This window comes from Mustela lutreola, chromosome 3, assembly GCF_030435805.1.
Source record: "Mustela lutreola isolate mMusLut2 chromosome 3, mMusLut2.pri, whole genome shotgun sequence".
NCBI lineage: Eukaryota > Metazoa > Chordata > Mammalia > Carnivora > Mustelidae > Mustela > Mustela lutreola.
The window spans coordinates 109,268,808-109,412,373 of record NC_081292.1 but is presented as its reverse complement, the minus strand read 5'-3'; the positions used below and the strand labels follow the sequence as shown (position 1 = coordinate 109,412,373).

At 46.2% G+C, this 143,566-nt stretch overlaps 2 protein-coding genes across 5 annotated transcripts; one reads left to right on the top strand and one right to left on the bottom strand.

The window, feature by feature from the left end:
• The first annotated feature begins 15,490 nt into the window (after nucleotides 1-15,490).
• LOC131826933 (5-hydroxytryptamine receptor 5B) lies at nucleotides 15,491-29,615 on the top strand. The gene is made up of 2 exons (XM_059166673.1): nucleotides 15,491-16,723; nucleotides 28,522-29,615. The coding sequence occupies exons 1-2, from the start codon at nucleotides 15,902-15,904 to the stop codon at nucleotides 28,852-28,854; spliced, it is 1,155 nt and encodes a 384-aa protein (XP_059022656.1). The 5' UTR covers nucleotides 15,491-15,901; the 3' UTR covers nucleotides 28,855-29,615.
• Nucleotides 29,616-34,476: 4,861 nt separating this feature from the next.
• CCDC93 (coiled-coil domain containing 93) lies at nucleotides 34,477-125,653 on the bottom strand. 4 transcript variants are annotated; one of them, XM_059166668.1, is made up of 24 exons: nucleotides 125,453-125,653; nucleotides 121,106-121,219; nucleotides 119,543-119,637; nucleotides 110,993-111,104; nucleotides 106,194-106,292; nucleotides 105,356-105,412; nucleotides 96,336-96,436; nucleotides 88,344-88,380; nucleotides 85,235-85,327; nucleotides 84,909-84,959; nucleotides 83,985-84,071; nucleotides 69,322-69,438; nucleotides 66,200-66,262; nucleotides 62,556-62,629; nucleotides 61,291-61,372; nucleotides 60,528-60,599; nucleotides 59,157-59,210; nucleotides 57,389-57,451; nucleotides 55,102-55,210; nucleotides 51,480-51,562; nucleotides 50,356-50,393; nucleotides 48,930-49,014; nucleotides 44,017-44,130; nucleotides 34,477-39,580 (listed from the first exon to the last, which is right to left on the bottom strand). In XM_059166668.1, the coding sequence occupies exons 1-24, from the start codon at nucleotides 125,492-125,494 to the stop codon at nucleotides 39,527-39,529; spliced, it is 1,896 nt and encodes a 631-aa protein (XP_059022651.1). In that variant the 5' UTR covers nucleotides 125,495-125,653; the 3' UTR covers nucleotides 34,477-39,526. The 4 variants fall into 4 exon arrangements, with proteins under 4 accessions (XP_059022651.1, XP_059022652.1, XP_059022653.1 ...); XM_059166669.1 differs by having other exon boundaries at nucleotides 84,909-84,956; XM_059166670.1 differs by lacking the exon at nucleotides 106,194-106,292.
• Nucleotides 125,654-143,566: the final 17,913 nt, after the last annotated feature.

Sequence of the window (143,566 nt, the reverse complement as noted above, 5' to 3'; positions counted from 1 at the left end):
TATTTGAGAAAGCAAAAGAGAGCACAAGCAGGGAGAGGGACAAAGAGGAAGAAGCAGACTCGAGGCTGAGTAGGGAACCCAACAAAGGACTTGATTCCAGAACCCTGTGATCATGACCTGAGCCGAAGGCTGATGCTTAACTGACTGAGCCACCAAGTGAAAAGCATTTTGGTGTTGTTTTTTTTTAATAGTATATTTATTTATTTGACAGAGATCACAAGTAGGCAGAGAGGCAGGTAGAGAGAGAGTGAGAAGCAGGCTCCCCACTGAGCAGAGAGCCTGATGCAAGGCTCGATCCCAGGACCCTGAGATCATGACCTGAGCTGAAGGCAGAGGCTTAACACTCTGAACCACCCAGGTGCCCCGTGAAAAGCATTTTGAATGGAGAATTTCAAAACCCAAAATGTGAGCTTCTTGAAAGCAGTTCAGGCTTGTTATAATTTTTTTACTTTGCTCCTTTGTGCATGATTTGAATCAAATCTATTTCCAAAAAAACCCCAACAAGACCATGAGTAAAGTAAAAAAATTTTAGTTTATTAAAATTATTGCAAAGAAAGAAAACAGAAATATGCAAAACAATTTTTCCGATGAAGAACTAAATATTAGCTACAATGAGATACCACTTCACATCTACTAGGATATCGATGGTTTGAAAAATGGAAAATATCAAGTGTGGGTGAAAATGTGGAGAAACGAACTCGTATACATTGTTGTCATAGAGCGAAAGAGAGCAGGTGGTGTAGGCCACAGGTTGGTGGCTTCTGGGTGGGTTACACACAGAATTACCACATGACCCAGCAGATGTATACTCTACCCCCAGGGGGACATCCAGAGGAACTGAAGATAAGGGCTCAAACACTCACTCACATGCCTAAGTTCATTGCAGCGTTATTCACAAGAGCCAGAGCCAGAAGGCAGAAATGACCCGGCATCTACCAACAGATGAATGGTTAAACAAAATGTGGTTTACACATTTCTACTGCTTATTATTCAGCCATAAGAAGAAATGAGATTTTGAACCATCACTGAAATTGTCACCCACCTGGCTTCCTTCCGCCAACCTTGTCCCAGCACTAACCCATCACAGGAACTGCTGCAAAATAATCTTAAACACACACAGCCAGGAAGGGTCAAGTGCGGTGGCTCATGCCCAGTGCCCTGTCTCGGACTCCCATCATAATGTGTCCACAGCCCAGGAGGGGGCAGTGTACCTGCAATGAAGCAGTCAGAAGTTCAAGACCAGCCACACACGTCATGAAATTTGGTTCATTGTCTTCCAATACAACTTAAAAATTAGGGAATTTTTGTTAAAATTAAGTCAAATTGGGAATGATTTTCAACTACTGGTATTAAGTATTATTATATCTCTGCCCACCTGGGACCAACAGTCAGAGTCACGTCTACCTAAGTCGCTTCGTGTGTGTTGCCGTCCTGCTCCAGCGTGCCCACTTCTTCCTCACCGCTTGTGTGAACTGGATGACTATCTGGAGGCCAGACTTCCTCCAAATCTGATGCCTAACTACAGTCGAGCTTATCCAAGCTCGTATACCTGCTCCCACCCACCCCACAACAAATGGGTCGCTTTGCTCAAGGACGACTCCTGTTGCACAAAAGAGGGATGTTCCTTCTCAAATCCTTTGGGGGTAGCAAGTCCCAGCCCTTACCACGCCTCCTCCAGAAAACCTCCAGGCATGCCTCACAGCCCATCAGTGCTTTCCTGTGAATGTGCTGTTTGAATGGTAGGTAGCTCATGAATCTTTATCAGTCATCAACTCGTATTGCTACCCATGTCTTCTTTGGGGATGAACGAAGGTTTGGGCTGAGGGAGCAGCCAAACCCTGATTTCCGCTAACTTCCTCGTCCATTAGCTAAGCCCATTGTGAGGTTCAGAAGCTGTGAAGACCCTCCTGAGTCTCAAGTTGGGCAGCAGGGGCCAGGACTCCAGAGACTGTGAGGACCGTGGTTGCATGCTGCTTCCAGAAGGGGTATGACTTTGGGCGAGGGACTCCTCAACGAAGGCAAATCCAGAAGGAGCTGGGTGTGGAGGAGCGTCTGTGGCAGCAGCCCCAGGGGAAGGAACAAGTCCTTCAGGCCGAGAAGGGGACCTGGTGTCAACTCTGATAGCTTGGAGAGGATGTAAGGGAAGAAAGGGGGAGAATGGAGGGAGAGAAGAAGGGGGAAGGAGGCCGCCATGCTCAGTTGCCCAGGGCAGTTTGGAATAGACAGTGAGGAGACGGTCACTCCCTTACTAGGGGTGCAGGAGGACTGCTGTGTAGGGCAGCGATGTGTCCTGACCTGACCAGAGGATGCTCTGCTGGCCACCGCTGAGCTGACACCGGCGCCCACAACTTCAGGCTCCAGAGATCCCAGTTGGTTCTTCACTCAGTCGGCCAGCCGAGCCTCAGGTCATGTCATCGTTCAGGAAGTGCGTGGACGGGCTGCGGGAAAAGTGGGCGCCAAACAAAGAAAGCAAACCTTGAAAGCCCTCTGCTTTCTCTGTGACCCGCAGAGATGGGGAGGAAAATTTTGTACAAGTAAAATGAACCATTGGGCAAACCATCTTTTTCAAGGTAAAAGTCAAGTTTGCCTAAAAAGTTTAAGAGTATCCAGACACCAGACTCTCTGAAAAGGCCAGACAAAAAGTTCAGACTTCACGAGATAGAAGCGTGCCTGAAATGTGTTGGAACCAGAAATTATAAATATCAAAGAAGGTCCACGGAGGAGGAGGAGGCGTGACAACGACGATCCTCCCACCCACAGGAAATCACATTCCAGTGAAGAGAAAGATCCAGATGAGAGCAAGGCAGGGGGAGAAAGCAAGGGGGCGGAGAGGAGCCCAGTCTGTGGGGTCTCAGTAACTTGAAAGCATTATTCCCTGCTTCCCAATCCTGAAGTTCCTTGAGGCAATTTCTCCCCCACCTGCCACACCCACCAGTTCCCCCCACCTTCCCCACCCCGCCTCCATCACACCAGGAGCATAGGAATGACAGGGGCCTCTCCTGCAGCAGGGATCTGAAGTCATCTCAGAACCAGCCACTGCACCCCCCACCCAAAGTCTAGGGCCTCCTTAAGTCATAATAACTCTGCCCTCAAGGATCATGGGCAGAATTGGGATCTTCATCCAGGAGTGTGAGGCAGAACAGGGAGTGAGGGATTTTTCTTAGAATCTGTACTTTTTCCAAATAATTCATGCTTTTCAAACTTCACAGCTTAAAGTCACCAACAAGGGGTGGGTGCCTGGGTGGCTCAGTGCGTTGAGCCTCTAACTGCTGGTTTCGGCTCAGGTCATGCTCTCAGGGTCATGGGATGGAGCCCCAAGTCTGGCTCTATGCTCAGTGTTATGCCCCAATAATGGGTCTGTGACTAAAGGAGCGAGACTGATATAAAGCGAAGGTCAAGCAAAGCTTTATTTCGCGCCAAGCATCAAGAATCTAACCGAACGTTCAGGGACGCACCTCTTACAAGAGAGGGCGACCCTTCTCGGTTTCACAGTCTAGCTTTTAAGGGCAAAGGCCTTGCGGTGGGGCCTGGCCACACACAGGTGACCAATGAGATTGTAACACACACAGGAAACTCCACAGTGATGCTAGGTGACCAGTTGAGTTACAATTTACCCTAGTGGACACTTGACCCAGCCTATCACCTTGGTTGGGATTGGCGCCCAAAAGGCTCCCAAAGGCCGGGGCCCATACTCCTTGGTAACCAGGGAGACAGTATGCAACCCCCCACTGACCGGATGCCTTCACCTGGCCAGACCTACCCTTGTATCTGGGCTTTGTTACCTGGAGCTGGTTTCCGGGACTTGTTTTTAAGTAAACTCCCTGGGGGAAGGGAAGCAGGGACAGTTTAAGGGTCAAACAACAAGGTTTTTGTTTAACCTCAATGAAAGCCTCTTGCTAAAATATAAAAATGTAAAATAGGTCCTTACACTCAGCATGGATTCTTCTGGACTCTCTCTCTCCCTCTGCTCTTCTCCTGCTGGGGCACACATACCCTCTCTCTCTCTCAAATAAATAAATGAGCAAAATCTTTTTAAAAAAAGATTTTGCTCATTTATTTATTTGACACAGAGAGATCACAAGTAGGTAGAGAGGCAGGCGGAGAGAGGGGGTAAGCACACTCCCTGCGGAGAAGAGAGCCCCATGCGGGGCTCGATCCCAGGACCCTGAGATCATGACCTAAGCAGAAGGCTGACTGAACCATCCAGGCACCCCTTTTAAAAAAATAAAAAATAAAATCCACCAACAAGCAACGAATTAAGGGTATTTCCTTATGGCTGTCTGTATTCATCCACATATTAAACTCACCAAGTGTCATCTTCTCTTGATCTATTTTTCTCCTGTATACTTCATGCAATTTTCTAATTCGTCTTTCCAAAATAAGAGCCTCAGAGTTCTTGAATTCATTTTGTGTTCTAAGTACCTTTCTCTTTTGCTCCTGGGGACTTCAATGTTGCAACTATTAGTCATTCTAGAACTGATGGTTCTGTTACAGGATCTGAAGCTAAATCACCTTGTCCTTACAATCAACCAGCCAACCAATCAATCAATCACCTTGTCCTTGGGATGGCACAGGGTTTGGTATGTAAATGAGCCTACAGGAGGAATGAAGGTGATTCTGTACCTCATTATAACCGTGCTTCTCAATTTTGCCTTCCTGTGAACTGCTCACTCCTCTGTCATGTGGGCCTCTGCTCCCTCGCCTTATTCTGCTTCTATCCCTTCTTCTGATGAAGGGCTCAACATGTGGCAAGATGAGCCAGAGGGCATAAGACTGGGGTGGGAACAGACCCAGGAGCCCCGAGACCGTTGAGCTGGGCAGAGTCTCCAGCTGCCTGCCTGCCGTAGAACCACGCTGAGGTGAGAGCTGAATGCGCAGGGTCCTGGGAGTTCTGGGTGGTCTTTATTCTCATCATTGACTCTGGAGAACTTACAGCTCTAGACCAAGGGTCTTTGCTTGAGGCCTTTGCTTTAGCAAGAGAGGTGGGATTTTTAAGGGTTGAGGTTTGAATGCATGGAACAAAAAACAGAAGACCCTACCTCTGGTCCTGAAAAAGAAAGCAGCTGGGGGGAAGAAAAGCAGCCCATCTGCTAATTAAGACTCCCAAAGAGTAGTGGGAGGAGCAATTACTCTAAGGCCCTGTCTCTCCCCACATTCTTGCAAACAAATTAGCAGACACCCACACCATGGAAAAACAAATGCCAATTATGCCTCAATGTTTCCTGGAACACGTTTTCTCTTCCCCATCACCAACTGATTGTTATTTTCTTTTTTAGCATTAAATGCTTTTTACTTTATTTTATTTATTTTTATTGTGTTATGTGAGTCACCATACAGTACATCGTTAGTTTCTGATGTAGCATCCCATGATTTATTGTTTGCGTACAACACCCAGTGCTCCGTGCAATTCGTGGCCTCCTCGCCATCTGATTATTGGCATTACTTTGATCGTGGGTTGGAGGTACGCCTGTTGCTTATCTGGAGAAATTATTTTCATCCATTTTCATTCAAAAGCAAAGCTGCGGCAGTGGGGAGGCTGAGGGCCCCACCCAGAAACCGGGCCAGTTTCTCCCTGGGTGGGAGTTGGGAAAGAACACCATCTCCAGGCGCCGCGGAGAGCACGAGGGGGAGGACTGAGGACCAAGGACAGGCGTTTACAGCAGAGAAGGGGAACGTGCATTTTACAAAGTATTACAGGGCTCCTGGGTGGCTCAGTGGGTTAAGCCTCTGCCTTCGGCTCAGGCCATGATCTCAGGGTCCTGGGATCAAGCCCCGCATCAGGCTCTCTGCTCAGCAGGCAGGGAGCCTGTTTCCCCCTCTCTGCCTACTTGTGATCTCTATCTGTCAAATAAATAAATAAATCTTAAAAAAAAAAAAACGGTATTACATGTTGACGTAAGACATAAATGAAAAGATGTGGTTAACAATTGTTTTCTAAAGGCAGAGGACACTGTGGCTGATGTTACTGTACAAAGGCTAAGTTCCTAGATCTATTTCCCACTCTGGATGGACCGGGCTTGACAAACCTCGATAAGACAAGCAGCGGGTGTGAGGGGGAGAGGCGGCTGTTGCAAAGTTTTGCAGGCACCTTTTTGGTGTTTCTGGGGGTGGAGGCCTGAATTTCCCCTTTGTTGGCAGGCAACTTTTTTGAGTATTTTGGTTATGTCAAGGCAAAGGGGCCATCCTTTCTGGAACAAGAGGTTCCGGAAGCACAAGGAGAGTGTTTTCCTTCTATGTGGAATTCTTCTCTGCTGATCATCTCCCCTTAGGGGAAAGAAATTCCTCCAGGTATGGACTGACACTGTAATGTCCTTAAAATATTTTCGTTTGTTCCTAAGGGTGTGTGTGTGTGTGTGTGTGTGTGTGTATGCAGGGGCATGCTTGTTCGAGAACTTAATCATCTGTGACAGGAGCAAAAATGGCACCCGGACTATAGCTGGGGGCATGCAGCACCTGTCTTCACTTCCTGCTTTCTTCTCAATGCTTCACATCAGGCATTGTTGCAGACTGAATCACTCTGAGTTCAGGGAACGTACCTCTTCCGGGGACTCTTCTGGGGTTTCAGCTGGTATTGCCTCGGCGAGAGAGGGACTCATGCCAAGCCTGGGGAGGAACATTTATTCTGGATAAGAGGAGCCATTCTGGGGGGCTGGAGACCCCAGAAATGGGCTATGGGGTATAAGACTGAGGGATTGAAGCCGGAGCTCCACAGGCGGGGAGAAATGCTCCAGGGCCCTCACATGGAGGGAGGTGGCTAACCCTTGCAAATGATGATTCCCAACAGCTAAACCCAGCACCCAGTGGTTTCCTTGGTGTGATTCCTGAATCTAGGTTATCACGTGGGAAACCATGCCCATGTTGAGGACCTTTCTCTGGGAAACCACAGGAAGGGTACCCAGATGGACTCAGAATACCTGTGGTCAAGCAGAACATTCTAGATGGGAGATGCCAGCTAGAGAGAGCCATCCCTTTGGCCTAAGTCAGTGGTTCTCAACTGTCTCAGGGGACATCAGGCAATGTCTGGAGATGTTTTTGATTGTCACAGTTGGGGAATTGCTACTGGCATCCAGTGGGTAGAGAACAATGATGCTGCTAAACATCCTGGAATAACAGCCACCCTCCTCCCCTGTCCCCTGCCCTCACCACCCGATATGCAGTAAAGAATTATCTAGCCCAAAATGTCAGTAGTGCTTAGGTTGGGCAACTCTGACTTAGACGCAGGTAGTAAATGCACTTAGATGTTGATATGCAAACATAACAAAAGCCGGATCTCCAAAAATGAATGATGTTGATTTTAAATGAAAAGGCTCTCTGGCAAAAGGCAACAAGACAAGATGTATTTGTTGTGGGTCAAGTTGTGTCAGGTTTTGTTCTGGGGTCCCAGCAGCCAACAGAACAAATTTCTTGTCCTCATGGAATTTGTGTTCTAGCTGGGAAAATAGATCCTTAAGAATCGTGTACATTTTGGATCATAATTATAATGATAATTCTTGTGAATTAACTCATTGAATCCAACAATCCTCTGGGATGTGCACTACTCTAATCCCCACTTATTAAGACACTGAGGCATAGAAGTAAGTAGCTTGTCCACGATCCCACAGTTGACAAACCCAGCCTGACTTCTTTTTTCTTTTTTTTTTTTAAGATTTTATTTATTTATTTGACAGAGAGAGAGATCACAAGCAGGCAGAGAGACAGATAGAAGGGGCGGGGAAACAGGCTCCTCGCTGAGCAGAGAGCCCGATGTGGGACTCCATCCCAGGACCTTGGGATCATGACCTGAGCTGAAGGCAGAGGCTTGACCCACTGAGCCACCCAGGTACCCCCAGCCTGACTTCTTGATAGCATTTAACATTGCTTATTGTCAGACAGACTTTAGAGCTTAACGAGTGACATGATTTTGGTCCGAAACTTACTTTGTCTTGCTGCTTCCTTTCATGTGTGAACTGGAGGTAATAAAAGTATCACCTAGGGGGGCACCTGGGTGGCTCAGTGGGTTAAGCCGCTGTCTTCGGCTCAGGTCATGATCTCGGGATCCTGGGATCGAGTCCCGTGTCGGGCTCTCTGCTCAGCAGGGAGCCTGCTTCCCTTCCTCTCTCTCTCTGCCTGCCTCTCTGTCTACTTGTGATTTCTCTCTGTCAAATAAATAAATAAAATCTTTAAAAAAAAAAAAAAAGTATCACCTAGGATTGTTGTTGGCATTGAATGTGTTAATGTATAGAAAGTGCTTGGTGTTCAGTGAGGGTTAATGAGTTATACAGAGCACATGGTAAGTGCATAGAGAACCTACTTTGGACCAGCAGTTCTCAAAAGTGTGGTCCTTCGGTCAGCAGCATCAATATCAGCTTCATCTGATTATAAATGCAAACTTGACCCCCAGCTCACACCTAACCCCGAGGTGAGGGGTTTGGTGTCCCAGCAATCCATGTTTCAAAAAGCTCTCCAGATGCACACTGAAGTTTGAGAACTAAAGAATCAGACCAAGTTTGAGCTGTGATGTGGGAATTTTTCTAGACCCTGCCCTGCCTTCTTCCCTGGCTACAAACTGGTTTGCTTTTCTTCTTTCAGTCATTTGGAAATTCTTTTACTTCTTTTTGTCCCCCCACTGTTTCTTCATTTCTACCTAGCTTTGTGCTTAGCAGATCTCTTCTCCTCACCTTTTTTTTTTTTTTTTTTTTTTTGATTAAGATTTTATTTATTTGTTAGAGACAGAGAAGAAAGAGAGAAGAAAGACACATGCATGCACAAGCAGGGGGAGCTGCAGGCAGAGGGAGAAGCAGACTCCCCGCTAAGCAGGGAGCCTGATATGGACTCGATTCCAGGACCCTGGGATCATGACCTAAGCCCAAGGCAGGTGCCTTTTTTTTTTTTTTTTAAAGATTTTATTTATTTATTTGACAGACAGAGATTACAGGCAGGCAGAGAGGCAGGCAGAGAGAGAGAGGAGGAAGCAGGCTCTCTGCAGGGAGCCTGATGTGGGGCTCGATCCCAGGACGCTGAGATCATGACCTGAGCCGAAGGCAGCGGCTTAACCCACTGAGCCACCCAGGCACCCCAAGGCAGGTGCTTTTTAACTGACTGAGCCACTCAGGCATCCCTTCTCTTCACCTTCTATGATAAGATATTTTCCCTGATATACTTAAATGCCCTCAACTGTTCTCCATCCCCAGTGAACTGGCCCCTCCTTCCATCCACCCTCCCTTCCCGCCTCTCTCTTTTCTTCCCTCCCTCCCTCCCTCTCTCCCTCCAGGCAGCTTTGGGAGCCACTCCAGGTCCTGAGTAACACCCAGAGGAAGAGCAGGGAAAAGCCCCACCATATCCTCAGGGACCCGGTCATCTGGTAGAGAGACAGAAACGTGTCTCTGTCCCTGGACTTGATGAAGTTCTTGAACCCAGGTGAGGTTCGGTGGGGTGAGGTTCGGAGCCGACGGCTAAAGAAAGAATTCTTAAGACGTCTCTGGTGCAAAAAGGTGGTTTATTAGAGCACGGGGACAGGACCCGTGGGCAGGCAGAGATGCGGCTGCCCAGGGCCTGTGAGGAGTGTCTGGTTGCTTCCGGGGCCAGCGGGAGCAAGGGCACTGGCGGAGGCGGGGGGTGCAGCAGATGTAAGGATCAGAACAGCTTCTCAAGGGACGGAATGCTTGTCTGAGACTTAATGAACAAATAGGAAAAAAAGCCTGATGCGATGATATTAAAAAATCATCTGGAAGAACACAAGGGCAATAATATCAAAGAATGAATGCTTTTTAATAACAGCACAACAATCCAGGAACAAAATCATGGGAGAGGCATGAAAGTAGTAAAGAGAGAGAGCAGCATCTGCTGACTAAAGAAGATAGAAATGTTCTCCCTGCGTTTTCATTAAAAACAAAAACGGACAAGCCCAAACTGAAAAAAACTCTCATTTAGTCCACGTGGGCACCTCCTGACCATTTCCTGCTGGTGTGTCTGGGATTCTTGTTGCTCTCCTTGTGCCTCTAAGCCTTGGCTCACCATTTCCTCCTGCCCAGCATTCCCTCCTCCTCTTCCCCCACCACTGTCGGTAAAAATCCTCCCGGCTCTTAATGTCCAGGTCAGATTCCGCCTCCTTCAAGAGACCGTCTCTGCCCTTCCTCTTCAGAGGTGATTTCTTTCCTCCAGCGAGACCAGAAACCTTTGCGTGTACTTCTAATTAGCTGTTGGCACATGTTTCTTGCATTCCAGTGACCAGATTCTCTTCTCTGGTGGCGGGAAGGAATCCAGGATAAGGACATCATCCTATCTGCCTCTGTACCAATGCCATGTCTTGCTCTCAAGAATCGGGGCTGGACTCCCTTGGACAGGATGACACACAGCATGGGCATGAGATGACCCAGAACCCGTCGCCTTCAGGGTCCCACGCGACTCCAGAGGAATCAGAGAGCAACATTTTTAAATCTGTTCATAAATTTTAATAGCAGAAGTAGAGGGCAGGAAAGCAACTTATGATTACAGAGTAAATTAAAGACACTGATGGAGAAAGGATCGATGTGTCTTACTATATAAAAGAAACCCTTATTCAACAAAATGTAATAGAATAAATGCAAAGAGAGGAATGACAGAGGAAACAGCATGTGACAGCAACACTGACGAAAATTCCTCCCTAATTCCATTGCAGTTGATCGATATCCGTAAGTTCAGTACCCAGATTCCCGTGTTAAGTAGTTAAAATGGGATGAACAGCTCTACATAGATAGATAATAAATCACCATGTGGAAAAATGCAGGATTTTCAGACATTGAAGAAATGTAAATTGAAACAAAACATATCATAATACACCAATTAAACATTTTTCTTCTAAGGATAAAAAATTGATTTGGACAGGGTTGTCAATCTCTTGTTTCTCCAAAGCCTGGGCCAAGAGAACAATAAATCCATTAAATCTCTCTAAGGCACAATTCGGAAATAAGTAAAAAGAACAATCATTCTGTTCTTTTGTTTCAGCTCAGTTATTAAATTTGGGAGAAAAATGCATCAAAGAGAAGTCCCAAAAGGGCAAAAGAATTTTTCTCATTGTAATTTAAAACTCAGCAAACAAAGGTACCGAGTGGGCAGGGCTCTGATGGTACTTGGTCCTTGCAAGCAACAAGTGACTTGCTAACTGTTTGCAGATGCTCTCAGAAGACATGAGACCACAGATCAGAGATGAAGGACGGTTATCGCTCTATGCAAGAGCTGTAGCCTGAGCTCCAGGGACATCTGTGCTGGGTCCCCAATATCCCAAGTCCCATGGAGGTTATGGGAGGTTATGACCGGGGTGGGGGATGGACTACTGTGTTACAGGAGCAGAGTGCTGTGCTTGGGGGCTCCTTTGCCTTCTATAGGGAGCAGAGGGAAACTTGCCCTGTGCCCTGGGGGAGAGGTCGCCTCATCCCTTAAGGCCACCTGCTGCAAACACAACTCTGCCAAGTGGCCTGTGTGTGACCAGTCAGGGCCGTGGATCCTTGGTGTGCCCTACAGGAACGTGCCTGGCTACTTGGGACATACAGACCACCTCTTCCAACAATTCTTCTTTCATTCCTTCAACACATTTGTTCAAATGTCTTCAATCCCCTTCTGTGTACACAGAATTAGATATAAGAAACAGCAGTGATGAGGTTCTCTCCTTAGGAGGAGCTTAGATGTTAGTGGGGAAGGTAGGTAACAAAGAGGAATGAAATTAAACAACATGATGTCACGTGGCAAAGTGTTGTGAAGACAAATGAGGCAGAACAGTGGGAGACAGAACAGCTTATAATTAATTCAGCTTTCTGATAAATTAGATTTGTTCATTATAAAAAAAACCTTTTGTTATTAATAATGCAAGATCTGAAGACATTTGGTTTATTTTGTACATCTTTATTCAAAAGGTAAAATTAGGATATTTAGAATCTTCTTTTTTAAATAATAAGCCTCTTTCCTGTTGGAACCAATATTTTGATTCATAGATGCTTTGTTGCTCATTTCTTTTTCCTTTTGCTTATTTCCTCCATCAGAAAGTATGTTCCTGAGCCCCTGGGTCACTCAGTTGGTTAAGTGACTGCCTTTGGCTCAGGTCATGATCCTGGGAATCCTGGGGTCGAGTCCCACATCAGGGTTCCCTGATCAGTAGGGGTGAGGTGTCTGGAGGTGGGAGATTCTGCTTCTCCTTCTGACCCTCCCCCTTCTCATGCTCTCTCTCCAAAAAAAACAAAAAACAAACAAATAAACAAAAACCAAAAACTAGAAAGTGTGCTCCTGTATATTGTTTAAGCCTTACGTTCCTCCAACATATTTCACAGTTACCTTGTCACTTTGGTTTTAAGCAGAGAGAATACCTATAGAGAGAGGAATAGATTGTCAACTGATGGTCGGGGCTGGAGATGGTGACACTGGAGCAAGAAAACCAGAATGGAGTCAGCCAATGAGCCTCTCCTGAGGGAAGAGCATCCCAGAGAGAAGGAACAACACACCCACCAAAGCCCAGAGAATGGAATGTGCTTGTCCCTTTCCAGAAATCTGAGGCTGGGGTGGCTGGAGAGCAGAGAGGGAAACTGAGACGCGGGTGGAGAACCCCAAGCCGACCTGTCATTGAGACAATAGAGTCCATCCTTCCTTCCTTCCTTTCTCTCTCTTTTTCTTTTCTTTTCTTTTCTGTTTCTTTCTTAGAGAGTGCTCATGAGAGTGCACTAGGGGGTGGGGTAGGGGGGTGGAGGGGAGGGAGAAAGAGACTCTTAAGCAGGCTCCATGCCCAGGATAGAATTCAAATGAGCTCAGTGAGCTTAACTGGAGCCTGAGGCTCAGTATCAGGACCCTGAGATCAGGACCTGAGCTGAAATCAAGAGTTGGACCCATAACTGACCGAGCCACCCAGGCGCCCCAGGGACAACATAATTTTCTAACATGACAAACAGACTTTTTATATAAAGTAATTTCTAGAAAACAGTTAAAGGAAAACAATCGGACTGGACCCCAGTCCAGTGCAGAGAGGGCAGCTTGGCTCCACAGACACATGGGCTGGGGGGTGGGGGAAGAGTCAGAAGGGCTGAGTCCCAGCTGTGAGGCACAAGGCAGGGCCACAGACCTCTCTGTTCTCCATCTGCGAATGGGAATGAGGCCTAAAAGGGTGTGGGTAAGATCAAGGGAAATAAAATATGTGCAAGAATTTTCTTGCTACCAATGTTGGAGTCCTTGCAATTGAACAAACATCAAAGATCGCAAGAGAACTAAATGGAAGGTTTAAACTCAAAGTTAAATAGTTGTAAGTGGTCACCCAGGTAAGGAACACTTCCTCAACCCTCTGCCACGGGCTTCTTCTAACTACACGGTTCTGTGATCATCTCTTGGCAGATGTAATTAGCCTCATCTCTGAAATGAGGAAACAGAGTCTAAGTTGGCCAAAGTCTCTCAAGTACTAAATGGCACATTATAAAATACGCAACTATGAAGAGACTATAGAGCAACACAGAACGTGTTAAGCGAAATCTACAAAAAGAAAAAAAGACTGATTTTAGGCTTAAAAAAAATGCATGTGGCTGGGAGCAAAGACACGAGAACAATAGCGAGCTAGGCACCTGACTGGGGCAACGGGAGTTCTGTCACATTTTTTATGTTCTTCGTTCTTGTTACAATGTTGCCCAATAAAATGGGGAGAACATTATTGTGAAACTATTTCAAAGGCTGGTCCCCATTTTCTGTTCAAGGACTGTTCTCATCATGTGAGTTTTCTTTTTTCTTTTCTTTTCTTTTTTTTTTTTTTTAAAGATTTTATTTATTTATTTGACAGAGAGAGATCACAAGTAGATGGAGAGGCAGGCAGAGAGAGAGAGAGAGGGAAGCAGGCTCTCTGCTGAGCAGAGAGCCCGATGCGGGACTCGATCCCAGGACCCCGAGATCATGACCTGAGCCGAAGGCAGCGGCTTAACCCACTGAGCCACCCAGGCGCCCCTCATCATGTGAGTTTTCTGAAAAACCATCCAACATCCCACTTTTTCCAAGACCAAATGCAAAACCCTGCTCCTTGGCCTTTACACCAGCACGTCTGTCTCCTTGACCCCAGCCTTTCATGCTCCTACCAAATGCAATCCTCCATCTGGCCCACTTCCTCCCTGCATTTCAGGAAACAGGAACCGTTCTTCGACCACAACATCCCCATCTTTGTGATCCCTGAACAGCCCATTTCTGGGGTGGACACTTAGGCCTGTTAAGTGTTTTTTACTTCCTTGCAGGTTGCTTCCTCTACCCCACGAGTCTGCTATCAAGTGTGCATGTGTACGCAAGGGCCCGCGCACAGAGTATGCAGAAAGCAGAAAGTGCCTATTTAGCAAGCGGATAAAGAAGGGAGAGCAAAGGAGAAGGACATTCGTGGGATCTGGACCCCCAAACACTGCCCCAGGGGCCAGGTATGGGACTGCTCCAGGGAAGAAAACCCTTCCATCTGCTACAGCCTCAGGGGCCTTTCTAGAATGCGTCTCTCTGGGAGCGGACTCTCAGGGTACAGTGCCCCCTCTCTGGCTGTTCCTGGGCTGTCGTAAGAAGCCAGTGGAGGACTTCTGGTCTGCTGCAGTGAAAATAAAAGGGACACTTTGGGCTCTGTGTTGGTGTTTCTAAACTATGCCCAGGAACAGAAGTAATGCAGCCTCGGGTTGAATTCATTTTGACTGAACTATTTTTTAAAAGTGTGAGACTGAGGAGTGCCTGGGTGGCTCAGTCATTAGGTGTCTGCCTTCCCCTTGGGTCCTGGGACTCTGGCCCTGCATTCGGCTACCTGCCCAGCAGGAAGCCTCCTTTTCCCTCTGGCACTCCCCCTGCTTGTGTTCTGTCTCCTTTCTCACTGTCTCTCTTCCCTTAATAAAATCTTTAAAATCTTAAATAAAATCTTAAAAAAAAAAAAAAAAAAAGTCTGAGGCTGAAAGTGGGGGAGAGCAGTAGAAGGTTAGGGGGATTTTGTCTCTTCCAATCTGTTTCTGCCTTTGCCTGAGGGTCAACAAAAAATAATTCCCAGCCTTAACCTTGATCTGAAGACCTGGACAATATGTAACGTAGTCAGAGACGTTAGCAAATACAAGGGGGCGGGGTGGGAAGGACAGATGGGGATGTGGTGGGGCAGGGTTAGGGATGGCGGGGATGGGTCCTAAAGGCTACGGCAGCGCTCTTCCTGCCCAGAGCCAGAGAGAACTTCTCAAGGCACCGTGAAGCCCTCGCCAGCTAGAAGTGCGCGGGTGAAGCGGCAGGATGGAGGCGGCCTTAAGGTCTCTCCCTTTGTGTACCTCACTACCCGAACCTCCTCTTCCAGGTATGCGTGGGATCTTGATGCCATGAGACCAGAACTCCTCCGTCTGGGAGAGGGGTTGGGGGGCCTCTGTTTCTCGATGTTCCACCGTGCCACCAGGCGGATCCCAAGGGTCCGCGAAGGTGGCGGCTACCAAAAGGCTGAGAGATCCTGAACCTTCTCCGGAGACAGCCACAGTTAGGGTTCTCTCCGCAGGGCGGAGGTGGGGAGCCCCGCGCGGCGGCGGCATGATGGCCTGCCTGGTGTTCAGCACCCGCCCTCCCGGGTGCAGCCCGGCCCCTGCGGCCGCCCGCTGTGGGTGGGAGCACCTCTCCAAGCCCGCCCCTGCGCGCGGACACTCGGCGGCGCTCCCAGATTCCCAGCCCTGTGACAGCCCGTTGCCCCGGGGACGGCGCGGAGAGGTGGGAGGGCCCGGCGCACCGAGCCCAGCTGGACTCCCGAGGGGGTCCCACTCTCTTTTTTCCCTCTACTGGAAAGGAAGTCCACTAGGGCTCCGAGCCAAAAGGGGGCTGTGAACCAAGGAGGGACAAGGTAGGGCGACTTGGACACCTGCCCCCCGTCCTTCCGGGGCACGTAGCGACCCCTTCCACGCCCGCACCTGCCGGGTCCACGCGAGCCCCGGGAGGAGCGCTTATGTCCCTGTCGGGAAGCCGGGATCCCCCGCCGCGCGCCATGGAAGCCGCTAACCTCTCGGTGGCCGCCACCAGCGTTGCCCTTCCCCAGGGCCCCGAAGCCTGCAGCATGGGCCCGAGCCCCAGCGGGGTCGTTGGGTCGACAACCGCGGGCGATTCCGCCCTGCCGGGGGGCCGCGAGCCGCCTTTCTCCGTCTTCACGGTGCTGGTGGTGACGCTGCTGGTGCTGCTGATCGCGGCCACTTTCCTGTGGAACCTGCTGGTTCTGGTCACCATTCTGCGTGTCCGCGCCTTCCATCGTGTGCCGCACAATTTGGTGGCCTCGACGGCCGTGTCAGACGTGCTCGTGGCGGCGCTGGTGATGCCCCTGAGCCTGGTGAGCGAGCTGTCGGCCGGGCGACGCTGGCGGTTGGGCCGGAGCCTGTGCCACGTGTGGATCTCCTTCGACGTGCTGTGTTGCACGGCCAGCATCTGGAACGTGGCGGCCATCGCCCTGGACCGCTACTGGACCATCACGCGCCACCTGCAGTACACGCTGCGCACCCGCCGCCGCGCCTCGGCGCTCATGATCGCGCTCACCTGGGCGCTCTCGGCGCTCATCGCCCTAGCGCCGCTGCTCTTCGGCTGGGGTGAGGCGTACGATGCGCGGCGCCAGCGCTGCCAGGTGAGCCAGGAGCCCTCCTACGCCGTCTTCTCCACCTGCGGCGCCTTCTACCTGCCGCTTGGCGTGGTGCTGTTCGTCTACTGGAAGATCTACAAGGCGGCCAAGTTTCGTTTCGGCCGCCGCCGCCGGGCAGTGCTGCCGCTGCCCGCCCCCGTGCAGGTGAGGAGCCGGCTGCCGAACAGGGGGTCGAGGGGGAGGTCAGGGCTTGGCCCCCGCGAGAACTGGCGGCGGAAGCTGGCACCCTCGGGGCGCGCACCGGGAGCGCACGGGGAGTTTGTCATTTGCTCTCCCGGAGAGCGCACTGAGGGGCGCCTCACCTGCGCACCGGCGCTCTCCCGGAGCGCTCACGGAGGGGCGCGCACGCGGCGGGGGGCGGGGGTTGCGGACCTGGCGCGCCGGGGAAGGGGTTTCACCAAGCGCGCACCGGGCCTGGTGGGGGCAGCGGGGGCCGCGGGTGCACGCGGCCCAAGGGGGCTTGCAGGGGCAGCGTTCCCAGTAGTGTTGAGGGCACGACCCATGAGCCGCGCCCTTGGTGCTTTCCCCAGGGGTGGCAGTGTCCCTATGACTCCTGCAGCCGGCCACTTCCTGGTCCCGAAGAGACAGAGCGGGACTGCGGCGCGCTGGGAGTGTGTCCTGCAGAGTTCCACATTTCTGGGGTTTCCTTCTCCTCTGTGCCCTGGTCCACCCTCTCTGCAAGCTAGAAACGGATCTCGAACTCTGTCGGCCAGCTCCCTGCCAGAGAGCAAGTGAGTGTAAAATCTAGCCCAAGTATCACTTTCCTCTTGCTACCCCAACCTCAGTGCTTTCCTCTAGCGACTTTGGAAGGAGAGAGAACCGTCGATTCAGATCCCAGCCTGGGACATGGGGTCTAGTTGCTTCATCTCTGAGGGCCTCTTCTCCACATCTTTAAACAAGTTCATTCCTGCTTCAGAGGGTTCTTCAGAGACGGAGTGTGGGAGGAATCAGCACACTGCCTGGCACCCCGGGGCTCGGGTGAAGGGGCAGAGCTGGCTGGAGTAGGCATCAGGTCTGCACTGGTCCAGATCATAATCTTGGAAATGAATGAGACAGAGGAACACGCATTTGGCAGAACCTTCTCTGATTGCCTTTAGAACTGGAACTTTCTGCCTTTTGGCCAGACCCTAATAAATACCAGCTCCCTCCTCACCCTAGAAGACCCAAACTTTCCCTTTTCGGCGGGGGTGGGGGGGGTGGGAGGGGTGGGGTGGTCAGGCTCTGAGTCCTGGAGAATAATAAGAGGATTTTTTTTTTGTCCCTTCCCAAATACAGTAGAGTAGTTGTCCTTTGTCCACAGGCATACCTTCCAAGACCCCCAGGAGATGCCTAAAACCGCAGAGCGCGCTGAATCATAGATACTGTTTTTTTTCCCCTATACATACTTACTTAAGAGTTTAATTTATAAATTAGACACAGAGGTTAACAACATTCCTAATGATAAAAATACAAGTATAATAATATACTATAATAAAAACTTTGTGAATGTGATCTCTCTCAAAATATTTTACTGTACACACCTTTCCTCTGGTGATGCTGTGAGATGATAAAATGCCCACGTGATGAGATGAAGCGGGGTGATGATGTAGACATTGTGATGTCATGTTAGGCTACCACTGACCTGGAGGAATCAGGAGAATCGTCTACTTCCGGACCTTGGTTGATGACAGAGAACTGAAACTTCGAGAAGGGAAGCGAAAGCATGAAAAAGAAGGAGGAGGGGGAGACCACTGTGCAAGGCTCAAGGAAGGACTGCTGGTGGGAGGGGCCCGGGGGTAAGGCACAGTAAGGTTTCTGTTGTTAGTTTTGTTTTAATTTTGGAAAGTTAACTCAGATACGTAGGCTATTCAAACATATGTGTTTTAAAAAGCAGGCTTTTTCCTCTTCATTAAATGGCAGAGGGATTTTGTAGCATAAAATAGGAATGTCAAGGCTATAATTGGAAAGTGTTGGTAGGGGAGAGCTTTATTCAGAATTAATGATGTTCTTTGAAAGGTCCCTTGGAAATGCCTGGGATGATTATAGCTTTTCTGTCTGATTGCAGAGGTAGGCTGACTTTGAATAGCTGCATCAATCCAATGTGCACCTAGAGAAATCATGGTGGAATGGTTGCCAGAAAGGCTTGCCAAGCCTGAGTTTGGCATTCATTTTTGAAAGCCCCCATTCAGGCAAGTGATAGATACCATGAAGAGAGTTAACAAGAACCTGGCCAGTCTGGGGTAGCCATGGGTGGAGAGAAAGAGCTCTGGGAGGCAGGGCCAGTGCTGTGATTTTCCATTTGCTGGCAGTGGGACCCAGGGCAAGCCCTCCCCCCTGCTTTAGACTGCAAGTTCTCCTCTCTAAAACACAGTATCCATCAAAGCTATGGCTGGGACTCTCGAGTCACGTGATGCTGAGATTGAAGATGGGATGATATCAGAGAGCATCCTGCTTCCTTAGGCTTTGGGCAGCCCTCACTCAGATGCCTGGGGATGCTGCTCAGTCGGCATCTACAGGCTTCTGGACACAAGACACCTGAATGGAAACTTACAATAATATACCTGTAATACTACCTCTCTACCTTCTCCTCTCCCCGCTGCCATTTCCTACACTCTAAGGAAAATGAGTTGAATTTAGGTACTGCAATGTGTCTGTACTGCTTTCTGTGGGGGGACAGAAGCACTTATGGAGTCTGAAGGCTCTGGTAATAGGGCTGTGTACGTCCTTCATTGTTTTTGCCATTCTGTGGCCAGGTCCCAATACTGAGATACGATCAGAAAGGGATGAGCCCCAGTTCCTGGGCAGTGATTTAATTCTCTGGGGGCAAAATGCAGTTTTGGAAAGTAGAACTTTCCAACGTTTACTAAGTGAGTCCTGTCATCCAGACCCTGTGTTGGATGCTCTGCCTCCAACCTCTCATCTCATCTCCAGGACCCAGCTGGGCTGGCCTTATCATCTCGATCAGTCCGGATAAGCTAAGACCTGTTCAGCTACACATAACCCCCAAATGGACAGCTTATCTCACTCTCAAGGGTTCAAGATGGGTCCCCTCCCACAGAGCTCTCCGCCTGGCAGCAACTCATAGATCAGGACCCCTTGCCATTATCTCGCTCTGTGGTCTGGAATGACTGGCTTCCAGGTTGCTGCATGAGGGGAAGGGATGGATGGAAATATAGCAGCTTCTAGCTGCCTTCCCCTAAAGTGGACACGTGTCAGTTCTGTCCTCAGCCTTGGCCAGGCCCAGACATCCAGGGAAGCGTGTGGATAATTTGGTGAATGCTGTCTTTACCACCAGCCCTCATCTTGTAGTTGATGAAACTAAGTCACTGCAAAGTCAGTTCAGCTATGACCACAGAGTTATTGAGTGGAGAAGCTGAGGTCACTGTTCTTAACTTTGTCAATCCTCCATGCTGTCTGCCTCCAGGGACTTAACTGCTGAGCACCGTTCCATCGCCCACAGGAAGGAGGCAGCCATATCCCAGTCAAGGTGAGGCATCATGGGAGCAGGGGCTCAAAACTATGCTCCCAGGAGAGCTGACCACAGCTGAGCACGGACGGAGGCACTCAGGAGGCGGGGTTCATACCCACCCTGCCCTCCTTTCCTTCAGCTTTCTAGAATGAGCACCACATATAAAGTGTGTTTGGGCTCCCCCCCAACCCCACCAAACGACCCCCACGGGTCATGATTATTTTCCAGTGGCCTGTGCCCTCTACTATTGAAAAGAAAAAAGCAAAATCAATGGAGATTATGTCTTTGGCTTTTATTTTATTTTTTTTTAACACTTTTATTTTTAAGATTTTATTTATTTTATTTGACAGAGATTACAAGTAGGCAGAGAGACAGGAAGGGAAGCAGGCTCCCTGCTGAGCAGAGAGCCCAATGCGGGGCTTGATCCCAGGACCCTGGGATCATGACCTGAGCTGAAGGCAGAGCTTTAACCCACTGAGCCACCCAGGTGCCCTTGTCTTTGGCTTTTAAAATGTGACCTCAAAACTTCTTTTTTTTTTTTTCCAATTGTTTGATTGCCGTGCCCGTGTTCATGAGCAGGGCCTAATTATTCATTAGGCACAGTAGCCACAGTACTTTTAGGGGCCCATGGAAATGGTTTGATTTTAATTTCTTTTAAAATTAGGGGAAGAGGGGCGCCTGGGTGGCTCAGTGGGTTAAGCCGCTGCCTTCAGCTCAGGTCATGATCTCAGCGTCCTGGGATCGAGCCCTGCATCGGGCTCTCTGCTCCACAGGGAGCCTGCTTCCCTTTCTCTCTCTCTCTGCCTGCCTCTCTGCCTACTTGTGATCTCTGTCTGTCAAATAAATAAATAAAATCTTTAAAAAAAAAAATTAGGGGAAGAATGAATGTAAGAGCAATGAATATATAATAATGTAGCCAGCCTCGGTTATAGTAGTCTTCATAATAATATGGACATAAAATATAATTTTTAATATTTTTTAATGGAGGCAGGGGCCCACAGAGGCAGAGACGCCTGGGGCTCATGAATGTGATAATGTCGACACCCTTCACTCACTCGCTCGCTCACTCAGTAAACATGTGGTGGGAGAAAGTGTGCCTAGTGGTTAGGAGCAGGGGATTTGGAAGCAAGGAGACCTGGATATCAATTCTTTTTGTGCCACTTATTAGCACTGTAGCCAAGAGACTTAATTTAAGCCTGCATTTCCTTGTAGGTAAAATGGAAGTATGGCCACCTGCTTAAAATATTCTTGTGATGAGTAAATGAGTTAATGGTGTATAGGGGGTGTCGAAAATAGCAAACCATGAATGCAAGCTGCTGCAGCATCTTCGTTATTATTCTTTACAATTCCTCTTGTAAGTTATAAATAATGAATTATGATTTTATTCTTATTACTACTATTATTCACCATCCTACATAGGGGAGTTACTTCTCGCATATGTAACAAACTAGCCCAAAGCTTAGTGGTGTAAAACAACAAACACGTATTAACCCACAGTTTCCGGTGTGTCAGACATGGGAATGGCTTTGCCCTTCTGGGCCCCAGGTCTCATGCAGTTGTAGCCAAAATGTCGGGTGGGGCGGCGGTCATTTGAAGGGTTCACTGGAGCTGGAGACTGCTTCCAAGATGGCTGACCCACATGGCTGTTAGCAGGAGGCCTCCCCAGGCTGCTTGGGTGTTGTCACAACATGGCGGCTGACTTCTCTTCTTCCTGGAGAGCACGGCAAGGAGGTAACTGCAAATGCCTTTTACAAACTGGTCTCAGAAGTTACATGAGATCTCTTTCCCTATAGTCTATTCACTAGAAGTGAGTCGCCAACTGCAGCCCACACCCAAGGGAAGGGGAATTAGGCTCCACCTTTGGAAAAGTATCAGTGAACTTGTGGACAGATTTTAAAGCCACTGCCATAAGACACACAAATGGTGCTCAGAATTACTTGATTGACTGTTACTGACCTGCAGATCAGGCAATGTAGCAGCCTCTGAAGTTTCAAAGAATGAGTGAGCAGGGTCTCTGTTCTCCAGGGATTAATTTTAGTAGACCACAACTATAGAATTAAAAATTTAATAAAGTCTTATAGTTGCTCTGCTAGAAGTTGGTCCAGAATACAACGAATGGTCCTGAGAGACTCAACAGTATAATGGGAAAGCACTTTGCACACAGTCAAGGACAAAATAGATGTGTAATACTGAACTGTAGGGTTTGTGACAACTTGGATCTGAGTGTTAGATAATGTTGCATTATAAATACTTGCCTAGCTAAGCTAACTCTGTGTATTAGCATAAATAACTTTTTGTGTTGTAAGCATATAGCACATAAGCCTTGAGTGACCTGAAATCTGTACAGAACCCATATGTTTTTGTCACTTGTCCAATGTTTAGTTGTCATTTGGACCACCCCGAAGACTAGGCTTGTCAGAGCTTGGGTACGGGAAGAGTGGTGGAAAATCACCACCCTCGTTCTGATTCCATCTATTAAAAGAACTGTGGGCTCAAACACTTTCTCATGCCAGACTGCAAGCTTATTTTAACTTTAGGAAAGTACATTTTATGAATCAAATTGTATCAGTGGTAATAAAAAAAATCTGGTTTATGGTTTGATTGTTTTAAGATTGGCCCCTAAGAGCCTGCAAGTTTCCAGAAGTACTTGGATGTGTCGAGGAGTGTTTCCTCTACACCTTCAGAAATGCTTCTGGCCTTCTAGTCTCTATAAACTTCTCTCTTGCTGTTCCCCTTACATCATTATATTCATTCTGTCTCTTTACTTCTACTTCCATTTCTCTTTTCTCTCCGATTGGATTGTTGGGGAAGAGTGGAGGGGGAGAGGAGACAGGTGGGGGGGGGTAGGCAAGTATGGCACGGGAACCGTGTGTCTTTACCAGTGACCTTGCAATGATCTACTTCACAAATCTGCGTAGTTCTTGGAGAAGGTTGAGCTTTTCAGTAGAACACTGAGGTCCAAAATCATGGCAGAGAAACTCCTAGAGGAGAGATCTCAAATCTATACTGCCCAGTGTCAGACCATAAGTAAACCTGACTTCTGTTCTCTGGAAACCTGAATCTTTTATACAGGGCCACAAGCCAAACTGTTTGCTTTTCCACGGGGAGACACCATCTCTGTCTTCCACAGTTGTTTGCTTTACAAACATCCTCAATAAGCCAGTCTAACCCTGGGTCTTTGCTAGCAAAATGTGCAGAAATGCAAGAGACCTGCAAAAGAATCATCTCTCCCAAATACCTCCTAATTCAATAGATTTTTACTGATTTTACTGTATACAATATGTGATAATAGGTGCTAGGGACTCTTCAGGGGACAGGACACTCATCGTCCCTGTCGTCCTGGCCTGTTGGTGGTGACACAGCATTCTGAACAATTTGGAATCTTTTCCCTGGCCTCAGAGTCCTGGTGGGAATAGTGGAACAGAATATTTCAAACTGGGACTTGATGGGAAATTCTACTACAGAGTCCCCATACACACAGTAGGTGGTTAATAAGTGTGTAAGCATATAGTGTCTGGCAGATTTGGTCCTTAATTAATTTCATATGAAAAAGCCTCAGATTCTATGAAATGTAAAGGTACACTCATTTTTGAGGTCCCCATCTCAGTATTGGCAGAGAGAGGCCATACAGCTCCAGAACCAGACAGAGCAGGCAGGCACCTTCATTCTGCTTTTTCCCTCTTGTGTGGCCTTGGCCATGGCATTTGGTGTCTCCAAACTTCTGTGTATTCAGAGCCCTTTTCCTTTTATAGCAGGACCCAAAAGGGCCAGGGTCCTCCTGGTTGTGTGCCTTCAATAGCCTGTACTCTTCCCTGCAGGTTAAGGGAGGTTTCTTTTCTTCTCTTTTTTTTTTTTTTTTTAAAGATTTTATTTATTTATTTGACAGATAGGGATCACAAGTAAGCAGAGAGGCAGGCAGAGAGAGAGGGAAGCAGGCTCCCTGCTGAGCAGAGAGCCCGATGCGGGGCTCGATCCCAGGACCCTGAGATCATGACCTGAGCCGAAGGCAGCGGCCCAACCCACTGAGCCACCCAGGCGCACCAAGGGAGGTTTCTAACTGGAGGTCAGAGGCCCTTTAAAGCCTGAATGGTCAGGCTTTATGCTTAGAAGGACGTGCAGAGGAAGGTCGGGGTGAAGAGGTGAGGGAAGAGAAGACCAACAAGGAGAGATGGAGAAGTTCAGGGATGGCCCCAGAGCTGGTGGCCAGAGACCCTAGAAATCACCAGGAAGCCATACATGGCCACACTGAAGAAATCTCAAGCATATATATTCTTTTTTAAAATTATTTTTATTGACATATAATGTACTATTTGCCCCAGAGATACAGGTGTGTGAATCATCAGGCATAACACACTTCACAGCACTCACCACAGCATATGCCCTCCCCAGTGTCCATAACACTGTCCCTCCCCCTCCACCCATCAGCAACCCTCAGCTTGTTTTGTGAGATTAAGAGTTTCTTATGGTTTGTCTCCCTCCCAATCTCATCTTGTTTCATTTTTCCCTTCCGTACCCCTCAGCGCCCCCATCCTGCCTCTCAAATTCCTCATATCAGAGAGATCATATGTTAATTGTCTTTCTCTGATTGACTTATTTCACTCAGCATAATACCCTCTATTTCCATCCATATCATTGCAAATGGCAAGATTTCATTTCTTTTGATGGCTGCATAGTGTTCCATTGTGTATATATACCACATCTTCTTGATCCATTCATCAGTTGATGGACATCTAGATTCTTTCCATAGTTTGGCTATTGTGGACATTGCTGCTATAAACATTGGGGTGCACTTGCCCCTTCGCATCCCTAAATTTGTACCCTTTAAGGTAAATACTCAGTAGTGTGATTGCTGGGTCGTAGGATAGCTCTATTTTCAGCTTTTTGAGGAACCTCCATGCTCTTTTTTTTTTTTTTTAAAGATTTTATTTATTTATTTGACAGAGAGAGATCACAAGTAGGCAGAGAGGCAGACAGAGAGAGAGGAGGAAGCAGGCTCCCTGTTGAGCAGAGAGCCCGATGCGGGACTCAATCCCAGGACCCTGAGATCATGACCTGAGCCGAAGGCAATGGCTTAACCCACTGTCCATGCTCTTTTTCAAAGTGGCTGCACCAGTTTGCATTCCCACCAACAGTGTAGGAGGATTCTCCTTTCTCCACATCCTTGCCAACATCTATCATGACTTGTTAATATTAGCTGTTCTGACTGGTGTGAGGTGGTATCTCACTGTGGTTTTGATTTGTATGTCCCTGATGTCGAGCGATGTTGAACACTTTTTCATGTGTCTGTTGGCCATCTGGATATCTTCTTTCAAGCATATATATTCTTTTTTTTTTTTTTTTTAAGATTTTATTTATTTATTTGACACAGAGAGAGAGAGATCACAAGTAGGTAGAGAGGCAGGCAGAGAGAGAGGGGGAAGCAGGCTCCCCACTGAGCAAAAAGCCCAATGCAGGGCTTGACCCCAGGACCCCGAGATCATGACCTGAGCTGAAGGCAGAGGCCCAACCCACAGAGCCACCCAGGCACCCCAAGCATATATATTCTTAAAGTAGATTCTATTGTGGCATCTGGGTGGCTCAGTGGGTTAAGCATCTGCCTTCAGCTCAGGTCATGATCTTGGGGTCTTGGGATTGAGCCCCACATTGGACTCCCTGCTCAGTGGGGAGTCTGCTTCTCCCTCAGCCCCTCATCCCACTCGTGCTGTCTCTCAATAAATAAATACAATCTTTAAAAAAAAAGAAAATAAAAAGATATATTCTTTTGGAACCCATCCAGATCAATCACCTTTACTAAAGGTGCAGAACAGGTAGGGTTTAAGAGTGTGGTCTCCAGTTCAAAATACTCCCATTTGACTTCCAGCTCTTACCATTGGCAACTGGGTGATCTTGGACGAGGTATTTAGCTACCCAGAGTGTTTTCTCAACTCTAAAATGGAGATAATAATACCTCAAATGTTGGATGCAAGAATGAATTCAAGTCATCCCTACCAAACCTTTAGCATAGTGTCTGTTTTATGATAACTTCTCTGGGCTGTTTTTAGCCTCTTTTGGCTTTCTATTGGATATCTCATGTCAGATGACAAAAGTCAAGCTAGTCAGTCTCCTTGCAAGCTGGAATCGTCATCCCAGGTTGACTCAGTCTCTTCAAAGCCGTTTCTAGAAAGATTGCACACTCTTCCAGCATCTCCCTCTGCATGGGGTGTAGCAGGCTCAGGGGGAGAGTTTAGGAAAATGGCTTCTAGCAAACAGATGCCGTGGAGGAGCAGAGCTGGGTTCTACTAACGTCGCAGTGCTGGAGGCCAGGTCCTTTAAACCGACTTATTCAGTGAACTTGCCTTTTCTGTTTCCTCTTCTCTCAGGAGCCCTTTGGAACTGAAGTCACTCCATTTCTTTGCCTCAATAGCATAATAAGGGTTTGGAATTTCCTTACCCTGGGAAGGGACTCAAGTGCCTGGGAAGCCAGGTTTGCTGGAAAAGTGCCCATTTCTGAGCCCTTAGGGAGGAAAACAAACTCGCCACCTTCCACTTCCGTTCCTGCGCTGATAACGTTGCTCCCTCCCCACGACATGGCTCAGTATTCATGAGCTGGTTTCAGGATGGCACCTTTTTGTGGCTGAGACTTGTTTGATGACTTGAGGATGGTCCACTATGAGGGACTAGGTCAGCACAGTCTCTTCATAAGGGGGATGAGGACGTGGGTCTCACACCTGCCCATGGGGATCCAGCAAACCTTGGAAGGGCCCATCAGAGGGGCTCTGGCTGGCCTCCTTGGGGGTGCAGCGTGGGGAGAGGTAAATGCTGTCTGTTCCCTTGCTGGCTTCCCTTGCCTTGTCATTGTTGACTTCCAAGGGGCAGGCGGGAGGAGACCAGGTGTTGTGCTGGAAAAGGAGAGAACTCTACTTTGTCCACATGACTGTGATCTGTTTTTAGGCTGATGTAGAGACTTTCCAGCTGGAGGAGCTGGGGGCTGTGGGGGGAGAAGCGGAAGACACTGAATTCGAAGGTGGTGCTGAGGTCAGGACACCTGGGGCCTCCTCCGCCTTTTGGTTTTGGCCGTCCTGACCCAGTGAGAGATGCAGGTGTGTGTGCTGCGGTCGCGTGTGGCTCTCCACGGTCGTGGGGCTGTCCTGCCAGCTGCTCCCAGTTGTGTGCATGCGAGTCTGGGAGCCTCTTGGCCCCTGCGCCACCAGCATCTGTGGCCACGGCTGGCAGCACTCGGGGAGGAGGGAAACGCAGGTGCGGACTGTTGTGTTGTCATGATCTCTGGCTCATTCAGCAACTGTTTCCTGAGTTCAGGCCAGGCACCAGATGCTGCTGCTGGGCAGGTGCATGTACAAGGAAGACACAGTCCCAGCCCTGTTTCAGCTTGGCCCAGGGTTGGGGAACAGGTGTAATAGCCAGAATTGCACAGATCTCTACAGAAGAGGAGAAAGGAGTACCAAACTGGGAGATGTGTTTGAGTTCATAGCATCAGAGAGGCCACTCTGAGAGGGCTGGTGGATCGGAGAGGTGAACAGGAGTGGACCAAAGGATGGGGGTGACAGGGTGGACCGTGTGCCGCAGGCTCCTTCAATGGGAGTTATTACCGCAAAGGCATTTCAGTTTTTGTTTTAAAGCTAGACAGTATGGACTGCAGAATCTAAACGGAATCCATTTACCACATCGTTGTATAATTTCTTGCAGTATTGGTGTTTATAGGCTGCCTCTCCAGCTTTGAAGTTCATGGCTGGGCTGGGATCTGTTCTCTTTGGGGTCCTAGTCCCAGCCCTCAGCCCACTCCATGAGTATCCAATGGGGGCATGTGCCAGGGGTTGCTCTGGGCATCCAGCACATTCCCAGTTCACCTCCATGGTGGCCTTACGATGGGGGGAGAGGACTTTGTCACCCAATTTCACAGATGGAGTAGCAGGTTTGGACACTGGGGCTGGAGCTCCAGCCAGAGTCTGACACTGAGGCTCCTGCTCTTACCTGCCTCTCTCCCTTTTTTTATCTTATTATCCAACAACGTGGGCACCACCACTCTCACTTCAGGAAGAACCTTCAGGGCTTTTTTTTTTTTTTTTAAAATTAAGATTTTATTTATTTATTTGACAGAGAGATAGAGAGCACAAGTAGGCAGAGTGGCAGGCAGAGGGAAAGGGAGAGGGAGAAGCAGGCTCTCCTTGGAGCAGGGAGCCCGATGTGGGACTCGATCCTAGGACATTGAGATCATGACCTGAGCTGAAGGCAGATGCTTAACTGACTGGGCCACCCAGGCCTTCCTCCCGGCCTACCCCTCCCCCCACCCCACCCTACCCCACCCGCCGCCGCCTTCGGGGCTTATTTTAACCTACAGTTTCAGGAATATTTTCACAAGATTTTGCTTGGATTACGGTGTAAGCCCATCTTGAACGAGGCTGCCGGAGAGGTGTTGGCCACGCGGGAGCAGGCCCGTGCCGCTTTAACATCCAGCGTCAGGTTTCGTGTGTTAACCGCACGTTTCCTTTGTTCCAAGGTGAAGGAGGCCCCTCACGAGGCGGAGATGGTGTTCACGGCGCGGCGCCCGGTGGTGGCCTTTCAGATGAGCGGGGACTCGTGGCGGGAGCAGAAGGAGAAGCGGGCCGCCGTGATGGTGGGCATTCTCATCGGCGTGTTTGTACTGTGCTGGATCCCCTTCTTCCTGGCGGAGCTCATCAGCCCCCTCTGTGCCTGCAGCCTGCCCCCCATCTGGAAAAGCATCTTCTTGTGGCTGGGCTACTCCAATTCTTTCTTTAACCCCCTGATTTACACAGCGTTTAACAAGAACTACAACAACGCCTTCAAGAGCCTCTTCAGCAAGCAGAGATAAATCCAGGGCTCGGGAAGACACGTAGGTAGGGCTGTGCGCAGGGAACTGGTATCTCTGCCCGCTCCAGGCATCTGGGAGCCTTGCCCCACAGCGGAGTAGTGAAGACGTCAGCCGTACCACGGCCCGGACCGTAGGAGAAGCGATGCCCACGGCTCTCTGGAAAGATTGCGCATGTGCGGCAAGCGTGCCTGTGGGTCCTCTTCCGGGGTGTGTGGCAGACATAGCTAATCGATCGTGGCACGTTTCTCCACGGAGCAGGACGTCTGCCTTGGGATCCTTTGCAGACAGCGCTCTAGTTACTGCTAACTGGTTGGAATGGACAAAAGAGTCGAAGCTGACTTGCCTTTCCTTTAATACCCTATTTCTCTGAGCGGATCCGTCTGCACCGAGCCCCAGTGGCCCACTTTAGGGCCCACTAAAAAGTGTCTAGTGCAACCCCTATCTACTGAATCAGGCTTTCAGAGAAGTCTGATCATTTATATCATTGAGCTCTTTTTTCATCAGTGAGAGACAGTGCTGGATGCTTAGACTGTCTTTAGACCAATTAAATTGGCCTTCCCGAAGGGGCAGGGGTGGTGAGACCCAGGCAGGAGTGTGTTTTAAAGCTCCCTAGGGGATTCTACTGTGCAGCCGGCCAGTGTTGAGGACCCCGGTGCTGTCCTTTCTCTGCTTCCCAACAAGGGAGAGCCCCTATGAGAAATGTTCCCAGCACTCCACCATATGGACTTGTATGTGTAATAAAAATACTTTTGAAGCATTGATTTCTAGGCTCAAAATCATTCATATGTATGATCGATCACACACACACACACACACACTCACGTATGCCATTGAAACAGGGATGACTGCTGTCTATGACAAAACCACCCCAAGCTGCCCTAGTGAATCTTGGCCTTCCCGAAAATACCAAATGTGGCCCAGGCATTTAGGGGTCCCAGGGCCTGGATGAGAGGGGATACCTGGACTGAGTCATGCTGGCCACAGTCCCTGTGATTTTGGAGAAGGGCTGATTGCTTACTGATTCGGTTTTTCAATGTACACAAATAGTTCACTCCCCCATCAGCTCACTGGATGTTTGAGGTACATAGACATTCTTTAAGCTTATACCATAGAGGATCTATAATTTGGGGTTTATCCACAGTGCCTTTCTCCAAAATCTTTGAGACCAGATGGGCTTTGGAACTTAGGAGTGTTTTTAAGTGTTAGAAAGGCAATCTGGTGTATATTGAATAAATTAGGCAACACCCCCATCTGGGTTGGGCCAGCAGTCTCTACTCAACAGGTGCAGTAAAATAAATGAATATTTACACTGTGAGAAAAGACTAAGAATAGCTAGCTAGCGTGGAGTCAGATCAGATTTTGTCACTGAACGAGTTAGAAACCACCTCTGTTTACCGAACTTTGTGTTTTTGCCATTGAGGACCCGTACAACCTCAAACCATCCACAGTCCTGACTTTGCTCCATGTCAGCCCTGTAGAGGTGAGGGAATTGAAGGCAGTCGGGGGAGAGCACCTGGTCTAACCATTCCTCTGTGGCTAGTAGTTGGGACACCACAATAGTGCTCTCTACGCCAGCCTTCTTGGAGTCATATTTTGGAATTTTATTCTTTCATTGGAAGATACTTCACGAAAAAGTAATATGAAACATGTCAATGCATTTCACATAAAAATGTAAAGTCATCTGTTCCACTCTTTGTGAAGCATGTTTTCATGTGATAATGAGGACTTTCAATTTATTATGTTTCCATTTTTCCCTTGATTAGGAAGAATAAACCATATTTCTAGCCTAACTTTGGAATCTGTGTAGGAACTGGCATCCTATTGATCTGTGTCTAAGGTTTCTAGCCAGTTTATAATTCCAATTCCTACTTATGTTTTCCTTATCCTAGTGTTTTCTGTTCTGTTTGTATTTTAACTATCATAGTCTGTCTATTTCCTACAAGCCACCTCAAATACTCTGTGAACTAAGACAGGGAAGAAAGGAATGGGCACACTGTTGTGTTTGAAGGACTAGAGCTCAAGCTTGGGGCTATCAGGGATTTTCCCCTACCGGCTGAAATACACGAGGTGGTGTTAGAGATCTTCTTCCCTGTCTCTTCATACTAATTATCAAGCACCCACCATGTGCTGCTGTTGTACTGGGTTTTATATACAAATGCTCATTTAATCCTACCTCTATCCTACAAGGTAGGTATTGTCCTCATTGAACCCTGTCCCAAGAGGGTAAGTAGCCTGTCTGTGGTCACACGAGTACATGGTAGCACTGGTATCTGGACTCAAGTCTGCCTGTCTCCAAGGCTGGGAAAGGATGGGAACTCAACGGTCGTCGGCCTGGACTCCATGTTTCAGTGTTTGCCTGCGTTTTGCAGCATGAGCCCTGCACCTGGTGTAGTGGGTCTGCTTGCATTGTTCTCATTGGATTCCAGGCAGGATCCTTAGAGGAAGAGTCTAAGTAGACTTGGTCGGGGGGCGTTTGTGGAATTTTTTGGTTTACTCATTCTCCTGAGTAGAATGCTTGATGATTGTGCTCATTTAGCCTGGGCTTTGACTTAATTGTGGATCATGATGGAAGCATCCCAGGCGGAAGGAATTATGTATGTGGAGCCCTTCTGAAAAGGAGGTTGCTGGCTTGCTGACTTGGTGACAATTTCTATTGGACCTTTCAGACTTGACCCTTTTCTTCAGTTAAGAAGACTTCCCTGGCTACCATTATAACTACAAAATGCTCAATTTCTTTTTTTTTTTAAAGATTTTATTTATTTACTTGATAGAGACACAGCAAACAGCAAGAGAGGGAACACAAGCAGGGGGAGCACGAGAGGGAGAAGCAGGCTCCCCACAGAGCAGGGAGCCTGATGCAGGGCTCGATCTCAGGACCCTGGGCTCATGACCTGAGCCGAAGGCAGCTGCTTAATGCTGAGCCACCCAGATGCCCCTACAAAATGCTTAATTTCTGAAACAGATCAGGTGATGACTATTTAAGGCTGCACTTGTAATTCTTTTTAATGAGAGCATCAGAGTAACAATCTATTGACAAAGTATCTGACTTATCATGAACATTGCAGGGACTTCTTTAATAAGCATGTCTCTCCTCTGCCTCAAATCTCTTTGCTTGCAGGACCTAAGATGGGGGCGGGAGGATGGAATTAGTCTCTTCCTTGTGGAGATTCATTTGCTAAAGTATGTTCAGGTCAGAATCCAATTTCACAAAGTTCCAGTCTGTAGGATGGATGGGGCTAACCTAATCATATTATTTTATAATGAGTCATGTACAATGCATAAAGCATGCTCCTTTTCTCCCCTTTAGCATGGCCTCCATGTTTCTTCCAGCATGTCGGACGGGAGTTTGGATTCGGACCACGATTGCTGTCTAGCAGTCCCCACGTGGGTACCATTCCTAGAAGCCTGCTCTTCTGGGCCCTGACCTGGTCTCTCTGCAGTGACACTGGGCCATACAGAAAAGTGTCTGAGTCTGGGAGGTGTCCAGGAGTTGGCTGGGATCTCACCGACCCAGGCTGGGCCCTCCCAGGTCCAGCTTCAAGCAGCGGTTTGCTTGGGTCTAGGTGTGCAAGCCTGACTACCCAAGCACACTTCCAAACCTTTACTCCTAGCAAGTCTGCTAACAACCCACAGACCAACCAAAGACTGAAGTCAAGGGATGGGGAAGAGCATTCCACCCACCAGGATGCCATGACAAAGGTGTCTGTTCCAGGGGAGTGGAGAGTGGCAACAAATAATTCAGTGCTCCATATGTGAAAAAAGCAGAACATGAAAATTCAGAGTGTGGTTTAAAAAGGGTAAGCACAGTCTCTAAGGCTTTTGTTTCTGGTACATGTTCACCTGGATTATCAGTCATCTCTTATTTGGGCTCCCTGCTGTTGCCCCTGCTTCCCTGGTTTGTGGTCAGTGCAGCTGCCAAGGCATCTGTCTTGAAATCCCCAAACCCTGCAATGATTTCCTGCACAGGTGCCATCCACATTCCTTAAAACTCACTTGCTGGGCCTGCTTCTATTTCAAGGACTTTACCCTCAGTAGCCCCTCCACCTGGCATCTCCCCCACATAGGTAACCCTCACCGATGGCTCATTCCCTCATTAATCACGTGTTTGTTTGTTTATATTTCCTTAATGCTAAGAACACAGATATCCTAAAGAGACAAACAATGGAGAAACTTTTTTCTAGGCTGGATTTGATCACAATTTTGTATTCAAACTTCTGAAACAAAACAGCACACAAGTCTAGAAAATGCACATTCTCTTACCTGAATTAATTTGAAAGCATGTAAACATTATCTTTAAAAATTACAAATATTAGGAGCGCCTGGGTGGTTTAGTTGGTTAGGCGTCTGCCTCTGGCCCAGGTCATGATCTCAGGGTCCTGGGATCGAGTACCTGCTCAATGGGGACTCTGTTTCTCCCTCTCCCTCTGCCCCTCTGTGCTCTCTCACACTCTCTCTCTCAAATAAATAAATAGAATCTTAAAAAAAATAAAAGGTATCAAAATTAAGTTCATGCATCTGGTTTTCTACATGACAAAAATAAAAGCATGTAAAATAATGTGCAGTTTATAGAATTCAAAGAAGATCAGGGTGGCTAAGAGTCAGGTCAAAGAGGCAATTAGGAACAGGAGACATTTTGAAGGCGGATGCACTGGTGACATCTATGGCAAGGCTGGGCAGAACCAGGAGGCTGACACCGAGCAGGCCCCTATAGGAGGCACACCACCGGGTACGTGTCTCCAGTAGCCAGCAAATTAACTGGCGCTCTGGTGTAGTTTCCAGAATGAAAACCAAGGTAGCTCTCAGTAAAGAATGCAAAGGCAGTCCCTAACTATTCAGTATAAAATTGCAAATCACCACCAACCCAGACACTCCCGATCCCTTAATCAGCACGCTGAAGCAACAAGCGCTGTAGCTTACATGGTCTCACCTTGCTTGTATGTCTTCCCCGCTAGAGTGTAGCGAAGGCAAGTTCTTCTGTCTGCTTTGCTCACAGCTGTACTCCCAGGGCCTGACCCACAACAGAAGCTCAAATATTTGTTGGTTGAATGAAGAATCTGTCAGGGATTTATTTTTCTCATGGAACAAGGAATATGGGGGTGCGGGGCCCCTGGGTTGGTTCAAGAGGCTCATCATACCTTCAGGGAACCAGGCTCTCCCTGTCTTTTCTCTCTGCCCAAAGCTCTGCATGTCGGGATGTGTCTTCTCCTGGTCTCAAAATGGTTACGGCTGCTCCAGACACCTCATCCTTCCCCAACAACGTGCAAGAAGAGAAGCTCTCCTAACGCATCTTGTGCGGACACCAGCAGCAATGTCTCTTTGGCTCAGGGGTACTGCCTCCATCTTTTGCACCCCCAAAACCAGAGGAACAGGGGTGGTGCTGTGACTGTGGTGAGAGAGGGGCAAACCAACAGAGGGGAAACTGCCTGACAGTCCACTGCCCCCTTCCCGTCACTGCTTCCTCTCCCTAGAGCTGCTCTGTCAGAAGAGGCAAGCCCCCTTTCCACTTCCCTATTTTTCCCAAAACCCAAGAAAGGGAGAGGTTAATTATTTTTCCTAAGGAAAGCAGATTTACGAAACATGAATCTTCTAGCATGTTTCTGATTGGTAGAAAATGAACTCAAGTTAAGATTTAAAAACTTTTATTTTTTGAATAGATAATATATGTACATGGTATAAAATTCAAAAGGTACAAAAGGTATACAGTGAAAAGCAATTCCCACCCCTCTTCCCAGAGGCAACTGAAGCCGTCAGGTTCCTGTGTGTCCTCCCAGAGATAGTCTAGGCATACGCCAGAAGATCTGTAGTCAGATGTGCATGTTTGCACCACACGTGTGTATGCCCATCGACACGCATTTTTCTCCACCCTTTCCCCCTTTTCAAAAACAAACACTAGCATACCAAGAGCCTCTTGTCCCCTACTTTACCATGTGCCTTAGGGATCATCCCACGGCAGTACATGCAGAGTGACTCCGTTCTTCTAAATTTAAGAGCCCGTTGCACGGATTCACCATGATTTTCTTATCCCTTGCCCTATGTTGGTGGTAGTTTCCGACTTTTTGCTATTACAAATAATGCTGCATGAAAATCCCTGTACGTGGGGAAGATTCCCAGAAGTAGCATTGCCGGCTCAAGAAGTCTGGGCACTGTTCAGAGATATTGTTCGACCACGGGTCTGCACAGTTCGTACTTCTACCAACACCGCATCCCAGTGCTGCTCCCCACTTCCTGGTTTCATGTGGCTGAGTCACGTCAACTAGTCAAGTGACCATTAGGTTCATGACATACTTTGAACCAAATAGACTCATGACCTCATAGTCCCTGACACCTGTGTGTTCCCTTTCTCCTTCCCCATCTGGGGAGAAAAAACCCACATGAAAGGTAATTGCTTTGAAAGGTCTTAGACCTCTGACACCTCTGTCGTTCCGACGAGGCTGGAGTCTGACAAAGACACTCTAGGAGATCCTCACAAGCTGCCGAGTGAAACTGCCCACCTGTATGCAAACGGAGCATCAGTTAGATGCCAAGTTTCATTCTAAACTCTGCTAATACAGGGATACAAAGTCACAATTTAGAGAAGCTATTTTTTTTCCGCCAGGATTTCCTGGCCATGAGCCTGAGCAAGACTCTGGGAGACTGCAAGGTTCCTGCTTTCTCCCACTCTGGCGGGTGGGCACGCAGCAGACTTCACAAAGGACTGAGATCAAACAGTAAGTAGCCTGTGCCACCAAGAGAGACAGCAGGGGAAAGTGCAGAAGGTGATTGGTGCTGCAGGCCACCACTGAATGGGTCTATAGCAGATTAGGAAAGCCACTGCCCGTGACCTTGGATGGATGGCGGTCCAGGCAGAGGCAGCAGCAAGGACAACAGCCACGGGCAGGTTATGAGCTTGGCGCGTCTGAGGAACGAGTATAAGGCTGATGCGGAAAACCCACAGTATTCCCCACAATGTCACATGAGTCATAGGCCAGCTACTAGATCCCCTCAAAGCCTCTACACGTTTATCGTGAGGAGAGTGGGCACCATGACAACAGGATTTTTTTACATAGTGTTTTTCAGCCTGTCGCCATGTGCTGTTGGAAGAAAGGCTCTGGACTTGGGGAAAAGCACTGAGAGAAGGCGTGGGGATTGTGGGGGCTCTGAGGATGCCTCATATAAGGTGCCCCACCTGACTATTGTGTGGCCACACAGATGGCCAGCAAGTAGCTCACCTTGCTGGGGCTCTTTGCCAGACTGCTGTGTGGTAAGGGCTTGTACCCTGAAGCCAACATCAAACCCAAGGAAAGCATAAAGCGCTTCTTCAACGTTCTTCCCTGAAGCAAGCTTCAAGCCAACTCCACCTCTCAGGCTCAGGCAAAGTACCTGTTACAGTTTATTGCTCGAATGGCTGCTTCCCTCTACACTGATCATCAGTCACATGCAGAGAGGGCATGACCAGGCCACGCCTGGGGCGCAGGAATCAAGGTGGCCTGCTTTACAGGCCACTGCTTGCAGTCCAAACCTCTGCTGGCAGGCCTGCTCTGGTCACTACAGACGTGATCAGGGCCAGCGACAGTCAGCCTGAGGTCATGGGGATGGCGCTTGGTGAGGTAGGAGAGGGCTGCCGGGGCCATCCCCGTCCTCTGCTCCTGGTTTCAGAGGGTCCCAAGAGCTACGCTGTTTGTCAAGGAGTGTTTCCCCAGCCCGAGAAAGGCCTGCTATCTGTCCCAGCCCCTCGGCCTTCTGGTCCTGCTTTAGCAGACACTGGCAGGCCCTGGCTACCCACAGAATATGGGCAACGGACCAGAACCCAGTGAGAACCATACACTTGAGACTCTAACAAGAACTTCGGCCTGACAAACCTGGAATTTGCTCTGTTCAAAAAGGAAACAGACCCCGACATGTCACCTTGGCAGCATTCTCAAACATTTGACACCTCCCTCATTTGAGCTGACCCCAGGGACCCAAGAGACCGAACCCAGGCAGAGGACAATAAGGAACATGTCTCAATGTCTCCGCATATACCTCGTGGCCCTCTGGTTTGTACTGCTCAGTAGCTCTGACTTCGGTTTATACCAAGGCAGCCATGTACTCCACGAGACGTCTGTGTGTCAGGGAGGACGGCGCTCCACCTGAGGCTGGCGAAGAATACCAGGGCACCCGGACAGCAAGCTTATGGCTCTGACTGAACAGGGGCAACAGAATGCTTCCTGGGGAAGCCTCATTCCTCCAGAAGCACACATTTCATATAAGTAACTTAAGCATGTTTCCTGCTGCCCCCCCCCCCCTTTTTTTAAACTCCAGAAAAGTCTGTGGGCTTAGCACAATACCCAGTCATACTCTGGGCCCACGAGATGTCCCGGAAGGAACTCTCCTGAGGGGCTTCTGAAATGAAGGGGCCTCAGGGCATCACACTGGCCTCTAAGGCCTGACTGTAAGGCATGCTTATGGTCCTAATTCCTCACAAAGACACCATCCACTCTGTGGGTCACCTGAAGCAAACACAGACTTTTCTAATCTGGCTCCTGCAGTCTAATCAAGATGTGTCCAAGGAATGGGAACGAACTTGTCTGTATTAGGCCTTGTGGGTTAAAAGGGGAAAGGAAATCTGATCCCTCCCTATAGCAAAACCAAATCAAAATGAAATTCTTTGGAAACACAGCGCAATAAATGTCCCTAAATGGTTATTAATTAGTAGCTTTGGATTCGTCATGCCGTATTTGCCCTGACAGCAGAGGTGGGCTACCGAACCCCAGAATATAACCTACTCTCCTCCCTACCACCTCTGGACAAATAGACAATTTCATAACGGCTCAAAACAAGGCTAGGGAGTGGGTCCATGAGCTTCTCAACACGAAAACACAGATGTTTCCCCAACCTGAAATAATTGGCAAACAGCTGCCCCCTCCCCAGCCCTCAGAGGGCCACCTGCTTTCTGGCTGTCACTGGCTTCAACTGCCTGGGGCCGTTTCAAAAATCAACCTGCAGCTGACAGCAGCCCCGTGGGAGCCACTGAGGGGAGACGTACAGGGCCCAGGAAGGGCACACTTGGCACAGGGGAGCATCACCTCGGGACCTGCTACTTCCACAGCTCTGGGAGCTAGACAGGCCTTGCTGCCTGACCACAGAAACCAGTGCCTGCTGCTAATCCAGCAAGGGATTTTTAAAGGTCTGTGCACATCAGATTTGCTTACTGCACATCTCAGAGAACTAAGAATGGATATGCTGTTCCTGTGACTGCACTGAACACCCCAGCTGCCTCCCTGTATAAGCTTCTATGTGTCACGTTCGAGCCCGCTGACAAGCACGTGTGCAAGCACGCAGAATGAAATGTCCACCTCGTGCCAGGGTTCACTGGACACAGCTGGGCTGCCGGATCCCTGACAGCCACGAAAGGAGGGGGTCCCCATCTGGTCCTGACTGCTCATTTCTGGAGGACAGAGTCTACTGCTCTGCCTGCCTTCAAGCCCCCACCTCCCGTGGTCCTGAAGGCTGGTCCCAGCCGGCCGTTCCTGCAGACAGGCCCCTCCACTCCTTGCCCAACAAGCACCTTGTACTCTCCCTGCACCCTTTCAAATTTCTAATTACAGTCATATTTATCCAAAGTGGCCTTCCCACCTATCTCCGCCTGTTAAAATGCAACTCCCCGTTCTGCTCTAGTCCCAGTACTGCCTCCCCCACGAAGTCTCCTGGATCTCTGTGTGCCTCACTGTTCTTCCTCCTCCAATGCCCTCTGCTTTCTGCTCACAGCATTTATCATGCAATCCCTGGAGCCCAGTGGATGGTGTGTGTCTCATCTCATTGCTTGGCCCAGGACCTGTCCATACATGGAGCTCCTGGCATGTGTGCCTAATGAAGAGGGGGGCACCACGTCTGGCTGGGACTCATGTGAGAAACAGGGCAGATTAAGGTATCCTTCTTGTTTACGAGGTCCTGAATATGAGGCCCCTGTTTTCAATTTTTGGTGAAATAAACTCGAGTCATGTGTAAGAATTCAGCCACTGAGCTTTCATTCTTGCGGCTACACCATTAAGACTGCTGGCTGGCACCTCGAGGAGCCAGGAACAAAAGGCACCAAGGGTAAGCAAAGGGCCCACGTGACCATATTCACGTGGGCTGGTCATTCAGCTAAAAGCCTTTGCTTACTTAAAAAAAAAAAAAAAAAAAAAAAAAGAAAAAAAGAAAAAAAGAAAAAAGAACCAAAAAACCTCAGGTGACTGAGCTGAGCTCTGGGTCAAATGGGCTGTTTCTGCTCCCTGGGCCACTGGCTGGCTGCCCGAGGCGCAGGGCCTGGATTTTATACTTCTGTCTCCCTCAGTGCCTACTTCTCAATGGTTGCTCAATTAACATCTGCTGAACAAGTGAATTCCTTTTTATTCAGAGTCCACACAGATACAGGTACCTTCATATGTGCAATGTTACTGGAGAAATTCAAGCTGACCCGACACAGAACAGATACTGCCTGCATTTCTTCATAGGATGACAGGTGTTCTCCAAGCTACCGTGTCTGCACCGTCTGGTTCCGTCAACAACAGAGAGATGAAATGGAAGCAAATGGGAGAAAGAAAATATCCTGGTGCTGCGATCACGGCCCCTGCATCTCTCTACTGTAGTGTTCAGAACTATCTTCACCATCTTGCAGTTGATAAATGGCGTTAAAAAAAAATCGATGACATATGGTGATGTCTGGGAATCTTCAAGAGGCCTTGGCTCTCATCTTGGACAGCAGCACCTCATTCTTGCGGCCCTCCTGGAGAGGAAACAAGAATGTGTCCATTAGCTTTCCCTAGTCCCCGGAGACACAGCGACGGGCCAACTAGACTGGGCCCTGTGCACGCTGCCACCAGCACTGTGGAGCGGCCGGGACGGGTTCACCTGGCCTCCGGTGCCAAAATTACTGTAACGACAACTGGCTTCTGGACTGTCAGACTGAGAGCGGGGTGAGGATTAGGCACTGTCCTTCCAAAAGACTTCATGGAACCCCTGTAGCTCTCAAGGGGCCAGAAGCAGCCAGCAGACACTTAAGCGCCAATCCTGGACCACTGTGGTAACGAAGGAAGGGGAAGGTACTGGGAGCCCGCAGCTGAAGGAGTGATGAAAGGCAAACCTAGTTCACACAGCAAGCAGAGCACATGGCCAAATTCTCACCCTGACAACAGACTGGGTACATCCTTAGCTTTAAGAAAACAAACTCACAGAAGACTGGGAGAGAGACATGCACTGAGGGACCCTCCTCTTTTACAAATAAGCTGTATGAGATCCATGACTGTGTGTACTGAGGGAGGTCACTGGTCACAGCCCTGAGTGTGGAACCTGATGTCACCTCTGCATCACTCTGCCTCTTCAAACATGACCCAGAGCTGCTCACTACGCATGCTCCTTCCCTCTTGTTCCCACTGGCCTTGACAACTCAGGATACCTGCATCTGCTGGCACTCACTGTCCCCTCCATCCTTGGGCCCCGTCACCAGGAGCTGGCTTTAAACTGAGAAGTGAACATGTTAGCAGGAAGGGCCTGGAGAGGCAAGCTGGAGGGGCCCAGCCTGAGAGTGAGGCCAGGTGTCCAGAAGCCATGCTCCCCTGGAGAGGCCCTTAGTGTGGAAGAAATTCTTCTACCCTTGAGCCCTCTGCAATCCAAGACCCCCAAAGTCAACATTTCCATCTCCCTGGTCCTAGCCAGGTGCTCCCAGATCTCTGCAGGCCCTTGGTTCTTTCTGGCAGTATCATAGCTCATGGCTGCGGGGACCCTGTTTTTACTAAGTGCCAGTTCATGTGCAGGTACTTAGCCTTCTCCTCAGGGCTGGGCTCTGGGCCGGGGGTAAGGCTGAATTACTGTCAGAAGCAAGGCACTCTGACACTTTCTGACTGCAGGTTCCTGGAGCGGGAGGCAGTTCACTGGTCCTGGGGCGCGGGAAGAGAAAGACCTTTAGTAACATTTGTTTTACTAGAGAAGAAAGTTTTCCTCTTTAAAAGGAGTTACTGAAAATAAAATACAATGAGTTACTGAGATTTGCTTGGGGAGAAAAGCTTTAGCCAAGAACAAAGTGCTGGTGTGGGGGTAAAGATGGAAGAACAGGCAGAGAGTCATACTATTATGAATCTCTCTACTTCTGTGTAATTTTTGAAAATTTCCGTAATAAAAAAGATAACAAAGCCATGAATAAATACATTCAGGTGTCACCCACTTTCACTTCTAAATGAGGCAAAACAACTCAGCAGTGTCTGCTGCACGTAGCGTCCTCAGCAGGGGCCAGGGTATGCACAAGACGCCGACATGATGCCGGAACATTCAGGACGGGTGTCCTCCCGTCACTTGCTATGTGTGAGCGCTGACGAAGTCTCATGCAATCTACTGGAGGCCTTTGGGGAAGCTACAGAATGATACTGTCCACCTGTTCAAAGCAAATGCAGAATGGGTCCTTTTGGCATTTCCTTCCAGAAGAGAAGGGATAAAACCTCCTTGCCTCTGTTTCTCTCCTACTGAAGATGGCATGCGGCCCACCACGTGCCAGACATGGAAGGTCAGCCCCCTCGAAACTGTACTCAAAGTCAGCTTCATGAAAATGCACGGCCTGCATTCGTCAGTGCGAGGCTAGAATTTAAAGCTTGTTTTCGTGACCTTAAGAGAGACTGTGGTTTAGAGGCATGGCTAATTAATGTGACACAGCAGCTGAAGAGATTTCAGAGTATGTGTTGTTCCCTGGCAGACTTGCTGTCAGCAAACCCGGCTGCGACAAGCAAGCCCACGGAGACTCAGACATCACCGGATGTCTGTAACCAGTGTTGTGACACCAGAGGAGGCTGGGGCTCAGGATGGGGGGGGGGGGGGCGCCATCGCGGCTCAGTGAGCATGCAGGACACAAACCCACTGAAGGGCACGATGGAGGTGGCCAGGGCCGGGCTCTGGATGCTGCGGTTGTGCTCTGCGTGCGGCTGCTGGCACGAGCACCAGAGACTGGGAAACGGTGGGCACGGGGAACCCAGCGGAGACCAGGCAGGCAGGGGAGAGGCAAGGACAGAGAGCAGAACAGAGAGGGTTCTGGAAGAAGAGCGTGGGACGAAGGTCTGCTCCTTCAGATGGATCTTCCACCACACAGGAGATCTTATCAGGTAACTGCCCTCTCTCTGGTGAAAGAGCAGCACCACTAGGGCTGAAGGAGCGGAAACCAGGGAGCTGCAAGCCTCTGCTGCCTCTTCTTCCTCAAGCTGCGGCGGCCCCAAGAGGGGCCACGTCACCTCAGACGAGCGGGTGGAAGAAGTTCAAGATTTCGGAACACTGACACGCAGTTGCTAATTTTAAATCTTTGCCAGGTAAAATGTTAAAAAAGAAAAAAGTAGTAAATATTATCACTTTCATGTCAAAAACCAAGAAAATAGGCTGGTTTTTTGTTTTATAAAGGTGAGTCCCTTAAATGAAATCTATTTAGTTGTCTGAAGAACACACACTCCCCTTTCTCTTTTTCCCCTGACTTGTTTTGGATGGAGGAAAATGGCACAGGCAGGCACACGGTCTCGGGGGTCTCAGCGGCTTGGAGGCACCCCCTCGTGCTCCCTGGTGCAAGAGGCTCTGCGCCCAGGGAGACAGGAACACAGAAGGTCCGATGCTTACCATCCCTGAAGGAACTGCTGCCTTAGGAGGTCATCTCAGTCCTGAGAGCACGGAGTACGAGAATGAGCTTGTCCATTTTGCTTTTATGTGCTTTGATTTGGACAGCTTATACTTATCCTCCTCAACTTATCTGTTTTCTGTTTCTGTTGTCAAAAGGGCAATGCTGGCTTGCCCAAGCAACATTTCATTCCTCCCTGCTGGGCCTTTTCTCTTTCTGAATTATTTGCATTAAAGGGGAAAAAAAAGTTCTGCTGGGGAGCAGTGAGTCCTGTTTGATCCCTCAGCTCACTCATTAGCCCTTCCAAAACTTCAGCTCCAGCCCCTGCTAACAACATAGGGCTCCTGACCCCAAGCACTTCACCCAGTCACTCTCCCAGCTGCCCAGGCTTACGTCTCCTGCTGCACCCATGGCCAAGTCCGCACCTGAGACAGACCTTCTCTGATCGCACCATCTCTGTTAGTGCCCCTCCCCCCAGCCAAAACTGAAGTTAGTTATTTCTTACTACTTGTTTACCAGGATTTGTGTTTTCTAGCTTGCTATCTGTCTCCCCAACCACAACATTAAGCTTCTTGACACAGGGGGTGGGTCTGTTTAACAACCTGATATATCCCCAGAGGCATGGAAGGAGCTGGAAGAACATTTATGGAAAGTGTGAAAGATTTTGAAATGTCTGTGGGTTGTGGCCCCCAAAAGTTAAATTTAAAAAAAAGGAAAGGAGAGGTAGAAAAGGAAAAATTGGGAAGGAGAAACAAATTTTTAAAAATGTACAGAAATAAAATTTTTGGTATGAAAAGATCATACTTTTCATTCTGCAGACCCAACACCAGGATACATACAAGCTACATCTCTAGCTGTCTATATTCAGCAATCTCTACACTCTCTGAAATCACAGGGATTTGAGTTAGAAAGGGGGAAGGAATTCCTAAAAATGAAGTTGCTGATACCCCAGTAAGTGACAAAATGAAGTCTCCTTTCTGGAAAATCTCATAAGAAAAGGGCAAACACTTTTCTTTCTGAGCCCATGGAGCATGGTCCATTCCCAAATGCAGGGAGAGAAGACGGAGACAAAATTCAGCTGAGTGTTGGACATCATAGGACGCAGACGCCTTTATCCCTCATGTGACCCAGCAGAATCCACCCTTGAGGAAACAGGTGTGAGGGGATTTAGCCACTGCCCAAGTGCACAGCTCAAAGTTCACTCTTCCCACAGGCTTCTCAAGGTCCCTTTCCCACCTCGGATGGGATGAAGGAAAATTCCAGATCTGAATGTGTAATGAATGCTGTTTCCAGGTGGCCTTTGATGCTACTTTCTTATGGGTTTAATATGCTTACTAAATGTTAGGGGAATGAAAATGAAGATGTGATGTCTCTCAGAACGTTCGAGACTTGAGAATGGGCCAGCGAACCACACAGTCCTGAACTAGGTAGATGCGGTACTTCACTGTGGGATCACACAGCTGTGGCCCATCCCCAGACCAGTGGGGAACCAGGCAACGGCTCTGGTTTTTCAAGGCTCGTCTTGAGACACACACACCGCCCCCCACAGCCTTCTGTGGCTGGCCCCATCTCCGCCTTACCTCCTTGAACTCCTTCACAGTCTTAAAGTACAGCCTCTGCTTTTCTAACAGTTCCAAGTACTGGTCGTTCAACTGGTCTCTTCGCATCTTGTTCTCTTGCTTCTTCTTCTCCATCTGCGGAAATAGTTTGGGAAATGGGGAGGAAGGGGCACACTGTGACCAAGGGCTGCTGGCAACACTCAGAAGGCGACTATTACCAATATTTTCATGGACTTCCTTCCAGTATTTCTCTTTCTGCACACCACTTCTGAGACTGACCTATTTATTTGGGTGAAATTACAAAGAGGCTTCTCTCATTTCTTCAGCAATTCTATTACTGGGCACTAACTGTCCCATTTGCATGTGTGTGTGTGTCTACAGTTTCACAATCAATGGCCTGGTGCTTCTCAACCAGGGGCTATTCTGGCCCCTGAAGAGCATGAGGTAGTGTCTGGGGATGGATTAGGTAGCCACAGCTGAGAGGAGAGGGTCCACTAGGAACCAGGGATACCGCTAAACCTTCTACAATGTGCAGCCCAGCCCTCACACGACAAGGTGTCATCTGGTCCAAAATGTTAACTGTGCTGAGGCTGAGGAATTCCTATGTAAATAACTGAGTCTGCTTTCATGCATTATTTCCATATATTTTCATAGTATTTCCATGCTATTATACACTTTCTACAATCAAAACCTAAAAAACTCAGGGCACCTGGGTGGCTCAGTGGGTTAAAGCATCTGCCTTCAGCTCAGGTCATGACCCCAGGGTCCTGGGATCTAGCCCCGCATCGGGCTCTCAGCTCAGCAGGAAGCCTGCTTCTCTTCCACTCTCTCTCTGCCTACTTGTGATCTCTGTCAAATAAATAAATAAAATCTTAAAAAAAAAACAAACCTAAAAAACTTTAAGAATATTCCCAATCATACAGCTATTTTACCCATTTTTCTATTGGTGGAAAATTTAGGGTGTTTCCAGGATAGTGACCTCATAAATACAGGATGCATTTGGGTTAAAGAGACTTTCCTAAGGTACTGAACAGCTTAATATTTGAACAAATATTGTGTGATCACCCTGAGGACTAAACGTGGTGGTGACGAGGTCATGTCACTGTTCCCGTGGAGGGTGCAAGCTAGAGGGGCTGATGCTAACCATGCATCTCACACAATGAGCTCCATGTGCAAAGTCCTATTCATGATCACCACTGTGAAGACAGTGACAGGGCTGGGGCACAGAGGTGGGTGGGTGCACGGCCTCTTCGGGCTGGAGGGCCAGGGAGGGCTCTCTGAGGAGACGACATTTGGGCAGAGTCGGCAGTGGTATGTGCATGATTTCAAGCAGCAAGCGAGAGCGTTGCAGATGGCGAGGGCAGAAAGCTGTGGAGGCAGCTGGTGCCTGGCTCACAGCAGGTGCTCACACTCGTGGATGGGCTCACTGGCTTCTGAGGTACGCATTGGAAGGGACTGCCCAGTAAATTCAAATTAAAGCTTCACTGGCTGGACGGGATCCCAGGCATCCCCAGGCCCATCACCTGGTGAACTGCAACCCGGTGTCCCCATAGCCTATCCCACCCACAGAGCCACTGATCTGCCTGGACCACTCTGACCATGTGTCCAGCTCCGAAGTCGCCTGGTGACCTGATCCTGAGCCCCCTGCCCTCTTTCCACAGGTCTGCACATGGACACTGGTCACATGCCTGTGACCACGTCTGGAGTCTGCTAACCGGGAGGCAGGCAGTCCCCTCTGGAGATGCTGGTCAGGGCCATCTTACACTTGGCCCTGGCTCAGCAGGCGGCCCTGGTCCCTTCCGGAAGACTTCCTGATGCTGCCCAGATGACTATGGTTCCTGTAACCCATGTCCACAGCTGCTAGGAACGTTTTCTGCTGAGCGGGTGGGACCTCTCTGCTGGGCCACCACCCCTTGAGTTGCAAAGCCTGGCAGTTGGATCCCAGACCTTTCCTGCCTGCTCTGTCCTCCAGCAGAAAATTTGGCCATGAATAACTACATTTTAGTGATATAAATAGGGAACTTGAATAAATTTAATTTGAATGTCCCCAGGACTCACTGCAAAAGGTAGTACAGCAACCCCGAAATGGACTGAGCTTGAGGACAGAGAGACCTGGGTTCCAATCCTACTTCTGTCACTCACTGTGTATACCTGGACAGGTTATTTCATCTTTTGGAATAACAGGTATCCTAGTTGCAAAATAAGAATATTATCACAGGTCACAAGGTACAGATGACATTAACTGTGACGTGAACGACACATCACTCAGATCAAGGTAGTTCTTCAACAGAGACAAGATTTTGTCTTCACATGACACCCAGAATGTGAGTGATAACAAGCAGATCGAGCTCCCTCACCCTCAGAATCAGGAGATGACTCTTAGGTCTGAGTTTTATTTTCACACTGTCCTAGAAGCCCGTCCCCAGGCACACTGTTCCCATTCCTTGCTTACCCCCACACCCTAGATCAGGAGCCCCAGATTCTTCTGCTGAGCACCTGCTCCCTGGATTCACCTCCTTGGGATGAGGTGCAAATGCCTTCCAGCGGGGCACCTGGGTGGCTCAGTCATTAAGTGTTTGCCTTCAGCTTGGGTCATGATGGCAGGGAATGGGGATCGAGCCCTGCATTGGGCTCCCTGCTCTGCGGGAAGCCCGCTTCTCCCTCTCCCTCTGCTTGTCACTCCCCCTGCTTGTGCTCTCTCTCTCTCTGTCAAATAAATAAAATCTTTAACAAAATAAAACGCCTTTCACTACGTGACTCTCTCTTCACTCAGGAGCCCCTCTGTGTAGCATACACTGTTGCGTGTATACACTGCTGGTCTATGGTCCACTCTGTGTACATCCCACAGCCACCGATTCTGGGGGTGTGTGTGCTCCATGAGGACAAAGACTCCCTGCCACATAGACTCTGAGCAGGAGCCACTGTGGCATCCATACAGGGAGTTTTGGTTTTTAAACAAATACATCAAAAGACTGCATTCAAACGCATGCTGTTCTGCAAAGACAGCCTTCTTGCATTTGAAGTGCCAATATTCAAACCTGACCGGGAACCCTCCTTGAGAACTGCCTTTGCAGTCAACTGAACGAATTCACTCACTCAGCAAACAGTTCCTGAAAGCCCACCGTGGGTCAGGTGCCAGGCTTGCCACTGGTGATGCACACATGAAGAAGAGAGCTCTCTCTGCCCGTGGGCACGCCCCCCCCCCCACCATCTTGTACCCCACCACCTAGCTGGGGAGGCAGATGCACAGAGCAGCCTCTTCCACCGGTCAGCACTGAGGTACCAACAGCACGAAGCCTGGGGAGAATGGAGACGATGAATGGATCACATCTGCTTCCTTCCCTAGGAAGGCATCTCCTGGTAAACAGGAAGGGGAAGCCAAGGGGAAAGAAACAAACCCCAAATCGATTGCCAGTGTTCTTTACTATGGACAAGAGCAGCTCTGTAGGTTGCCAGGTGGCTCGGTGGCTTGAGCCACTGCCTCTTGATTTCAGCTCAGGTTATGATCTCAGGGTTGTAAGATGGAGCCCCGTATCAGGCTCTGTGCTGGGGTGGAACCTGCTTAAGATTCTCTCTCCCGCTCCCTGACCCCCACTCAGCAGCTCTCTTAAATTCTCAAAAAAAAAAAAAAAAAAAAAAGCCGCTCCCTGAGGAGCATGATGGCATGATGGCAGGGCGGAAAGGTCTGCCACGTTGTGATCTTGTTAAAGGCTTGTGGTCGGCTGGGCTCTCTGTGCTCCTTCTCTGCTACACCCTACCTAGTTCATCAAGGGGCCATCCTGACTTGGGTTTGTGTACCCGTGCAAGGCAGGCCACGTGCTGCCTCACAACTGCTTTCATTTTTGGGGCCGAATAGTTTTGTCACTAGTGGTAATTTTTTTTTCCTCCACTGACATCATTTTATTGAAGTCACTAAGGGGGAGATTACTTTTTTTCTAGAGGGGAAGGGATATAAAGAGCTTCTGCCCTTAGTTCATCTCTTGTGAGATGAAATTATAGGCAGCGTGAAGGTTGGCCATCTGTGCGTGGGTTTTTACGATGACAAGTACCACAGACACTCTTTCCTTTGTGTGTCTGAATTCTGGCGTCACTCCCAATATCACTCTGTCCAAGCTCAAGAAGCAGGTGCCGAGTCCCCAGAAGGTCACATGGCCATGCCTGAGGACCATTCCAGTGTGATCCATGTTCTTAAAGGGATCAAAAGTAAGAGATGTGGGAGTATTAGTGAGTTCCTGTCTGGTTATAACAGCAGAAAATTGTGGCTACGTCTGATTTCCAGACAGTCATCAAATTCCTACTGCTGTCAAAATGGCCCAAGTGCAGAGCTGCAGAGTGATATAAACTCCATGCTGGCCCCAGACTGAATGATTCTCTGTAAAGCTATCTCTGGAACTCTTACAATGCTTACTGATATCTCTCTTCTCTTCTGAGGCATAACACCCTCTCACTTCAGAATTCAATTTGGTAATTATTTGCATTTTTTACAGAGGATTCCTGAAAACTAAAATGCTCTCAGGATCCTAAGGAATGAATCTCTAATGGCAGAAATAAAGGAACCAAAGATCCAGTGAGGAAGAGACTGTGGGCAAGAAAAGAAGACGCTGGTGAAAGTTAGTTTCCTCATCTATACAATGCGGGCAACACTACTCACTTAGGAACCTTCTAGAAGGACTAGCACCAGGCTTGCCCCATAGTGGGTGTTCAATCCATGGGGCTACTGTTAAGAGCTGCCTTTAAATCACCAGCCTGTGGAGCTGGCACAGCCCACTGCAGGGTCGGAGGCACGCTGGGCACACACGCTGTGGACACTGAAGGTGGGTCTTCAGGACTGGGAGCACATTCTCAAGACAAGCAGAAGAGGCCTGCTCTTCCCAAGACCTTTTCTGAAACCAGGCTGAGATCCCAGCTGCACTACAGAAAACGAGCCCTCTCACCTTCATTCTGCTCTGCTTAATCCCTTCTACGATCTGTTCCATCTGACGTAAAAACTGGTCCCGGGCAGTAGGGGAGGCCATGGCTCTGAAAGGAACAATCAGCAGAGTGAGGAACAGAATGCGGGACGCTGAGGAAGGGGGAGGGATCGAGTCCGAGGCAGTTAGGAATCTAACCTCCGAGGAAGGCACGACAATTAGCCTCATCTCATAACTGAATATCAATCTTCTTTCCTCACTTTCTCTACAAATTGCTTAAGTAATATGTATTTATGTAAAGTAAAACAAAATGTTCTTAAAATCAACAAAAGCATTTATTACTTTGATGATGACATACACTGCCTAAAAAATGATTTCCATTTAGTTTTTAGAAATCTGAGGATTTGGAGGCACGGCTCCAGACTGGCAGACGTCTTCTGAGATTTTCCTAAATACACGGTCAGGAAACCTGGTCCTGTTTCTCAAGGCAGCAGCTAAATGAGTGGATTTCCTGGTGTCCTGAAACTGTCCCCTTCACTTCCTGTTCTGTGCTGGGAATGGCACCACAAGGATCCAAGCCCACAGACATAGGGACTGAGAAGTCTTTCACAGGATGGCGGACAGAGCAGAGCTCATCATGGCACCATCGAACACTGCAGTGTCTCTCAATTATCAGGAATAATGAGGAAGTCACCATTTTTTAGAAATGTCACAGGGCTATAAGTCACTAACTGAATCTGAATCTTATTAGGGAGCTGTGATTTTTAGTTAGAAATGAAGTTTAAGATCCAGAGTTTGTAATCCATTCGGATCTTAGTTACTGGTCACCTCTCAGGGGCTAAGAGAGGTTTGTGCTGGAAGCAAAAGGAGCCTGCTGTATAGACAGCAAGCCCTGGGCTGCTGGACGGTGAGCAGACCACTGGGCACACTTGAGGGCTGGTATGACTTGGGTGCAGGTGGGCCTTGCCATATAGTTCTTGGAGAAAAAGGATTCCTATCTGAATAAAGTTGTTTAGAAGATGCACAGTGACCTAAAAGCAAAATCTATCATTAGATTTAAAAATCTTTTTAAAAATTAGATTTTTTCATTATCTAGACTGTGAAGCATCTCTACGTGCTCAAGAACTAATGGTATTGATCAAATCTTAACAAGACAAAAAAAAAAAAAAACAGATTACACTAGTGAGGCACAAATTACTTGGGAGTTACTTTTTTCCCCAAGATATTCCTTGGTGTTTCTCAAACTCCCTCTAACATCACGGTATTTTTGCAAGAACCCTGAGACTGTGTAAAGCAAGACGCAGGTGCGCTTCGCAGTAGGGGTGAAAGCGTAAAAACCACCTGTCTAGCCCCATCTCGCCCCTTGTACTTGCTACCGCAGGGAGGTGAGCAGAATGCACCGTGCAGGGTACGCCCGGGTACTGATGGGAAGGAGGCTGCCGGTACTTACTGTGAGAAGTTCTCATGAATTGAGTTCAGCAGGCTGATCTGAGGAGGAAAAGGAAAAAAAGGAAAACCTATAAGCAAAAGGAGGTTAAGAGCCTGCTATGTGCCCATCACTGTGGAAGACCCCGGATATAGAGAAAAACAGAACTCAATGTCCCTCCTCAAGAAGTGTCCTCTAGGAAGACAGAGATTGATCTGGTTTGCTGACAACAGCCCAGAAAGGGGACACTAATTACACAGGCCTCCATTTGGGGCCAGGTCACAGATGCACCTGTGATATGGTTCTTATTGAGGAGTAATCAATGTGGGTTGGCCCAGTGATGAAATGGAAACAGATTCTGCCCACCTGGAGGTGAGGGGTGGGCAGGACTAGTATATCCTGCCTGGCGTCACCAGATGCAAGGACCTTCACCGTCATTTCCCATTCTGTCTCCGTTATAGTCCTACAAAGTGGGTGCAATGCCCTCTTTACAGAAAAACCCCTAAACTTGTCCAACTTGAAAGCGCATACAGTCGCCACCGCGCTGCGCTACTCCTGTGAAGACCGCATTGTTCCTTCTCTTCTTCCTTCAACTACAGCTGCACACCCTGCCGGCCTGCTCCAGTCATCTGCTGCTGGACGGGCGGGAGCCTGGAGTCATGAGTGTATTTATGCCGAGCACTGGAGTGATGCAGAGGGCGGCGTCAGTGTCCGCGGCAGCCTCTTCACTCTTGGCGAACGGTGATGACGAAATAGCTAGTTTCCCCGCATCAACCGGAATAAGCCCACCGTCCCCATTTTATTTAGCTACTTCCTCCCTTCCTTTAAAACTCAAACATAACTTTTGCCAAGCCGGGCCCCCGGCCCCCCTTTGTGTGAGCCTCTTGTGTTTGTTTCTAGATGTCATTTCTCATAGGGCACCACGAAACCACGCTCCACCAGTTCCATGTAGGCTCAGGTGCGCGTGCCACGTTAGCTCCGAGGTGACCCTTTCACTCTAACTTTGTGACCCAGCATGGGGCGCACAATAGGCTCTCCTTCCACTTACGCTGACGGCCTCCCGCTCAGTTTGTCTGACCTTCCAGGGGTCAACAGCCCTGGTCTCTGATCATCTGATTAAGTTATTTTCTTTTCATACAGGTTCTTACCTCTTTTTCCAAATACACCTTTTTATCATCCAGGGTATTATACAAAGTGAAGAACTGCTTGGTTTCTTTGTGCACTGCTGAAACTGTAAATGCAAAGAAATTGACACACAAATAAGAAAATGGATCAGAACACTCCTAAGCACCCCCTGCCCCAGGAAGCCCGCCCACAGGAGTCCGGTGTGCTCAGGTGTCTGTGCAGAAGCCCCAGTGCACACCAGCCTGTGCAGAGCTGCCAAGGGCTGGCAGGAGCCGGCCTCTTGTGACTGGCCCAAGTGGGATGAGGGGCTAGACAAACCTGGCAGCACCTGGGACAGGCAGGTTTCTCAGGTAAGGTGTCCTAGGTCAGGCAGGGGGGAGTGGCAAGGATGAGGAAACCCATGCCACCTCCTCCTGTCATGTGGCTTCCCTTCCTTCTCATATCGCTCACGAGAAGGACCCACAACGTGCTGCTCCTTTTTGTAATCCCTATGCTTAGCAGGGGCATATACAGCAGGGCCCCCCAAATTATCTACAGGATGAATGACATGCCTAACCCAGGGCAGCATATGTACCTGGTAAGTATGAATATTCTTCCCATTTCTGTGCATATAACTAGGGGGGGAAAGTCTTATTTACCAGGCTCCCAGCACCCCTTCCTGTAACGTGACTCCACACCTCTGTCCGCCTCATGTTCTTCACTCTTCCCTACAGAATGACTTAGGAGGAAAGCACCAAATTCCAGGGCTGGGTCTGGGCCGTCTTCACCAGGGGACGAGGTCAATGGGAGGAAGGGTTCCGGCCCCAGCTCATCCTCCTGCTTTGTGGCTGGGTGCTTGGGTGGCCCCCACGTGGCTCTGGGCCCATGTGCCATGTGCCTTCCTCATTGCTCTGACTTCTCTTTAGCAATCCATGACCTGGATTGACAATCAGGCTTTGGGCCTAACCTGAGCCCTCCGACATAGCTGGAACCAAAGATCTGGACGTTTAATGGTGATCAGGCACTGGCCAGATGACAGTGGGGTCTGTCTCCCCAGGGGCTTTTGCTCCTTGAACATAGGTTCCCTCTGGAGCAGCACATGTCGGGGGGAGGAGAGAGAGGCACAGCAGGCCGTGTGCACTGGTGGTTTCCTTGGGTGACTGCCACTAACACTTAACCCTGAATCTTTAAGCAAACTGGCCAACTTTTAATTTTATCACCAGTGATAGCTGTGTCCTCCCACAGCGGGGTGGGGACTGGCGATGCTGTCGTACACGTTTGGTAACAGAAATAAATACCCCGATACAAGTGTTCTGAGGCAACAGTTAAAAGCGTTCCCAATATCGAAATGTCTAATTTGTAACAAAATCACTACATGAACTACTCAGCATAAAACCTGATTCTTGCTCAGAACTTCAGAACAGTAGATGTCAAGCCTGGCCAAAACATGGAACAGTCTGGGGAGTTTTAAAATCTCATGACCAATGAAATGAGATTTTCTGGAGGTGGGGTCTGGTGATTACAACACATAGCCAAGGCTGAAAATCACTGCCATAACCAAACCAATCAACCTTTAGTTTTGTTGCTCAGGAATGTGCCTGTCACCCTTCCTCTATCCAGATCAAGGACTGGGTTGCGGCTGTAGATATTTGACAATAATAATAATGAAAATGATATAGATATTTTGGTAAAACTCCTTGAAAATTTCTTTGATGTAAAAATGTGCTATCAAAAGGACTTGAATATGTGTCAAATTTTGCTCTGAAATACACAGATGCAAGGTATTGTTGATTATTATTACTGTTAAAAGCTGGAAAGTAGGGGCACCCGGGTAGCTCAGCAGGTTAAGCCTCTGCCTTTGGCTTGGGTCATGGTCTCAGGGTCCTGGGATCGAGCCCCACATCGGGCTCTCTGTTCAGCAGGGAGCCTGTTTCCCCCTCTCTCTCTGCCTACTTGTGATCTCTGTCTGTCAAATAAATAAAATCTTTAAAAAAAAAATTTTGGAAAGTAGGCAGGGATACAGAATTATGGGAAAGATTGAACTTAAGGCAGAAACTATTTTCTGCTGAGAAGCTGCCACTGTTGATACCTGGCTCAGACCACCTGAACCAAGCTCAAGGCTGTATATAACATCAGGATGGGGGCAGACATGAAGTGAAGCATGACTCGAACCTGAGTAAGGACACTGCTCTGGCCTGAACCAGGAAGGATGTTTGAGAGGCCGAGAGCCCAAGGCAAAACCTAAGGGGGATTCTAGAAGGGATGGAGTCTGCCAAATGAGAATTGTAGGGCAGTGGCATTCTGGACTTGGGGTACAGCTCACAGGCCAAAAGGCAGATGTCCTCACGAGATGGGTGAGACACTGAGGGACAGCTGGGGAAGCTGGCCTGACTGATGCAGGACACTGATCAGTATCATGAGGACCTGAAGATGCTCCAATGATTATGGAGAGCTACTCCATGTTAACGCTTTTAAAGCAAGAGTATAAAGTGATCAAATTTCTGTTTGGGAAAGACTTCTCAGACAAGAGTGCAGACTCCGGGCAGTGATGAGAAGGTGGCTACAGCAACACTCCAGAAGAAACGGACTTGACCATTACTTGGATACAGAACCAGAAGAGCAGCGAGAGCCAGAGAAGACTAAGGGAATGGGGGTGCTAGACAGTGATCCCTGTGACCAGAAGGAGAAACAGGGTAGGGAGGCTGAATTCAGTTTTGTATATGCTGGGTCTGAAGAGTTGGGAAGGGGTCCCAGGTACAGATAACGAGAGGAGTCAAGGTCTACGCTGTGTGTCAAAGTGCATGGTGTGTGGAGGGGTGGTGTGTGGACTGGGGAAGCCAGAATGTGGGCGTGGAGAAGGAAAGGCGGGCTCCAGGCAGGCCGCTCAGACTGGGGAGGTTCTGGAGATAAGAAGGAGAAATGTTTTCTTCAGGAGGCCCACAGAGCTCCTGAAGACTGGTCAGCAGAGAGAGAGGGCACATGACAGGGGGTGAGGGACTCAGACCAGCTAACAGTCATTGAGCTGAGCTCTGACACAAGTAAGAACAGTTACAACAGTGGCAGTGGGAGCAGAGTGGCAGTGACAACTTTGAGGGTCACTCTGAACCTGACAGGACCAGCTCACTGATTCTAGCTGAGGGAGACCCAGTCTTGGATTCCTGGGTGAACGTAGGGCCGTCCAAGTCAGGACCACATGGGCAAGAAGGTTCACCAAGAACAACAGTGACCAAGGACTGATCCAGAGGCCTGTATCATGGAGTGCTCATGTCCTGGGTAAGGCTGGAAAGCGGACGGGGAGCTCAGCAGCCAAACGGCTGACCAGGAAGAGGGTGGGTTCAAAACGTCAAGCTAGGAGCTCAGTGAGCTCTATCTGGCCACAGAGAGGGCGGCAGAGTGTTCCAGGGCTGCCCCTGAAATTAAGAGTCACTTAGCAGTGGGCTCTGCGGAATGAGGGCCCAGGGGGCCTGATGATGGCAGGTGGTGGTTCTCACTGACTGCCCTGATGCACACCCTAGCCCGCGCACATGGGACAGAACCCTTGCCCCCCGTGCCTCCCAGACTCAATGTGGAGTGATGCATGCCCTAGCCCACGCATGTAGGACAGAACCCTTGCCCCCTGTGCCTCCCAGGCCCAGTGTGGAGCATGACTGTGTTCACTGCACCTACTCTGACGGTAGAGTTCAATGAATCTCTTCTGATACTGTATTAACTCAGCTTGGCTGGGGACTTCGTCAATCTTGCGGTGCAAAATTGCTATTTCTCGATTTCTTCGAGCCTAAAAGCAAAAGGAAGGGGGAGACAAATGCTATTTGGTAAAAGGTCTTACATGTTCTCTGGGGAGCCAAAATATTGCCCCACCTCCTTCTGAGCATAACCACACACCCCACCCCAAAATCTGCTATTGGCTTGAGGATTCCATCTCAGACGGCCCCTCCTCCCACTTTGCAATACAGGGAGAAGGTGTGTGTGTGTGTGTGTGTGTGTGTGTGTGTGTGGCAATGAACAAGAACCAGAGAAGGCAGCAAATGAATGGTGAGGTATGGAAGAGTCCGAGTGAGAAGGGCTTCTGTGGACAGCCCTCAGCCATCCCTCCAGGCCGCAGAGGACTTGAGCAGCTGACTCCGCCATCAGCAGGTGGGGAGCGGGAATGAAAAGGCAGGCCTCCCAGGTGACGGAGAATGGACACCACTCTGCTACCTCCATATAAATTCCAAATTCCTTAGCCTACTGAAACGCTTGAACAACTTACTCTTATGGTGTGTTCCTCCTACTTCTGCCCTACCATGGAGTGTGTGGTACAGCAGGCAAACTGGCCACTGATGGCACCTGGGGAGGCAGAGCGTGGCGTGCGGCGTGGCTGGGCTCTCACACCATCCCCTTTCTTCTGTGCCACCTCATCTCCCTTGCTGGCCTTCCTGCTCACAACAGCACGTGGGGGTCTCTAAGTACTGGGGAAATGCAAGCCTCCCGGAGAGAAACCCACCAAACCCAGAGCAGGGTCTCTGTGGGTCTGGTCAGAGGGGAAAATGTGCTTGTCCTGTTGGCCAAGGCTCCCCTGTCCCTGGAGCTCAGGCTCTGACTCCTGTATTGTGTTTGTTTGTTTCAGGAATCTTACTGCTTTTACTGCCATCTGTAGCCTTTCCTTTTCTACTGGCTCCTTCTCACCAACATTTAGATAGGCTAACGTCCCTCACCCCTCAAAAGCCTTTCTATTTGGTTGAGTGCCCAACTTTTAAAAGCCACAAACAGATCTAAGTAACACTCCTACACACACACACACACACACAGACACACAAACCCTTGAACCCTGTTCTTTTTTTAATGCTTTTTCTCAGTGAATAATACAAGTACCCACCTGAGTCAGAAATTCAAACACCAGCTTCTCAATCTCTCCTGTGCCAGTTCATGTCTGCCTGGGCCCATGGCCCCCTCTCTGGCTCAGGCCCTCAGGAGGCTTATGGTTTTATAGTAGCTTCCCTCTATCGAGAGTCTGAAGCTGCCCAAGATAGGCAATTTGCATAACAACTCCCTTGTACTTGCATGGATAGGGATATCTCTTGGTTCTCAAATAGCCAGCCAGCTCCCAGAAGATGGGCCATCCCTTTTCTATTCCTGTCGCCTAACACAGCACTGAATATACATACAGGAAACACAGAGTCACAAAGTCTTCAAGCTATATACTTTCCAGGCTCCATTTAATTCTGTTTCTTTAAAGATTAGCAGTGTCCCTGTATCAAGGACAAATCTGATGTACTGAATTTAACCAAACAACTGAGCAAAGGAAGCAAGAGCCAGAGATAGGAGAGAGGGGCTTACAAGCCCCTGCAGCAGTTTGACTGTTCCTGCCGGAGCCTGGCTTTCTCTTCCCCGAGAACAGGGAGAAGGCCCACGGCAAAGAACAACAAGGGATAACTCCAGGCTGCCAAGCTTCTGTGAGTCACATTCTGCCAGTGCCAGGGAATTGTGCAATGAAATTATGACTCTATGTGCCTTCAGCTTTGGAACCAACTCTAAAACCTACTTCCCTCATATTTGATGGCTTTCTCACAAACCTCCAAGTTTATCAAATAAGACCACTAAAATGGGCACATGGTTTTAGAGGAAAAGTACTAGACAAGAGCATTGGAACCTGAAGGCTGGCTTTGGCACTTACCAGCTGCTTGACTTCGGACAGTACTTAACTGATTGGAGTCTATCTCCTCGTATAGAAAATGAAGCTAATACCTACTCCCCATGCAGGGATCGCGATCAAATCCATCGAGATGACAGTAAGTAATGAACTGATGTGAGGCATTACTGTCAACATCTTAAACCACGCAGTTCCCCTCCAGACTGAAGATTGGCAAATAGCAGCCTTGTATCCATTGTTCTTAGACACTGAGACGTTTTTTTTTCTCTCCAGGATACCCAGGCAGGTAGGTGTACTTGTTCTTCTGCTCTTGCTTTTACTTACCTGTAGCAAACGGATCTTGTAAAGTTTCTCTTTCTCCATGTTATATCGTCTGTCCAGGTCTTCCTAAAAATTGGAAAAGGACACAATTATCTAAAAGCAGGAAGCATTCAGGGCACCCAGGTGGCTCAGTGGTTTAAAGCCTCTGCCTTCAGCTCAGGTCATGATCCTAGGGTACTGGGATCGAGCCCCACATTGGGCTCTCTGCTTGCCAGGGAGCCTGCTTCCTCCTCTCTCTGACTGCCTCTCTGCCTACTTGTAATCTCTATCTGTGAAATAAATAAATAAAAAATAAATAAAAGCAGGCAGCTTTCAATCTTCGATAAATTATTTTCAAACTGAATTTTATTTTGATCACATCTTTCCATTCCAAGGCCCCAAATTTCTTTTCGCAAATGGCCAAGTTTAGGGTCTGGGTCCCGTGTCCTGTGAATCCCTTGAAAATCTTTCAACCTCACTTTATAACAGTTCTTCCTTTTTCTGGGGTCTAGCACATTTAAGTGAAGTATCCTCCAAATTTATGTGCCTCCCCCCCTCCAAAACTATGATGATAAGATAATTATTAAGGAAGTTGTTGTTCGAAGTCGCCGTGTTTATAGTGATACTGGTTTGCTTTCTTTGTTTCTACTTAGAGCTCTATTGTCCAACGTGATAGACGCTAGGTGTGTGTGGCTATTTAAATTTACATTGAATGAAATTTAAAAATATTCAGTTTCTCAATTGCAACAGCTGCGTGTCAAGGGCTCTGTAGCACAAGGAGCTGATGGCTGTCGTACTGAACAGCGCAGATACAGAACTCTGCCCTTGCTGCAGAAAGTTCTTTTGGACAGCACTGAAGCACAAGAGAGGAACTAGCTTGTGCTGAGCCCAGTGAGGTAAGAGACACGGTGACGTGGTTTGTTGCACCAAAGCAAGCGACGAACAGCATCAGAGGGGGCTTCTCCCCAGCACATGTATGTACACGTGCAAGCACCCCCCCCCCCCACACACACACATCCTCCGTCTCCTCCACAGGGCTTGGCGGCACCCAAACCCCACAAGGCTGTACTACAGGACTCCTGAAGCTCAGTCTGAGGCCACGGGGGGAAGAGGTGAACATTATAGGAGGCAAACCTTTAGAGGCTTTCCTGCTTTGCTCTTCTTCCTCCTTTCCTTTTTTTCTTTCTCCTGGATGTTTATTGGAGTGTGGGGAGCATGGGTTTAACTCAGAACAGGGGTCAGCAAACTTGCCTGTTGAGCTAAGCCTCACTGCCTATTTTTGTAGATAAAGTTTTATAGGAACATAATTATGTCCTTTCATTTGCATACTGACTATGGCTGCTAGAGTGGGGCTGGCACACCACACTGAAAGTATTTCCTATTTGGCTCTTTACAGTTTGCTGACCTTGAACTGTAGTATGGTAGAGAGTTTTTCCCCGTGCATCACCTCCACCCCCTTAGAGCCTATGTGTTGTGACAAGCCTGTATGGCCAAGTCATGAGCCTCTCCTCCTCAGCCGAGACGCCAGAGCAGACACAGATGCCTGGGACAGGCACAGAGTTGTGGGAGAAACTCCACCAGTACGGCAGTCTTCAGGGCCATCCCTGCAGAGACCCCGCTTCTGTCTGAGGGGCTACAAGCATACAATGGGGCAAGCCCTCAAGACCCCCGCCTGTGAAGCGGTGTCCTAGAGAAGACAAGTCGGCAGGAGAAGCTGTCAGGGGAGGGTACAGTGCTGGCCACTGCGCCCGAGGAAGACAGTGGCAGTGCTGATGGGTAGGCGGGCACTTACACTATGAGTCATCACGGGGGTTAGGCCACCACGTGGCTCTCCAGCAGAGAGGCTCTGAAACAAAGAAAAGGAACACACACTTTCCTGAGTAAGGGAAATGGGACGGAAGCTGTGGGTCTGTGCTGCAGGAAGCAGTCGGGGTGGGCATGGGGGACAGTTCACTGACCGTTTTCAGGCCCCAGATTTTAAATTGTTCCTAAATGGGTGTCACACCCAAACAAGGTAAACGGCAACTGTCTAATCCCTCTAACAAGATGGGACTGCCAAGAAGAAAAACAGGATCCTGAAAGTCTGATTTGTACAAACTCAGAGGCTGACTGGGCTGATGACTTCAGCCCTAAAGGTTCAGAGTTTTAGAAACAACTGGAAAGGCCATCTGGGTGTTGACGGTCCCAGGACACCACTGCACTGCACGGCCAGACTCTGCTATTCCTCTGTGCCAGGCCTGTCCCAGCAGCATGAAGGCAACTCCAAGATACACGTGCTGCACAGCCAGGGGCACGGTTCCCGAGCGGAGGGCATGTAGACGGGTGCCGGCCGGACTGGACACAGCCAGGGGCACGGTCCCTGAGCTCAGGGCACGCAGATGGGTGCTGGTTGGCTTGGACCAGTCCCGTCCCCTCCCTGAGCCTTGAGCTGCCCAAGCTAGTTCTAAAGAGAGAGAGTGTGGTTAAGGGGGGTCAGAGACCAGGTCCAGCTCATGCATCCTCAGCCTAGAGGGCCTCAGAGAATGAGCCGGGAATGAACTGTGAGAAGGGAAAACACAAACAGCAATCCCTACACTCTTATTTGGTGAGAGAAACATTTTTCTTTCTGGCCTGTGTTTTAACTTAACTTTTAATGGAAATTCACACTAGCTCCTTGGAGGACCAAGGCCTCTGTCCTGAGAGCACTGAGCAGATATGTTCCATATGCCCAGCAATGTTCAGTGCTGTTGGGGCTCTGATACTACCTCTAGTTCCTTGCTTACTGCTGCCTTTTAGGAGTGGGGCCTGTCGCTAGGCAGGAGTGGAGGACGGAATGAATAAAGCAGTAAAACACTTAGAGGACGTGCTGCACGGGCAACAGCGGGTTCCTAGAAATACCCTTCCCTAAATGGAAGGAGAGGCCAGATCTGTCATTCGGTTAGTCCTGTCTGGAGCTGCTGTTGAGCACACCCACTGCTGCTTTTTACCCGCCAGCAGAGGAGAAAGGGCAGCCACGGAAATCTAAGGTAATCCTGTGAGGAAAACAGTTGAGAAGTGTGCGTGCAGAGGACCGGGAAACGGGCTGGTCCTTCTCAGCATCAGACTCACTGCTGGAGTCCTCCAGAAATCCTTCCACTGGTAAGTCACAGCAGCACCTAACAGGTCCTCCGGAGCCTGCATTTACCTTTTCATCTCCGCCCGGTACTCTCTCAGCTTTCAGGTTTTCAATATCCTGCTGCAGCCGTGTCATCTCTTCCTTTAAAAGGGAAACAAACATTGACAGAACTCAGAGTGCTAGTAAATGGACTTGGGCACACACCGCCCCACCGCCAGACCGCCAGGGGCAAGGGCTTCTCCCGTGACCCACAGACAACCTACGCTGACGGGACAGCCCTGGGTCACATGAGGCTATTCCTTACACTTCATGAGACTTTTATTTTTTTTTTTTTTTTTTTTTTTTTTTTTTAAGATTTTATTAATTTATTTGACAGAGAGAAAGATCACAAGTAGGCGGAGAGTCAGGCAGAGAGAGAGGAGGAAGCAGGCTCCCGCTGAGCAAAGAGCCCGATGCGGGGCTCGATCCCAGGACACTGAGATCATGACCTGAGCCAAAGGCAGCAGCTTAATCCACTGAGCCACCCAGGCGCCCCTTCATGAGACTTTTAAATAGATACTTGTTCGTAAGTTAATGTTTGTAGACTGTGTTTGTGAGACTGTGCTCTCAGTCTGGGATTTGGCACACCCAGGTACTAATCTCACTCACTTCCGGTACCATGGGGAGCACCCACTGTCACACCCTGTTCCTCTTACTCAACTGACAGAACTGCTCTGGGAATCGGCTTTTCCGATGGCACCTGAGTAGGACGCCATAAGAGGACAAGGGGAAGTAAGGTGATGCATTTCACAAGAGTCTGGTTCAAGGTCTGCTGACATCAAGCAACACTTACTCGACAATGTGCTTTAAACTCTTGTTCCTGACTTTTCAGATTTTCATTCATGGCTACAAGTGCTCTCAAGTTCTGCAGGAGACTGAAAAAGGAAGACCAAACAATGACATACAGAAAGCTGTTATGATTTTCTGAATCACAACTAAAACCTAGCCCCCAGCTAAAAAGGGACTCCCTTCTTAATTTCCCTTGTCTCTCGCAAGAGCTTCCAATGGGCTCTCCACAAACAATAATTTAACTGACTACCATTTACTACCATTTAACTGACTACCATTTAACTGACATTATTACTCATTTATACACCCAAGTCCATCAGGCCACGATCAAATAAATACCATAGAATGTAGAATTAAAATGTCAACTGCAGAGACATCAGTGAGTTCAAGAGCCCTGGGTCTCCTTGGTACCAATTACTCAGCAGTACTCAGAGCATAGACAGCATCACAACCTGTTCCTAATTTCCAGGAAAAGGAAAACAACTTGCTTAAGGTCATTAAAAGAATTAATTTGAAAATAAAAATACAAGTATCTGACAGGACTTGCTCCATATTGTGAGAGAAGGGACTCTAATTACCAAGCCAAATAATCTGTGGGTCCTTCTTTGCTAAAAGTGTCCTTCAAACCTGGGACTACTCAGTCTGGGCTGGAAGTTTTTAGGATTTACAGTATCACTCGAGTGACACTTAGGGAGCATGGACCAACTAACTGCTTTGGAGCTAAGAAGGTCAAAAGTAAGTGTGTCTTACATGTAATTTAAATTGTTAAAGACAATTAATTTAAAATGAAAAAAAAAAAAAAAAAGACAAAAACATTGCACCTTTAATACCAAGGAGGCAGGGCTGAAATGTCACCAGTAAAAAAAACCAACCTGGTAGCAAGGGCTGACTCTAAGGAGGAGAACTGGGTGGCTGGCGCATGGGGGTGGTAGGAGGACTTTCACCACATGTCTTTTTGCTCTGTGAATGTATTATTTGGTTCTTAAAAACAAAACCCCCCAAAAAAGCAAAATCAAGAACGTGCTGCATTGGCTCCCAGGGGGAATCAGGTGAAGGAGGTGGCAGAGTCCATGTGGCCCTGTATGTCAGCAGGTGCCTGAGCAATGGCGAGTTGCCACATTCTGGATCAGGTGTGTGAAAGGAAATGACTGACTCGGGGCTGGAGGCAGTGACCCTGGGCTCCTTAGCCCTGTGCTCAAAACAAACCACCCGGCACTGGCAGACTTACTTTCTTTAGGGAGGAAACACACACAGGCATAAATCTCTCACCTGGGGTCTGCTTTGGATTCTATCTTCTCCAGGGCTGCCTGCTCTTTGTCCAGTTTCTCACTGTGACGCTTCAGCTGCGAGACACAGAGAGAGAGAGGGGAGGAGAGAGAGAGACATAGAGAGGAGGTGCTGCTGCTGGGGACTGGGGAGGACCGAAGAGTGAGTGCATCTTCCCTCCCCCGGCTCACATCTGCGCCCCACGTCTGGCAGCTGGCCCAGGCCTCCGGACTTGGCTGCACGCTGAGAAAACAGGTAGACGAGGGAAACAGGATGGGGGTGGGGAGCACAACAGGGAAGGTCAACACTGGACCCTTTTAGACACATTCTGATGGTCTAAGAACCTTGGCAATAGCTGTAAACCACAGCAGCAGGCAGGTGGGAAGCCGAAAGCAATGTGGACAGCAGGGGCCCTTTGGCAGGTCAGGAGGAAGGGGGAATAAGAGGCTACAAGCGACAGACCTGGTTGAAATGCCATGCATGGCTATTAGCAGGGGAAGGGTTAAGTCCATCCTCTTGAATAACTTCACTTTCTTTTTCTGAGTCAAATGGTGAGGATTTTAAAAAAGAAATTTTAAAGAAACTCATATTTCCATTTATAAGGTGTACTGTTATAACATGGAATGCTAAGCTGTTAAGAAAAGGTAAGAATAAAGCAGCTTTTTAAGGATGATCTCTAGGATCTACTGTTAGCTGGAGGAAAACAATGTACAGAAAAACTGATGCCCTGTCTTTCCAGTGTGTAGGAGGGAATGCATACCCTGCATGTAGACATGTATGAAAGGATATACATGTTCCTTGTATGTGCATGAAATATTTCTGAGTCTTAAGAGACTGGTTCCCCTCTGGAGAGGATAACTATATGGTTGGGTTACAGTGCTACAACCTTTGTGCTTTTTGAATTTTGAACTGTGTGAATTGTGTTACCTACTCAAAAAACAAACAAATAAACAAAAAACAAGTTAAAAAATGTTCCAAGGGTACTAGCTGAAAACAGAAGAGCACAAGGTGCGATCAGCCCTTCTTGCCTCCAGCCCTAAAAAACCCAGATGACTACGCTCAAACAACGGAGCAGGTACCTCGGGGCCAAGAAGGTGGCTGAGAGAGAAGCAGGGCCTGGGAGGCCTCTGTGTGGGATCAGCAGACATGGGAAGAGTGGTCAGCAGGAGCAGCTGGGCTAAGCGGAGACGCCGGCTCCTCTAACGTCCAGCTGGAGCTCAAGCCCTAGAGGCAGGCAGGATCCCGGAACTGGCGAGACTGAGACGGGGTGAAAGGTGGAGTGTCCAGACGCCCCGTACCACTTACTACTGGCTGATCTCACCCAACAGGAGAACCCACCCTTCTAGAATAATCACATAAAGCCCGCTGCATACAATGGGTACAGAATCCACACAGTTGGTAATGGGAAGTTTCAGAATCAAAGATAAGCATGCCACCAAGAACTATCAAATTCATGTGCAGAACGATAAAACCATAAATGAGAAAGATAAAATAGAACAAATGAATTTTGATCTGACGAAAGTTTATAGATCAAGAAAAAGCTTAGATACAATTAACGTGCTTAGAGAAATGGGAGAGAATATTGCATATACTACAAAGAATGAACCTTACACACAGGAAATTAAAGTCGTGACTGCTGAAATTAAAAAGCGGACAGGCTAGAGGCAGGCGGCCTGCCGAAGCAAGGGCACACAGCCTCCCTGCAGCTGTCAAGTGCTGCCATCTGTCCTCGACCTTCCCTGCCCTGCTCCACTTTACTCAATCTGCTGGAAAGACAGGTCTTCCCTGTTTTTCGGTACTGCCAGGTTATCCTGGGAGGGCAGGTGTCACCAAGAAGGTGAAACCAGTGCACCAGGAGGGGAAAGGGGTCTGAGTACTTGTGTTGGCCAACCCTTGACTGAAACAGATAAGGAGGCTGAGGCCCAAAGGTGAAGTTCACCACTTATCCAGGGGTCTGGTCTTCAGTATTCTGACCAGGCAGGCTTCTCCAGAAGTTGTTGAGCGCTCGGTTTGGTACAGATCCCATTTCCCAAGATGGGACTCGGGGTGAGTGCCCTACTACACAGTGAGTGAGCCCTCGGAGAGGCAGGGCCGGACAGCTAGTGCTGGAGTCTGGCAGCCTCTGCACGGCCTCAGTGCCCCATCTGCAGCACAAGGATGGTAAGAGCGTTGCCAGTGTGGTTATGGAGAGTCAGGGGACCAGTGCAAGGCAGGTGCCTGGAGCACACCAGCACACACTGAGGTCGGCTACTCTGATTATCTACGGAAAGAACACCAGCTCCTATTATCGACTTAAATCACATCCCTACCCTTCTAGCACATCAAAGGAGCTCAATAAATATCTGATTTAGTGTTCAGTACAAAGAAAACGACTTCAGAGCCACTTAGGATTTATATCCTAAGGCATGTTAAGTGTCCTAGGAAACTGATATCAAGATGCTTTGCCTTTAATCTCCCCCAGATGGTTATATAAAGACTGATCCATGACTTGGCAAGCTTCATGCCAGGGACTCTGTGGCATTAACATTTAGATAGCAGCAGGGCTTCCCCCCAGGAGTCTGCCATCCAACTCATAGGAATGCAGTCACAGAACAGCGTAAAGAGAGCTCATCTGTACAAATGCAACACAGGCATCTTTGGAGAGAAGGACAAAGAATTCATTCCAACTCACATTCTTTTGCCTGCCCTTTTCAAACATTCTGACAATCACTGAAGAGACTAGCCCAAGTCAGAATTACAAAGTTTTGTCAATCTGACAACAAGGCAATGAACTGAGTGCAACACATGGCTACAGAAACAAGAACTTTAGGCAAATTTCATGTGAAATTTAAAGAAAAGGGGGGCTGCCTTGGTCTCAGAGAGATCTCTGAAGATCAGTCCTGTTTTCACCTGGTTCAGAAAGTCCTGGGCAGAGCCCCACCCCGCATGTGGTCCTTGTAGAGTACAGCTAGGGCCCGAGCACCAAAATAACAGAGGAGAGACCATCAGATCCAGATGAGGACAACTTTCTATGGAGACGCGAGGGACAGAAATATCGAAATTCCCCTCCTGACACAGTGTTTGTTTTCTTGGCCTGGTTTCCTAGGCAATGAGCAGTGGGAGGAAAACAACACTAACACTGACAGGAGATGGCACACTCCAAAAGCAGGTGAGAAAACAGGTCACATGGTTTGAAATACTCCTACCACCACCCCTCCTCCTCTGAGACCCTGTCCCCCATCCCACCTAGAAGAAAACCGGCAATTCTGAATAACAAATTACAGCCCTCTGCAGTTCTCTCATCTTATAAAAAGAAACCCCCTCATTCTTCAGGAATTCAGGATTTTGGAGCTGTTCTCTAGCCTGCGGCTTGTGGAGGTTAAGAGGAGTGGGGCCCATTTCAAATTCTGAGGCCCGTGCCCCGCCCATCAGCCTGGCCTTCCCCAGAAAGCCCTTCCCCATCCTTATGGCCCATGGCAGTGTCCCCTGCCAAGACTGCTGAGGCTTTTGAACATGGCAGTGTGGGTAAACTGATGGCAGGGGTCATGTGCTACAATGTGCTTATCCTCTGTCCCCAGATGGCCCCTGAGCCCTCAGAGTCCACAAAGGCTGACAATCCAGGGTGTTCCATTAATGATGCAGATCAAAAGCGGTTCTGAAAATCTCACCTCTGTCAGAGTTTGCTTTGTTTCATCGTATCTGGCTTGTAGGCTGGTATGACTTGCCTGCAGCTGGAAAAGAAAGGGAAAAGATATCGGCTCTTGTTCAGTCCTCAAAACAGCACAGCTGTGAGGGGATCCCCATCTCACAGAGGGGAAAATGGAAATTCAACAGAGATTTAAACTGAGTGAATGTGGGAATTTTAGAATGGTTGCTGACAACAGATGAAGACAAAATTCATATAGTTAGCACCAACTGTATGTCAGGGGACAAATGAGGCGTTCTACATGAATCCTATCACTGAATCCTTATATTCAAAGGAAGAAGACGTTTTTCTCATTTTTCATATGAGGAACTAAAGACTCTGAGGGGTTAAGTTACTGGACGAAAGTTTCACGGCTGCTAACTGATCAAATCCAGGTCTAATTTTTCTGTATGGCTACGGAAAAGTAGCCAGTTCACTTACCCACTGTGCCCATTCCCAGAATATAAACTGCATTTCACAACTCAGGATGCTAGCACAGAATATGACTGGCTGGCAAACAATCTGAGATAGATGAAAGAATTCAGGACTTCAACACGAAGAGACAGAAGATGAATGACCTTTCCTGTTCAAAGTTACATGATTGCAAACTTACATCAGGAAAATGTCATTTCTCTTTTCCTTACTAAAAGATATATTCTTGTGCTATGAACTTTTAAAAATCTGAAAACATTCATTGAAAGCTCAGAGTCTACACATTTCCACTTTTGAAAAGGGGAAGTGGCAGAAAATGAAAACAGACTCTGGCTGTTACCCGCGTTCAAATTAGCAAAGATATCCTGTATCTCAATGATTGCTTCAAAGTAACTTGCCCCATCCTGAAATGTTTAAGTAACCCATTAAAGAATTATGCTGCCTTCAGGAATCACTACTCCTAAATCATGCTTCTAGTCTTCATAACTGATTAATGGTTACATTTCCAAAAAGGCCTATCAAGAAGCCAATTCAAGCAGAGAGCAAGAGTGATAAAGGAGGGAAGCAGGTAGGCTCTGGCTTCTCCCTTTTCAAGGAAGCCATCTGTGCAATGAGAACTTTCACTGACATGTTTGTGTAATTGGCAGAGAAGAATTATTTCTGGAGAATTTTTCTTTTGAAATACTAGTGACTGAACTCCTGAAGCCCTTTTGTGGCTCCAGGAAGGGGTCCTGGCATTTCCCACCTTCCTGTCCACCTCTCACCCATGCACTCACCCAGTCCCCCATCTAACATTTACCCAGTGCTCTGCTCACATGAGGCATTTAGGAGAAGGTGAGGAACATGACCTAGTCCTTACCCGCAAGGAGGTGGACAAGTGCACTAGGGATCAGAGTATGAGAATATCTGGGGAAGAGCCAGGCCCAGAGGAGGTCCCAGGACAGTCTGGCTTATCAGCATGTCTCAGGCAGGCTTCACAACAAAGACTCATGCGAGCTGGATCTTGGCAGGGACGTAGCCTGCTAAGAAGTGAAGACTCATTTCTTCCACTTGATTAATTTAACTTATAAGAGCTCTCTTCATCTGCTCATCTGACCATCTTTTCCCAAACACGGGATGTCTCAGTAGCTTAGCCTACTTTTCATCTTGCTGGAATCCTTCATGATCATCCTGCCCTCATTTTCTTCTTCAAAATTAACTCCTAGACCCAGCCCCAAATTTAGCAGTAGATTACCATCCCCTTTCCGGATTCCTCTTTCCTTCCTCAATGTCAGGTTTCTGCTCAGCTACCTACTAGCTACATTCTAGTTCTATGCCTCTATAATGCATTCCCCTGTTGGGCCATGAGATACTCTTTACTCCATCTCTTGCTTTGGCCCTTCTCCCATTTCTCTGTTGGGGTAGGACTCTCCCCATGGTTGTTACCAAGGCCATGAGTGCCTCCTGCTTACTTTCCACCTGCATGATCTTGGAACAGGGGTTCCTGGATTTAAGGAGTTTGGATTTTCTCCTATACTATTGATAAACATACAAACTGGTAGAATGTTTGGTGAATAATTTGATGGTTTTAAGCAAAATAGAAAATGCCTGTATTTTTGACCCAGCAATCCTACTTCCTAAAGTCATTCTTATACAAATACATATTTGCACAAAGATGACCATTTTACAAAAATGTTCATGGTAGTGTAAATTTGCAGTTGGGGGGGGAGCCCTGAAACAATCTACATACCCGTGAACAGGGGACAGGTACAGTAAATTATAGTACATATACACTATGTTGCGTTATGGGGTCAATTAGAAACAATGAGGTAGATCTATATATTCAAAATTTTGGTTTTACCATTAGTAAGCTGTGTAATCACAGGCAAAACTACCTCATGTCTCTGTTTCTCAGTTTCCTTATTCATAAAAGGAGGAGAACAACAATACCTCCTCCACAAGGATGTTGTGTGAAAAGAATAAGTTAGTTCTTCGTTCATCTCCACTGCCGAGTTTTAGGCCTAGCATGGAGCAGCGCTCAGTGAACACTGTCAATCAATAAATGCTATTCTTTTTTTTTTTTTTTTTTTTTTTAAAGATTTTATTCATTTGACACAGAGAGATAGAGAGAGAGAGAGATCACAAGTAGGCAGAGAGAGGGGGGAAGCAGGCTCCCTGCCAAGCAGAGGGCCCGAAGCGGGACTTGATCCCAGGACCCTGAGATCACGACCTGAGCCGAAGGTAGAGGCTCAACCCACTGAGCCACCCAGGCACCCAATAAATGCTATCCTTAAGTCTTGTGATGTTCTTCTAGCACTGGGTTGGCAAATTTTTTCAGTTGGGGCCAGACAGTAAATATTTTAGGCTTTGTGAGCCACATTTGGAAAGGGCCAAGTAGTAAATATTTTAGGCTTTCTGGGCCATGTGGTCTCTGCTGCAATTACTTAGTTCTGCCCTGGAGCTTGAAAACGGCCACAGAAAATACGTAAACAAGTTGATGTGCATATATTTCAAGAAAACCTTACTTGTAAAAACAGGTGGCAGCTGGATTGGCCCAAGGGCTGTAGGATGTTAATCCCTGTTCTAGAACCTCCATTCTAACATGAATATCTTCACTCCTTCCCTGGTTTCTCCCTTCATACTCAAGAAAAGCTTTATATTACTTGAAAGAAATTATAAAAAGAAAACACCAACCTCTTCCAGATGTTTGGTCTTCTGTAGAATCTGCTTATTCAAGGAGATGACTTTGCGACGATGAAGTTGAGAGGTTCCTAATTTTTCTGGACTTTCTTCGGCTGACAGCTCAGACTGCTGTAGGAAACACGGAGGGCAAGCCCAAAGGATTTAGTAAGCCCACCTCAGTCTGCGTAAGAGACCCAGCCCTGCTCACCCTGGGCAGAGCACTACCTGGCAGCTTGTCCAAACCAAGCCAGCTCAGCCATGGGGTCCTATGCAACACCCAGGTCCAGATGTGAGGAGCCAACACAACGATCAAGACCCTTACCAACGGAATCTGCATTCCTGGCAGAGGGAACGGCATGTGCAGAAGCACAGAAACACATATAATAATATGGTTATGTGGAGGCAACTGGCACCATCAAAGCAGTAACTGTCTGGAAGCACTTAAAATGAAAAGCAACAGCCTATTCACTTGTTTCTCCCCGTCCACGGATCCATTCCCTTTTAACCATTTCTTATTTCTACTCTTTTGGTGTCCACAGATGATAGAGCTGAGAGGGATGGAAGCTGCTGATGGGGCAGCAGGACGGGGGGAAGTGGGGGGAGGCGAGGGGAGGCGAGGGAGAAAAAGGGTTGCACGGGTGGCAGGGACCTGCCAGGCCTTGAAGGGAGTCGGGGAGAGATTTCTCGGTGAAGCAGCAACAGCACTGACAAACCACACAGAGGAGGACGGAGCTTGATATGGACTCTGAACACAAACACCAGCCTCAGGACAAACAAATTAAAAGGTTGATCCTGTTGTAACAGGAGTCCTTCCAGTACTTCTTGGATGGTCATATAAAGGCTTAAATGAGCTTTATTAAACAAACGCCCATTTCTACCACATTTCCCTTTTCAACTGGAAGTATCCCATACCTAACTAAGCACTGACTTTAAGCCCAAGTGCAACAAAACTGTTTGGGTATTCAATTTTTTTCTTGCATGTTTTAACAGTGATCATAAGCCTTGAAAGTCTGGAAAATCTGTCCACGGGGAAAAGAGATGGGAAAGTGAGAGGAGAAACTGGATGGAAGAGTCACCATTTATTTTGGTTAAGGATTTCCCTGAATAATTCAGCAGCACTACTAACGGATGATGAGTTTTTGCTACTTAACGGTTCCGGAGGTGGGGAACAACCAGCAGGATGTGGCTGCATAAAACAGTAAGGAACATCACTTTCCATCTCCTAGACTGGTAGGCCATAACAGAAATAGAAAAACTGAGCATTTGGTACTGCAACACACCTTGCCTTGAAAACCAGGATTTCGGAAAATGTCAACTAACATATTCCAGCTTATTAGATCTCTGGAAATTGGAGTTAACATTTAAAAATACATTTGGTCGTATCAAGATATTCACAACCTATAGTCTGGGGAGGGAGCATTGTTTCTGAAAATAATTTGAGTATATAAAAAAAGAGAGAGGAGGAAGGACCACTCCCTCTCGATTTCCAAATCACTTGTCAGAAACAATTATAATGAGCTAATTATATCTCCTTTACTTGATCGTGTCACCCTGAACTATGCTATTAACTTGGCCACTTTTGTCTGCTATATATTTAATAGCTTTTTCTTATAGTTCATTTTCAGATTTGGGTTTTAACATCCAACTCAGATTGCTGGACACTGATTTCCAGCATGTCTTTGGCATATCCTCACAGCATTTAACGTAACTTGGAGAATTACCCAAGCCTTCCAGCTCACGATTTATTGACATCTGAAAGAGAATTCCCTGTCCACTGGAATTACCCCACAGGTTATGTCCCTCTGTTTGATGTCAGGATTATCTTGAATATTCTGACCTCCTCCAACTTGCCTCTGTGGCTCTGGACCAGACAGAGCTGTGGGCTGGCAGGATTACCCCCCAGGACTCCCTCTAGTCCACTGGGGCAAGCACATACTCACTCAGTGCTGTTCTGCACCTCTGGCTTGGCTTGATGGTGTCTCCAAGTTTTAGCAGGTCTTCCTGCCAATGAACTGCTTTTATGGCCAGGGTCCTAAGACCATGGAAAGTGTATTTCCCACCAAGTTCTTCTACCTACCTGGCATACCCACAACATTGTTTTAAAATCAAGGCCTCTGACTTCGCTGCCAAGAAATGCTTCTTGCAGGAAAACCAGTAGCTATCTTGATATCTGGAAAGAAGGTTTTGGGGCTGGTTGGCTAGCTCTTTCTTTCTCTTTTTCTCTCTCTCTCACTATCTTTCCATCTAGATTTAATTTTTAGCCACAGGGTCCCTCAAGAGCTTCATGACAGGGGTCTTTGGGGTCAAAATCTTTTTCATAATACTAAAATGTCATTTTTTCATTCTCATTCTCTCATTATTATACAGTGAAGTTTTCCAGATGTTACATGTCATGTATTAGTATCATTGCTTTGACATTAATATATAAAGCATTTATTATTATCCTCTGTAAATGAATTAATATGTAAGCTACTGAGACCTCAGTAGTTTTTAAGAGTTCTTAAAGGGTCCTGAAACGAAAATTTTGAGAACCACTACTTTAATCTAAGGGGATGGCTCACTTGAGAATCATGTATTGGAACCAACCATGCATTGGGGTACCCTTAACTCCAATCAGAAGAGTGGGCCCACCCATCACTTATACAGCATTGAGAGAGGAAAGTTCTTTCACTAGATAGGTGATTCAGAGAACTATATGCATAGAGAAAATACACTTAGAGTTCACAGAAAGACCTTGAAGTCACTCTACAAACTTAATCTATCTGTTATGATATGCTCTAATAAGCAGACATGGGCTTTCAACATCCTTTCTCTCATTGATAGGTAGCAATTCTCATTGCTAAGTGCAATCCCTTTAATTTTAATCTGCAAAGCATTAATACACATTAATACCAGAACATTAAATGCCATTTCCATATGTGATATCTCTCTAGCCCAATTAAAATGAATAATATGCACATTACAGGCCCATAGTTCACATGAATTTGTAGGTTCCTCTGTTTGCCTTTGAGTCTAGAGATGGTGCTATGCGAAGTGCTTTGTTTAATGGGAAGTTATTTTTCTGCAGATATCATTGTTTATTCTAGAGCTAAACTGAAGAGTCAACCACGTCAATGGAAAGCTGATAGCCCTACTTTTCAAACATACTTTTTGTTAGGCAATCTAGAGACTGTTAAAGGCAGAAACAGGTCTTGAGAGCAGACTGATAAAGGCAGAAACAGGTCTTTAGAGCACCTGGCATCCTGGTCATTGCCAGTCACAGTGAGAAGGGAATTGAAGAAGACGAAGTTGATCTGGAAGGATGAGACAAAGCTGGACAGATGGAGAACAGGAGAAGAAACTTTATAGTAAATTCTTGACAGAAAAAATTTAAATCCTTGGGGCATCTTAACTGATTTCTATGTGAAAAGTGCAGTATCTCTCCAAGAATGCCAATCATCTACAAATAATTCCATTTGTGTTTACACTGGAGGGAGGGCTAAAGAACCAATCTAATTTAGTTCAACAATTTCAGATTAAGAACGTGCTTTCAAAACCACAGAGTGGATTAAGACGACTTCTAGTGCAGATTCAATGTTTCCTAATAAATGACAGATACTCACAACTTCCACTGTTAGGCGAATGAGATTTAAATGTCACTTGATAATATTAGTCTTGTTCAAAATAGTAAATTCCTAAGAGAACTAAAAAATGATTACTTTAGCTAAAACTATATACTTTTATAATGAAAAAGACCCCAAAGGTTATCTACATATCAACCTTCTTCCTAAAATAGGAATCTCTCCTGTATTACTTCCCTCCCCACACTAAAATATGGTTCCTAAGTTGTCAGCAAGAAAGATCCCTATCTCATGATATAGTTCTCTGTCCGCAACAGATGGGACTTCGGTTTCTGGCACCTTGATGAATCTTTCTATTGAAAGCAAATAAACAGATGATATAAAATTAATTAATTAATGGATTGATTAATTAATTTAGTGTGTGCATGCACACAGGAGGTCGGGGGTGGTGGTGCGGGGAGTCCCAGGCAGACTCCTGACCTGAGCTAAAATCAAGTCAGATGCTTAACCGAGTGAGCCACCCAAACAACCCAAAATATTTATTTTTAAAATATTAAAAAAAAAACCCTATGAGCTAACAAGAATGTAAGAAAACCTACAAGGCCAAAGAGTTAGTGAAAGTGGAGCTCCAGGAAGGTATATATAACCACTGAGGTTGGCTGTTTTCTTGAAAGTACTTGCCAATACCAGGTGATCTCAAGCAATGATTTTTTTTATAATTCAGTAACTGCTTTGCATAAATGAATGAAAGAAGAAAAAAAATCTGCAGTGAGATTTCATAACAGGTCCAGTTCTGTAATCCAAATGCATACACTACCTGGATGGTCAAAAAAACCCACAAGTCAAGACTACGTATGCGATGGACCTCGGCTGGGGTGCCTCCAGATGCTTGCTGGAAATAAAAGCAAATCCCCCCCAGAAGAACAGAGATTCACCTCTAGGCTTCAAAGAATTTCTACAAGTAAATTTTCAGGACACATGAGCTCACAATCCAAATTTGAAAGCATGTGCATAGTAGGAGCAAAAAGCCAGCAGAGACAGAATCAGACCTTGTAAAGACTCAAATGCGTACATGGCCATTCTTCCCGAAGGCAACAGAGGTAAAGTGCAATCACTCTTCCAGGTAACAGATTCACCTATAAGTATCCACAGCTCTTTCATCTCCCCTTTCTGTAAAACATGTCGGTACCCTTCCATCTTGGTTACTACTCTCTAGAAATATGCTAGCTGACAAGGGACCTTTGCAACTCTTGACTGGCATCTGAGCCCTGAAGACGGGATGGGACTATTCATTCACCCTCTCTGCTTCCACTGGTGAAACGGGGTACGTAAACATTTTTTTACTATCCCTGACTCCCACTGATGAAATCCCATGAACCTCGAAGACCCATATTCATGCAACCCAGATGCATCTAAGACGCAGCTCTGGGCTCCACGGCAGGCAATGCAGTGTATCTGCCCAGAAAGCACTGTGCATTTAGGAGGCATGAACAAATCCAGAACTCTCCACTCTTCTCCCCACAAACTACCGTCCCGTCAGATGGCAAGCTCACTGAATCCTGAATTGGTGTGACTGATTTTTCTGAAGTAAAATGGAACAGTTCCCGCATATCTTCTTGAACAAATGGATTTGTTTGGGCTCCTAATTTCAATCTAAGATATTTTTGAATGTTGACTCTATTCTCTGGGGTGTAGCCATCTCTTTGTTTTAGCTTTAAATGATGTCCAAATCTGACAAACTCATTCTGTGCCTTTATCCAGATTGATAAAGACTCTAAAAAGGTAGACTGTGCTGTGCGGCTTGAGACAATCCTATTAGGTCGACAACTAATTAGCTGATACCATTTTTTTTTCTCTTTTTATGCCATTATTACTTACTGTATCAGTACCTCAGATTTTAGGAAATCCTGGAATATTTTAACCCCACATTTAGCATCATTCTCTCCAGATTTATAGGGTTCCTTAATCTCTAAATTCAGATTGTAGTTTTAAATCTCTCTATCCCACCTTCCTTTACCTCGTTCAATTACCCTTTAGTCAGATCCTATTATGTGTGAGGCCCAGTGGTAGGTAGTGGGGACACAGACCTTACTCCTGGACCTCCACGGTTCAATCAGGTAAAACCAACTCATGCACAAATAAAGGTGGTGTCCTCTACATTCTCTTCTAACCTAAACTGTGCTTTGGAGGAAGACAGAGTTTTGAAAGGTCTTCTTATTCTGTCTTTCCTCTCTCCCACAAATGGTCATGAAAACCGTATTGTGTTAGGCACTGGGAATATACAATGATCCCAGCTCTCATTTACAGGAAGACAGATAGAGACAAATGAAAACAGCATATTGTCAGTAGTGCTCGGAAGGAGACTACCAGGAGTGGAGCCACACAACATCACAGAAAAGCCCGTCATAGGGAGGAAAGTCACTGGTCCTGGCCACTAGGTGAGTCTTTGCACAAACCTGCAGAGACTTGTCAGCCTCTGCTGAGCAGTCATTATGCATCAGGCAACAGAGATGAGAGTTGCAAGAGGAAACTTGGCCCTCCGGAAGTAGATAGATTTAGGGTGTAACTTAACACTTGTGACCTTGTATGAAGAAATGCAGTCCAGAATGAAGGAGTACAAAAATCCAACCCTGGAAAAAAAAAAGAAGACCCTTTTTTCTATCTGTGGTCACAGCAGGAGGTTCCCAAGAAGACAAATTCTCCCTGGTACCATACTTCTTCCCAAGCTCCACATGCTAATGCTGCTGGAAAAAATGGTAAAAATGCTTTCCTATGTTGGGACTGGTGGGATTAGAAACATTTGCATCTTAGCTGACTAGAAACCACATTGGTTCTGACTCGGGCCTGATTCTTATAACAAAGGAGTCAGGATCTCCCTGTTGCTAAGTTTTCCATGATCTGCTAATCTCAGCAAGGTTCCTGGGGTGCAGTAACTTTCCCCAGTCCCCATCCCCCTTAAACTATATCTTTCCATTTCACCTCAACTGGGTATAGTTTTAAAGTCATTCATTCTGCCCATTTATTCCTAGGACAAAAAGTTCAATGTCAACTCTGTTGGGTCGGTGGCTCTGGGAATGCAGGAGGAACAATAAAATGACGACCGGGCCACCCGTTCCTTAACCCTTGACTCTCCTGCCATAAGGATGTATGCCCACGTCACATTTCCACAAGTAACCCGATACCTATGCAGGAAACAGGACTCCCCCCACCCTCCAATCACCAAATACCCTACCTTATATGGCTGTAAACCTATGCCCTGTCTTAACCCAGGTAAAAGACTCCCCCAACCCACTCCTCTCACGACTTCCCCAACTCTCCTCTCTGGAGTCCCGGAACCTCGCTGGAGGGCACCTTTAATAAATCTTGCCTTGTGCCTACCAAGCCTGCTGTCAGGTTTATCTCGCCTGTAAAACCTTACAAACTCTACCAACCAGTTTGCATTGGGCACATATACTGACATTTCAAATGGCAACAGAAACCAAGTAGCAACTGGTATCCATCTGAGATCATATAGGTCATGTTATTCTGTAATTTCTCTGCTTACGGGTTGACTGAAGGCTAACTCGGAGCTCCCGGAGGCAGCAGGCAGCATCCACCTCTTCCTTGTAACAGGACCCTGCAACGGCCCCCACCCCCGGCGGACACTGCTGGAGTATACAGTGTGTGCACAACAGGTGTTGGCCGCAGGAGGAAATCATCCCATCTTGGGGCTCAACTGTCAGTTCGCTGGCAGAAAAGAAGTCAAAGCTCAAGACTGAACATATCTCTAAAATGATACCGATTTTCTTTATAACTGTTTGAAAAAGCTAACTGGAATAGCCCTACCTGGAAATAAGAAACCAGGGTAGAGAAACAACACCACGAAGGCAGTTACTGCAAGAGGACGGCTGATATATTAGCAACTGACACTTTTGGGTCAATCCCATCCAATTCAGTTAGACAGATTCCCTGAGTAGGCACCGGCCATGGTGAGTGCCTAGCATCACCTGGTTTATAACATTTCCTGTGGGGGACCACTATCACCTACTCGCTCTCATGCCAGACAGGCTGCCGTCAAGAGGCAGGCCACCACCTGGCCCAAGCAACTGGACCCCGGAGGTATATGGGACATAAGCCACGCCAGAGATATCATCCTTAGGACTCTACGCATAGAAGTGGGGAGGGTGCTAGAAGACTGACAGTCTGTGGTGAAGCCAGCAGGTGACAACAGAGAGAGAAACCAAGTGAAGCAAGAGCAGAGATGAGACAAGGCTGCTGGAGTCCCTGGGACCCCTGCATTCACAGACCTCCCAGTTATGATAAACACTCCCTTTTTGCTTATACCATTACGGGCAGCTTCCAGTCCTTGCAAACAGAAGGCTCCCACACCCATACTGTCCAAGTTAGCGAGCGTGGAACTTAGGAGGCAGCTGGTTTTGCATCATAGTGGAATATAAATTATCACAAAGGAGAGGGACAAGGACAAGTGGGACAAAATCCACCCTAATCAAATGTGGTTGTCTGCATTCTCTAGAGGGGACTTAATTTCCTTTGTGTTTTTATATGTGCATTCCTGACCATGCCCTGGCCACGACCTCTTTTTGGCTACACCCAGCTCAATTACCTGAGCACCCCCAGGTGCTCCTGAAAGACATAACTTCAAGACTGGCCGGGCTTCCAATTAAATGCCAGAGAATGGGCCTCAGAATCAAAAGTTCAGAAGCAATGGTGCCAGAATTTCTTAATTGCCGGAAAGGAACATTTCCAAAACCTATTAAGAAAAAAATTTCTTCCACAAATAAGTCCTTTGATGGCTGAAAATTCATCAGGATGTTACATTCTAAAGGTTATAAAAGTGATATGAAAAATCACACATGCACACACCCCAAATAGAAACTTCCACAGCTTTTAGCAGCACAGGTGTGATTGCGTGTGTGTGCCTGGGCCACACCATTTTCATTTTGCTTATTTCTGTGGCTAGTTCCCAACATGACCTGGCGTCTCTCTACTTAGCCTAAGGTAGGCAGCTGGACAGTGACAGAATCTAAAGAGATTTGTCACTGCAAACCTGGAAGGTGGATGAGAAGGATGACGGCAAAGGATGATGGCTGGCCCCTACAGACACTCTACTTTGCCAAGGAGACAGGTTTCAAAGTCAGACAGTCCTGTATGCGAACCTGGAACTTCTTAGCTATGTGACACTGGACAAGTGACTCAACCCTTTAGTGTCCTCATCTGCAAAATGGATATAACATCACACGCTTACATACAGAACACCAACACTGTCAGGTCCTTGCTCCAAGGTTGCAGAGAGCTGTAAAACGTGGTCCACATACTCATAAACAGAGAGTTTCAGCTGCAAGTGAGGAAGTACAATGATGAAGGAAGGCAGAGGATTATATGCAAGAAGGCAGCACACTGCTCTGAGAATTCACAAGATCATAACATACAAGGCACTGAGCACAGAGAAGGCACTCAGGATAGATTCTTCTGATTCCCCAAGGCAGATCTGTGCTTCTAGATTAACAAAATGTTCTAAGATTCTATCTCAGGAAGATGCTGACCAAGGAATGATTTAGCTGGCTGTCACGTATTAAAGTGGTTGAAATGATATAGGGTTCATTAGGAAGTGGCATTAGGGAGAGTCCCTTCTTGTCCTTCTAGGGGACCTGGCTACTTCCTTGGCTCAGCTTCCTTCCCCTTCTTCTGACACAAGCTAGTGCAGGATCGTAGAGCAGAAGTGGGTTTTGGACAGTCAAGTTTTTTAGTGTTCTGCAAATGACAGTCATAGACTCTCCTTCCCTATAAAAATGAAGGCTAAGATGCAGCGAGCGTATTAGACATCAACACCAAAAAGCACAGCAGTGTCTCATCTAGCGCATTCTGGAAAGGGCATTACCCTTCAGAAAAGAAGGGAGATGGTGCTCTTTGGCCGAGAGCCTACATGAACTCATGAATTATATATCTGGGAGCTTCTTCACATTCCTCTTCCCTGCTGCTTTACAGGAACCATATTAAATTGAGTTACATATCTCAGAGGCTTGCTTTGAAACACATGCGTTATTTATCATGTTACACTGTTAGAAGAACTTGTGAACTTTACAAATCAAAGAGAAGCCTGCACATGTGTTTTCCCACATTTTTTATATCCTAATGCCTGTCAGCTTTCCAAGCACCAGGCCGGCTGTTCGATTCACTGCCTGCTCACAAAATCATTTTCACTCTTTCATACTCCCAAAACTATCTTGTCCCTTTTCTCCACTAAGCAGAAATCCATCCTGTTACCAGATTAATTTGGGTTTCTTACAAGTACCTCTGAAGGCCTCCCTCTGGGGCATCCCTCAATCCCATCTCCACTTCCAAGGGATTCGTTACGGAAACCCGAAAGGTGAGGGCATGGACTTTTGATAAGCTGCCAGTGCCTGGTATCAGCCCAATTCATGGCAGTAAGATTTTTTTTTTTTTTTAAAGATCTTATTTATTTGACAGAGAGAGATCACAAGCAGAGAGAGAGAGAGAGAGAGAGAGGAAGCAGGCTTCCCACTGAGTAGAGAGCCTGATGCGGGACTCGATCCCAGGATCCTGAGATCATGACCGAAGGCAGCGGCTTAACCCACTGAGCCACCCAGGCGCCCCATGGCAGTAAGATTAAAGCGGAAACCAAACAGTGTGGTGGACAACCCTAGGAAAGCCCTATCCCCTCTGCCTCCTGGTGTTCAGGCCTTCATGTAAGCCCATTCCCTGAATGTGGATGGGACCTGTGACCTGCTTCTAACCAAGAGAAGACAGTGAAGTGATGGGATATATGTGAGTGCATGCACCTAGCTGTTATATAGAACTACAACGTCTAGCCTATGAGGAGGTGCTCTTCCTTGTGATCAAACAAGTGGTGATTTGGGGAAGGCCACATGGCAAGGAACCGAGGGTAGCCAGCAGCCTGCAGGCAGCAAGAGCTGAGGACTTCAGCCAACAGGCTGAATCCTGTTAACAACCACATGAGCTTAGAAGTGGATCCTGCCCCAGCTGAGCCTCAGATAAGAAAGCAGGCCCGGGCAGCACTTTCACTGTGAGAGCCCTAAACAAAAAAATCCTGCTATTCTGTGCTCAACTGTTCACCCCCAGTGACTGTGAGATAATAAGTGTGTGTTGTTGGGGAACCTGGGTGGCTCAGTGGGTTAAGGCCTCCGCCTTCGGCTCAGGTCATGGTCTCAGGTCCTGGAATTAAGCCCCGCATTGGGCTTTCTGCTCAGCACGGAGCCTGCTTACTCCTCTCTCTCTGCCTGCCTCTCCACCTACTTGTAATCTCTGACTGTCAAATAAATAAATAAGCAGAGGAGAAGTAAAGCAGCCTCTGGCATCTGAGAGCCAACCTGCCTTCTAGACAAGACCTCGATGTTGCTGGGAGCTGCCCTGCACATCCTAGATCTTGTTGCTAAACATAGGTAATTTCAAAGAATGTCAACATCACACAATGTCTTGAAGATGAAGGAAAAGACATGAGCATTCCGTAATCATGTCTGAACATGGACAAAATCTCATAAATGCTCAAATCGCAAAAATGACCAAACATACCCCTATGCTGGCTAATAACAGTACACAGCTTTAACCATGATTCATTACCTCATCTTTTTAATTTTTTTCATTCCCCCATCTTACTAAATTTATTTAGACAATCATTTATAGGATCACCCTTCCTTAAAACATCCAACAGACAGCAAAGCTCTACTTTCTTGGTCCTTCCCACAAATCACCTAAAACAAGCCAGAATCCCACAATAAGTCTTTCCTAATGCTTCCTTACTGAGATGTTGCATGGCTCCCCACCCGTGCACAGTCTCCCCCACCAGCACCAGCAATAAACCCGACTGTTCAACTACAGTTGTGCTCCTCATGCTCTCTGGTGAGAGGCCACTGATAAAACAGGAGCAAACAATAAAGCAAACAACAACTACAACAAAGCCACTTCACCATGGAACTTGCACAAAATTAGAGAAGTATAAACCAATAAAGTAAGAAAGAGTCCATAAACAGTTTAAATTAGATAAAAACCACAAAAATACAATAAGCTATCTCCAAGTAAGTATAAAGAAATTATGAATAAATGGTATTAGGAGAGTGGATAGGAGGAGGAAAATTGGCATGAATCCCATTTTAGAATAAATAAAAGTGAACTCCACATAAGTTAAAGAATTAAACATCATCAGTAAAAGATGAACTGAAATGTAATGGATTACTTATTGGATCCATGGAAAGATGATGACCTGGTCACCTGGAAACTATAATAAAAAGATCCATTGATTTACATACAAATTCCTTCTTTATAATGAAAAGCAATCAAAAATAAAAAAACACTGGGTGTTACATGCAACTAATGAATCACTGAACACTACATCAAAAACTAATGATGTACTGTATGGTGGCTAACTTACTGTATATTAAAAAAAAAAAGCCAAGAAATACTTTAGTGATGAAATATATAAATCTAGAATATAGACTATATTCAAATTTTTAAAAATTTTTTATAAACATACATTTTTATCCCCAGGAGTACAGGTCTGTGAATCGCCAGAGACTATATTCAAATTTATATGCAAAACATCACATATCCAAAAGATAAATGAGTACAGGTAACGACAATTTATATAGTACAAAACAGAGCAAACAAAAACATGGAACCATGGCCCATCCTCTCAGGAGCAGAGGTGCTATCTTATAGCTACTAAAGTAGCAAGTTAGACAAATGAACAAAGTTGGAAATGTGGGGCCATGGTGAAGCCCCTTTATCACTGACAGTATTGTGTGTTGTTACAACTTATTTGTAAAGCAACAAAGAGAGATAACCCAACACCCAACTCCTAAAAAAATCTCTTAGTAGAAACTATCTGCTCAGAGTTTACTACAGCATTATCCACAGTGGCAAACACAGACAACTTAGAAGTCGAACAACAGGGAAATGTTTGAGGAACTGGGCTGTATTAACACATGAATTATCTAGTATTCAAATAAGTGCAAAGGCTAGAAACATAAAAAATGTTTAGGATTCGACATGACAAAAAAAAAATGCAGACTATAAAAAGCAAATGAAGGTGAGTATCAGCTAAAAGCTCTCACGTGCCAGACACTGTTTGAGGTATTTAGTCACATTTCACTTAATCTTCACAAAATCCTGACAGTGAAGTAGTATTATCTCCATTTTACATAGGGAGATAGGAGGACAAAAAGGGGTTAAATAAATTGGTCAAGGTCATACAGCTGGGACGTAGACAGATATGAACTAAGACATGACTTCAAATGCTGTCTTTTTAACTGTACCACCCGACTTCTTGATGCCCTACCTGATGGCTGCAACTAGGAACCACCATGGAGATGTGGGACCAACCCTGGAGGGTAATATGCAAATGTGAGATGACTCTGATATGAGAATAAGATTAATAGGATATAATTTAAAAAAGCATTACCTTTAACGCTATATGATCTACATACATAATGCAAAAACACAATCAAGCAGTGAACCCTGAACCTCTAATTCTTCATTAGCAGTTTAATTACTTATGTCCTTGGAAAAACACTGGTTCCAAACTACTTCCAACATCACTCTTTTCTGGCAGAATGGAATGTAGGTAGAGAGTGCAGTCACAGGTCGTGGGTACAGATCACAGTAGAAGAGTGAGGAGGGAAAGTTCAGGGGATAACAGACCCAAAAGGAGACACAGACATGCAAGAGCTGACTGGGGAAAGAGGTAAGCTTCAGGACTCCCAGGCAAAGAGAGGCATATGACCAACAAAGGAGGGTCAGCCTGCTTGGTTTCCCTCTTAAAATAATCTGAGCTCTTATCTACCAGCAGTGGGTGAGTATGAAAACAAAAGTCAGGGCCCCTGCAGTGAGTACCCCAACTTCTAGTTATTTTTTTAAAAAACTGGATTCATCAATGCTATGTGGCAATATAAAGGCAAGAGCCATCCAATTGTGTGCCGACCACCAATCAAGAAACTTCCTTTTTGGGGCAATGTATAAATCGTTCTCCCCAATTACACTTTCAAGGCTTTTAAGCTGATCTGTAACTTTGAGGATTATCTAAGTCCTTTTCCAGTCAAATCTCTGAGGACACTTTGACTACTGTCATCTCTCCTTGGTGGCAGACTGAAACAGAGGACACTTTGGACTCCATGAAAGCTGGATTAGAAAACCCGTATTAAGCAGCACTGACTTGGCGGGTAGCGGGTAGGGGAAACGTGAGAATCACACCCCCGGACTTTCTAAGCCATTTTACTCATTGTATTGCTCAAAGACCCCCCATTGGTGGGAGGTGACCCCCTGCAGTGTTTACAGAAGGTCATAACTCTCAGTTTCAGGAGACATCCTTTCCCCAAGTACATCATCTCTGCAAAATCACTTGAGAAGAATATTGCATGGAGGGCTGGAGCATAACTAATTTGTCGTCAAGGCTTCTGAGACAGGGAAGGCAATGCTGGATGCTTTAATACACATCAACGTTTTAGGGCGATGGACTTGAGTATGGCTGGGAAAGGAAGGATGTGAAACAATGCCCTGTAAATCTGATTTCACCGATACTACATCTCAGCCGGACCAGAATCAGTTATGTGCACAATGATTAATCACCATCTCCCTGAAATACTCAAGGTCCTGCTGCCTATTCTTAGGATAGAAAAAAATCTAACACTGAAATATAGCTTTTAGGCTTTAGTTCATTCTATACCCTTTTAATAAAGTGGAACAAAAAATTTTGCCTTGGGCTTGGCTGAGTTATGGGGTTTGTCTCCTAAGTGGCAAAAGCTTATTCTTCTACCCAATCACCAAACTGAGCCCAAGTTATAAGAAGCCTGGTAGGTAAGGAAAAATGCCTATGCTATACCTCGGACATCAATTTATCAGATGTGATCCTTGCTCTGAGAGACAGGCTTTCTCTTTATATGTATAGAAAAATAGGCACTGCAGAAGAAAATTAACTGAGCTAACGGACAAATGCTGACGGCTTTGCATGGCGTGCATGTCTCTGATAAATGTCGCTGGTGAATTACAACGTGACTCCATCAATGATATGGAAGGGTATAGGGACACAGAAGAGATCCTGGGGGCATGACCTGAGGCTAAGACTCCACCTGGGGCCCCACATACCTTCTCTGCGTACTCGGACACGATCTGCTTGATCTCGGCGGAGCAGAGTCCCACGATCTGGCCTACGGAGCTGGCAGTGAGGCGGCTCTGCAGTCACGGGGAGGGGGAGTTCTTAAGGCCATGCCTTGTCTTTCACAGAACTGGAAAATCTGAATGCTCTGAGTCATATAGCAAAAATAGATAATACTCCAGGGGAGGAGGGGGAATACTCTGGGCTTTGTTTAGGTATCTATCAACAAGGAAAGGGGAAAACAAGCCGTGGGGCAAATGGTAAGCCATCTCTCCATCATGTGAATCATTCAGATGTTTGTGCCAGATTCTTCCTGATCCCTGGGAAATCATTCTTTACCCCAAATACCCCATCTCAGGGTCTCTTCCTGAGCAGAGGAATCTGGAAGTCTTAGAACTGAGGGGAAGAAAAAAATACACATGGGACAGAAACAGGAATCTTAGAGCTCTCCAAATACCTCATTACTGCCACAGGCTTTTCCTGCCCTAAAAAGGAGGGATCCTTTCAAAGCCTTTGGTTAAACCTTTTGGACAGGCCCCGAGGTCTGGGAAGACCAGTGAAAAATGTTCTAAGCAGATGGCATGGGAAGGACGAGGGTTGTTCTGGCATGGGTGGTTGTGGAGAGGCAGGGCTGAACCACGGCTCCTCTACAGATGTCCTTGTGATGCCGTCCCAGCAAGGACATCCCACTCTCACAAGGGTCCTTGCAGATCCCCAGAGGTTCCCATGGACGGCAACACTATGCACTGGGAGAAAGCTTCCTAAAAGACCCTAAGGAAAGAGGAAGCACTGACTGCTAAAAAGACAGGGCCCTGATGAAGGAGGTCCCTCTGGGAGGAGGCTCCCTGGAGTAGCAGAGGGCAGTTCCACATCCCCACCTCCACATGGCACCACACACACAATGCCCCCCTCACCTCCTCATTGGCCATGGCGGTCATCTTGGTCATCAATGACTGGATACGCTGCTGGAAGAACGGAGAGAAGTAGCAGAAGTACGTAAGGCTTCTGCAACGGGTCTACACAGACTTTTGCGGTGCAATCCAAGGTTGTTTACTTGTTCTCTCTAGTGAGGCTCATGAGGGAAGGGGTGAGGAAAGGAAACTGGAAAGGGTGTGAGAGGCCAGCTAACAGCAGTGGGGTGTGGGAGGCAGTTGGCCGTTTGCAAAGCTGGGGATGAAGGGACAATTTCTCCCCAGATGCCTGAAACAGAAGCCCCAGGGGACCTACACTGGCCACACACCTCTTCAGCAGCTTGAAGCTCATCTTCCTCACGGGCATCAGCTTTTTCTGCAGCCGAGAGCCCTGCGGGAAGGACCGTCTTCTTGTCCTCGGCCTGGAAGGGAAGATGCAAAAATAGCTGGGCCCTGGAGATGAAGACTCAGTGGAGAAAGGCTGACAATGCAAAGAGGCACAGATCTGTGAAGGACAATATGCAGATCTGGAAAAGTGAACCAGTCCCAGCCAAAGAGTGGGGGATCCAGGGACTTGAGCTTCCAATCCTACCACAGAAAGAGCAGGTCAAGGTCCAGGCCTTGGCCCATGCCTCACGCCATTGCTATACTGCTTGCTGGTTCAGTGCCTATCAGGTCGCATGCATTTGCCTGACTCCTCCTTTGACTGGGTCTCCTCCCTGCCTTAACGCCTTCAAGAGCAAATCACTGCCTAACAGAGTATATTTTTCAAACGGCCACTTGAGACCCACTGGGGGACATGCAAGTCCTTTAGCAGGTATGGCCAGCATCTATAGACATGACACGAAAATAAGAGAACAGGACACATCAAAGTGCTTTACACATAGTAAAGGGTTAGGCACTGCTCTGTGAAACCTTTATTTTGGAGCGGTCTGTGTGTGTACTGAATCATGATGAAAAACAGAATTCTTACTGCTAAGGGTAGCCAACAAAGTTTAAAAACCACTGGCCTGAAGGATAAAAATCGAACTACTTCACCTGGTGATCCAGCTTCTGGCTCTGGATCCAGCCTCAGGCTCTAAACATACCCACCGCCACACTCAAGACACCTGCATGACCTGAAGCTTCTCAAAACTGCACTGCAAGTCAAGAAAGCTTGCTCCTAGTTCCGTGTCTGCCACCTTGCAGCGGGGTGACCACAGGCTTACCTTCTCTGGATATCAGGGTCCTCTTGGATTGAAAAAGAGAAATGGCGGTCTCAGACGGCCTCCTTAGACCGACCCAATTCTAGAAGGCTTTTCTATAACCTGCCTGTAACTGACCCCAGGGAACACTGTGAGCTCCTCACTGAGGGGGATATAGGTATCCCCTGATTTCAAAAACTCGTGTTAGGCCACTTTGCTTTCACAAAAGACCCCTATTAGTACCTGTTGTTGCTGATCAAAAGAAATCTGAAAAGGATTTTCGCTTTTACAAAAAAAGGTGAAAGCGAAAACAGTTTTCAGCGTTTAGCTGTGAGCCATTAGGAGGGAGTGTGTAACCTGGGCAATGAAAGCGGGCTGCTGAGCTCCTTCCCTGGGAACGACATTCAGCATCTCAGCATCAAGCTGCAAGAGCTTCGAACTGTATCCAAGCATCTGTGCTTTGTCTCAATTTATTTTGTGTGTCTGTTGGCAAGGCTTGTATCAGAAAAGCCTAAGACTTGACTTTTTGGGTCTAGGAATGCTCACAAATTTTTCATATAAACTGATGGCAATTGCTTCTTTGCTTTATACCATTCTGCCTTATAAAAGGCTTTACAGCTACACTCTACTTTGGGATAGTAGAGGAAACCTGTATCTGTATTTGTAGACAAGCCCAAAGTGAATACCATTTAATGAGCATCGCATGGCTTTTCCAAACATAATTAATACACCCAATAACTATACGCACAGACATTCTTTTTCAGACTAAATTACATGCCAAATTGAAAGTACACATCAAATTCTTATTACGTATCAGATGCCACCTGACATACACAAATCCAGAAAACCCTTGCTTTGGAGGGTTTTTAGTTAAAAATAAAAACACAATGGTTGCAAAATTAAATAACGAGAAGACCAAAAAAGAAGGTACCCTAATCAATGACTGGCTGCCCCGAACTACCACTGCCCCTGATAAAACAGCTCATGCTTATTTGGTATCTCCCGCGTCATTCTCCCCACCAAGGCTGTGAGGGGGTACAGTGACCACCCCTCCTTTACAGACGCCGTGAACTGAGGCGCAGTGAGTAAGTACAGTGTCCGAAGTCACACAGAGAAGGGATCTGAAACCAGCCAGCCTGCCTTTGGCACACATGCTCCTATTCACTCTCCGTGCCCTCTGCCAACTGAGACAGCAATCACCACATAATGCAGGAGGCTGAGAGCCAGGCAGGCTTCCTGGAAGGATCAAGGTTCTGCACAGAGCCGGGGCGGCAGGAGAACAGAGCCTAGAGAGGAAGTGTCCTATGCAAGGAACTCTTGGGAGTCTGATGGGGAATGAGGGAAAAAAAGAGTACACATGGATCTCAAACTATAGGACTCTGCTTTTTAAGAGCCAACAACAACTTTAGTCAGCAATCCATTATTTAAAAGGCAGTGGTTAAGAGCACAGGCTTTGCTGTCCCACAGACCTGGGTTCAGATTCTTATTACTTCCCTTGAGGGGCCTGCGTGATTGTGGACAAATCCCAGAGCCTCTCTGAGCCTCACAGCTTTCTGACCTCAGCTTTTCTGAAAAAAGGTAGTGTCTTCCTCACTGAGTTGCTCAGGGAAGTAAATGAAGAAAGGACATGCAGAGCCCTGCAAAAAGGGGCTGAGGCACAGTACGGGGTCTGGCACTGTAAGATGCACATGCCCACCCTGCAGCTGATGGCTAAGGCTCATCAGTAAACACATACATTATGGGAGGTTTCTGAGACTGCCGTGTGAAGTTAGAACGCCCACTTCTACTTCCCTGAGTTCTCCACACTAGGCTGTCTTAGGGCAGGCCTGCAACATGCGGCTCTTTTGTTCTACATCACCGGCAGCACTCTGCTCACACCTGTCTAGGGTCTCCCTCCTCCAGCGGGGAGTGCCCAGGGCCCTGCAGCAGACTTCATCTTCATACCTCTGGAGTTAGGAGAGCCCAGCTGGTTGTCTCTGGGGCCATGAATTCCAGCCCTTCCATGAGGCTGCTGCTTCAGCGCCCTGGCCCACGAGGGTGGCAGACCGCAGCTAGTACAGGGAGATGCAGTGGCCCCAGGCAGCTGCCACATCCCCGCTAACCCGGGTTGCCCAGGGACTGGAGCCCGGGTCACTGTGAAGCCGCATCCCCCCATTCTTGCTAAGCCCGGGGCCCATCCGCATCAGACAGAGGCAAAGGGGAGGGGCGCTTCCATCTCTCCAATGTTCTCTCCCATTATCTATGCTTTTCTTACCTTCTCTGTTTTGCTCTGGCGGCTAAATCCATATCTCCTGCAGGCCACAAAAAAGGGGAGTTCAATTACTATTCGAAAATCACACCAATGTGGTCAAATGCATTTGGGTTGGATTTTTATATGAAAAGCACCAAAGAAAATTTAAGCCTTATGGTAACTGGAGAAAATGTTTTAAGTGCCAAACCACAGACAGAGGCCACTGTTTTTGAATGAAGGGCCAGCCATTCTACTAGCCAGGTGAACACTATGACCGGGAGCTCTCTGAGGGAACACAGTGCAATGTTCTTTTTTAAGTGCAGCCATTCCTCCCTGAATCAGGAGCTGTATTTCAGGCCCAAAGTTTAAGCTAAAAGCCTTAAAACTTTCTGTATGAACAAATGCAAGTGTGTTTGCTTGGGGTAAGGATGCTCCCTAATGGTTCTGTTCAGAACCTGGAGTCCGGCCTATTTTTCATTCTCCAGCGTCGCCCAAGCATGATGCCAACAATGTTATGTGTTCACTTCAGGCAACCTTACATTCAAAGAAATTCACAAAAGCACTTTACTTTAAATTAGTTTAAGTTCTTCTTCTTCTTCTTCTTTTTTTTTTTTAAAAGCAAGTATAGCAATGTGCAAACCATTCAACCTGAAACAAAAAGCATGATGCAAAACACCACACCTCACTTACCTTCAAGCAGTTTCTAAAGAGATAAAGGTACATGCAGCCATTTAAGGAAAGCAAAGGAAGGATGCCTGCTCCGCCCTTGCTCAGGCTGGGCCTCACCGGGCTGGGCCTCACCGGCTGGGCTGGTGCACTGGCCTCCAGGCTCACTGCACTCCCGCTCCACCTCACTCCCTCTCCGGCTCCCCAGCAGCCTCATCTGCACACGTCAATGGCCTCTTCACTAGGCCTCTTCCCTCTTCACTAGGGCTTCCCTTCTGCACCTTCACTAGGGCTTCCCTTCTGCAGCTCTGCCTAGCAACCCCTTAGCCTCACCTTCTCACCTGCCATGTTCCCGTGTGGTCCCTGCCTGGCAGACCGCTGTGCACACACGGGCTGTTCTCCTGCTTTCCATTCACGCCCACAACTCTGCTCTCAAGCCCCCTCCTCTCTGAAGCATGGCCCATGAAGGACAATCTGCCTGGACCAATCCACCCCACCTCTGTCGTGCCCCATCCACCCTGCCTTCGACGGCAAGCGCGTCCAGCAGTCTGTGTGCCTGTCTGCACCCTCTTCCCTGAGGGCATGAGAGCTCCTTTTACATTTTGTATTTCCAGTGCACACTGAACAAATAAACTGAACAGAAGTGGAAGAACATGCGGGAATCCAGAAGCCAAAGCATCACCTGGCCTTGGGGGAGGCTGTCATGTAACTGGAGAGACCCCAGAGTCCCAGCTGAGCACAGTGTGCCCCTTCATTTGGCACAAATGTACAGATAAGTGCAGCCGACTAAAGGTAAATTCGGAGTGTCCACACAGTTTCTGAAAGGCCCTGCGGCAGATTCTGTGTATTCATTTCACAATGTCTGAGGCAACTCCTTATACTGCAGAGGTTGGGAAACAAAGACTCTTGTTTTTCTTTCTTTTTTTTTTTTTTAATGCAGGGGAAGGGCAGAGGGCGAGAGAGACTCTTAAGCTGGCTCCACACTGAGTGCAGAGCCCAAGACAGGGCTCGATCTCATAACCCTGAGATCATGACCTGTACTGAAATCATGAGTCAGACGCTTAGTGGACTGAGCCAGCCAGGAGCCCCCAGAAACTCTAGTTTCTACACTCGGGCGCACCAAGGGCTGCGAATGCTACCCTGAGTTCCAGCAATCAGGGGCGCTTCCCGGCCATGTGAATGAGCAGCAGCCAGCTGAGGAGAGAGGTATGCTGTGCTGTCTGGGTCACAGAAGTAACCTGGTTCTGGGGCCAGCAGCTGTGGCAGTGGCATCCTGATTCCGGCTGAAGTGGTGTGGTTTCTTTGTGAGCAGCCATGATGCTGGCATCCCAACCCCTCAGGCCACTAGCTAGCTTCCCCATGGTGGAGGTAGAAGCAGCATCCTTGCTTGGTTCTGATGTGCTGCTTGGGCAGGGACCCCACCCAGCCTGGATCCCACCTCTCAAACATTCCCAAGGATCCATGGAGTCAACCCCTTCTGCTGGAACTAGCTGGAGGGTTTGTGTTCTCACACAGCGATCCACACCAATAGAGGATCTCACCACAGTTCCCCATGCCTAGAAGTAACCTTGTACCTTGGGTGTCCTTGGTCTAGTCTGTGGAGACCCTTAGGGCAGATGACATATCCTCAGACAGAGAGGCCTCATCTAAGGAGCCAGAAGTTTTTGGATTTTCCAAATAAAGCAGTAAGCAACTCAATGTGAGTGACTCAGTTCCTGCCTCTTCTACTCCTTGGTAAAGACAGAGGTTTTGGGAAGAAGCTTCTGACCACCCAAAGGCCTGGGTTAGGCACCAGTGTGCTCATCCCAAGGGCTACACTAATTACATCTGATCCTACAAATCTGTCTGTTACACTCCTGGAAGGAGTACTTCACTCATTTTTTTAAATAGTTTCTTAAACTGAAAAATGATTCATATCACATAAAATTTACCATGTGAAACTATACACTTCAGTGGTTTTTGGGCAGATTCACTATTTGTGCAATCATCACTATCTAATTCCAGAATAGTTCCATCACTCCAGAAAGAAACTCCATAGCTATCAGAAGCTCATCTCAAATCCCCCTTTCCAGCCCCTGGCTACCGTTAACTGATTTTCTGTCTTGAGGGATTCAACTGTTCTGGTGATACCATCTACACAGAATCTTGGGTAGCCTTCTGTGACTGGCTTCTTCACTCAGCAGGGTTCAGACAGCTCCACTGACTTATGTTTCCCCAGCACCTAGAACAGTGCCTGGCACATAGTAGGTACTCAGTCAATGTATGCTGAATGAGTAGAGTCCAGATGATTTTTAAAAAAATCTCCTTCTCCATGTGTCATGGTGACAAGGCTTCCAGGACAAAGAGCTGCCCTCGGTTGCCTATTAATGCCTGCCTCATTACCTTCACTGGCCAAGATGTCTCCGGGAGACTTCCATGTTGTTTGAGCTTCACCAGGAGAACATGTATCCCTTTCTGGCCTAGCATCCCTCACAAAGAACAAGGGGATGCTTCCCCTTCTTTCTGCCACAAGCATTTACTTCACTTTTATCTTTCACAGGTGTGCTGCTCTACCCTCCCAACTCCCTCTCCTCTTGCCCTGTCTTCCCTGCCTCTTCCTCACAAGGGCTAGCCCGAGATCAGTGCTGCCAGATGCTTTAATTTGTTCCCACCTTTCCCTGTGTTAGCTCTGAGCCACCAGCCCCGCTGATGTCCTACCCTGTCAGCACCGACAGAACTCTGGTCTCTCACCGCCCACCTTACCTCCTCACTTCCTACACCTCACACTTGATCTTTAACATCAAGGAGGTACATCTTCTAGAATAGCACAGTCTAAAAAAAATGTAATGAGAGCCAAATAGATAATGTTAAATTAGTAGGTTCACATATTCAAATTACTTCAAACTTAAACTTTTCCCAATAACTAAATCAAGCGTGAGTCTTTAAATGTAACTTAATTAAAATTAAAATCCTGTCCTTGAGTCACACTAGTCAAACATCAAGTACTCAACAGCCACATATGGCTAATACTACAGCACTGGAGATCACAGTTCTAGAAAACAAACTAACCTTCAAAAACAACTGCTGCAGGGCAAATTAAATCTGGTATCAAACTATCTGAAATCCTGAACAAAACAGGGGCATAATTGCCCTGAATTGGGGGGTGGGGGGGAGGGATAGGGTGGCTGCATTACGGACATTGGGGAGGGTATGTGTTATGGTGAGTGCTGTGAATTGTGTAAGCCTGATGATTCACAGACCTGTACCTCTGGGGCAAATAATACATTATATTTTAATAAAAATAATTTTAAAAAACACACTAAATTGTATGTATTTAACAAGTGTAATGGGATGAGTTTTGACATATATATGTACATCTGTGAACTTAGATTTCTTTTAACTCACGTACTGCTTTTATACATACAAAAAACCAAAACTCAACTAAATAAAGCTCCAGTGTTCCTAAAACACAACACAACAAAACAAAACGCAATGCCCTAAACAGTAAGGACTGTGGACCCTGTTCTCCGTTCATTCCACAAGCATGTACAAGATACCTTCCATGAGCACGACACAGGCCTTGCCATCACAGAGGATATAAACAGGTTGCGAGAGTCACGTCATATTTCATTTACTAAGGAAGAGAATGACTTCAAAGCAACTAAAATCAGGTCTCAAATAGTGCGGAAAAGGCTAATGCCAGGATTCTAGTGGTTATGCTTCAAAATTCCACCTCTAGGTTTTTGGAGAGAGTCACAGGCCCAAGGTACAGTCACTTGCTGCTGTGACAGCAAACCGAGACTCAGAGTTTCAGCCCCTCCAGGAGTGGAATTTCAAGTCAAACAATCTAGGATTTTCTGGACAGAGGTAATCTGTCATAAGGGCCCTCTCCATCCTCCAAAGGAAGATGAGGTAATCACCTAAAAAGACTCCTTTTCTTCCCCCTAAAGGAAGGTGACCTTGACTGAAACAATCCTTTGTTTTCTTTGGCTAGTAACTTCGTACCCTATCCTCCTTCCTATAAAAACCTACTGTTTTGTACAGCTCGTGGGAGCTCATTTCTACTTGCTTCATAGGAGGCTGCTGGGTTCATGAATCACTTAATAAAGCCAATTAGATCTTCAAATGTACTTGGCTGAGACTTGGGCTTTAACAAAGTCAAATATACTGCACATAAAATGCATTTCCCCACAGTGGTAGTTCTACAGCACAGGTAGGTGTTTTAATTTAGCTCTTAAAAGCTGACTGGACGCATAACAAAACTGAAATAGTATAAACTTGCAATTTTGTTGAAGTCTAAAATCAAAACCATGAGTCTTGTTTTTCCAATACCATAACACTTAAACAAATCTATCCAAACGTGAACAGGCATACACAGCATGGCTGACAGGATTCAAAGTCCAACTTCATTTCAGCAAATAAGTCAAAAAAGGTGAAAGAAGCTGGAACACTGACCTCAAAGCCACATGCAGTGTGGGGCCTAGGCTAATGAGTAACCTTCAACCCCAAAGAGTTTCAGACCGTCTTACTCTAGGAGTCAAAATACTTGCCCTCTTATCTAGAGGTGAGATACAGAGGAAACCAGAGGCATAGACAAGAGATGGGGGATGTGGATTCTTAGGTGGTGGGGATGAGCAACTCAGGGGTGCCATGATGTTCACACCAAAGGGAGAGACAGGATGGAGGGTGAGTCCCAGGGCCAGTGGAGGCCCAGCCTTGCTTGACTGGGGAAGGGAAGGAGGAAGAGTGGGTTAGACCTCTCAGCAGGGGTTGGGAGGGACTAGTGTTAGGGGTACAGAGTACAGGGACAAGGAGAACTAAAAGAAGAGGTGCATTTGAATCTACAGGTCATATTTAAGGGCATTTGAGAACTGAAAACTGTTGCTACTGCTGACAGAGCTTAGCAGTTGATATTTACTGTTTTCTGCACAGGACAAACTACTCAGAATTCTTCACATGTAATCCTCATTTAAAGGGCAAGGCCATTTGTCTAGGGGACAGTACTGACCAAACCCTGAGGAGAAAGTCTGATGGCCAGAAAGGAGGTGAGGGCTTTCCCAAGAAGGGGGAATGCTGGAGCTTTAAGTTTTGTCCAATATGCTCTGTTAGTTTTAATGATCACTCGCTTCTTGTTCAGTGTCAGACCAAACAATAAAGACTGGGCCTGTCTTCCTAAAACCAGAGCCGAACTTCCCCTGGAGGCTCAAACAGTACTTGTAGCTAATGATAAGAGCATGTTATCAGGGTCCAACAAACCTGAGTTCAAGTCCCAGTGTGAGGCTCTTAATAATTCTTAAGAGCAGTTAATAATTGATGTTGGGCAGGTTACTTCTTAAATTTTCTGATGCATCTTTACTATTTTCAAAAAAAGAGAAGTGAGGTGACTGAACCATCAGAAGGTCCTAAGCATCCACTTCCCCACCTCTCACAAACTCACCATGATCTCATCAGGAAAGCTAAAAAGAGAGAAAAATAACCTCTCTCCTTAAAAAAAAAAAAAAAAAAAAAAAAAATCCTTCAGCGAACACCCACTCTAAGATCAGAACTCATCAGAAGTCAGCCTGACCCCACCAACAGGAACCGAGACTGACATCAATACACTCTGCTCTTTCTTACGCTCCAAATTTGAGAGGAGTCACAAAAGAAAACCTGTGCATTGCTCCCTTCCCTAGAGAAATCCCCACCAGGCTCTGGACCCTAACTGCACCAACCACTCCTCAGGATGGGCAGGGACATCCTGAAGTCACCCAGTAATCACAGGACAATAATGACTGCCCTCTATGACACATGCCAAAGAGCCAGTTTAAAACTGAGAATCTTAAAAAAAAATAGTGAAATATTGTCAGCCTGGTCTCGGTCAGGTAGACAATTCACCAAATCTCTGACTCCTTTTCATCCCCAGGAGCATGTGAGTATTCCGTGACAATGCGCAAAAAATGGAGGTATGAACAATACAAACTAAGAAAACCATAACACTCCCCTAAGTATTTTTGGGCTCTGGAACATGTGACACCCAGCGAGGTGGTCTTTCCACCATGGCTCAACTGGGGCAGTATGGCCCCACTTGCCCACCTACAGCTGGGGCTTGGTTGGAAAACATCCCAGGGCCCAGGACTCACAACCCGTCCAGCTGCTCAGGGCCCAACACTCAGAAGGGGCCCATGCTTGGTTGTCTTTGTGGTCCTGAAATTCCTAATAATTAGTCATTGCTAGCAATTTTTAACAAGGGACTCTGCATTTTCATTTTATCCTGGGCCCCACAAATTATGTAGATGGCTTGGTGGTGCCTGACTCAGAAGAGGAGTTCAATTCACAGCAGCAACTAGGGAGCGGCGAGGAGAAGACATCAGACCCGGCTGAGGGCCAGAACTCACACCTTCCTTCAAATGAAACACACCAGCTTTCACTCTTAGGAAGGATGGACCTGATGCCACACAACTCCCTCCCAAAGAGAAAGGAAGAAAAAAGGTGGCGACTTTTTGGGAAAGGTTTTCTATATGAAAGATGAAGTATTTAAGCCAGTGAAGCCGAACTTCTTTCTGGTTCTCTCTAGTGCCTCAGAGTGGGGAAGCCTTCAGATGCTCACACAGGGAGGTGCTGGGGTCAGAGCTGTTAGTTCCAGCCACCGGAGGAGGGCTGGGTTACTAGACAGGGCAGCACACAGCAACCACTCTCAGCATAAAGAAAGGAAGCACAAGGAGACATACTCACATCAAGGAATCAGTTACCCTACGTAGAAAATACAGGATATCAATGAAGGTTAATACCCAAGGTCAATCAAGAAATTCAATGAGAACAGCATTTCTTTATGTGCTTTTTAAGTGAAAAATGAGAATAAAAGATAACTGGTATTTTTAAAAAAATTACAAAGGTTATTAAGAAATGACAAAATACTTCTAAGTTCTTCACTTTCCCGCTCAGGAAAATCCCTCACGGGAAATCAAAACTACTACTCTAACACTTAAAACTACTGTTAACTGCTTTCGATCCTATAGTTTACCTTAAGATTTTAACCAATGGCAGGAATATGAAGGGCAGACTACAGCTGGCCTCAGCAAATACCCCAAACACTCCAACTCCCCAGAAGGGCAGGGCTAGGGCCCACAGTCATACACACATTTCCAAAGGGGATCTGCAAAAACCAGGCCTCCCCCACCCTCGGGAATGCTACCCACAGAAATGTGGGTAGGTCAACCCCAAAGAGGAAAGTCCCCGGTGATGGAAATCTTGGGAAGAAACAGTAAATTCAATCAGGTAAAAAACAAAAAACACAAAACACAACCAAATTAATCTCAGTGAAGCAACCTAAATTAGCTTTTCTTTTCAAAGGCTTTATAAAACAGACACTTCAGTCTGGGTCCCCTTCGTTACCTGCCATATTCCAAAAGTGTGGCATGGACTCGGGATTCTTCATCGAGCAGCTCTTCTGCTCCCTGCTGGCGTTTGTATTTCCGACGGGGCTTGTAAACATCCTAAGAAGTGGATGAGACAGATGGCTTACTGAGTGTGAGAATGCTCCCTTTCTGAACTGACTGCTCGTGCACCCGGCCAGTCAGGGAGTGAGTCTCTACCCATCATGGCGGGTGTGCCTGCCTCCTGCAGGAGAACAGCGAGCACTCAGGGCGGCTGCCTCAAGGAGGTCGCTCCTTTGACATTCATACAGTTAGTAAATATTTCCACTCAAGATACTGCTTGTCAACTTTAACTTGGTGTTTTTCTTTTCTTTTCTTTTCTTTTTTTTTTAAGATTTATTCATTTATTTTTAGAGAGAGGGAGAGAGTGAGAGTGGCAGAGGGAGACAGACAGAGAGCATCCCCAAGAAGACTCCCCGCTGAGCAGGGAGCCTGACACAGGGCTCAATCCCATGACCCTGAGATCGTGACCTGAGCAGAAACCAAGAGCTGGACACTCAACTGACTGAGCCACTCAGGTGCCCCCTTGGTGTTTCTTCTGTACTTTGGCATTTTAATATTTTTTGTGGTCAAACTTATCAGTCGTTTTATTTTTTTTTTTATTTATCAGAGAGGGGGGGGAGAGAGCGAGCACAGGCAGACAGAATGGCAGGCAGAGGCAGAGGGAGAAGCAGGCTCCCTGCTGAGCAAGGATCCCGATGCAGGACTCGATCCCAGGACGCTGGGATCATGACCTGAGCCGAAGGCAGCTGCTTAACCAACTGAGCCACCAAGGCGTCCCTATCAGTCGTTTTATATCTTACTTATTACCAGGGATTGTTACCAAAACAACAACAACAACAACAACAAAATACCAACACCCCACAAAAAGCAAAAAAACAAAAACAAAACCAAACTTCTTGTCTGTTACTTGTACAGGTTATACTTAGCTTTTTAATCTATTCAGAAACTTTTTTCTCTGAATAGAAAATTAAGAATCCCAACATTATCAATTTAATAGTCTAGCCTTCGCTTGATCTGAAATAGCATACGTATATGAAACATGTACCAATGTTACCCTCTTCAATTCCTCTTGCTTTGTGAACCTTTATCCTGTCTCCACTGTTCGTTTTCAAATTTCCTGGCTATTGTAAGCATTCTCTCTTTCAAATGAATTCTAGTATCAACTTGTCAGGTTCATAATAAATAACTGCTGAGTTTTGATTAGAATCATACCAAATTTACAGATTATTTTGGAAAGAACTGGCATATTTATAATATTGAATCTTGCCCCGGGAAGCAAGGTTTATTTCTCTATTCAGATTTTATTCCATAAGATGTTCCAGAAAAAAATACAAACTTTCTAGTCACTGCATATCCAGACCTTTCCACCACCCAGAGCCACAAACCAGTTAAACGACCAGTTTAACAAGTTAAAAAATTCTGGTGTATCGGTTAACCCAGAATCCTTAAAAAAAAAAAAAAAAATGCTTAAAATGGTAAAGGAGATTTCAATTCTTAGACTTTAACAGCAGAAAAGAAGAACAGATACAAAACCTTCAGCGATAATAACTTTTTTACAAAAGTATTGGGCTAAGGTTTATCCCAAAAAAGATGTATAGAAACACAGATGCTCTTTCAATTTTCACTGACTTTTTAAATTACTAGAATGTAATTTAATTATAAATGTAGAACAAACATAGATCTATTTTGTATAGGACAAATTCTGAAAGCATATATATATATATATATATATATATATATATATATTTCTTGAACAAAGTACATGGCATGTAGTAGGTGCTCAATTAATGTAGTTCTTCACTCCCAGATGACCTGATTTAGCATTCTTCCCCAAATTAATGTCCTCCTTGAGTGTCAAGCTGGCAGTCAAATAGTATCTTAGGAAAACGTGCTCAGGGCTCTGGGTGCAAGTAGGCAAAGATTGATGCAAGGAAGGTATTCCAGTTGTTTGTCCCTGATCTTTTCTTCTCCACGACCAGAGTTCATCACAACTAACCTCTACCTGGACATCATAAGGACAAGTACTACTGTCAGGTTTCTTCAGAGAGTGGTATTTTTATTCCAAGTAGAACTGTACCTCCCTTGATAATTCTTAACTTTAGTATTTTACTGTTTATTACAAAAAGTTTCAAACATACAGAAAAACATCCTTTTGTAACACATACCATATAATTTTAACAATTTTGTAAATTAAAAAAAAAAAGAAAAAGGAATGGACTAGGGTCTGGGATGACGCTGGAGTGTTCTTGTAACTTGCTGCCAGAAATAATTCCTGGTTTGCTGCTGGTGCCTACATGAATAGGAAGCTATAAATAATGTAAAACAGATTCATGGGGAAATGCAACACATAACGAATCCGCATGACGTCAGTTACTGAATATGATTTAATTCTCGCTGAGCTCTACTATTACAGCAGTACTATATAATTGAGCTTAACTGCTATCTTCCTTAGTTACCACTGATAGAGTCAATGAGCTAAGACAGGAAATTGGATTCTTCTAAAAAAAGGACTGCTCCAAAACAATAGCTGAAACCAACAGCTACAAGGACCTTTTATCTGGGAAACAGTGACAATGTTGGCCTTTGTGTAATTATTCCTTATACTTGAAAACGCCTCATACATGTCTCACCTTTGCATTTATATATTTATTTATTTATTTGACAGACAAACATCACAAGTAGGCAGAGAGGCAGGCAGAGAGAGAGGGGGAAGCAGGCTCTCCTCAGAACAGAGAGCCCAATGTAGGGCTCGATCCCAGGACCCTGGGACCATGACCTGAGCTGAAGGCAGAGGATTTAACCCACTGAGCCACCCAGGGGCCCCTCACCTTTGCATTTCATAACTGTTCCCAGAGGTAGAGACAAGGCAGATGCTTTTACCCCCACTTTATTACTTAAGAAGCAGAGCTTATATAATTTGTCCAGGATCTCTAAAATAGTATTAGACCTGGTCCTAGGTCCCCAGACTGCTAGTCCCAGGGTTTTTCTAATACGCTCACTTGCTTCTGGTGGGCACTCCCGCTACCCTCCGGTGATCTCAGATGAGTCCTCTCACAAGACCACCGTATACCCAAGGCTGCTGTATGGATCATTACAATGGTTGCTTAAGTAACAAGGACCTAAATGTCAGAGGTTTTCAGGCCAACTTAAAAAACTATTGCTAAGTCACCCTTTAAAGCAACAGGAGTCCGCACTAATGTCTAGTCTCGGGTATGCCATTAACTAGCTCTGTGACCTTGGGAATTCCCTTCAATGGGCCTGTTCCATTAGCTGTAAAACCAGGGCTAGACTAATAGTCCTTGAATAGGCTCTTGTTCTCTGTGCTGAAGGACATATGAGCAGGGTGAACATACTAAAGTGACTCTTTAGTAAAGCAGAGCTCTGGCACTGTGAGAGTCACAGATTTCTACCTTATGGGTCTGGTTACAAGACTGGTTAGAAGAATTCCTGAGTCACATTTCAAATGGCAGGGAAGGGAGGTGGAAGGTGGAAGAGCACAACACTGGGGCAAGGTCTGCAGCACAGACCAATCACTATTACAGAGGGTTTCTCTTTTCTGAAATAATGAGCAGGCAGGGAGACAGCCACCACCAACTTGGCCTTCGCTGGTTAAAAGCTCCAGTGCGCCAGGCCACACGTGGGTCAGCAGTCCCCTGACTGGCCTCCACTGACCTTAACACATTTCTCAGGGCTCAACTTTCAGAGACACACCTCAGCCTGGGTACGCCACAAACTAAGTCGGCTTCACCTAACAGGGCTCCACAGACATCTCCACCATCAAGACCAGTGTCCTGAAAGATCCTGTAGGAAATGTTATGATATCTGGGACAAATACATTTTCCCCCCTCCATTCTCACACTAATAAAACAACAAAGGAAACAAAGCCCCTAGGTACTAAGTGAAGGAAATGGGGAGATCGATGGATGGCGACCATTTCTGGACAGCGGAACACGTCTGCAGGGAGGAAGGTTAGCTAGGGAGGCAGAGTTTTCTCCAGACTTTGTCCCCTTTTCTCTTCTCTGTCACATGAGCTCTGCTCTGCTCTTTCAGGACCAACACACATCCCACCGCAGGGCTCCAGTGTAATTTGCTGGGTAAGACGAAGGTCACTGTATTAAATAGAGGAGCCAGAGATGGCTTCTGCACTTTGGCTCTTAGGTTTATTTCCTCAGAGCAGGCTGAAACCTACTGTCTCAAAAGCTTGCCAGGGTCAAACTCTAATTTTTATACATCCAGTCATTTCAAATGTGGCCCAAATAGGCAGATTGTTAGCCACTGACAGCCTGTCTGTGTCATATACTTTACACAACTGCATGTGCTGACCACTGATAGGGTAAGCCCTGGGACTGGAAAGACCCAAAACTGCTGCTGCAAATCTCCTTCAGAGATCTCTGACTACACAATCTCTGTGCTGTTGCTGTGTGACATTGCTGAGGCACCTGGACAATCTCCAGGAACCCCAGGGGGTTCCCTCGCTCCCCTCCCGTTCAGGATGCAGCCCTGGCGCCTAGAACTCTGGATGGTGGCTTGCTGTGAGGGACTGACTGCCCCATCCAAGTTCACCTGTCAAAGCATCACACCAGTATAGCTTCTGTGCTCTGCTGCCCCCTCGTGGTCATATCTTTTTCCTTGAAGAGACCCCAAATTCCCTTGATTCCCTTACTGATGGAAATTCACTGCTTTGACCTCACCTCCTAGAGTGTGATTGGGCACATGGTGAGTGTGCAACTAACATTACTGAATGCATTCGTGCACAAATAAGCTTTTAGTCTTAATCCCGTTTACCTTACTACCTGCCTGAATTAGGGCAAGTTACTTTAACCTCTGTGATTCTCCGTCTATAAAAAAGATATAAGTACGGTTATTATGAGGATTATTCCATAGTATCTGACACACCGCAAGAGCTAAGTTAGATAATATATATCTAAGCTAAGATATATATATAGATATACATGATATAGATATATCTATGTATGTATATCTAAGATAGCTATACATATATATTTTTTTTGTGGGGGGAAGGGGCAGAGGAGAGGGAGAGAAGAAATCTCTGAGCCAACATCAAGAGTTGGACACTTAACCAACTGAGCCTAAGATATCTGTTTTTAATATAGTATTATTGATAAAATGTACTAACATTTTTTTATGTATGTAGCCACATCTGTATTTTATGTGCTGAATGAAAAGGCCTTCCTCATAGCATTTGTGCAGTAATAATTTCAAATGTCATGGTCTCCTAGGTGATCCCATCAGTTCCACAAAGCATTTTCTTCAACTAAACTGGAAGTTCTAAGGATCCTTTCCCCACTTCTACTCTTACACAAAATTCTAAATATTACCAAAAAGTGTTCAATGAATAGTAAGTGATTACTTTTTGGAGCTTTAGGTAAAATTTCACAGGTACTCTTTACTCCAGGGTAACCAGGAGTAACAGACCTCACTGCACAGAACAGACCCTTGAGATATATGAAGGCTGACGGCTGAGGCAAGGAGGAAGGAAGCTGTACAACAGGCTAAGTGAGACAAACGAGCAACTATGTGATGACACGAAAAGGAGAAGGTGGTAAGGGGGGACCTGTCCTGGGTGGCAAGAGTTTTGATTTCTTACGTGCTTTGAAAACATACTTCCCATCAGCAGGACTTCTACAAAGCAGCTAGCTACTCTGTAAAAAGAAGGTATGGAGAAGCCAAGAAACAACACATTTCAAGAGAAAGCCGAAGTACTGGGAATAATCCCCAAGAGGAAGAAAAATGAGGACAAGACAAAGAGAGAAAACCTCAAAGTGATGAGTGCAGAAATTTAAGTTCACAGCAGTCTTTCTGCCTGGCAATCTGCCAAGAGGTACTAACAGCCTTAGGCATAACCTCTGACCCAAATCCATTTCATCCAATATTTCCTAAGTAAATAAAGATAAAAGGAAAAACTTAGCTATGAGAACGTCCTATATAGTGGCCAAAAGAAAAAATAAGATACAAAGTAAGCTAGTTAAATTAATACCACATAATGAATAGTCTATAGCCAGTAAAAAAGGCTATGGGGGAAAGACATCTCAATTACACTGCTGAGCAAAAACAAAAACAGAATATACAATGTAATGCCATTTTTAGGGATCTCTACTTCTTTGTATTGATATCCCTAACTCTGTACTTCCTACTTGGAATATATATCAGTAATTATCCTTGGCTGGTGGCATCATGGTGACTTAGTCTTTGTAATTTTTCCCCATTTCTTCATCTTTTGTTATTATTACTAAGTTACTAGTACCAAATATAGGATTTTTTAAAACAAAAAAATCATGCACCAAAAAATGGCTGGTATACATAACCAAGGACAGATGTAAGACTGGAACAGTCTTATAAGGGTAAGTATAAGGTAAATATTTTACTTTTTTAAAAAGATTTTATTTATTTATTTGACAGACAGAGATCACAAGTAGGCAGAGAGGTAGGCAGAGAGAGAGAAGGCTTGATCCCAGGGGCTTGATCCCAGGACCCTGAGATCATGACCTGAGCTGAAGGCAGAGGCTTAACCGACAGAGCCACCCAGGCGCCACAAAAATAAGCTAAGTATTTTTAAAAAATATTAAAAGGTTTAATATTTATTTTTTAAGAAAAGGTTATATCTATGTAAGAATAAGTAAAAGCCTGCTGGCTGAGGTGCAATGGTATTATGTTCATAGATGAAGAAAGACAACACGATAGTTTCCATTTGGCAGACATTCTCTAGCTGGACAACGGGTTTTCAAGTAGAAAAGTCATAGTAAATGACCCCGCAGGGGACTGAAGAGGTGGCACGAGAGCACCTTGCCATTCTAGATGCCTCTGAATCTCTGGGACCTGGATAAGTAACATCTCAGAGCCTGAAATAAGCCAGGAAAGTTGCCATAAGTTGGAGGAAATCAGAGTCCAGGCAAAGAGAGGAAATGGGAGGAGCACCACACCTGTCATATTTGAGATCTGATGTAAAATCAAAATCTGGCTGCTTCTTCTTATTCTGCAAATATGGAGGGAATCTGTTAACCATTCTGGCTTCAAACTTCTGATTTCTAAAACAGAAATAATAACTCGCTGAGTGTTGGGGAGGAGCTAATGAGAGGATGCTTGGGAAAGGCCTAATTAGGTGCCAAACACATAAAAGGCCCTCAATCAATATGTGGCAGCTATAGATATATGTTTTTGAAGGCTGGGTCTGGAAATTAGGCACCTATTGTGGGACCTTATTTGAATCCGTAAGTTACCATTCACAATTTAAGTTTGGGATTCTAGATTCATTGGTAAGAAGCAGGTAAGAAACACTGAGGAGGCAGGTGAAGGGCAGACCTGGGAAAAGGGTAGAAAGAGAGGGAAACAGCCTTCAGAACCCAAGACATACCCAACAAATCAGTTATTATTTTTCATGACAAATGTAGTTAGGAGGAATCCTTAATAGCTTTCAAAGACACTACATTTGTAAGTTTAAAAAAACGCAATTATATTCAAAGTATGATTCCAGCTCAGTATAAAAATGCACATTAAAAACATGGAAGAGGGGGCGCCTGGGTGGCTCAGTGGGTTAAAGCCTCTGCCTTCAGCTCAGGTCATGATCCCAGGGTCCTGGGATCGAGCCCCAAGTCGGGCTCTCTGCTCTGCAGGGAGCCTGCTTCTTCCGTTCTCTCTCTCTGCCTGCCTGTGATCTCTCTCTCCCTGTCAAATAAATAAAATCTTTAAAAACAACAACAACAACAACACGGAAGAGGGAGCCTGGGTGCTCGGTTGGTTACATGTCTGCCTTCAGCTCCCATCATGTTCCTTGGTCCCTGCTTAGCAGGGGAAGTCCGCTTCTCTCCTGCCTACTCTGCCTGCCACTTCCCCTGCTTGTGCTCTCTTTCTCTCTCTGACAAATAAATAAAATCTTAAAAAAAAAATGGAAGAAATATGTCCAAGCATCAAAAGAAGCTGCTTCTGGGCTGAAACATTAAGGCTGATTCTGTTCCTCTGTATCTATCAATCTTAAAAAAAAAAAAAACCAAAAAACTTTAAGGATGTCTAAACAGAACAACTATTTCATAACCAGGGGAAAACAATTACTCTGAAGTTGTATCATGTCCTGTTGTTATTATTATCTGACACTGCCACCGTATCTGCGAATAGTGTCTGGCTTCAGAGTTAACTGTCTTGAAAGTTTTCTACTCCTTCCATTTCCAAAATGGAATTGTGAAAAGAAAGAAATTTACAACTGTAAAGTGACAAAGACTTTTCTTGTTTTAAATGAGCACTTCACGTCATCAAATGATTCTTATTCTTTTTAGAGTGATCACCTTGGAAGACCACATATTTATTCTTAAAGTGGGGGGGAAATGCAAAATAACTGGGCACATTATTTTTGGAAGGAAGCGAACTTGCCCCCAGGCACTGAGGCTTCATTCCCAGCAGCTCCAGTAGGAAGGCTGGGGCTGGGTGGGGGTGTGTGCTGGCGATAAGGTTCGGATGGGCTGGCCTAGAAAGGTTTGAAAAGCTCTCCACTGCCCCTCGAAGCCGGGGTAGTGGGCGCGTGAGTGCAGACTCCACAGTTAAGATCCACTGTGTGGGTGGCCAAGGCCATCCCAGTTTGTCACACAAAACTCAGGAGCTGCTCTGCCTCTCCGGAGCCATCATAGGATGCTAACCTCAATTTGCCAGCTCCAGTTCAAAGGAGCTCTTCAAAGTTGACACCTGCCACTGGCACAAATGAGGAAAGGCTTTGGATCTGGAAAATTCCTCCCAGAAAACTGGAACGAAGAAAAACATAGGGCAGCGGTTGTTGCATTTTCTACCCATGAATGCCAGCGTGCAGGTATGGACACTGAGGTAGGCGAGGCCACACTCACACACCTACTTGAGGTCAGCACCTAGGCAATCCCAGGAGGGACTGGGCAAGGGTTTTGGGATTTGAATCACGGGGCTATCTGGAGGCTATGAACCTATGTCCTTCCCTCACACAGGGGCAGGGGAACTTACTGAAAGGTCAACAACTGTCTTGATGGCCTTTTCTTTTCTCTTTGTGAAGTCATCATCCTGCAAGACAAAACACAGGGATCAAACAAATGGTGTGTGAAGACTGAAACTCAACTGGACTTCTCAGAAACCTGTCTTACAAACTGATTTCCCATCACAGCTTTGCCTACAGGAGCTTCCACCTTCTAACAAAGTGGATGATAATGTTCACGGGAAGAAGCCAGGGCCTCTGCAGATGGCTCCAGAACAGGTCCCACGGTGGTAAGAAGGAGGGGGACCACGGAGTGTAGTACTGAAGCCAAGTGTTCTCATTCAAACCCTGATGAGCTCTGACACCCACGGCAACCGACTCAGTCTCCAAGCCTCAGTCTCACCATCTGGTAACAGGGACCTCACCACCTACGTCAAGGAGTGGCTATGAAGCTTAAAGAGAAGGCATGTGAAGGGCTGGGGCTGAGCAGTAAGGACTCAATAGCTATGTGGTATTATCGCAGTGGGGGAGGTTACTATTAAACTGGTACTATAGGAATGCCCTAGACAATGACCTATGTGGTCTCTTGAAAAGCTTTATACAATCACTAAAAAAATAAACTCATGTTCTTATAGTTTAGTAAGATTTCTGACTCAAGTACTAAAATTGAGAGAAAAGGACAAGACTGCAGGGCTTTATATCAGTGCCCATTTGAAGAGGGAGTTCTGACGAGCCAGGAGGCCTGCTATCAATGCTGGCCAGGCGGGGGCACAGACATCCCGCAGATGGGTCCGAGTTCACTCTGCTCCTCCCTGGGGAGTCCAAGTGTACCCTCATGTATACTGGACGAGAAAAGAAGAGAATACTGACCTCGGGGAGACTGTAGGTTTTCTGGAACTGGGATATGGAGTAGGAGCGGATGTAGTCCCCCATTTCTTCCTTGGTTTCTATAGCTCGCTTCACCAGCCACTGGGACAGAAAGGTGGGAAATGTGAGGTTCGGGATGAACCATCACTAAAGGCCGACTCTGAGACGGTACAACGCGTGAACCCAAATCACTTGAACCCAGTATTTGAACTGGCTGAGTGATGAGAAACTATCCACACCTACTGTCCTATGCGAAAAGCAGCCCGTTGGGCATCCGAGATGCTGAGATCCATTGGGATCAAGAGCAGAGCCGCTGCGCAGGAGGCTTAAAGCCTTACGTCGGATGCTCAGGCCTCAGTTTCCCTCTGTGTAGAGGTGAGAATATGTCGTTTCTTTCACCTCATAGAGCTACTGTGGGAGCACATGAAATCCTAAGCACTAGAAAGCTCTGTAAATGCCTGAAGCACAACACGAATATAGTCACACAGCCCCCTGGTTCTAGTGGCAGATCTGAACATCACTCTTCCTTGTGCTGCCGGCGCCACAGACCAGACAGAGGGAAGAGAACCTCAGAGAACGTCTAGTACGATCCCCTGTTTCACTGACTGCAACGACCTCCCAAAAATTCAGGCTGGTTGATTATACAGCCCTAGGCTTCAAGGGAGCAAGGCACTCACAGCATTTGCTCTGTTTTTTTCTTTTTGTTGTTGTTGTAGTTGTTTTGTTTGTTTTTAAGATTTGTGTTTATTTATTTGAGAGAGAGAGAGCACGAGAGGGCAGAAGGTCAGAGGGAGAAGACTCCCCATGGGGCTGGGAGCCCGATGCGGGACTCGAACCCAGAACTCCAGGATCATGATCTGAACCGAAGGCAGTTGCCCAACCAACTGAGCCACCAGGCACTCCAGCATTTGCTGTCTTAATCCACACAATATCATGCCAGCCACGCAGTCCAGAACCGGAGGCTCAGAGACCGCGTGATCTGTCCATTGCTCTGCAAGTAGCAAGCACAAGGCTGGGAGTCTCAGAGTCTCTCCCATACCGGAAGACTGGACATACAGGTTTTATTTGTTTTCTAGCTACACTGGGCTGATATGCAGAAATAGCTGTTCTTCATTGCTCCCCACTTAAAGCTCCAGTTAGTGACAACACACACAGACACACCCCCAGGACCTGTGGAAGACGCAGGTGCTGAGAGTAAGAATTTAGGATACAGAAACACAGCCTCTGCCTCTCCTCCCTGGCTCTTCATGCAATCCTTTTATAACAAAAGAGCATCATGGAGGGGGATGCCATCTGTCTGAGTCGTCATGCTCTGTCCAGACAGCTAGTACATCTCAAAAGCAGTACATGGACAGTAGTTGTATTTCCCCATGAGCACAGCATACTTGGCAAGCCTTAGCTACCAAGGAAAGCAGACACATGGCATATGGCATGGTGCTCCAACAGGGATGGATGGGATGCTTGCTCACAGAGGACAGCCACCTCAAGTAAAGGACATGTTCAGGAAATCGCTGCCCAAGATGGGGATGGCTGCAAAGAACTCTAGAAGGAATATATCTTTATTGTTAGTTTCATTTATTTCCATCACTCCACTCACCCCACCTCCAAAAAAGGACCTCGGGCACTAAAACCCAGAAGCAAGGACAAAAGATTGGACAGTATTCAGAGATTCTGTAGCCCCTCTCCCACACCTCACCCAGCATCACAGCCCAAGACAAATAAGGAGGCTGACTCCCTGCTCAACTCAACTTCTCCCTACTTTTCTTTGGATGGGGAGATGCAGCTTCTGGACTCTCAAAGTTGTTTCTTTTTCAGATGTTCCTCCATGAATTAGATCTACACTGACTTTTTACTTGGCTGGATCCTGGTGAGTGTGATGTGATAAGAAAAGTATGGAGTGTTAGGATTCAGAGAATCGGTCACTGTTTTGGAGGTTCTAGAGTGAAGGGCTTTGGAGGGAACCTCTTAGACAGCCGAACTCTGCTGTGGGCCCCCAGCATTCAAGCAAAGTACCTACCCTCACAGGATTCCCATGTCTGGCATGGAAGGAAAAGATAGGACCTAGAACTACTGGGGTTGGAAGTTAGACCCATTCTTCTCGGGGCTGCCATTCAGAGTGCTCCTAGTGCTAAACAGCGTGAGCACAGGTGGTGAGCCTCTACAAGTACACAAGACAGCTAGTTTGATGACTGCTCTTTACTGGTCTCCAGGAAAACAGGCAAAAACTACAAGTATGTGGTTAGTTTTTCATAATACTTTCATAGTATTCCACTTAAGGGACTATCCTTTATTCTGAGATTGGGGGTTAAAAGGCCTTTCTTTTAGGAAATGACAGAGAAAGACAATTGTTACAATTTCTTCATTGAAGTATAACTGATATACAGTGTTATATTAGTTTCAGGGGCACAACATAGTGATTCGACAATTCTATGCATTACTCAGTGCTCACCACAATAAATGCAGTCACCGTATGTCACCACACAATGTTATTAAAGTAGTATTGACTATATTCCCTAGGCTGTACTTTTCGTGTCTGTCACTTATTTATTCAATAACTGGAGGTTTGTACCTCTTTACTATTCCCTTCACCTATTTTGTTCAGCCTCCACCTGCCTCCCCTCAGGCATCCACCAGTCTGTTTTCTGTATTTAAGAGTCTGTTTATTTTGATAGTTGTTACTCTTAAAGATTTATTGCCTGGCAAGATACAGGTGGCAACCATAGATCAGTCTCCAGTTTTTTTGCTTTAAAATTTTACAGACACATGTAATTAACAAATCTGGTAACTATTAATGTTGGTTCTCACACCCAGACAGGAGGCCCTCCAGCATTCCACGTACGGCACAGAACATTCAGATGGGGACGCCTGGGTGGCTCAGTGGATTAAAGCCTCTGCCTTTGGCTCAGGTTGTGATCCCGGGGTCCTGGGATCAAGCCCTGCATCGGGCTCTCTGCTCAGCAGGGAGCCTGCTTTCCCCCTCTCGCTGCCTCTCTGCCTACTTGTGATCTCTGTCTGTCAAGTAAAAAAAAAAGAACATTTAGATGTTCTAAAAGCCCAAACTAATGCCAGAAGATCACTTCCTTTTCATCACCTTCTCCTACCTGGACCAGATGTTTTGCACTCAAAGTTCTAGCTTAGGGCTGAGTAAGGTTGAATCACTAGAGATTCAGGCTTTGGGGGAAAAGCCAACAACTTCACAGCATGGTGGTGATGGAAGTTTCACTGATAATCAACTAAGGGTCTCTACTTCCTGTTTTCACAAAAAGGACCATGTACCATTCCTGCTGCATCAGAGGGAGAAAGTCCAACCAAGCCAATGAATCAAATTCTGAGTTAAAGCCTTAGCTTCCAATTTACAGACTTTATGAGATTTGACTGAAAGTCTATTTCAGAGGAAGTTCCCAAACATAGTAACAAAACCAGAAAAGACTGTGGAACACTTACAAAGCACTTACTAAAACATGCTGGTCCCTCAGCTGAGTGCTAGCTACATATTAATGTACTTAATTCTCATCCTGTCAGACAGGTACTATTACTGTTTCTATTTAACAGATGCAAAGTTAAGTCATTTACCCAAGGTCATGCAGCTAAATGGCAGAGCCAAGATCTGAACCCAGGAAGTCTCAGTCTAATAATATCTTAACTAAGATATTAACTAATAATAATAATCTTACCACAGGACTGGAAGGCTCTTCAAGCAGGGGCTGCATGAATGGCAGAGTGGGAACAGTACAAGGTCCAGTGACAAGGAGTTCAGACGGGAATCTTGCTTGTCTGCACACCAGCTCTCTGGCCTTAAGCAAATCAGTTACTCTCTGTATCTCCTTGCCTCAGACATAATGACTGGGATTATAATAGGTGCTTCAAAGAACTCTATAAGGATCATTTGCAAAGCGCTGTTCACACAGCAGGCCCTTTGCGTCTCCTCTTTTCACAGTGCCCGGAGGAGGATGAGACACCAGACTGCAAGGATGTAGGGGTTGTACAGCGTGAGCCACTTAATCACAGAGCCTTGGGAAACAGCCAGGGTGGAAATAAGCTCCCATTAGACATCCAGTCATCAAACAAAGACAGACAGAGATCACAACTGCCAACACCGTGCCAGACATTCCACGAGGTGCTGGAGACACTACAGTGAGCAAGGCAGCTAGCTATGGTGCCTGCCCCCAAGAAGCTCACGGTCTGACAGGAGGGCAGAAGTGGTTACAAACTATAGCAAGAAAGATTCCTACGAAGGAAAGGAATATGGCCAGGAGGAGTGAATACGGCAAAGGAGGCTGTTCTAGATTAGGAGGGGGTCAATGGAAGCTTTCTCGAGGAGGTTTGGTAGAACTGAAATCTGAAAGATGAATATGGATTAAGTAGGAAATGAGAAAAACCTTGCAGCCTGAGGGAAAGGTCCTGTGACAGGAGGAAGCATAATAATATGTATGAGAAAAATCGGAAAGAAAGTGAGAGAAGCTAGAACAGAAAGAACAAAGAAGAGCATGGAATAAGGTCAGGCTCGACAGGTGGGACAGGTCCAGGGCACGGGGTGCTACGGAGTTCTATCTTTACCAAAAGGGCAACGAAAACCAGTTAATGGGAACGTTCAAAGATCACGACAGAAGACGGTGAAACCAGAGTGGAAGAGATGGAGTACTGTCTCCTGAGGATGCCGTCAGGGGGCATCACCCTGCCGGGCTCCACCAATTCCACACTACACCCATGAGGTCCAGGATCTAGGCCAGACAGCCTGACAGCCAGACCCGCTGTGGGGATTCTGACGTGCAGAGGACAAGAAACCATGAAGAGGCTCTCACCTGGACAACAGGAAATATGTGAATAAAATCCATGCCCTGGATCTGGTGGGGCTCCAGCTGGTGTGGACACTTCATCCTTGGCAGGACTGAGACGATTTTTTCGGATAGTGCTCTGTTTGGAAAAAACCAGCAAAGAGTGAGAACACACTAAGTGGCCCTTAAGACATCTCTCAAGTCTGGGCGGCATTCCAGAAGAATCTGGGGCTTCTCAGCGCCAGACCATGACCAAGCTTCTCCTGGCCGCCTGCAAAATGAGAAAAATAAGCACAATTTAGATGTGAATGTATGCATGTGGCTGAGGCCACAATACTGCTTTCATGCTTTATTCCAGAATGTTTTTCTCCCTATCTTTTTTATATTAAACCACACTGTTTCTTTTCTTTTCTTTTTCTTTTTTTAATTTTATTTATTTATTTGACAGACAGAGATCACAAGCAGGCAGAGAGACAGGCAGAGTGAAAGGAAGGGAAGCGGGCTCCCGGCCAAGCAAAGAGCCCGAATCGGGGCTCGATCCCAGGACGCTGGGATCATGACCTGAGCCAAAGGCAAAGGCTTTAACCCACTGAGCCACCCAGGCACCCCTTAAACCACACCATTTCTTTATGAAATTGTGGTGATATCTGAGGTAGTAATTATTACTGAACATCCTTACATGGTAAAATAGAAAGTTTTCAGTGTCCCATGTTCTTTTACATTTTGTTAAATACTGACCTACTTTTTCCAAAGATCTGGGAACCACTAGGTTACATATTTTAAAAATGGTTCTAAACATCATTCAGGCAACAAATATTACAGGCCCTGTGCTGGGTGCCCAGAATATTAAGACAAAACATGGGGCCCTATACTGGAAAAAAAAAATTTTTTTTTTGGAGTTCTTCACTATTGCATAAAAGTGTTTTTAAAATAAAAAGATAGCCTTTTTTTTTAATACTTTAAAATTAATCCCAGATTTGGGGAAACCATGCCCTAGTTCTTTTTGTCCAGGGAGCAGAATTTTTCTGCTTCTCATGGGGGGCACTCTGATCTCTCTCCAACACCTTGCTTCAGTCCTAGAAAACATCAGGGAGTAGGGAGGGGAAGAACGGGGCTCCCTGAGACCCCAGAGCATCCTTCTAGCTCCGTTCAGGAGGCCAGCATCCTCCCCCTGCTCCTGCCTGGACCTGGGTGGGGCACTTTTACGGCTGGAGTGACAGAGCCATCTGCGGGCAAGTCTACACCATGGCAGACGTCAGTTTCCTTCTCTACTCAGCTGATACTTGATCTCCAGATGTTGGGTTCTTGTTTCTTACATCCTAATTGGATCAGATTCAAGAGGAGAGAGCAGAGGTTATTTAGTGGGTCTGCCTTGAGAAACAGTCACAAGGCATGTCCTTGTGGGGCCATATGGAGAAATGGGGGCATCTGGCTCAGCTTACGTGGATAGTTTAGGTTACAGTCCCACCTAAAACCCTTCTAAAAAATAACCCTGTTACAGCAGCTACTGTGGTCTTGTCTCAAAGTGGAGACTGTTTTCCCAGGTCTTACTAGATGATTCAAATTCAGCAAGTCTGGGTCTACCTGAAGGATTCCTTGTTCAAGGAACAAGGAAACTTTATTTTTTTTTTTTTAAAGATTTTATTTATTTATTTGACAGAGAGAGATCACGAGTAGGCAGAGAGGCAGGCAGAGAGAGAGAGAGAGGAGGAAGCAGGCTCCTGCTGAGCAGAGAGCCCGATGCGGGACTCGATCCCAGGACCCCGAGATCATGACCTGAGCTGAAGGCAGCGGCTTAACCCACTGAGCCACCCAGGTGCCCAAGGAACAAGGAAACTTTTATCTTTCTGCAGCTCCATAATCCTTCCCAAAAAACAGACACCCTTAAGACCAACAACTAACAAAGGCCTGAGTGAGAGCAACTATTGTCTTATCTACGTTGCCCTTAGTAGATTCTATGCTCTCAGTCTTGGTGAGAACTAAGTACAATCTAGGGAGAAAAGCTAAACAGCTTCCCAAGGAATGGTCCTTGGAGAACACACTACAAAACTATGTTTATTCCTGGAAAGTAGCTTTACATGGTGGCACCAAGGTTATGACTGCTAAAAGAGAAATAGTCATGCCCACAGCTCCACGGATCACAATATCCATGTCCAGTCCAATATGTTAAGAGAAAAAAATATGGTCAGGGGAAGGCGGACCCCCTACTGTATACATTCACAGAAGGAGAGGACACCCATCTCCCAGGAGGGAAGCCTAGGAGAGAACATTTTCACCTCCCACAGAGGGAGCGCATATGTGAATTATCCAGAAGGTCCGAGGCATGGAAGGACACTGTCCTGTGGCTCTCGGCCACTACTGCAATCCCTTCTCTCTGACCAGCATGTCTTTGCGACACATGCATCTTTCTGGTCACAAGATGTGTGGCTGCCCAATGGGAAAGCATTGGCTGGCCAGCTGTTGCTGGGGCTCAAATGGGATAGTTTGGTAGGTAAGTATTAACAAACCCAGTTGACAGCATATCTAAGGCTCTCTCTACAACACACTTTATTTTTTATTTTAATCTCCATCAGAATCTCATGTTTAATTTCTTTGAAACTTGTGAGGGGAAGAGGCTGGTGCTTAGTTGGCTCTGCATCCTAAACTCCAAGCTTAGCAAATGAAGGACTTGGCATTCTTGCTCAGGGCAGGTATTAACTGTTGATAGACATGGGGCTTTTCTGCTCAGTTATATTTTGGTTCAGTGGGAGGAAAGCTCCCCCTAGTAGCTACAGATCTGAGTCTGCAGAGGGCTACTGGTTGCATGGAACCATTCAGTAGCTTAAAAACAAGAGGCTCAGACCCCAAACACTATCCAGCTCAACCCTCTCTACTTTCAGACTGAGTTGTCTCTGGCCACTGATCAGAGACTGACTACCTTTCCGGGTCATAAAGGCCCTGAGGGAAGGCTGCCCCGGGTCATCTCGGGGTTTATAAGCCTATTAAACCTGCCTTCCAGAACTCACTGCCAAGACTGAGGTCTTACTTGCAGCATATGGAAGCAGCTGGAGGCACAAATACTGCTGGACTGAGGGAGGGACGTGGGGGAGACACAGGCAGGCTGGGGGGAGGGGAGAAAAGTCAGGAGAACTTCTTGTGGAAGCCCACCAGCCCCTATCTGTTTCTCCCTGTAGCTCAGGGTAGACTCTCTGACTTTCTGAAAATCTGGGAAAATGACAAATGCAGAGGTCCCCCGTCAGGCTTCCTAGCCTAAGACTGAACAATGCCCACTTGCGACTACAGGTGATTGGTTGGATTCCTTCAGTTTTTAAGTGTTCAGTACATGGTTTCCTTCTCCACTGCAAACAGTTTGAAAGAGAGTGAATTAAACCAGGGTGCAAATTCCAGCTCCATCACTGGCTCTGAGACTTTTGGCAAGTCACCTGATCCCTCTGGTCCAGTACTCCTATCATACAATGAGGAAAAAATGCCTTTCCTCCTTATTTGAACTTAGAGTGAAGATGAAACAGTAAAATGCATGCACAAGTGCTCTGCACACAGGTGCCTCCCACTTGTGTGTTACCGCACTCCATCATGAGCCTACAATTCTCATGACCTCTGAGCACAGGACTCTGTAGTATGGGACTTTAGGAAAGGCTGGGAGGGTATAGACAGAAGGAGGGTATAGACAGAAGGCAGAAGCTCATGAAACCCTCCAGCAAAAAGGATCAACAAGAACAGAGAGTCCTCAATTGGGCATACACAGAAAAGAGCCTGAAAGATAATGACGCCCTCAAGAGGTAAGTGCACTCCTCAGACAGTGCTATCTGGCCCCCTATCACATCAGCTGGGACATACTGAGGCATTGCAAACAGAAGGCAGTATTAAGTCTAAATTGCACACAACCAGAACATATTAGAAAACCAAACAGAAAAGACTTGAATAATTCAGTACACTGTGGCTATGGCATTTCTCTTACAGATAACAGAGACCCGAATGCCTGATGCACTGCTAGAGGCTGGTGGATCTTCAGTCCTGCAAACTGCTGCCTCAGCTTCGCCCACAATTACAGTCCATGGCTCTGCACTTCAAACACACCAAGTACCTACCAGAGAACATACTACTGAATATCCTCAACCCCTTATCCAAACCCTCTGGGGGCACATGTGTTTCAGAATTCACCACTTTTTAGATGTTTGCACTTTCATGGACCTAACAGGCATATACTATATATTATGTAGAGCCCAAGTGAAATCTAGACTTGAAATGATTATTTCTGCAGCAAAAGTTATGAATGTTCACCTATGTGGGGGTCCATATAGACTATAAAAAGCCTTAAGAAAGTTCAGGTCATGTTTTGTTCCCAAATCAATTTTGTACCCATACGTAGAATGAAAGAAGCCTGTTTTCATTGTTTTTTAGATTTTAGATTAACAATCTGTATAAAAACACTGCACTCCAGTATCTGTTAAGAGTACTGTCACTGCTGGGAAAGTATAATAACTCTCAAGGACACGAAAGTGAAAAGGGGGCTAAGAACCACTCTAAAACACCAAGGGAGTTTAGGAAGAAGGGCTACATGGAATCTAGGAAATGGGAAGACTAGTGCAGAAAGAATGCACTAATGAAATCCCAGAACGTCAGGGGTGCCACAGGTGTCAAAAGCAATCACTTAAACTGAAACAGAAAGAGGCTTCATTCAGGAGTATCTTTGAGAAGATAGTGCATTTATGTTAATAAACAGACTAAGAAAGAATCTGGTCAATCTTAGCTATAGGTAAGGATATGGTGCTTCTTTGTGGGAAAAAGAAAAAGGCAATCAGAAACTCAAGGAAAATAAGCTGGATAAACATGAGGCAAATTACAGCAAGCCTGATTTTCAGTGACTTTTCGTACAGACCACCTCCACTTGCTCAGGCCAAACCCCTCAGAACCAGTCTTGACTCTGCTCTTACTCACACCCAGATCCAATCTGTCATGACATTCTGTTGTTTCTCCCTTCCAAGAGGATCCAGAATCCCTCCATCCAGAATCCCTCCACTGCTAGCCCACTGTCCTGGCTACCATCTTCTCCCCTGAGCAGGACTACAGTATGCTTAAGGATCTCCCTGCTGCCAACTTCATCCCCTCACTCAGTAATCAGAGGGGTCCTTCTAAATCCGATTATGAACAGATTATGTTCCTCCTCTGCTCAAAACCCTTCAAGAATTTCCCATCTCGCTCAGAGTAAACTCAAAGCCTTTATTTACTCTGACCTACGAAGTTCTAGCCGATCTGGCCCCTACAACCTGTCTGCCCCTCTCCCATTGTTCCCTCTGCTCCAGCTCACTGTACACCAAGCAAGCTTCTGCTGGGAGCCTTCACGCTCACCATCTCCTTTGTTTGGAACCCTCTTTTCTCAAGTTTTAGCTCCCATATCACCTCTTCAATCAGGCCATGCTGACTTAAAGTCACACAACTGCCTCCAAAGCATGTCCCTCTTCATATACCATTCCAGCTGTAATTTTTTTTTCATAGCACATATTATTTCTATATGTAATTCGATTATTTATTAAATTAGTTGTTTCTGGTCTGTCTCCCCGCCAAAGACTCGAAATTCTGTAAGGGCAGGACATGTTTCATTAACATACCCTAAGTACCCAAAACAATGCCTGACCCATAGGCAGGACTCCATAAATATTTGGGTGATTCAATGAATAAATAAGGATTCTTTTTGACTGTAATATTTGAGTATTCTCCACCAAACAGCACCACTGTCGTCCAAAAGATTGTATTTCTTTTTCTCTGGCACCATCACAATTCTTAGTTCTTATTGTAAACACTGTTTATAGATTTACTTTTAGAATCTACCTGTAGATAAAGCATGGACAATTTAATTGCTATTACAGAAAACAGACCATAAATATTATGCCCTAAACATTGTAAGAGTAATGATATGCTGGTAAATGGACGCTGAAAGGAAGAAGGAAAAACGGAGAGCAAAAACATTTACCCTACATAGCTAGGAACTAGGAGAAACCATCTCATATAAATGAGTCAAGAAACAGAAGCTTGTATTGATTAAAGCTATCCAACTAATCCTAGAAAAACAGATAATAATTACAAAAGTGGAAGAGGAGAGGCAAAGGGGATGTAGTGGGTAGCACAGGTGAGCTAAATTCCTCCTCTTATCAGATTTAAATGAAAAATACATAATTAGAGATATGGAAGTGAGCTCTTTGAAAAAACCTAAAAGCTAAACAGGCAAAGATGGTTCTTTCCAGGGAATAAAACCAGGGTTTTATAGAATGGGAATAGGGAGAGATGTTAGCAGTATATTTTGTACCCTTTGGCAGTATTTGAATTTTTTTTTTTTTAACTTCATAAATGTGGCACCTACACAATAAAAACAAAATAATATAAAATAAAAAAATAAAATAAAAAACACATGTCTGGATTAAGCCCAGCCAGCAGAGAGCAGAGCCACACACATAAACTCCATCCCACCGACTCCTAGTAAGAACTTTTCACTGACAGGTCACTGACTGCAATGCCACGGTTCCAGAGTGACAGATGTTCCAGATGCAGAGCTCAGCTATTCATGGCCGGGCACTGAGGAGCACAGTGTCACAGAGAACAGTATGTCCTCTTTAACGAGCAGCCCAGAGATGTCCTTTGGTCCTGTTATTGTAAGAATTTCGGTGATTCTGTGGGACCGATTTTTCTTCAGCCTGGAAACTATGAATTGGGTAATTTATCATGCGTTTCTCTTTTTGTTGGCTGCCAGAAAGCCTGGAGCCAAGTCTGTGGCTCACCCTTATAAAAACACGGCATGTTGTGGCCCGTGACAAATGTTGTAGCCTTATCCCCACCTCAGTTTGTTTTCCCTTTGCTTTGCTTTGCCTCTTCTCTATCACTGCTTCATATACATATTTGCGAACTACCTTCAATCCATTTGGAAGAGTTTTTTCCTGGGGGAGAATTAAGCTTCAGAAAAATTAAGTCACAGATGCACACAGATCTGAAATCACAAATCTCTCTCTTGACAGATAAGGGAACCGAGGCTTGTCCAAGGTTACACAGCTGCCCACTGGCAGGGCAGGGCAGAATGTGGGAGCCTAGTGGTCTATTGAGATCACCAAACCCCTGGTGAGCTACGGAAGACTGGGTGGGGTCCACTCAGGTGAAACCCGTAACAGGGAGTCCACGCTGCCTTCTCTCAGTGGCAGGCAAAGTGCAGCTCTGCAAAGAAGCAAAGGGGAGGGAACGCGTCTCTTCTCACTCTGCTCAGCTTCCATCCAGTACATTCCTTCCAGCTGCCTTTGGAAAGAGATAAACTAAGTAGTCCAGAACACTCTCAGAGAGTATCAGAAAAACTATTAGAGCTGCTGAACATCACTCATCATTGGGGGAAATGCAAATCAAAACCGCAGTGAGATATTACCTCCCACTTGTTAGAATGTTTAAACTCAAAAAGACTAACAAAAAAGATAACTAACACTGGCAAGGCCACAGAGAAAGGGGAACTTTTGTCCACTGCTGGTGAGACTGTAAATTGGTGCACCGGCTATGGAAAACAGTATGGGTGTTCCTCAGAAAATTAAAAAATTAAAAATTAAAAAAAAAATCATAGAACTACCTATGACCCAGCAATTTTATTCTGAGTATTTTACAGAAGGAAATGAAATCAGGATCTCAAAGAGATACCTGCAGCCCCACATTCATGGCAGCATTACTCACAATGGCCAACCGTGGAAACAACCTAAGTGTCCATCCACAGAAGAATGGATAAAGAAGATATTCACACTGGAACATTATTCCACCATAAAAGAAAAAAGGAAATCCTGCTCTTTGCAACAACATGGATGGACCTTGAGAGCATTATGCGAAGTGAAAGATGTCAGAGAAAAACAAATACTGTATATTTTCATGTGTATGTGGGAGTCTAAAGTAACTGAATTCACAGAAACAGAGAACAGACTGGTGGTTGCCAGAGGTAAAGAGTGTGGGGTGAGGGAACTAGAGGAAGGGTGACAAGAAGTACAAAAGGTACTCGTAATTATAAGATAGATATGTCCTGGGGATGTGATGTACAGCAAGGAGACTTGAGTTAACAATACTGTATTGTGTATTTTGAAAGTTGCCAAGAGCGTAGATGTTCACATCACAAGAAAAAGTTGTGATAATAAAGTTCACATAAAGTTATGATAAGAAAAAGTTGATATCACAAGAAAAAACATTTATAGCTATACGAAGTGATGGATGTTAACTGAACTTACTGTGGTGATCATTTTGCAATACATATACCAAATCATTGTGTTGTACATCTTAAATCAATACAATGTTATGTGACGATAATCTCTCAATGAAACTAGAAAAAGAGAGTGAGAAAAAGAATAGTCTGAGCATGAAATGATGTATAGGCTAGCTTTGTGACTGTGGCTTCTATCAAACTCCGTTTCATAATCTATAAAACTGTGATAATACATACTTGTTGCAATGAAAATCAAAACAAAATATGTAAGGCATCTAGCACAATTTTTGGCACATAGAGAATACTCAAAAGCTCGTTCCTTTCTCTCCCTTTAGGCTCATCTGTGGCAAACCCTAATAACTTACATTTTTTGTCCTATTGTAGAGTTTTCCTGAAAGAGCAAATCAACGTCTATGTCAAAGCTGCAAGTGGTAATGCACCAAGTCATCCCTCCTACTACCTGCAAGACACAAAGAAAATACCTGTTTTCTCCTTCTAGTCTGGGGAGAGGGGAGGAAATGGAAGGGAGAAAAATACGTCGTTTTTTATAGAATCAATGATCATACAAAAGTGTATCTCGTTAGAGAGAGAGCACATGTCCTTCTGACTCCATCAACTACAACTCATCTAAAACAGTACCGCCGAATAAAACTTCCTGCAGTGATGGAAATGTCCTGTGTGCATACTGTCCAGTACGCACATGGCACACATGGGGCTAGTGTGACCAAGAAGCTGACTTATACTATGAAACAAACATATCATTCACAGATCCTCCTTATATTGAGACATTAACTCTTAGCCAGGAGAAGGTTTAATCCAGTTTTAGGTAAGTGCCAGATTCCAGAGGAATTACGTGTTTTGAAGATCAGACAGGTTAGTAGCAAGGCTGACATTCGTGGCTCATTACTAAATTTCCGTACATCTTGCTTTTTTCATGTGTCTAAAGGAGAGAAGAATCCCTGTTCTACTTTTCGCAGGGGACCTTTCAGAGGTGCAAATGACCTCTGAGATTAAAAACAAAACAAAACAAAACAAAAACAAACAAACAAAAAACTCCAGCTAAATACTTTTTAGATATAGCTCGATGGGGAGGACTCTGATCTCTGGCTGTGTTTAAACACAGTGAGATGCCTATAAATACAGATTCCGGGCCCCAGCCCAGATCTAACCAAATATCAAAGGGTGAGGCCGCAACATCTGTATTATAAAACAGTCCACAGCGATTGTTATGCCAAGCCAGGCCGTGGTCCACTGGGGCACTCAACACTTTCTTCCACCAGGAAGCTTTCCTGGCCTGCTCTGTCTGATCTGGAAGCTTCATTTCTGCTGCACTTACTACATCATGACACTGAGTATGCTGCTTTACTTGTCTCCCTTCCCTATTCTATAGAAGTTGGCCTCCTTGAGTACAGGGCCTTGGTCTGGTCTTTGTGCCCTCAATATTTATTACTATGACTTGTACAGGATTCTTGAAGGTTCTGCTGAATTAACAGACTTCAACCCATAGTGACTTTTCTCCCCCCATAGTGACACTCACTGCCGCCAAATTCAGAACTAACCATCATTAGAATATGTGGCAATTGTGTGCACAATGACTTGGGACAGCTCCTTATTAATTCAGATTTTATCTCACATAACCTTTCTCTCTCCACCCAAACTGTAAGTTCCTTAAAAGGAAGAACTAGTTCTAATGTTTTTTGCACTTCCCAAAGCTCTGTATACAGAAAAGGAATTCAAGGCATATCTACTGACACATTTTTATTTTCTTGTAATAGGAAATTGGAACACTTTTAATAACGAACCTGAATCCAAGAGAAACATGGACATTAGAGAAAGTAAAAACACAACCTCTTCCTCTTTTCTCAGCCCTGGTAAACCACTCCGTCCCAACAAAACACAGCCTAATGGTTAGAAAGGTTTCCTCTTACCTTGTCAAAAGGTGACAAACCTTTAATTCGTGCCCTGAAATATCCAGCTGCAACCAAAAGCTCCAGAATTTCAGTCAGCTTGACGTTTTGTTCTTCATCTTCTCTTGTTTCAACCTAGAAGAAGAGCCAAAAGTTAAGCTGCTAAAATCCACCTTGAATAAAGGAACACTGGGTGTATTTCTGACGCCACAATTTAATAGCTGAGGAGCTGGTGACATTGGCTTTCTTGCTGTGTTCATGCTGGAGCATGGGGACACAGTGCCACCAGAGTCACAAAGAACAGCATCCTCAGGCCTCCATAAGCTGTGTTTACTGCCACAGATGGCAAGAAATGACACACAGGCGATAAAGATTACCCCTCTGGTGCTGAAGAAAACCAGGGACAGGCAGATTACAGCATATTACCTCCCTGTTCTCTAACGCATCGCTTACTTGACAGATTCCGACTAAATAATAAACTTCTAACAGACAAAAACAAGGTTTTTTTTTTTTTTTTTTAAACTTTATGCACATCTTGGTCCCAAAAGCTATTGACAAACAGAGCAAGAACAAAGAAGGGAGTTCAAATATGTGTCTTTCTCTGCACTTCTCTTTAGATCTCTAAAGCAAATACAAGGCGGGCTTTCAACCCAGATCCACTGAAGGAGGATTACTGCCACAAAATGGGATTGCCTTAAAAATAATAAATTCAGGGGCACCTGGGTGGCTCAGTGGGTTAAAGCCTCTGCCTTCGGCTCAGGTCATGATCCCAGAGTCCTGGGATCGAGCCCCGCTTTGGGCTCCCTGCTCGGCGGAGAGCCTGCTTCCCTCTCACTCTCTGCCCACGTGTGATCTCTGTCAAATAAATAAATAAATAAATAAATAAATAAATAAAATCTTTAAAAAAAATAATAAATTCATCTAATATATTTGAATAGGGACCTGATTTTAAAATTTTAAGTTGTATCTTACCTTTGCTCCCAGGTGTTGACAACTTAAAACTACTGACGTATTTTAGTGCTTTTGCCTCCATCTGCTTTCACCTCATTTGCTTTATTATACATGTCACATTGACCTCCTCCCTTTCATTTACACTTCCTGCCAGGACTACTGCAACTGCCTCTCAATCTTCTTTTTGTTAATCTGTTTTCCTCCCTCCCTCCTAAATCACAACTTTCAGATCTTTCCTCTTTAGCTCATCCCCCAGACCTTATCATTAACACATCATACACTGTCTGTAAGATAAACTCCAACATTCTTAGTCTGGCATTTGGATCTTTGGCTGCAACCTATCAGCTCCAGCCTTTACCTCCCTCCGGAACAATCCAGTCGTGGTATGGACAACCTCAAGCATGGCTCATTCCCCTTTCTTCACTATTCATACCCCTTCTCTTCTCCTGATACTCCCTAACCACCCAGAAACCAGTTTCAAATTCTAGCTCCTATTTGATGCCAACCCTGACAAATGCAGCCAGAAATGGTCACTCCTCTGCATTTCTCTTTTATTTATAGTTCTAGCCATTCATACAATTAAGTATCAACCTCTTCTGAGTGAAATGTCTGGTGTTAATATATATGCCTGTCTTTTGAAATGGCCTATTAGCTGGATCAGGAGAGGACAATATTTTATTCAGTCATGTTTACAACTCTTCTGAAGCAGCACTAGACTCAAAGGGCAATTAAATACGGAATGACATGTTCAATCATCACACAAAGTGCATGACCTATGCCAGTCATAGATTAACAAAATGTTTTCGTAGTCATGACACTGATAATGGAAATTCAAGTTTATTTTGAAGTACAAATTGCCAGGAGAGGGAGCTTACATATTAACAAATAGTTGAACAAAGAATTATTAAAATGACTGACAATCTCTTGCAGTAGGAGGTGGTAAAGGCGACACCTTGTTTCCCTCCTCAAATCACCTTGGTCCAAGCTATCAAAGCATTTCCTGGTTCTTAGGGGACATGCAAAAATAAAGTAATATTAATTATGCACACCTTCTCTTCCTTTGCAAAAGATCTGGGATAGTTAAGCAACATCTCTAAGCGGGGAGACTCAAAGAAGAGAGAAGGTAAAGAGTGATATGGTTCACAAAGAAGGAGGAGAAGAGAAAAATGGGATGATATAAGCATTTTCTTCAAACTCCTAGGATGTAAAACATGAACCTTTCATTTGTTCAGTCATCACTAATCATGAAAACACTTCCAAGAAGAGGACATTTCATCCCAGGAGGATTATTCCTGGTTTGCCTGGACCTAATGAACACCCACTGCCAACCCCAAGGCAGATGCATGGCCCGTGGTTTTTATCCACTCATCCCCAGAAAGGAGAAGTATGTATAGTTTTGCAATATAATCTGTGAAATAACTTCTGGTGCAAGACACTGAATGGAGACTGTTAGTTAAGACTCCACATTCACTTCACAGATTAATACTGAAACAAAATGAGAAAGAGCCACAGGTTAACACACAGTGACTGAATGAATGCCCTCTCTTGACGGTATCAAAAGCCATCAGATTGGCTAATACACCCATTGTTAAAAAACTAAAATTCTGATAAAGATGAATGACTGTGAGGCTCTTAAACCAGGCACTCTAAATTTTCATTGCTCTGTACTCTAGTTCATGGAAGCTGGAAGGTAGTGCCAAGTCTAGCTATCTTCTCTATCCTTCACAGACATAGAGTAAAGGGTTTAAAAAATTCAATTTAAAGAATTAACAGGATTAGTGACAGCTTAATGACACAGACTATCCATATTCATAGGTACTGGTCTTTGAACTGAATGATACTTATTTAACTCTATCTACCCTCTATGCCTCCTAATTGCCAAGAACTGTCTTAGGTCCCCTAGAAAAGTGACAAATCAGACCCAGCCTCCCGGCAGTCAGAGAAGGGTTACACAAAGGACTCAGAGGACCATGTTGCTTTTTATTTTAGAAAGATCCCCATTTATAGTACTGTAGGATAATGAATTAAAGGAATTTAAGGTGGAACTTGAGAGGCCAGACAGGAGTCTATAGCAAAAGGTCAGGCAAAAACTCGATAAGGGCCTAAAACAAACAAGTGACAAACAAGAAATATCAAACAGCAGGATACAGCTCTGAGTCTTCACAATCCCCCATTCCATCGATGTAATTTGCATGTAAGGTTTTACCTAATAGAAGGGTTCTGACAACAGGACATTTCTTAGGTTTTCCTAAGATTACAACAAAATGGACTTACATTCTGTGCACACACACTCACAGATAAATCTGTCCTTCCATCACTATATCCCCAGCTTTTATGCACAGAACAGCGATCCCTCAATTAGTGGGTACTTGTGGGATGAAGAACTGAGGAGATGAAGAATTGAGGATTAGGAGCGGGTTGGGTGGGTGGGATGACAGGCGATTGAAAGGGAGGGAACCACTCACCATGTCAAGGCATCAGTCCTCCTGCCAAATGCCTGCTTCAAAACCTTAGGAGGGGGACAGAGGTGCAGTGTGGGTTCCATTTCTTTCCAGAATCTAGTAAACTAAACTAGACTTAGCTTTGGAGTAAAGCGACTGGAAGAGAGACACTTGCAAACCACCTAGCTCTAGGAATGACACTTGCAGTCAGAAGGAAATGCACGTTCCTCCCTTATGCCTAGCCAGTGTGGAAATCCAGAAACCACTGATTATCCTATCCCTTAGGACCGAGTGAGTATTCAATGACACCGCTGTAAGGAAAGGCACCCGCTACGCTCTGGAGAAGCAGCCACGCTTCCGCCAGGCGCACTGCCGGGCCACACAACCCCACCGGACAGCGCGTCGCCTCCCGCAGACAACCCAGTGCGCGCACGGTTCCCAAACTTCCAGCTGCTACAGGGTCTGGTGTGCATTCCCTGCACACACCGAGGCGAGTTGGGGGGGGGGGGGGCTCGGGACCCCGCGGGCCCCTCGGGGCGGCGACAGGCGCCACAAGGTCACCGCCCTTGGCACAACCCGAGCCCGGACCGTCCCAGCACGCGTCTCGTGACTCCCAGGGCGCTGCAGCCCCGGGTTTCGGGGCGAGCCCTGCGGCGCCAGGGGTGGGGGACACTGCCCGGGAGAAGTAGGACCTCGGGCCCCGCGGCGCCTGGGGCTGCGTGGGGCTAGGTATGGGGCTGGGAAGACCACCTCCCTCCCCGGGGACCCGAGAGCGGTTGAAGTTTGTCCCCGCCCCCGCCCAGGCAGGGGGACCTCCCCGGTCCCCAGCGCATAGGGCCAGCTCTTCCCGCCTGGGACACACCTGAGAAGGGGGCGGGGCGCTCCAAACGCTTCCCGGGCGCCGCTCTGCCCGCCACCCCGCGGGCTCGGCCCTCTCCCAGAAACCCGGACGTGTCTGGGAAAGGGAGGTCCTTACCTCCGGGAGACCCTGGCCCTCCGGGCCCTTGGGCAACCCCATGGTCCTGTGACAGCCGTGCGGCCGCAGCAAAGCTCGCGGAGCGCCCGGAGGAAGCTGTCCCCGGCCGCGGAGCTGCTACCGGGATGGAGGCAAAGCGGAAACTTCCTCCGCCGTCGCTGCAGCCGCCGCCGGCCGGGAGCTCTGCGGTCCGGCGGAGCATGCGCGTTAGGACGGGAGCGCGGCGCGACTGCGCCTGCGTGAGAGCCGCCCCGGGGCAAGGCCGGACGGCGGGGGAAGCTGGAACTACGGTCCCGGCTGGGCTCCGTGGCCGATGTTCCGCGGGAGCCGCGCTCCAGAGCTCCGCACTTTTCTCCGAGTCCTTCACAAAAGGGGCGATTCCCTCACCTCGGGGAAATTTTGCATTTTGGCTCCCTCTCTGCGTTTCACAGGCATCGGATGCCCCCAGTGGGGTTGCTGTCCGCTCCGCGAGCCGGACTTTGGAAGCTCCCTCAGTCTGGTGTTGAAATTCCAGCATGAAATGCGTTTGGGAATTCCAGACCTCGGCCCGGTTCTAGCTGAATCGGGCTTTTCCCCTGCTTCACGCGCACTTGCGCTAACTTCTCGATATGTATAAGGACCAAGGAACAGAGCCCCCAAGAAAGGTTGCTGCACGCCCGCTGCTGCTTCAGTGTTCCGGGCAGTGCGTCTTCTCAGGATACCTGGTTTGGGGTAATGTCCCCCTACCTCCAACACCCCTAACTCTGGGTCTTCCTTAGGAAAAGGTCGCCTCTGCGAGTGCATCTCTGTTTTGTCGTCATTTTAGCCTCCACATCGCTTCCATGCTGCACCCCCTGTCTGTCCCAGAAAATGGATGGCAGTTACGTAAAAGGGTTCTCTCCCGGGCACAAGACCCCCTCCAAACCCGAACTTGTTTCATAGTGGCTTCTCTAGCTTTTACAGTTTTATTTATTTATTTAGTTTTAAGCGATGAAGAAAGAGGTGACTTGAAAATTTGCTGTAGAAAAGATCTTTCCCGAGGGACGGGGCGGGGGAAGGGATGGGGAGAGTGGGGAATAAGAAGCTCAGAGCTCCTAGAGATAAAGTGGGGTGTGTGTGTGTGTTTCCTCTCTGCATACCTAGCATCTTAATAAGCAGAAAATCAGTAAATGTTTGTCCTTGGAGGAATTCTTTGGGCTTTTGGTATTCTTCCTGGAGTTTATCCTGACGAATACCCACCCATGTAATCTCAAAGGCTCTAGAAACGGCCATTTATTTCCTTCTTAAATCCAGTTAGCAAATACCGCTAACAAAACTGTGTGCCAGGCATCACAAATTTTAGAAAACTGAATAGGGAAATTAAGGGGGTTGAGATGGGAACTCTCATAGCAGAGTTAGGGGACATCTTGTGCTCACCCATTGGAAAGCCAATGAATCTCAATTTTTAAGGCACCCATTATCAACTTCCCAAACGTATTTATTTTTGTAATTTTAAAATCGCCTTTCCCGGAGGTGGTATACAATGAGAGGGAATGGAGGGTAATTTGTGGCTGCTGTTGAATGACTAGAAAGTATTGATGCCTAGGGACAGATAGCAAAATCTCACATAGCAGGCAAGCCTAAATAGCTGTATATAAAGTAGTTCAGAGAATAGGGTCTAGAGAATAATAGAAATCAGGTAGGCCACACACAAGTTCCCTGTTGGAAATGCCTTCACAATATTTAAATAAACATGAGCAGCTAACTTGCCCAGTTTTACTGTCTGGGTAGGGTGACAGTGGAAGACTTGGGTTGGCAGTGTGCCCCCCCCTCCCCCCTTAGATATCCCAGCAAAAAGGCCATGGCAGCAGTCAAGAAAGCTTGGGCTTTCTGTGTTTGAGAGCGGAACCCCAGTGCAGCTTTGGAGAAGACCTTGAACAGACAATGTCAGAAAAGGAGGTTTGTGAGGACTTTGGAATAAATGCATCTCTGTTCTTCTCCAGTGGCTGAGGGTATCGCTACAAACATTTTGTCACCCTAATGGGATCTTTGGGGGTTAGGAATCATTCTCTCTCTCCTTTGCACATTGAATACAGAGCTGTATGATGTTTTTCTAAGTGCACACTTCTCAGGAACCTCACAAATACTTTCCCTTTTTGGGTTAAAAAAAGGGGGTGCTATAGTAAAGAGCTTCCTGTTAGGATTACCTTTATCCTAAGTGATGTTTTCTAGAAAACCTCAATCATTTTGTTCTCATTTCTCCCATCCCTTCCTACTTGGCTCTTGCTGTGACCAGCAAGGAGAATCATGGAGTCTTTTTTTTTTTTTTTTAATTTTTATTTATTTGACAGACAGAGATCACAAGTAGGCAGAGAGGCAGGCAGAGAGAGAGAGGAGGAAGCAGGCTCTCCGCTGAGCAGAGAACCCGATGTGGGGCTCGATCCCAGGACCCTGGGATCATGACCCGAGCCGAAGGCAGAGGCTTTAACCCACTGAGCCACCCAGGCGCCCCAGAATCATGGAGTCTTAAAGCAGAAAGGATCTTAAAGGCATCTAGTGTGTGTTTAGGAAAGCAGAGTGACACCATTTAAGTCACATAGCATGTTAGTGGCTGTGCTGAGACCAGAGCCCCAAATTTCTGATTAACAATGTCTTTTTATTTATCTATCAAACTTTCATTCATACAACAAACATTACCTCTATATTAGTGGCACCCAAACTTGCTGCACATTGGAAACAAAGCTACCAAAGTCTGAATTCTACTCCCAGAGATTCTGCTTTAATTGGTCTGCAGAGAGACATAAATATGGGAACTTTTTCCCTTGGGGTATATTGTTTTATATGCAGCACAGTAGTGAACAGTGACTTCTTAAGTTTCCTTATAGATCATGGTGGCACACAGAATTTAAGGTCCATAAATGAACTAGGAGTCTTTAAGTTAAATGAGTTCTTCCTGAAGATTCTTAATCGTATGCTAATCTATTCTCAAGCAGTAAAATTTTGCACCATTCTTTATTTAGCATATCCCATTTCTATAGTGAAAAAATGAAGGCCTGGGCGGTGCAAGCAAACTTAAACCTCCTCTGCTTCTGGACACAACCCAACACATACACTCACACACACTCCCACACACATACACACATACATACACTCACACACACGCACACAATACAGTCACACACAACTCATACATACGTGCACACCCTTACATATACACTCACACACACACACACTATATCTCCTGTAACAAATGAGATCTCCCATTTTCTTGGTAACATGATTTAATATTTTAAATTGTCTTATTGGGGGAGGCAAAGTTTAAAAAATGTGACATGTTTAAAATTTCACAGGTGATTCCATTGAGCAACCAATTTGAGCCCCACTTTTCTTGTGCCAGGGAATAGTTCCTGATGCTGGAGAAGCTGCACTCGGCAAGCCAGATGAAATATTACTGCCAGAAATGAAACATGCCACTTCATAAGACAATATTGGCTAGATGAGTTCTCTTCAGGGAAAAAAAAATAGCGCAACAAATACGAGAGGGGATAACTGGAGTCCGAGGCCCTTCCAGATGAAGGGGTCCGGATAGACTGTCAGGCTCCTTTCAATGTGAGATCTAAATATCAAGAAGGCGCCATGAAAAGAGCCCAGAGAAAAGCATTCCAGGCAGAAGGAGCATCTGGGGTGTTCTGGACAACCTCCCTTTGCCCCCGCCCCAGACCCATTCTTTCCCCTCTCACCTTGCTTGCCACCAGGCTAGGCTGGTTGGTTAGGGCTTCTTCAGCAGGGCCTGGCATGTAGGCACCTGTAGGGTGAGGAGCTAGTGTGGGGGTCCTGGAGGGTAGAGTCTCAGGAATCATTTGGCAAATATATGAAGAATTTAGAAAATATCCTTGGATATGATGCTGCCACTTTTAGGGCTTATGTGCAAAGATCTTCATCACAATGTTATTTATGAAAAAAAAAACAAACAAACCTGGAAACCATGTCAATAGCCCATGAAAGCGAATGGTTAAATACATTTTAATGTGTCCATTTTGTGCTTCAGGAGGGTGCTGGTAAAAATGTTCACTGCAGCAGGCCTGCAAGAAAAGGGTGAGAGATGAAGCTAGGGAAATAAGAACAAAATCTGCCTGTCCTGTCAGAAAACTGGTAAAACTTTTAAAAGGCAAACTGGGAAAATGTTCATTACCTGTAACAAGAGTTCTTACAAAGGAGAAAGAAAAATTTGATACAAAAGTGAGCAAAGGAAAAAAAAATGAACAAAAGACTTGAAGAGAGAATTTCTAAAAGAAATCTTCACTATGCATATGAAAAAAATTCTCAGCTTCACATTAAAAAAAATTAAAATGAGGTACCTTTCATGAAAGTAATAATTACTGTTTAAAGGACATTAAACTGCCATTGTATCCCCTAGTCAATAAGTACATTTTTACGAAGGTTCTAGAGGGTGATTTGGCAAAGTTAATTTTTCTCCAAATATTTGTTGAGTGCCTGCTGTGTGCCAGGCACTGAGAAGCGATCTCACTGGGGGGTGGCAGGAGTGATTCAGCACCCAGGGGGCATTTGAAGTTTTCACAGTGATTGAGAAGTATTATCAACATTTAGCACCGAGATGTTATGGATGGCAAGGGTCCTGCATTGACTTTGGGTCACAAGAATTGCTTTGGCCAGAGGAGTGTGGGAAGCTCCGGGACTGTGTCAGTTTGGGCTGCGGGGCAAGAACCCTTCTGTGTTTCCATCACTCTCTCATGCTCATTCCACCTATCATGAGAACCTACCCAGGCAGCCACTGCTCCCCGCCTGGGCCTCTGGCTGAGAAACAGACATGAGAGAAGGGAGGGGACCTGAAACCCCAGCCCAGCTCAATCCAGCCAGCTCCGTGAGCAGTATATCAATGGTTGTTCTGAGCACTGAAGATTTGGAGTTGTTCGCTAAGTGTGGTCACTTAGCAAACCTGACATAGACATGGCATGAGGAAGAATTGTCCCTCCAAATGCTATACCACCCAACCACCCCCAGCATCCCCACATGGCAAACACTGGATACAGAAAATGAACAAAGTGGAGTTGTGGGATGAACGTGCACAGTCAACAAATAATCATATCAACAATTATATGTTTGCATGTTGAAGTCAGTGCTCTTAATGACAAGTTGAAAGGTGGGATGAAAAAGAGGAACAGGAGGTATGATTGTGAGTGAGGAGTCATTCAAAGTTTCTCCAAGGACATGGCGTTGGAAACCTGGAGTTGAGCAAGAGTTAGACACGGAGTAGGGAAAAGCATTTCAGGCTGAGGAACCTGCATGGCCAAGCAGAGGAGTTCTGAGTACCTGAGGGGCTGGAGCACAGATGGCTCAAGGTGGTTGGTGAGACTGTGAGGCCCAGATCAGGCAGACCTGTTGGACCATCAGAAGGGGTTTAGATAGGGGCGACTGGGCAGTTCAGTTGGTTAAGTATCTGCCTTTGGCTCAGGTCATGATCCCAGGGTCCTAGAATTGAGCCGCACATGGGGGTCCCTGCTTGGTAGGGGGTCTACTTCTCCCTCTCCCTCTGCCCTACCTTCCTCCTCATGCTCATTTTCTCTCTCTCAAATAAATAAGTAAAATCTTAAAAATAAAAGAAGGGGTTTGGATCTCACTGAAGCACCAGTCAGATGGCTTAAGAAAAATTGTTTGATAACAATTTAGTCTTATCACTGGAATCAATTCAGCCCTTGGTCTATAGAAACGGACTTTGAGTTTCAAACATCCCCAGTGGCAAGACTGCTTATGTAAAATTGCTACTACTCTTCATGTTATGGGGACTTGGTAAATAGCCACAACCAAAAATCCAACCCTGACCCTGTCTGGAAATGGAAAAAAAGAAAACAATGCACTCAGGAAATTAACTGCTAAATAAAGTGCATTTATATAACATTGTTCTAGGAATTACAGTTCTGTCAAGCTTCCATGGCAAACTAAACGAGAGAAAACCCAAAATCACTTTAGAAGAGAGGACAAAGGATACTGTTTTTCTGGATCAATGGACTTCTTAACTAGCAATAAAGCTATGTTATGCTTTCATTATCTTGAAACCAAATAAGATGGAAATAATGAACTTTTAAGATTCACACATATATTGTGAATTTCTAAAATGTTATCCTAAGACCCTTCACGTGTCTCAATAAAGACAAGAGCTGCTGCCATGGTTCTGGGTTATTTTGTTGGGCTTGTTAGCAACAGCAAAATTACTCTACCCACAAATAGGATAACACAGACATCACTAATTTATAAGATTGCATTTAGGTAATCTAAAGTTGTAAAACATCATCCTAAAAATTATAATCCTAACAAGCATTTATATGAACCATTGCATCATCCCTTAATAGCAATAAAACTAAGAGGAAAAGAAATCTGAATTCCATTCATGGCAGAAAAACATCTGTTGCTGTTCTTGATCCTCAGAAGTGGACTCATTACAAGTAGGATCAACTTGGAAGGTGATTCACTTCTGTTTTCGGGTTGTGTAGACAGAGGGCCGAGTCCAGTGCTTGGCATAGCAACATTTCCTGTTGCCAGCAGAGGATGTGATGGGCCAGTGAAGACCCTCAGTGGAGAGAATTCCTGGAGATATTCTTCCTCACTTTTTAGAATGGGGGAAAGGATACAGAGTCCTCTTCTCAAGAACTGCCCACGTGAGTAAAGAGATGTGCGTGACACTGTCCATGGCAAGTATGGTATGAGATAGAAAAGTACTTAACATGACCTGATATTCATCAAAAGAATGAATGTATGAGGGGCGCCTGGGTAGCTCAATGGGATCCTGGGATCCAGCCCTGCATCGGGCTCTCTGCTTAGCAGGGAGCCTGCTTCCCTCTTTCTCTCTGCCTACTTGTGATCTCTCTCTCTGTCAAATAAATAAATACAATTTAAAAAATTAAAAAAAAGAATGGATGCATGATTTGTGATATCTCCGTGGGTTAATACACAGTAGTGAAAATGAGCTAGAGTTACATGTCTGAATATAACATGATAACTAGGAAAAATATACAGTTGAATTTTTAAGAAAACAGCATTCATAATGATTTGCTAAGTTTACAAACACTCCAAATAATATTCAATGCTTATGTATACAGAAATGTGCAATAAAAGTGTGAAAACGTGCATGAGAATTATATTCATGATTGTGGTTTTCTCTGGAGAGATTGGAGGAGGAGCAGGAACAGAAAGGAGGGCATCAACTCTATACTGTTTTACTTTTAGGGGAGAGAAGATCTGAGGCAAATGCAGTATAATGACAATACTTGATAGAGAATATGATAGATGGGTAATTATTACACTGTCTTTATTTCTGCATATATAAATTATTTTATAATCAAAATATGCTAAAAATGAAATAAGGAGAAACAAGCACTAAAGTGAATTAGAGGCAAGAAAGAGGGGACGGAGGGTGTTGACTCCTCTTTGGAAAAGCTTGACTATGATAAGAAGATGGTCAAGGGTAGCATGATTGATGGGGGATTTGTTTCCTTGACTTTCTTTTAAGATGGCAAAGAGTTAAGTATCTTTCATTAAATCACAGGGAAGAATCCAATCGAAAAAAAGAGACTGAAGACATACACTTGAGCCTTAGAGCCTGAGCTCTTACAAATCTCTCACAATTTTTCCCCATAGATAGTCAGCTCCTCAAAGAAGGACAAGACTGTGTGTGTTCTATTTATCTGCAACAAGTGCACCATGAATGGATGAGTGGATGGATGCTTGGATGGATGGATGGATAGGTAATGGAGGGATGGATGGATGGATGACAGCCTGGTGGGTGAATGGATGAGATGGAGGGTGGGGATATTAGCATAATGTGTTTATCAGAGTGGCCACCAGATGGCAGATGTGACAGGCAATGATTATCCTTTCAAAGAAAGTTCAATGGTAGCTACAAGTTACAATTCTTTTCTTACATAAGCTTATCTAAGTGGAATATGCTCAACATTTAAGTGGAAATTTGAGAATTTCCTGCTATCGACCTCTCATTTTGAGTATCAGTAGGCCAATTTAGTCTTTTCTGGAAAAACAGCTATAGATGCAAAGAAATGTATAGTTGTATTGACTTGTGGTTATAAAGGGACTGAACACATGTGTTTGTCTTCTGTTTCTTTTGAAATCTAAATAAAAGGACGGCTAAAGTATGATACTACAAAGACCAAGAGAATGGAAAGGGAAATGAAAATGCTACTATAACCAGTTGATTTAAACGGGTTACACTTGATAAGGTGCAATCAGGCTAAAACTGGGTTTTCTTGGGGCACCTGGGTGACTCAGTGGGTTAAGCCTCTGCTTTCAGCTCAGGTCATGATCTCGGGGTCCTGGGATCGAGCCCCGCATCGGGCTCTTTGCTCAGCAGGGAGCCTGCTTACCCCTCTCTCTGCCTGCCTCTCTGCCTACTTGTCATCTATCTGTCAAATAAATAAATAAAATCTTAAAAAAAAAAAAAAAAACCAACCTGGGTTTTCTTCCCATCCATCTTCTTCTTCTCCCCCCCTTTTTATTTTTTAAAGATATTTGACATAAAGAGAGAGAAGGAGAGAGGGAATATGAGCAGGGGGAGTGGGAGAGGGAGGGGAACAGACTCTCTGCTGAGTGGGGAGCCCAATGCGGAGCTCAATCCCAGGACCCTGGGATCATGACCTGAGTCAAAGGCCGCCACTTAACGGACTTGAGCCACCCAGGACCCCCCCCCCCCGCCACCAATCCATCTTCTTTAAAGTTGTTCTGCTAGGTGCCCTTTCCCCCACACCTGGATGATATCTTGTGCAGATTCTAAGGCTCTTCTGGGTACTTTTGCAGATGAAAATATTCTCTTCTTCAGATATTAAAGAGTCCCATCAAATCTGATCTTCAATCTTTCATCCAATTTATACCGTCTCCCCCTTCCTAGCTTGGATCCAACCTTGAATTTTGCGAAATGTAAGTAAGTAGGGGTTTAAGATCTGTGCTTTTATCTCTCTCTCCCCCCTGTTCTTGCCCCACTTACTAATTTATGCCTCTGACCCTCCCATTAGGAGAGAAAAGAAAAATTGTATTTGATTGAGTTATTGTATTTGATGTTGATGACTTTGTGCAGCATGTGCCCCAAAGCTGACCCTTTTCCTTGGGGTGGGGGAGGATTTTTGCCTATTGCCTTGTGTTTTTTGACCTTGCCCTGTTCTCCTCACACTTCACTAGGTGAAGCACCATGCACCTGACATCTCACGATGTCGCCTTAATTCTCCCCCCACGTATTCCTGGTGCAGGCCCACTCTGTTTGTGAAGAACTCTTGGGTAGGATCCTTTCAAGCTCACGCTTCCTTTGCTGGTTCCTACTTAGTTCTGGGGGGAAACTTATGGATCTCTGTCTAATCTAACTAGTCTCTGTCCAATCTAATCTAACTATGGAAGTTTAGGCCATTCCACTCTGGTCCTTTCTTTGTTCTACTCAGACGTCCCCTGGCAGCCTCAGGTGAGTAGAAGGCACTAATCCTCCTGTCCCGCACCCACATGATACCCCTCAGTCCAGAGGACATGTGTCTAGTTCTCCCAAGGACACTCTTTCCCCCACCCTTTTCCCAGGCTGCAACACAGAGCAGGCCCATAGGCTTCTGCAGCTCAGCAGAAGCTGGCTGGTGGCTGAGACATAGGTCTCCATCTGTGACAGGTCCCCCCAGAGTTTTGAGTATGTTCATGACCCTTGCTTGGCTAAAGAGATGAAAAGAAAGACCTATTTTAAATACTCGCTCCCAAACAAGTAACTCTTCAAAAATAATTCCCACTCTGAACAAAGGGAATAAAATTGTTTGCTTATATATGTATGTCTGTATTATTTTCTTATATGGGATAGAGACAGGAGGTGAGCTAGGACAGAGGAATAGGATTTATTTTATTGTCTTATAGTAAGTCCTATATGAATGATCTGGCGTCTTCCTTTGGAATATGGGAGTGCATTACATTCTGGGCTTTGAGCCTTTGCCAGAACTCCAAATTTATTTGAAAAGACTCATTTAACAACCTGGCGTACCTTAATTACATAATTATAATACTAGATAATTACAGATTATAACTAGTAATCATTAGAATATTTTAAAAGAGCTCTTGGAAATTTGAGAAAAATGATAGCTGAAATTAAAAATCTGATAGAAGAGCTGGAAGACAAAGCCTTGGAAATATCTGGGAGATCAGACATCATAACAGAAGACAACAGAAGAGGGAATTTCCAAAGCAATAATAAAGAAGTGTCCAGATTGAAAAGGCTTTCCAGGTACCATGTATAATGAGTAGAGAAAGGATCCATACCCACACATATTATAGCAACATTTCAGGATACTAAAGATAAGGAGAAGATGCTGAGAACTTACAGAGAGAAAGACCAGGTCATGTAACAAAGAAATGAGGATCAGAATGGCATAATTTCTCAAGAGTAGCACAGGAAGCCAGAACACAGTGGAACAATGCATTCAAAATTCTAAAAAAACGTTACTGTTAATCTAGATTTCTATACTCTGGTAAGATTTTTATCAACCAGGAGGATAGAATAAAAATATATTTAAACATGCAAATGGACTTGCTAGTTGTCTATGCAATTTTCATTCTCCCTTGCACCCCCTCTAGAATCTCTCGGATATAAAATTGCGCCCTGTCAATTTCTACAGTTCCCAGCTTTCTGTGAAGATTAGTAGACATAAGACCTACTTTTGAGAAATAAAATACAGATAGATATGTCCTCTAAAGGATTTTCTACCTATTGTTTACCATATCCAAGTCTTGTCTTTTGCTTAGACACAAAGCTTGAGTTGGAACAGCATTTCCCCCCATTTTTGTACAAGGTTCTGTTGACCTGTACACTCGGGTTGTTTTGAACCCCATGGCTTTCCGCTTTATGGTTCTGTTAACTACTCTTGAGTTCTTCTCCTGCCCAAAGACAGTGAGTCTCCTTTTGATAAAAGTTGGTGACTTAATGTCTTTCTGGTGTCTGTACTCCCAGTGCCTAGAGAAGTAGGTTTTCAAAGACAGGTTTTTGAATGAATGCATGAACCAAAGAGAGAAGAAACATCCTCCTCCTCGATCACTTTCTAAGACACTCTCATCCTCCTTGAGACTCTAACACTAAACTCATAATTTATTTTCCTCACCATCTCTTGCTCACAACCTCCATGACCTCAGCACCTATGAGATCCTTCCAACCTCTGACTTCAACATGCCTTGACTTCTAGGGGATGAATGAATGATTCCCAGTTTCCTTCTTGCATCCTTATTTTCCTCTCCCACGGTGCTTTATTGGCTCTCTTCAGAACAATGAGCGTACCTTCCAGTACTCCTTCATGACACTGTCACCAGGTGTATCATTTAACCAGCAGAGCCCCCGATTTAAAAACCAACTTAGTACAAATAGTCTGTGCACTTGGTTTCCCTTTCACGATTTGATCTCAACATGCTACCCTAGATTTCTTACCTCTTCTCAAATCCACCTAGAACCATCCTCGTGCTTTGCAGTTGTTCATACTCCTGTCTGCCTGGTATCACTCTTGCATTTCCTCCAGCCCACAGCCCCTCATCACCCCCCCCACCAGTTGAAAGTGTACCCATTGTCCTAGGACCAGTTCCAGTGCCACTTTCTCCCATGAAGCATTTCCCAGTGATTCAGGCAGAATTAATCCCTGGAGCCTCTATGGCTGCAAAAGCCCTTTGCTATTATGTCTATTATAAGCATTTATTAGGACCGTTAATACCTTACATGGTTACCTGCCCATGTGTACTCATGGAGGATGTTCCATTTCTGTAATACTCACAGACTTAGCATACAGTGCCTGGCGTGTAGCACACACTAGAAAATTGTTAGATGAACCGAATTGAGATTCAAGGAGCTTATCCCCGACAATGATTTAAGTCTAGTGACTTGTGGTTAGATGCAAGGGCAAAGCATATCTACTCCCTTAGGGACGCTGCCTCATAATTATTTTAAAAGTTTTCTATTTTATCAAAGGGCCTTAGAAACTGCTCCTTTTCAAAGCTCCACCAAACTATTATTTTCCTAATTAATTATTGCAGCAGGATAACTATTGCATAAATCAATCCTCAACTTAGTTTGATCGTGATCACTAATGAAATAGATTGGAGATCTGGAGCCCCAAAGAGAATGTTTTCAGATGAATAATATATTTTATTTGTCAGCAGTCCTCAGACTCAATTTATGGTGAAATTAACTGAAAGTGGATTGCAAATAATTGTCAGCTCATTGTCAGTCTGCATTTCCAAGGCCCTGAATAGATAGAATGACGAAAGGTAATTTCGTTTTTCTTCGTAATTGCTTCTGGATAATACCAGGGCCTTTGAAAGAGAGTGTGAGGCTGTGCATTTTGAAAATTGCAAAGAAAATGTAAAGCCTGGGTTGAATACCAAAAATTCTCAATATGTCAGATGCAGCAGAATTAACATTTCTAGTGTTCTTGCTATCTGTTTGGCTAAAATTGCCTACAACAGATAACATGATTTTGGACTTGAGATATGAAAAGCATTATTTCACGTGTCAATAGTGATCATTAGGTTGGGGATTTGAGCTCGGGTCACTTTCTGATAATTTCCGAAAGGGGTTAAAAAGCAATAAGGCTTCTTGCAAATGATATAAGGGCTTAGAGAAGACTTTTAGGTATTTAAGATTACCAGAGAAGAAAATAATCTACAGCCCAATGGAGACAAATGAGCTTCCCAAGAACAAATGCAGAAGATGAGCAGATGAAGAAAGAAATAAAACTTGGTGAAAGATGAGAATAAAACAACCACCTCAGTTTTCCATCACTTATTCTAAAACTAATTAAGTTGAAGGAGATCGTCGCCTGTCACCATGCCGCAAATCCTTAACCAGTGAAAAGTACCTGACCACTTTACTGTCAGACTTCAGATCTCCACTTTCCACAGTGTGTTCCACTGAATATACCTTGAATTGCTCCTTTGGTTCATCCCATGAAAGGGCTGCACAGCTCAAACAAGTTCGGAAATGTTGCACATAGTTTTCCTGTTAGGGGATCATAACATTAATGTAAGAAACCCCTTGGAAAGTCCTGCCATAGAACAACTGTACAACATTGACCAAATATTCCACAAGCATTTTTTAAAAGGTATCCAGTCGAATGTATTTATTTTTTCATATGTACAAGTGGACATCTTTGTTACATTTCTTGATTTTTAAAAATTCTAGTGTAGTTAATGTACAGTGTTGTAATAGTTTCAGGTGTACGACAGAGTGATTCAACACTTTTTTTTAATTTACTTGACAGACAGAGCTCACAAGTGGGCAGAGAGTCAGGCAGAGAGAGAGAGAGAGGAGGAAGCAGGCTCCCTGCTGAGCAGAGAGCCTACTATGGGGCTCAATCCCAGGACCCTGGGATCATGACCTGAGCTGAAGGCAGAGGCTTTAACCCACGGAGCCACCCAGGCGCCCCCATTCAACACTTTGATACCCTCTTGATCCATCCATGTTGTTGCAAATGGCAAGATTTCTTTTTTTGTGGCTGAGTAATATTGCATTGTATACACACACACACACAAACATATATATCTCTTCTTCTTTTTTTTTTTTTAAATTTATTTATTTGACAGACAGAGATCACAAGTAGGCAGAGAGAGAGAGGAGGAAGCAGCCTGCCTGCAGAGCAGAGAGCCCGATCTGGGGCTCGATCCCAAGATGCTGGGATCATGACCTGAGTCGAAGGCAGAGGCCCAACCCACTGAGCCACCCAGGCACTCCTGTACCTCCTCTTCTTTATCCATTTGTCTATTGATAGACACTGGGCCTGCCTCTATAGTTGGCTATTGCAAATAATGCTGCAGTTAACAGAGGGGTGCATGTATCTTTCCGAATTAGTGACTTTGTTTTCTTTGGGTAAATACCCAATAGCAGAACTACCAGCTCATATGCTAATTCTACTTTTAATTTTTTTTCTGTTTTCCATAGTGCCTGCACCCATTTGCCTTCCCGCCAGCAGAGGATGAGGGTTCCTTTTCCTCCACACCAACACTTCTTGTTTCTTAGTCGTGTTCAACTATAGGTACCAACCAGTGCTCCATGGAGCACTGATGTTCCAGCCTGTTTGAGCAATGGCTCACTAGTCAACCAGGCCTGGCTGGTAATGCAAAAAGGCCTTGCATATTGGTCTGTATATTGAGGGGTAGTGCATCCTCAGAGCTTGTATGTGGGAGAAGGCTGTCCATGCTTGATTCTGTGTGTATGTCAGAGACTGACTTAGTTGGCACCGCTGTCTTGAGCAGGATGGGCAGGAAAAGTAAGGAAGCGAGTTGTGGTCTCTATTAAATAACTGGCTCCCCTAAAGGCAAATGGGAAAGTTAAGTATTGTTATGGAGAGACCCTCCGTTATCAACCAGCCAGGAGGAAAAGTACCCAAATGGAACATCCACTCTCTTCTAAGTAATGTGCGGTATGTTTCCTCCTTGAAAGCCTCCATAGGTCTCAGTGCCGTGACCTTAACAGAGGCTCCCTGTGGCTGCCGTCCCAGGCTCAAGCCCACCTCCACACTCCCTCTTCTTGCTCCCTGTGCCCCAGGCCTCTGGCTGCAGATCTCCCAGAGGTCCAGCTGTTCTCAACACCCACCGCAGGCTCACCTTTGGGGACCCCTCTTGGAAGCTTCTCCTGACTTCCCTGAAGAAACCACCCTACACACACCCTCTCCTCCCAGATCAGGTCCTCTGTGGAACACTAGATTTTCTTTTTTTTTTTTTTTTAAGATTTTATTTATTTATTTGACAGACAGAGATTACAAGTAGGCAGAGAGGCAGGCAGAGAGAGAGAAGGGGGAAGCAGGCTCCCTGCTGAGCAGAGAGCCCAATGCGGGGCTCGATCCCAGGATCCTGAGATCATGACCTGAGCTGAAGGCAGAGGCTTTAACTCACTGAGCCACCCAGGCGCCCCGAACACTAGATTTTCTTGCTAGCATTTTTAGCAAATGTTAATTCTATGTGGGGATACTTGTTAACGTGGTACTGGGGTATGACATACATTCAATAAAGTGCCGAATCTTGAAGAATGTTTACGGGTGAATAAATCCAAGGAACCGCCACCCAGATTCGACTATAAAACATGGCCAACATCCCAGAAGGCTGTGCCTTCCCTCCCTCCTCATAGATGATTCTCTCTTCTAACCTTTATCCCCATAGGCTAGTTTTTCTGTTCTTGAACTTCCTATAGATGCTCACCATTGTCACTGTGAGGTGGACCCAGCTTGCTGTGTTTAGAGCATTTTACTGTTACTGCTATAATATTCCACTGTATGAAGTACCACAACTTCTAAACTCCCAATATATGTAACTCTGTTCTCTGTGAACTTCATGAAACTACAGAAGATGTGCCTGTGTTGTTGATTGGAATGTCCTTGGGCCTTGCACAGTGCCTGGCAAAGACAAGGGACCCAGAATTTTTGTGGCAAAAAATGGACTTAAAAAAATTATTGGTATTGGTGTTAATCCCTTTTATTAGTAAAGACAATGCCTTTCATTTTATGGATAAAGAATCAGGACCTCAAACATAAAGAAGTGAAGCTGATGTTAAAACAGATCCATAGACCCAGCCACTTACAATTATGCAGATGTATGTGAGGAAATGCCACAGATTGCCAGCAAACCAGAAGCTGGGAAGAGTCAAGGAAGGATTCCCCTGCAGGTTACAAAGGGAACATGTGCTTGCTGACACCTTGATCTTCCAGCCTCCAGGACTGTGAGGCAATGAATTTGCCTTGTTTTAAGCCATCTAGTTTGTTGTACTTCATTATGGTAGCCCCAGGAATCAAATAGAGAGAGTAGGAAGAGGGAAAAATCACAAGTCTCCCTAATCCCCTATTGGCTGATGACACCTTTGTGGCACCTTTGAGAATGTGCCTCTCGATTTCCCAGTACAATTGACCGGTGGCTCCAATGCCAGGCTCTGATCCACTGTTGAGTTTGTACCAGCCACACTGCCCACGCTCCAACGACTGGACTCTTCCAGGCAACTTTGCTGTGAGCATTTCCTTCATCTCCCTAATTTCCTTTGTGAACTGGGAAATGGGTAGGGATGGGACTGCGGTGACACCTAGCACCCTAGACCGACACTGAGAATACAATGGAGCCTGCTTCTGAAAGACCCCCTCTCCCCTTGCTAAAGGCTTGTTTAAGTAACCTGATGTCCCCACAGCACCCCCTCTCCCCTTGCTGAAGACTTGATTGTTCCCATAGCTGAATGACAACATATATCCTGCACAAGCAGGATGTCTGTGATCACCCGGTCTGTCAAAAGAAAAGACAAATGAAAAGTAAAATGTAACTGGGACTTTCCAGAGTGCTGACCCAAGAAACCACCAGAACGCCCTGACCCCAACACCCAATCATGCCTGAATCAAATTAATCAATTAGACTCCTATAACCATGCATATCTGCTTCTGTAGGATCGCTTCCCGCCACCGCCTTCCGCCAGAACAAACCATTATGTCCTTGCCTTGAACACAGTGCCTGACAATGCTTGATTTAAGTTAACCAATCAGATCCCTGTAGCCATGCATCTGCTTCTGTAGGACCGCTTCCCACCACCCCAACCTTGCCCTATATAATCTGCTCCCCAACTTAGCCCGGCGCGCTCAGCCCACAAAGGCTGATGCGTCCACAGGTGCCTGTGTAACCAATAAACCTCTTGCAACTTGCATCCAGTGGAGGCTTGGTGTCCGCTTCTTGGGTGCGGATCGAGGGTCTTTCACTTCCCTTTCTTCCTTTTTCCAAACGTCACGCAGATTTCTCTTGTCCTAACCCAGAAGCACACAGGGAAGGGGATTCTGCTAAATATATCTCCCACCTAGCTGAAGGGCCACGATACAAATCAACATTGTTTGTCCTCTGTGTTGTTTCTGCAGAGAAGCTAGTTCAATGTCTTGCTTGGGCGTATATTCCTGACTGTGGTGTTCTGGTAAAACGCAGGGGACAGGAAGGGCTATAGCCCATAGCACGACCCAAGAGCCATTCCCCTAATTTCTCAGTTGGGGGCAGAACTTCATCCATGACCCCACTCTGCTACAGGCTCCAGAGTCAAGATTCTGGTCCTTTCAATGTTTCTGGAGAATGGTTCTCCGATTTCTTGTGGCCATCAGCGGGTTAGTGACCCAACTATAACAGACAAAGGTGGGAGATTAGGGGTGTGTCCAGTTCCTCTAACAGGCTACAGACGGTCTTCCCTTTGTCAACCTGGAGCCTTTTCCTCCTGTTCTCCTGACTACCTGGCCCCTTAGCTCTGGGGTTTGGAGGTTCTCGTGGCAAATCACTCTCACCATTACCCCAAGAGGGCTCTGAGTTGTCTTCCTCCCTCCCTTTTGTAAAGCCAGAGACTAGTCCTCCATTTGTTTTCCTACTTCCAAAATTTTGGGGCCTTTTTTTGTTTGCAAGTGCCAATTTTCATCCACCGTGGTTTCTCTTGTTCTCATTATCCTCGTCAGTTAAACTTAATTATTTTCTTATCATTTCAGTTGTGTCTTGGCACAAGTAGTGATCAATATGTATATGCAGCCCACTATTTTAAACACAAGATTTTTCCATTTACTCTTTGCACCCAGGCCCCAGCCTTGTTTCCCACCACCCAGGGAACTCTAACCTCCAGTTCCCAGATCTTTCTAGACCTCACCTTGCATAAATATTCTGTAGTACCCAGTGCTGCCCATAGCCACTGCCTACTGCGGCCTGGTGGACATTCTGTTCTGTTCTGGGCCTCCTGAAAACTCCCTGATGGCTTCCTCTGTCCTCTTTGCTGGCTTCTCCTTTCCTCTCTCTTTCCTTGACATTCTTTAGAGCTTTATCTTTGCTCCTCTTTTCACTACACCCTTACCATGGTTTCAATGACCATGTCTACACAGGCAATTCTCAAATCTCTACCTTCATTTGTGTTAGGGCGAGACTCCTTGTTGCAGGAAATAGAAACCTGGTTCACATTTGCTTAGGGCTGAAAGGGGCTCATTTATGCAATTGAGGGCTCAACCAAGGTGCTCCAAAGTGATGCCTGCATGGACACTTGTTTCTCTCTGCATCTCTCTGCTCTGTCTTCCTCCACAGCGTCATTGGTCGCACATGGCCACTATCTACATAGCGACAAGTTAGCGACTGGATGCTCCAGGATCCCATGGT

Coding starts and splice junctions, on each gene's coding strand:
- CCDC93 (XM_059166668.1), bottom strand. CDS start 125,494: ATGGGGTTGCCCAAGGGCCCGGAGGGCCAGGGTCTCCCGGAG. Junction 66,263..69,321: donor AGACCAAACATCTGGAAGAG/GTTGGTGTTTTC, acceptor TTTCTTTTCCAG/CTGCAGGCAAGTCATACCAG. Junction 60,600..61,290: donor AGTTTAAAGCACATTGTCGA/GTAAGTGTTGCT, acceptor TCCCTTTTAAAG/GAAGAGATGACACGGCTGCA.
- LOC131826933 (XM_059166673.1), top strand. CDS start 15,902: ATGTCCCTGTCGGGAAGCCGGGATCCCCCGCCGCGCGCCATGGAAGCC. Junction 16,724..28,521: donor CGCTGCCCGCCCCCGTGCAG/GTGAGGAGCCGG, acceptor CTTTGTTCCAAG/GTGAAGGAGGCCCCTCACGA.